This window comes from Polypterus senegalus, chromosome 3 (genome assembly GCF_016835505.1).
Source record: "Polypterus senegalus isolate Bchr_013 chromosome 3, ASM1683550v1, whole genome shotgun sequence".
In the NCBI taxonomy this organism is placed as follows: Eukaryota; Metazoa; Chordata; class Cladistia; order Polypteriformes; family Polypteridae; genus Polypterus; species Polypterus senegalus.
Window position 1 is genome coordinate 200916195 of NC_053156.1, and position 144179 is coordinate 201060373.

At 37.6% G+C, this 144179-nt stretch overlaps 1 protein-coding gene across 3 annotated transcripts; it reads right to left on the reverse strand.

The window, feature by feature from the left end:
* Positions 1 to 33756: 33756 nt before the first annotated feature.
* On the reverse strand, positions 33757 to 105977 carry si:ch211-195o20.7 (cytospin-A). Of its 3 annotated transcripts, none has more exons than XM_039748361.1 (12): positions 105674 to 105977; positions 101633 to 101732; positions 99725 to 100354; positions 84400 to 84473; positions 80063 to 80514; positions 64566 to 64704; positions 52392 to 52449; positions 50043 to 50121; positions 49394 to 49490; positions 43327 to 43443; positions 38611 to 38670; positions 33757 to 36391 (listed from the first exon to the last, which is right to left on the reverse strand). In XM_039748361.1, the coding sequence occupies exons 2-12, from the start codon at positions 101673 to 101675 to the stop codon at positions 36302 to 36304; spliced, it is 1839 nt and encodes a 612-aa protein (XP_039604295.1). In that variant the 5' UTR covers positions 101676 to 101732; positions 105674 to 105977; the 3' UTR covers positions 33757 to 36301. The 3 variants fall into 3 exon arrangements, with proteins under 3 accessions (XP_039604295.1, XP_039604293.1, XP_039604294.1); XM_039748359.1 differs by having other exon boundaries at positions 52392 to 52452; positions 105674 to 105976; XM_039748360.1 differs by lacking the exon at positions 105674 to 105977 and adding an exon at positions 105502 to 105659 and having other exon boundaries at positions 52392 to 52452.
* Positions 105978 to 144179: the final 38202 nt, after the last annotated feature.

A 144179-nucleotide genomic window follows, 5' to 3' on the forward strand; every position in this document is an offset into this window, starting at 1 on the left:
CAATAAAATGTACAGTGTGCTCATTTACCACAAGTATTCAGCAGATTTATGAAACAGTATTTTGACTGTTTAAAACAAAATTAAATTACTATCCTACAAGAAGGCATTGATTGAAATTTTTATTTTAGGAACAGTATTTTAAAAGAATTATAAAAATGAAAAACTTCAGCACATCCAAATGATTTTTACACCTCTTTGTTGTCCTCCCAAAGTCTGTGTTATTTTTTGCACCACGCTAGTGTGGCTGTTTGTTTTCTGCACACTAAGTTTTTATTAAAGGGTCACAATAAGGGAAATCCAATCTTGGCAGCGTCAGTCGGGTAAACATCCTTGAAAACCTCAAACTGAACCAACCTAAAGACAACGTTACCTTAAACTGGATGTGTTTGGGAGGTCAAAGGAGAGAGGAATATTTGGAGAAAACCCATTCTGACATGAGGAGGATGTGCAAAGCGTTCAGAATGAGTGATCTGTCTGCAAGTTAAACTCATGTCCATGAAGACATGATGCTGCTTCATTGGTTACATCACCATCAGTATAATTCAGTTGCTCTTCTGATCATATATCCCTTCCAAATGTATGCAATGGACATATCTAAAAATATTATTTTTCTTTTTCAAAGATAGAATACATACTATTTAACATGTATGTGTAGAGCTGTGGCAATGCATCATATTGAGAGATGTGCCAGGTATATAAGGTTAACAAACTTCAGTAGTATTATAAATTACCCCTTTAAATTCAAATAATAAAAAATAACATATCTTACCTTACAGCTTAGTTTAGATTTATAGCTGCTAGGTTATGATATTTCTGTTTAAAATACATTTGTAAAATGAAAACTCACCCACTTCCAGCTTGGTGCCTTCACCAAAAAAAGTATTCACACAGTATTATAGAGCATTTCAAAAAATACACTGGACGTTTCTGCTCTAATGAAGCCACACCTTTAGGCAAGACACCCATCTTATTCAACTGCAAACACTGAAGAATAACTATAATCTCTTTCTCTTTCAGTTTTATTTCTACAGTTTAAAGCTTCTTTTAGTTTCCACCACACACACAGCAGTTACTATATTCTGTCCTATTCAGAAAAGTAGATGAAACAAATTTTGTTTACAGATTCATCCACATTGACAAAGGCAGATATCAAATTAAGTAATGAATATGACGAAAGAGTAATAATAAATTAAATTAAGATGGATATTATGCAGAACAAAAGACTGATGTAATATATATAAAGGAAGAAGATATTTGTGTTATAGTCCGGGTGGCACAGAGATACAGGGGTTAGTGCTATTGCTTGTGCTATCGGTTCACAGATCCAGCATTATGGGATCAAATCCTGTGCTGAGTTTATATTTCTGTGGAGTTTACACCTTATCCATTTGTCCTCCAGATTTTCTCCCACAATAAAAAGGTTGGTGTGTTTGGCTAATTTGCCATTATAAGTACCATGGAGGATAGATAGGCATGGCGGATGGACGATGAAACAGCTTCTTGCCCAGCCTGCAGGCATAAATAGGATGGACCAGTGGAAGCTGGAGGCCAGGAGCAGTTCCATCCCCCATACGGCAGGTGGCAGTGGTTTTCCCAAGGTGTCCCATTGGTACATGGGTACAGCCCTGTTGGGGTCCCTGGGTGCCATTAGAGGGCGTAGTCAGGGAGAACCTCCCTGGTTTCCACCTGGCCTGAAAGTGCTTCCAAGAGGACACACTATGGCGCTGGAAGCATTAATGGATCCGGCTTCAAAGCAGCTCCTTTTAAGCTGGACCTATTAATGCTTCAAGTGCAACACTCAACAAAAGAAGCAGAAGCAGAGAAAGGTTCACTTGTTTATAATTGTGGTTTGGTTGCTTTTGCATATCTGATGTTTTATTGGGTTGAAATAAAAATCCTTTATTTGAACCCGGGAGTGTGTTGGGTGGTATTGTGTCTGAGGTTTGGGGCTTAGTGGTGCCCCCTTGGGCCACTCCATTCTAAACTGGTTTGGTGTGTGAGTAGGTGGGCCCTGCTCAAGTTTCACATTCCTGTTTAGTTTCTATTTTGAATTTAATGCCAGCTAGAATAAGCTCAGCTATTGATGCTCCTTGGGATACATTATAATGCATAGCTAAATGCTATTTGATAAAGGAGTATTTCTCTTGATATTCTGATAAGCAACTTAAAAAATAAGTTTGATATTTTTCAAGTTGAATTTATTTCTTCACAATCATGGAATTTATTAATTTGCCACATGCAACTGTGTTCTAAAATGAAGCATTTTTTATTCATTTTTTGTGCTTTAAAATGTAGGTGAAGGGTACCAGGGTCCAATCTTAAAACAAAACTCTAAAACTTAGCGAATAAGTCAATTTTCAAGCTAAGACTGTTATCAAGTCTTGATTTGCATCTTGAGATTGCATACCATATTGCAAAACTGTGTATCAGTCTTGTTTCAGGGTGGAAAAATGCAAAAAGCAAAGCATTAATTTATTTATTCATTTTAAAAGGTGACTGGCAGTGCTCTTCATGTCACTGCTTGACTTCCTCCATGGAAGTCTTTCAGTCCCTTGGGGTTGTTGTGATGTGAAATTTTGCATGCAAGTTGATAAATATTTTGTATGTCTTTATTTGTAACTTAGACAAAGCAATTTGATATTAGTTTTACATAACTGATAATAATAGCAATGATTTGATGGTTTAAGAACCCCTTCCCCTTTTAGTGTAATTTTACGACAGGGTTGGGGAAGTGCCTCAAACAAGTTTGGTAAATGTTTCTCTGCTAAAGTCTCTCTCTTGACCCCCACAAGAAAGCCAGGCTGCCTAACTGCCAAGCTTTACCTTAACATATGGTTTGGATGGCAGGTGTGAAGGTGTTATATTCCCCATTGGTCTAAAGTATGGCTGTTTGGAATTGGCTTGTTTCAAAAACCTTTAAGTACCACTACGCCCTATTGGCTCTTGGGGTTGGACAGAAAACCTATAAATTTGCTTGCTTTACCTCACCCTCTCTCCCTTTTACCAAACTGATGAAAGACCATCTCACACCATGAACTGAAAGGACAACACAATGAAGAGCACAACTCTGCAGCCATATTGAGACAGGCATGCGGCCTGCTCTGAAGAAAGCTGACCAAAAATGATGCCATAACTAGAGACATTTTAAGTAACTAACAAGTCTGTGTGCCGCCTGAAACTACACATCAGCATTAATACATTATTTAAAGTGTAACTTAACTCCTGCTTGTCTTTTACTACACCTAATTGCCTGAGGTTATACATGTAGAAGGGAAGGTGGGGAGAAGTTATATACTACAGTATAATACCTTATAAACAGTGGTAAGTCTGTGAGATTTGAGGCATTCTGCAAAGGCTACAAATTAATAATACAATAGGGGAAAGTACAGTAAAATACTGTATTACTCTACCAAGACAAAACAGGGTATACCTCGAAAAATCATCTCCCAGTCCTGTTATTGACATTATTGAATATTGATGCCCAGATGTGAATTGCTGTTCCCTTTGTGTAGACAGACAGAAAATAATCACTAAACACTGTCACACCATCACTCAGTCTTTATGCTTCCATACATAAAAAGCTGTATAACTAGAAAAATACAGGATGAATGTAATTTACTTCACAGCACTTTAAAATTAAACTTTTTTGGTAATTAAGAAGATATTAGTGGCGCATTTCCAGTATTCACAGTTAAAATAGACAACCATTCGCAGTTAATCACACTGACTGATACCAGCTTGTTAACTCCATGCAGACCCTGGCCCTGAGAGGCAGGAATGACAGCTCTGTACGGCCACCCTGCTTATGTAAAAACATCTGTGCTAAACTTACTAAACTTTAACCTGATTTAAATTAAATGTATGCCTGTGATGATGTGGGTCAGCTCCATGCTCCCACTCTTGTTTAGGAGCCTCTTGAACCCAACACTGTTGATAGTCATGACCGGGATGAGCAGGACAGATGAGAACAGTCACTTATTGCATGGGGTAGGTGCAAAAGTGCAGAAGTGCTTTTGTTAAAACATTCCTCAAATCAAAACAGTGGTCAAATAAGTGCAGTGCAACATCTTCAAAAAAAGTTATAGCTTTATTTCTTAATGATTATTATGTTATTTTGCAGTGCTTCTGCCTTCTGCACCCACAGTAAATGTCAAAACTCAACCCTCAACAGTCTTAGTGAGCAGTACAGGAAACATATCCTGAAGTCAAGAAAATAAAATAATAATGATAAAATATATTATTTCCAGTTTACTTTTTATAACCAACTAGCAAAATACCAGCTTCAGGCGAGAAGTAGTGTGTTAAAGAAGCAATGAAAAGAAAAGGAAACATTTTGAAAATAACGTAACCTGATTGTCAATGTAATTGTTTTGTCACTGTTGTGAGTGATGAGTGTTGTTGTCATATATATATATATATTTACACACACACACACAAATACATATATATATATATATATACATATATACACACACACATATATAAACATATATATACATATACATACATATCTACATATATACACACACAGCTATTTCAGATCAGTGCAATACGCTGTTTGTTAAAACGTTGACTCCGCTCTTACGTGCAATAACAAATCAAATCATTCAGTTGTCTTTGCTCATATGTCATTTTAGAGCTGGACGCCTGGCATCTTTTTGGCCACAGGTTCGTTTCTGTTTGCTGTGAGGTTCTGTGTTGTGGAGATTCTCAGGATGGATTGCAGGTGCTCATCAGTGAGGCGACTCCTGTGTGCTGTTTTGTTAGTCTTTATCACTGAGAAGAGCTTCTCACACAGATATGTGCTACCAAACATGCACAAGGTTCGAGCCGCATGTAGACGGACTTTTTTTGTTCTTCAAAGTCACCAAAGCGCCTTGCAAACTCAGTGCGCAGTGCGCTCAGTTTATCAGCAAAGTGCGTATTTGGGAACACCGTAGTGACGACTTGGTTTAACAGTACTTGGCAACAGGGAAAGTGGGGCAAGGTGAACTGGTGCATTTGTGTCTCCCATAAAAGCAGCTTCACTTGAAATCACTTTGTGATTGTGCACGGGTTAAAACGTCCGCTGAAGTGTCAGATTCTTATTTAATTATGCTGTTTTCTGTATCTTCTGAATTGCATTCAGGTTACCCTGATGCAAGGCAGCTGAAGCGCTGCATTATGGGATCTGTAGTTTATTTTGTTACCAGCGCTTCATATACCCGGCTTTAATAACAATAATACAGTATATAAAATGATCTCGGGCGGATATAATTACACGCCGGGCGGATGTGGCCCGCGCCCTTGAGTTTGACACATATGGACTAAATAGAACTTGAAAAGATATATTTTTCAAATGTGATCGCAATTCAGATAGAGTTGACGCGACTACAGCCTGCATGCCTCAATGAGTCATCCTCCCTCGCTCTTACTTTTTACCGTTCATCTAATGAATACACTGAGTATGGCTTTACCAAAACAATCATTGATGGCGAATAAAGTATCCATTATTCGAGTATGTAGAGCGGGATATATATATATACATATATATATATATACCCGCGTATCGCAGCGTATATATGTAGTGTGTTAAAAAGGTAGAAAAAGAAAAGGGAACATTTTAAAAATAACGTAACATGACTGTCAATATACAGTATTTGTTTTGTGAGTGTTACTGAGTGTTGCTGTCATCAAGGATTTGATTATCATTATTTCTTTCAATCAGGTTCGTATTTGTAGGATGTGTTGTGTTCAAGTTACATTCCGTGTTTGTCAATCGTTGTAAAGATGACAGGTTTCATTCATCGATTCGTTTCTTACTGCATCAATAAACAGCTCGCTTCTTCTTTATCTGAGACCTGACACACTGCATGCACGGGTTTTTACACTGTCTTCCTTTAGCGGGACATTGACTTTTTCCACCGTGTGCTTTGTTTCCGCAGTAGCTGGATTTATGAATATGCTTATCAGACGCTTCATATTTTTGCTGCCTTTTCAATTGTGTAATTCGGTTTTGTTCAGCTCTTTGGAACTGTTGCCTTTTATCTGTGCACTCGTCAGTTCACGTGAGCTGCTCGGTGTACATGCATCGAAGGTTCCCAGCTGTGCTGGTGCCATCTCGCTATGTCCGTGGCTGTATTTAATGTTACCTTAGTCCTGGCACTTAAAACTTTCTCTCGCAGTTTCGCTGAGTTTGTGTCAAACACCACCCTGACCATCTCATCTTCCTCTCCATAAGCACAGTCCTTCACCCGTGAATATTTACCCGTGGCAGTTTGCTATTGGATTGCCGCTGACGGACGGCCTTATATGGACAGGCACTAAATTACAAACGCCAGCGGCAGCCTGTCTATGAACTTAATTTAAAGTGTAGGTTTACATCGTGCTTTGTTTCAGTAGCAGAACTCATGAATATGGTTGTATATGTCACTCGCCGCTTCTTATTGTTTCGCTGCCTTCTCAATTATATAATGCATGTTTTCTTAAGCGCTTTTTGAGCTCTTCCTGGTTTTCTATGTACTGCGTGATTACGTGGGAGGCGTGATGATGTCACACGAAACTCCGCCCCACGGCGTTGAAGCTCATCTCTATTACAGTAAATGGAGAAAACTGCTTCCAGTTATGACCATTACGCGTAGAATTTCGATATAAAACCTGCCCAACTTTTGTAAGGAAGCTGTAAGGAATGAACCTGCCAAATTTCAGCCTTCCACCCACACGGGAAGTTGGAGAATTAGTGATGAGTCAGTGAGTGAGTCAGTGAGTCAGTGAGTGAGTGAGTGAGTGAGTGAGTGAGTGAGGGCTTTGCCTTTTATTAGTATAGATGCGCTTCATAAACATGGAGGTCATGCTTTTGTATATCAAAACATTTGCTACGTCAAAACAGACGGTTGGTAAGTTTGAAAAATACTAAAGTTTTCCTTTACGTAAGTGTGGCAACAATAAAATGGCCCTGCGTGAGTGAGAGTAGGGAGTATGGATTGTGGTTCACTGCAGTTTGCCTGTAGATCAAACAGGTCTGTACAAGGTGTGGTCAGTATGGTCTAGCATTACATACTTTACATACATGGACTATTACTGGACATATGTGACTGATTTCAGTGATGTTTTTAAGAACATCATATCTGAATTTTTACAGGTAAAACTCTCTTGGGTTGCTGTGTCTGAACCTATCTGTATGTAGGTTCCTTACTAGCAGGAAGCGGTGTGTAATGTGAGGAAAGTACGTACTGCGCACATTAACTTACAGCACTGTAGAACCACAGAGCTGTGTGCTGTCAGTCTTTACACAAATGTCTGCATTTTCAACCCGCACTCTGAAAAACTCTGTTTGCTGCTCATACCACGCTGATTTTTTTTTATTTTGCAATGGTGACGAGACCAGTTGTACTACCCTAAGTCAGAAAGAGTTTGGACTGTATGGAAAATGCAAATAAAAACAAAAAGCAGTGATTTTCAAATTCCCTTTGACTATAAAGATATTTAATATTGAGCATGGTTAACTTCATTTTTCACAAATATACATCCACTATTGCTATTGAATGCTTGTAAGACATTCAAAAAAATTGGGATGGGGCAATAATGAGTTAAAAAAGTAATGATGTAAGTAGAAACAGATGATGTTTAACAGGTTTCATGTTTTGATATAAAAGCTGCATCAAGTAAAGTCCTTGTCCTTTAGGAGCAAAGATGGGCTGAGGATCACCAACTTTTTCATGAATGTATGAGAATATCATTCAATCGTTTAAAAAACAATGTTTCTCAAAGACCGATCAGAAGGGTTTGGGTATTTCACCTTCCACAGTGTTTAAAATAATTAAAAGATTCAAGGAAGCTGGAGAAATTTCAGTGCGTAAAGAGCAAGAATGTAAGCCTAAGCTACCTGCCTGTGATCTCCGATCTCCCAGACGGCATCAAGAACATTTATGAATAGGTACTACATGGGAGTACTTTGGCAAACCTTAATCAAGTAACACACTATTCAATTACATCCTCAAATAGCAGTTACAACTGCACTGTGTAAAAAGGAAGAAATAATTCCCAGAAATGCCGATAACTTTTCTGAGCTGAGAGACAACTGGGATGGATCATCACACAGTGAAAATATGTATTGTGGACAAACAAATTAATATTTCTTGTATATCTTGAAAGAAATACACATTCTATACTCCAGACCAAAAGAAATATGGACCACCCAAGCTGTTACCAGCTACAAGTCCAGAACACCAGTATTTGAGGTGGTATGGGATTATGTTAGTGCTCTAGGCAAGGGTAACTTGAATGTCTGTGAAGGAACCATTAATACCAGAAAGTACATACAGTTTTTGGAGAAACATGTGCTGTCTTCAAGATGACATCTCTTCCATGGAGGCCCATGCATATTTCAGAAAGACCATGCAAAACTACATTTTGCATGCATATAAAGCCATGGCTGCAAAGGAAGATGAAGCGGGTACTCGAATGATTGTCCTGATGTCATGACCTGTCTCCAGTTGGAAATGTTTTTCACATTTTGAAGCTCACAGTTTAACAATGACAACGTTATGTTTTTGCACTCCTTAAGACTTGTTTGCAAGACGAATGGGACAAACTTAGAACTGAAGCATTGAATAAATTGGTTGTCTTCAGTATCTACAGTATATGTTTAGCAAGTGTTGTGAGAAGGAAAGGCAGTGGTCAAAGACCATTTATTAATATTTTCTAATCACAGCGTTCTGTTTTTATTTGCATTTTTCCTACTGTTTCAACTTTTTCCAAATTGGGGTTTTAGAAGACATATTGAACAGATGGTTTCCTGATTCAGTCAAAACAATGTTGAACTTTAATATACAGAAGACTGTTGAAATGATTGCAGAATTGAAGCGTTTCTAAGTCCAGCAGCTTAAAAGACTAAACAGAGGACTAGTTGATAAGCAGGCAAATCAGTAGCCATGAATTCCACTATTTAACCTCTTTTTCTATTAAATGGTGGACAATAAAGCAGAACTCAGAACTTTATATTTCTTTCTTTCTTTCTTTTAATTTCTCAGCTTTCCAAACCATGCTTTAGGACAGGGGTCCCCAACTCCGGTCCTGGAGGGCCCCAGTGGCTGCAGGTTGTCATTCTAACCCTTTTCTTAATTAGTGCACTGTTTTTGCTGCTAATTAACTTCTTTTGAATCAATTTCAATTGACTTATTTTTTAAGATTTGTTCCCCTGAATGTCGTCATTGTTCCTCTGAATTGTTTCATTTCTTTCCTTAAACAGAAATGAAATGTGAAGTGAGTGAGCCAACTAAGATCAACTAAGTCAAGGCCTCAAACACCAACCAATTTCACACCAACCGGTTGCTTAATTAGGTGCAGATTCTTGTCGTTAATTAAACCCGCTGTTTAATTCCATGGCTTGTTGCTGCTCTCATTATGCAATGGCATACATTTCTGAAATTGTTGATTTTCTTTTTCTATTTCTGTTAAAATGTTTTGGGGACCTGAGCAGATCAACATCCTTGAGACCTTCATCTTTCTTTATTTTCAAATATTGTATGATGGACACACTTTGTTGGTCATGTTTTGGCTCATTTTGTATCTCATTATTGTTTGGCAACTAATTAAGGAAAAAACAATTAAGGGTCTAATTCTTCGAGAGCAAGTTGATTAAAATGAATTTAAAATAAGTTAATTAGGAGCAAAACAGGTCACTAATTAAGAAAAAGGGTTAGAATGAAAACCTGCAGCCACTCGGCCCTCCAGGACCAGAGTTGGGGTACCCTGCTTTAGGATAACAGATCATGTAGAAGGTGGCCAACGATATTCAAAATGGCCTTTAATTTTGTCATTCTTCTCTTTTCTGTCAATGTCTCAAGTGAGATCCATACCAGTCATGTAATACAGCTAGCTTTTCTAAACAATTTATTTTGGCGTCTGTCTTTACCAGATATGGCGTGCCCTCTTCAACAGAGATCACAGCGCAGACCAGTGAGTGTGCCACTATGAACTGATTGAACAAGCAACTTCTCAACACATTAAAGTTCTTATGTCCTCTCAAAAAGTAGAGCCTGCTCCCAGCCTTTTTGTAAAGTAAGTCAGTATTACGCACCAAATTCAGTCCAATGTTTAGATGGTCATATAAGAATGTACCCCTTAAACCTCTTCTCCCCTTATGGTCACTGATCTCAAGGGTTCTCTGGTATACAAAAGTTTACCACCTTCTCATTTTTTAACAATGTTCAGTTTCAGGTTATGATCCCTGCACCAGCTTTCTGTACTGACTACACATGACAGGAAAGTTCATTTTAATATTGGAAATAGGAGATAGAGTGAAGTTAGGGAAAGTATGCTAAAGTTGTAACAAAATGAGCAATTATTTAATAAACTTGTGAAAATGGTAGAGAGAAGATTGAAAGCCAGGAAAATGCATATAACTGGGCAAAAATAAATTAATGAAAGAGCCTCGAAAATGATCAAGCAGAATGCTGAGTCTTTTTAGTGAATATAAACCTGGACAACCAAGGTGCTAACCTTTATACCACTCAACCTGGTATGTCATAAGATCTGCAATGTCACTCCTACAATCACATATCAACAATCATCATTGTTAAAGTCTCAAAATGGCAGTGCCTGTAGAAACTGGAAGCCTGAACCTTTGTTAGTCAAGTTGTCAGTTTGATGAGGGGCACACACACTACTGCACACACTAGATTCAAATAACTTAACCTGCACTTACAAGAAAACCTGGGAAGGACACGTGGGCTTGGAGGATGTGCAAAGTCCATGCACACAATGACTGGGGGGAGATTTGAATCCAATCTCCTGGAGCTGTAATGACTCTAAGAGAACATTAGTACATTCATTTACTGTATCCATTCATCTACCTGGGAACATTAGGATCTTGGTAGTGTTCCATTTCATCAAGGTGTCCACTTAATTATACACCCACACTCACTCATGCTACGCCAATTTAGAGCCACCAAATTACCTGCATGTCTTTCTGATGTGGGACAAAACAGGATGTGCCCAGAGGGCAGCATTAGCTCCACAAATGACCCAGAGTCAATGCTGGGAAATGCACTTTTGAAAGGCCACAAAAGTGGCAAAATAACCACAAGAAGAAGAAGAATCAATCATGTCACAATTAATAATAATTTGTACTTCGTTTGTATTAAAAAATATTTAGTGTAAAGTCCACATGAAGCCCTGCTGGGAGACCCTCACTGAATATCATCTGGGTGAACATTGCTGCAGTAGTTAGGATACTCTCTCTCTCTTTCTCTCTGTTAGCGGAGGGGCTCTCAGCACTCCAGCTGTCATCTTGTTCAGGTGCTGTCAGAGCGTGCAGAGGTTTTGGAGTTGGAGGGTCACAGAGGGCCACAATTCAGAGGTTTCTGGGTTCAGCAGGTTGGCTTCAGCATGTCTAAGGTGCAGCAGATGTGGGGTTCTCAAGTACCAGAGTGTGGTAACTATTTTTGTATCTTCAAGGTAAATCCCTATGTGGATCAATACAGTGTACCAAATACCAAAAAATACAATTAATGTTTTGGTAAAATAAAACAAGTAGTGTTTAACTAGGAACTTCATCCAACTACTTTTGTCCAGAAATCTCTGGAAAAGAAGATCTTTCTCAATGTTTCTTCTGGCAAAGCCCTAGAAAGCCCTAGACTGGTGTAGCACAATCGTTAAACATGGTAAAAATGTATGATAAAAAGGTAAAGAAATCCATTAACATAATATGTATAAATAAATGTGCATTGTATGTGAAATAATATTTCATAGACAGGCTATTTGTATGAATTCCGAGGTTAATAAATGCACAAATCACAGTGGCATATTGAATATTGACTGATCTTCATTGCTGCCTATACAGGAGTGCTTGGTGAAAAGCACACTAAAAACCAATGAGTCAAAGAGAATGCCTGAGCTGCATTTTACTAACATAATAGCTAATACTATTTTGACTATTAATGCCACTGGAGATCATTAGATCTAAAGTTTGTTTATCTGTTTAAGGGCTGAATATTTTTTCCAAAAAAACATAGTTTCTGACAAGCAATGGTTTCACACAGAAATCAACATAAAACATTTGTTGCTGCATATGCGGCAGACTTGCGGCCAGACTGTTTTTGCATAGCTGGGACACAGTCGCAGTGCATTACACACTGGTTTCTGCCTCATATTACTGTTAAGTGGCAGTCCTTCCTGGCAAACATAGTTAGTATAACGATTAGCTGGGGGGCCAATCAACTGAAGCTGGAACCTCACATACATTTTCTATCACTTGTATCAAAATCTGACAAGTCATAGTCCAGTTCAGAGATAATAGACAAAATGTCGTCCACAGATTATTCGCTTTGATCTCTCACCATATGTCAGTGCCATTTTGCTGTTGTTTTGCTTGCTACTCATGCGAGTGCAGGAAATCTCGGTCAAACCAATGAATCTAACTTTTTTTCTAGCAATGAGAGTCCAACTACAACATAGCAGTGGGTTTTGTCACAGTTTCAGTCGATTACCATCATCAACTCCTCCTTTTGACAAAAGTTGACATCAGCCCTGAAAGAGTTATGAAAGTTGATGGACTCTTGTTAAAATGTTCTGATCCACAATCAGTTCTTGTGCACACTGCTTGGTCAATATATTGTCACTCTGGAGATGGGCTGGGAGCTGGACAGGTGATTGAAGACAGGATGTTCACAGGTTTGTCAGGATAAGTAACTGTTATTTTTATGAGTCATTTCCCATGGTTTTAAGAATTAAAGAGGATTGTGCCAAGACTATTACTATGAATCATTTGTTGTACAAAAAAAAAATACACCAGTTATTGGGCTTAACTCCCATTTGGTGTGTCTCTTGGTGTTTTCATTACATTGGTCTGCTCATTACAATAACCTTTAATATTTGCATGTGATGTGTCTTCACATTTTAAGTCAAATGGATACATTTAACCATCCATTTTCTGAATGTGCACCTGTCATTAAGTCCATGAACACCAATACAGCTGAAAGTGATTAACAATGACCTCAGCTGCTTAACCAACCAGAAAATTATCAGACAGGTTTAATTGATTTCATGCCAGGCCCAATAAAAAAAGTGTTCCTTTAATTTTTGTGAGCAGTGTATATACACAGGTATATATATATATATTGTGGAAAGCAGCCCAGACACAGACAGGCGGACAGCGATTGTTCACCTAATACATGTTTATTATCCATACTATTATTTACAGTGAAGCACACAACCCCCTAAAAATCCCCCAAAGTCCAAGCCTCTTTATAATGCCTCTTTCTCTTCAGGCCGCCTCCTTGCCTCTCCTCCCAAGCTCCGTCCTTTTCCACTCCTGACTCAAGCCATCGAATGGAGGGAGGCAGCCCCCTTTATTCATATCTGGATGAGTTCTAGGTGCCTCCCGATGAGCTGCCGCCAACAATCCCCAGTGTACTGGCTGCGCACCCAGAAGCACTCCGGGTGTCCCTGGTCTTCTTCCCCCCAGCACTTCCGGTTATGGTGGAAGTGCTGCGGGCCAGGGCTCCTCAGGCATCGGGCGTCCCCGGCTGACCACGGGCCCCAACAGGGTCCCCAAAACCACCAAGGCGGTCACCCCCTCGTGGTCTGGAGGAGGCGTAAGCTCTCCTCCAGTCCTCTTCGGCATCCCGGCTGGGTACCACCCTCAGCCACATGCCACAATATATATACACTGCCAGGGATGCCAGGGGCGACGACCCGGCTGGGACGCCTTGAGGGACTGGAAGAGGGCGTGCGGCCACCTTGGATCACGTGGGGGCCGCCACCCTGGTTGCTTTGGGGGCCACGGGTTGAGGGCTTGGAAGCCCAACCCTGTAGGGGCCCGTGGTCACCGCCAGGGGGTGCCCCAATGCCTTGGGAACCCTGGACCTCAGCACTTCCGCCACACCAGGAAGTGCTGGGGGGAAGAGAAGGAAGGACACCCGGAGTGTTTCCGGAGTATAGCTGGCACTTCCGCCACACGGGGGCGTGTCAGCGGGTGATTGCCGGGGAGCACCTGGAGCATATCCGGGTGAAGATAAAAGGGGCCAGAAGAAAGGCATAGTGTGTAGCCAGGACTTTGGGCGTTTGTGTGTGCACTTTTGAACATTGTAAATATTTGTAAATAAACATACATTTTTTTTGTTTCTTTGATAACTAAAACATTACTGTTGTGATGTAGGATTTTGCATATAACTTGATAAATGTTTTGTATGTCTTTATTTATAATTTAGGCAAACCAAGTGGTGAGAGGTATTCATGTTTGCCTTCCCCCATCCCCCTTTTTACGACTGTCTCTTTGTAATTTTACGACAGGATTTGGGGGGATGTGTCTTAAACCAGTTTGATCTCCCACACAAAGCCAGGTTAGCTTAACATATGGTCTTGGGGGGGTTGCAGGTGTTAAATGTACTATTTCTCTCATTGGTCTGAGATATGGCTGTTTGGAATTGGCTTGTCTCAGAGGCCTTTAAGTACCATGATGTCCTATTGGTTCTAGGAATTGGAGAGAACATCTATAAATTTGCTTGCTCAACCACATTCTCTCTCTCTGACTGACTCACATATGATGAAGAAGCATCTCTCTCTAACTAACATATGATGAAGAAGCATCTCTCTTGCTAACCTGTGAGGATGAAGACCACACAATGAAGAACTCAGCTCAGCAGCCATATTGAACAGACATGTGGCTGAAAGCTGAGCACCAACGATGCCGTAACTAGAGACATTTTAAGTAACTACAAGTCTGTGTGCCACCTGAATTACACATCACCATTTGATCAGGTTGTATGGTTGCCAATATTCAAATGTACTTTGCATTTTGTTATTATTTATGAATATTATCAGTAATACATTATTTTATGTGTAACTTAACTCCTGCTTGTCTTGTTACTATGTCTAATTGCCTGAGGTTATAGATATAGAAGGGAAGGTGCGGATTAGTTATATACAGTGGTAAGTCTGTTAATAACATATATTATATGTTATATATATATGTTATATACAGTCTGGTAAGTCTCATGATGCTCCAACAATGATGGACGGATTAAAAGGAAGAAGTCTACGTGACCATCATCATCATCAAGCCCTTCCATGAGAACCCTAAATCCAAAGAGGACTGTTTCATTTATGTTAGGTAGAATGCCCAGAGGGACTGGGCGGTATCATGGTCTGGAATCCCTACAGATTTTATTTTTTCTCCAGCCGTCTGGAGTTTTTGTTTTTCTGTCCCCTGGCCATTGAACCTTACTCTTATTTGATGTTAATGTTGATTTATTTTTATAATTATGTCTTTCATTTTTCTATTCTTTAATATGTAAAGCACTTTGAGCTACTTTTTGTATGAAAATGTGCAATATAAATAAATGTTGTTGTTGTTGTTGTTGAAGTCTGTGAGATTAGGCATTCTAAGGCTACATATTAATAATACAATAGGGGACAGTAGAGCAATATATATATTACTCTACCAAGATAAAACAATTACAATGGCATGCTACTCAGTCATACAGGTGTGGTACAGTGGTTAAGGCATACAACTTCAGACCTTGATGTTGCAGGCTAAAATCCCACTACTGACACTAGGTGACCATGAGCAAGTCACTTCATCTGTCTGTAACCCAATTGGAAAAACAAGAAATTTGTATTGCAAATGTTGTAAGTTGCCTTGGATAAAGGAGTCAGCCTCTGTAAGTAAATCTACTGTATAATATTCCATTCCTTTTCTGAGATGCCAATTGAAAGGTCCCTTCCCCATGGTTCTTTGAAGGGTAGAATCTTTGAAACATTTTTATTTCTTGCTAAATTTGTTAAACTGGTTAAATTTGAAGCGTAATTGTTCATAAGACACAAATATATATAAAATATATAAAAATATATAAAAAGCTCTAAGTGGCTTAATCCCTAGCATTTTCCTTAGGTTGAATGCCGAGTAGGTCTGAGAAACAGGAAAAAGATGACTATCATGTATCAGAGCAACTTATAGGAGTTTCTCAACCTTGAAATGTGTCCAGCATTGGTTCCATATTTTAAGCAATTGGTGGACTATTGAATTGCTGGATAAACCAATGATTGTTAATACTGACTGGAGCTCAGTGCAGGGCATACAAGGATGAATTAGAACAGGATGTTTTCCATTGCAAGCCAGATCAGTGTGGATTCATGGATTTGTGCAAATTTCTAAGAGTTTATTGTAAGTTTATTTCATACCCAGTAATAAAAATGAAAGTTAATTAGTGCCATGTCACCTTCTTCTTTCAACCTTTGTAGAGTTCCCTTTTGGATATGATGTTATAATTGAGACTAACTTTTTAAAGAATGATTTGTTGATATACAGGGATACTCTGGAATAAATACAGCAGTTTAGGGAGTATATTAGTTTTGACAGTATTAAATTTTCCAACAATGGGGGGATAAAAGGTGGACCATCTGTTAATACCTGGCTCAATTTTTTCCATAGTACTTCAAAAATTATATTGGAAAATGTCTTTATATGTATGTGTGATGGTTATTTCCAGATGTTTAAAGTGTTTTGATATTATGCAGGAATAACTGTACAAGCTGGCATAATATCACTGGGAAAAGCACATTTCTATGCAATTAATTACTGTATAAATTTACAGATCTTATGAAATTCTTCTAACATTTTTAAGACTAACAGTAGAGATAATTGCGGGTCTAAAATATAAAGCATCACATCATCTGCATATTGTGATATTTGCTGTTCAAGTCCTTCCTTGATAACCCTCTTTATCTTCCAGAGATGAACAGCCAGTGGCTCAATCTAGTTCTTCTGTCCAATGGGGACAGGGTGATCTTTTGGCCTGAAATCCCTGTACATTTAGTTTTATCTCCATCTTAACTGAAGTTTTTTTTTATTTTGCTGTACTCCTGGCCATTTGAACTTATCAGTGTACTCATCTGTAGAGACTTACAATGTAATATTGTATATAAGGATGCTACTTTTATATCCATGTTATATAAGATAATCTGGATTTATTTAATTAATCTTTGCTATTTATTTATTAAGACTCATCCCTACTTTTATTTGTTTTTTTTCTTGTGATGTTCTCTTTGACATCTTGTAAACCACTTTCACCTACAATCTTTGTATGAAAATGTGCTATAGAAATAAATATTGTTGTTGTTATGCACTATATGAATATTGAGCTGTGCTATTTGTACTTAATCAAAAAACTTCTTAGCTTGTATCTCATCTTCTTTATGCTGAAAGAAATATACTGGAATATATAAAGAAATAGGGACTATTATGGCATTGTGAAGTTCCTAATTATTGATTTATTGAGACAGAATCTTATTAGCCTTCATTCTGTGTATTTTTAAAAATGATGAGATGATGTTTAAAATGAGTTGTTAAGTCTATCTTCTCAAGAGATTAAATTCTGATTGTAGAGCCAGTCATTCCCTATGGAGATCCTCATTAGGAGATCTGGCATATTTATGATCGACTCTGAAAATCTCTGTAATCAGATCTGATGCCTACCCAGTCTCTAGCTTGTTTTTTTATGAGAGAGTGTTAAAAACATTTGCTGTATTAAAACAACCTTCATTGTTTCCCAGACTGTTTATACGAAACTCTCTGAGGATGCATTGGGCTCAGAAAATGACAAATTTGTTTTGAGATGAATTCCATAAACTTTTCACCTACTAATGACAGTCTGAAAGACAGTGCTCTGCAATGAATCGTGTTATTATTGTTGAAGTTTAAGATGTTACAGTTGCTTATGTTAAGGACCTATCCAAGTCTGGGCTTAAACCACAATTAAAATCTCCAGCCATTCTAATTTTATAAGTCCTTACATTAAGAACCAGTGCAAATATATTTTGCATCAATTCATTAAATAAGTCCACATTACGTGCCTATATATTTGCCAGAAATTAAAGTTGAATACGTTTCCCACCACCATGACACATGACTCTTTATGACTGACTATTACATCTATTGCTACAAGTGGGATTGCTTCACAGATTAAAACTCCCACACCTCTGGTTCTCTTACTATAGCTGGAATGAAACAGTAACCCATTCCCATCTGTTTTTAGTTGAAACTGCTCCTTAAATGCTACATGAGACTCCTGTAAAAACACTATCTTGGCCTCTAAGCCTGTAAGATGGTTGAATACTTTTTCTCTTTAAAATGCAAGTGAGATGCTTTGATGCTCCATCTTACAAAGTTCAGTTATTGATCAGAGATATACAGCTTCTGAGCATTAGGAGACATTTTGGAATCTTAAGTTAAAGCAGGGATATAATTCAGATTTCAGCTTTAACGTTTTACCATTTGTGAGCTGACATATAAATTGACCCAAATGAATGGGTAAAAAGGCAAAATAAAAACGTGATTTCTTTCCCTTCTTTTACCCTCACTCCCATGGCCCTCTCTATCTTGCCCCCAAAAGTCAGTCTAAGACTAAACATCACAGTCCCAAGTCCCAGTCCTCTGACATACCATCTGAGTTAATTTAGAATCACCATTTAAACTAATATGGGAAGCAGGAAGCAAACTGAAATACATGGTGAAAAACCTACTCCAACACGGGGAGACCACACAAACTGCACAGACAGAGACTGAACCTGGGAGGTGTGAGGCAGCAGTGGGAATCTTTGCACCAATATACCATTAAATTGCCTAACTGTCCTCCAGGTAACAGCTGGTCGCTGTCCTGTGTCTAATTCTACCAGGATAAGCACCAACTCCCTGTGACCCTCTGACAGACTAAACTGATTCAGAATACAGAGCAATACAGGCCAAGCAGTCTGTATGATTTCTTTGAAATAACATAATATTGTCATTCTGTAATCCTCAGTTAAACGTACCCAATTCTTAATCATGAACTGCAATTCTCCAAACAGTTTTGCTTCTCATTTTAGCAGTATGAACACTCTTGTTCACGTAAGGTTTGTTTGCTAAGTCATTTTCATTTCTTTGATTGATTTGTATTCTGTCATTTTTGTTTCAAAATTATAGGAATAATAAAAAATAAGACCAAATCGGAAAAATAATATGTTAATCGTTCAAAAATAATAGCATCTTTCATTTAAAATATACAATGCCTAAGCATTCACCCCCTTGGAAGTTTTCACATTTTGTTGTTATTCAATATTGAATCTCAGTAGAATTATTTTTGCTTTTATGCTATTGATCAAGAGAAAAAGACTCTTTAATGTCAAAGTGAAAACACATCTCAGCAATGTTGCAGAAGAAGAGAATATTTTTATAAGCATGTACACATGGTACATACTTGGAGACTCATGGGAACCAATTTAGAGCCATAGGTTCGCCTAACCTGCACTGCATATTTTTGTCATAAGAAAAGAAACAGGAACGCATGGAGAAAACACAAGAGAACAGGAGAACATGCAATTTAAGAAACACTGAGGCTTATTTGTCTTCATTTATAAGGTTAGGTCCATGAATGAGGAAGATTTTTGTGAATTTTATTTCTTATTTATCCATTAATTCCCCATTTCTGGGACCTGCTTTTTCCTTACAACATCATGCAAAGTCATAATATACAGTATAATTATTAGGTAGAAGGCTGGAACTAGCCATGGATGGGATGCCACAAATATAATTGAATAGAATTTTATGATTATTCATAACACAATTTCAATTCAGCTTATTTTTGTACAGCTTTCTCTGCTGAGTGCAGATGCAGAGAGTGTTGGTCCCAGATAACATGCAAACATAAGTTTTACAAATCTCATTTCTGTAAATATATACTTGTAAAATGCTACATTTTAGTTAACATTAGATGAATAATCTTTTAGCTTGTACAGAAACATGAAAGCGTCAGTTCTTCCATCTATTCATTTCCTAACCTGCTTATTCAGGGCAGGGTTGCAGGGAAGCTGGAGTCTAACCAGCAAGCATCAGGTGCAAGGCAGAAACCAGACGTGGGCAGAGCGGCTGTCCAGGGTCACAGGGTGGACACACTCCAACACACACTGGGGTCTAACCTGCATGTCTTTGGACTGTCGGAGGAAACATATTAAAACATTTTGATATTATATTGAATGTAGCAAATTTGTCATTAAAAAATTTAAAGTTGATGAGCAATTCATATAAAAGCGTGGCACTTTAACCGAAATGGATAAAATGCAAAGTTGTGTGAAATTATCATTACAATTAACATTTAGTATAAAAGTGATTTATGACTTTGGCACTGGAAAAAAAATTGCAGTCCATTTCTTGTGCTCTAAAAATCTGTCAAGATTATGGAATGGAAAGGTGGGAAGGAAAATTTACTTTTCAATTTTTATTTTTTTTTAGATACCTTTTTATATGCTGTACAGTGTGGATGACTGCCGGCTTCGTGCTCCGGTCTTCACCCCCAGGCCGCCAGGAGGAGCTCTCCCGACAGCAGGATCGTGCCCCGAGTTCCAGCAGGGCCTCCTGGACTATTTAGTGTTTATACACAGCCCTGCTGGATACCTTGGGGGCCACCGGGAGTCGCTGTCGCTGTGCCCTATAACCCGGGAGTACGTCACGGTCACGTGACAGGAAGGAACGACGTGCTCCCAGGTTGAAGAAAAGGACTATTTACCCTGACCCGGAACGGAATAAGGGACTGTGGTCTGATTGGACAGGAACACCTCCGGGTCAGGGGCTATAAAAGGACGATGGGCCAGTTCAGACACTGAGCTGAGCTGGGAGGTAGGAGGGCGAAGTGTCTGGGCGAGGAGGAGAGAGGATTATTGTGTTTATTTAGTTTGAGTAGTGTGGAGGGTGCTTTGTGCACATTATCATTTAATAAAGAAGTCTTGGACTTTTATCCAGTGTCTAGCGTGGTACCTGAGGGTTCAAGGGAGCACTAGCGCCCCCTACTGCCACAACAGGTATAGTCACACAAGTAGCTTTTATAGAACAAAGGATTGCCTTAAAATGGTGACAGTTTGACTGTGTGATAAGCTGTGCACTTTAAGTTTCTAACTTCTGTAGTAAATTTCCACAGTCTGTAGGATGATTAGCTATTCTCTAGCTGTTGTAGAGTATCTATGGCTTTATAAGCTTTACTTGCTGTCTACCAAAAGACTTGCTGAAATAAAGAAACTTAGACAGAACCCTTACAGAATAAGCCCGAGGTGTTTATTTAAAAAGAAATCTACATCAATATGAAACATAAAAGCAGCATCAAAAATATTCCCTGATGCAGTGATTATACCTCTATGTATTCTTCCATAGTTGTAATGATGCGATCTAGACTACATCTCATCAGATTGGATTATCAGTCAAGCAGGCCAGTAGTAATGGGACACAGCCATGGACTACAATAAACATCTCACCGTCAACATAACAGCTTGTCTGAAAGGCTTCAACATTCCCACTAAGGATTTGTGAAGATAGGCTGCATAAATGAGGACTAAAAGATGACCAACATTGTGACTTTGGAGCACCATAGATGATAATGTACATTGTTGATGATTGCGGGCAGCACAATGGCACAGTGGTAGCGCTGGGTTCGCTTCCCGGGTCCTCCCTGCGTGGAGTTTGCATGTCCTCCCCGTGTCTACGTGGGTTTCCTCCGGGTGCTCCTTTTTCCTCATTCAGTCCAAAAACATGCAGGTTAGGTGCATTGGCGATCCTAAATTGTCCCTAGTTTGTGCTTGGTGTGTGTGTGTGTGTCCCCTGCAGTGGGCTGGCACCCTGCCCTGCGCCCTGTGTTGGCTGGGATTGGCTCCAGCAGACCCCCGTGACCCTGTATTTAGGATATAGTGGGTTGGATAATGGATTGATGGATGGATAGATGAGTGCCATTTGACTAAGTACAGTGAAGAAATCAACCTGCTTCATCTGACAGATGAAACTGCAATCAAATGGCATAGAAGAACAAGCATATGCTGATGCTGATGAACTGAGCATAGGATGCACCATTACTGAGCCTCCCGGGTCCCCACTGCATGGAGTTTGCATGCTATTCCCGTGTCTGTGTAGGTGTCCTCCCACTGTCCAAAGACAAGTAGATGATGGTTAGATGAACTAGTAATCCTAAATTGGCAGTAGTGTGTGCATGTGTGTGAGACAGTAACTCCATACAAAGGCAGAAAAACAGTTACTTACAATAGCATCCTCTACCACGATTGGGTCAAGCAATGGAGGTTACAAAGACGGAGCATTTGTTTCCCACCCATCCATTATCAAACCCACTTCATCAGTGCTGGATCATACCAGTCTTAACAGTATCAGACACAAAGCAGAAAGCAATCTAGATAGGATGGCAGCCCATCATTGGGTCCAAATAAATGAGCAAGAACAAGGGATCCCAAGTCTCATCCTATGGGGACCTCCATAGCTAAAGATTTTTATTTCAACCAATTTCCCAAATCAGTGCTTTTACTTACTTTTAATTCTTTTCTTTGGCATACAAATATTTCTAAGAGCTTCATAAATGTGTGTTTTGTTTTATAGTTTTAAAAGCTTTTGCTGGACATTTTGTTTTTCTGAAGAATTTGCTATCTTTAATTGCTGATAATGAGCAATGAGCAGTGCAGACATCTTTAAATGATAAACAGGTTAATTATTTCAGTGCCATTATAACTGCTCAGCATCTAATGTTGTCCACATTTAGATACAATTAAGGGAGAAAAAATGGTGAAAGAAAACAGCAAACACAAAGGAAAGATTTCAACTTTTAGCAAAAATGTGAATATTGAAGAATTTTTTAAAATAAGAGAGTAAAAACCACAGCCCATTAAACAATATGATTAATTAAAAGTAAGAATGACACACAGATTGTAAAATTGTTTGGAACAAAAACCCAGAGCAACAAGGGGTCCCCTGGACAGAACTTGGCTACAACTGCATTAAACCAATTTAGAGTCAATAATTCATCTAGCACGAATTTATGTGGGATGTGAGAATTAAATCAGAAGTACCTGGAGAAGAACCCACATAAACATGGACGGACTAACAAACTCCACTCAGAGAGGGCCCAAGTTAAGGTACCAGTCCAGTGTTTTGAAATGTGAGGCAATGTGACAATTGTCCTTTAATGTATATTAACAATGTGCTTAATCTTCTTAATTGCCTCTAAGGTTAAAAAAAAAAAATAGATAAATAAATGAATAAAAGTAGTGTTTTCATATATTTTGCACTGACTTTTTCTTATTTACTATTTTTAGGTCTAGGCAGCCTGGTGCCCTGTTACAACGGGTGGAAGTGGTGTGCATTTTAGCTAACGGTGGACATCAGTGTTATGTTAGTGACACCTCTTCTCTGAAATTTTTAGGGCAATTAGTGTTAGTTCTTCCTTGGTAAGAGCCATATATTTTAGAATGTGTCATTTGCTTCAGGCCTTACATAAGAAAGAAAGATCTTTAACAGTTCTTTACCAAAGTGTAAGCAGTGTATTTGATCAATTCTGAAACCCCATATTTCTCCTGCAATGAGTTCTCTACATCTGTGACAGCTTTACTGGTCTCAGTTCCTCCATTGTGCTCTTATTAGTTTCCATTCTGATCTGCAAAGGAAGCTTTTTTTGGAATGGGGTCTTCCCTGCAGGTGGTATCGCTATTAAAAATAGCTTCTTTTCTGTACTTGGCAAATAACTTGGTGTTAAACAAATTTGAATGAAATGGTGTCAAATTGAAAGTATATAAATTAATCTACTAATACAGATCTTTCATTTAATTCAGATGTCACCCATGTTATGAAGTGTGGGGTGTTTCACATCACCAGAGATCCTGATTCAAATCTCAGCTCACCTACTGTGTGCAGTTTGTATGGAAAGCTTCAAAGTTTTCATGTTGTGCACAAGTGTGAGCGCGCATTGGAACTGTCTGGTGGGTCATCAAAAGTTTGTTCTCATCCTCAACTCATCATTTGAACTCTGAATGACATGGTGATGGCAAAAAACTGGATGATAGGACATATCAACCTAACTTTCAGCAAAAAGAATTTGTTAATGACACACAAAAATTGAAAGCATTAAGAATCTGTTTATGGCTGGCAACATTTAAAGTTGACAGAGTGACAGATTCCTCTTGTTGTGAGAGATGGTTTCTTTTGAAATACCAATGATGTTCATTGACCTTTTTTGGTTTCTTTCACCTTAATGAAGTGAAAAGCATGACATTTGACTTTGTACTTTACAGAGTTTACAGCACGTGCCAAGAAGTCAGAAGTTTTTTTTTTTTTTAATGTCTTTCTTTGTAGTCATTCTGGTGTGTGCTCAGACTATAGAGTATATATATATATATATATATATATATATATATATATATATATATATATATATATATATACAGTATATATATATACAATATATATATATATATACAGTATATATATATATATATAATGTGTGTATACCTCATATATATATATATATATATATATGTGTAGTTATTTATTTAAAGAGCTCCTGTAAAGAAACAAATTTCCCACTAGCGACAAATAAAGTTCTCTCTCTCTCTCTCATACTCAACTTTCCATTCTTTTTGTGTGTTCTATGTAGGGAATATCTCCGGGTAACTACAATATAAACAACTGAAAGCATCAGCAGCAGCAGAGTTGTACTTTTCTGGTTTGTATCTTTCATTAAACTCATACCTTAACTAATACTTCAATTATAATTTTCTGCCCTTTTTTGCTTGAATTAAAATGACCCTGCAGGATGTGTTTTGCTTTTTGTAAAAACTTTGAACAAACTAAACCTAAAGTTTGAGATATTTTTCTGGTACTATTTTGATTGCTCACATTCTTTTTAGTTTCTAAGAAGTGGGTACACTTCAACAAACTAGTCCAGGTATGATTCAAAGTTTTTTTGTTCTGTGGATTATCTCTATTAGTTATCATTGCTATAAATTACAACTTTTTTGAAAGGGTTTTAGGTTACCATTAAAGTTCAAAATCACAAATAGATGCAAGAGATGTCATTCAATATACTCACATCATCAGCCCAGATGGTCTTAAAATTCACAAAGGAAAGATGAAGCTGCTGAAGGTGAACGCAGACTGGGAAGGGATAATGGAGGTGGTAGAAGCCTACATGTAACTTAGAGTGTGGTGGACAAGTAAGTAGGAACAGATATGAACATCAAAGCTAGGATCAACAAGTCAAAATCAGTATTCAGCCAGTTCAAGAACATCAGCAGCCTTTCCAAGATACATTTCTTTAATTCCAACATTAACTTCTGTAGGGCACTGAAATGTGGAGAATCACCAAGACTGCCAGGAGAGAGATTCAGACATTTTTGGACCAGTGTTTGTGCAGGATTTTGGATTCACTGGTCAAAAGCCATCAGCAATATTGACTTGTGGCAAAGGAAACTGCAGCATCCCACATAAGAGGAAATACTGAGAAAAAAATTGGGATGGGATAGAGGATTCATGTTGTGGCTCCACCCCCAGCTGGGACACCCAGGAGGACTGGAGGAGGGCTTGTACCTCCTCCAGACCGCGAGGAGGCAACCGTCCTGGTTGTATTGGGGGCCACAGGTAGAGGGCTTGGAAGCCCAACCCTGTAGGGGCCCGTGGCCACCGCCAGGCGGCGCCCCAGTGCCTGAAGAAACCTGGAGCAGGAAGAAGACAGGGGACACCCGGAGGGCTTCCTGGTGTGCAGCCGGCACTTCCGCCACACTGGGGCGTGTCTGCGGAGGAATGCCGGGAAGCAGCTGGAGCCCATCCGGGTTCCGATATAAGGGGCCACCTCCCTTCATTCAGTAATGGAAGTCGGGTGGAAGAAGGACGCAGCTGGAGAGAGGACTGGAGGCGGCCAGGAGAAAGGCAGTTGGACTGTGAGGCCTGGACTTTGGGGGACCGGTGCAAGAGGCACTGGGACGTGTACTGTATTGTAAATATAATTAGTGTAAATAAACGTGTGTTGGGTGCGACAAACAATGTCCGGGCCATCTGCCACAATGTGAAAACCAGCTTCAAACATCACATGTCAGGCATTGACATGTATTCCCCAAAACAAGAGGAAATGAGGTGGATCAAGAAGCATTTGGAAAAGGGACATTGATGCTGCTGTCAAGCTGACAGGACTTGGATGGGGGCAACTACTGACAACAGTGTTGGACAAGGGGTGCTGATGGACTGTCGTCAATGGCCTGTATTCCAGGAGGAGTAATGGGTTTAAGTAAGTAATTTAAAAGTGGGATAATTTCTGTGTACCAGAAAACATTACAATAATTAGGTTCATATTGCTAACTTTAATTATTTCTCTATTCACAATTTCAGGATACATACAAGCACTCTGACTGGGCAAAGAGCTCAGTTCAAAGCAAAAAATTGGTCCATAGTATTTGAATTGTCTGCAATAATATTTTGCAATTACTATGGCATCAAAGAACTGTGACTGAAAAGCAGAAAGTAGTCAAAGGAAAAAGTAAATCAAACCTGAATTTTAGTACAACACAAAAATAGCCTCTGATTAAGGGAATTGTGTGCAGTACAGAAACGGCAGCCACTGTTGCCCCTCACAAAGGAGGATTATAAATTTAGAAATGTCCCATTACATGTTTTGTTCTTCTAACAACATATAAACTTAGTCTTGAGTCTTTCTCTGACTGTGGCAGGTCCTTTTTTAACTGAAAATGTAATCAGAACAGATTTAAATAACACTAGTATATAACTTCAATAGTACCTTTTAACAAACAAGCACAATGTAACAATTTTTAAAGAATATGGCATAAAAGTGATTCAAACCCTTCAGGAGAAGTTTTGTTATGGCAGCTACTCTCTTTCTGGTTTCCTCACTCATCATTGTATTAATGTATTTATTTTTTTATATTATCCTACACTTGAACAATAACAATAACATATTATAGTCCAAGATCCACTTAATCTAAGTTACATTTGCAGAAGGTCAGAGCCTATACTGGTAGCACTGGGTACAACCCACCATGGATGGAGAGTTAGCACTTCAGTCATGACAATGGATATTTGGCACTTTGCTATTAATGTTGACTTATCTGAGGCAGACCTTCAAAATGTTTTGAATACCACTTTTATTTTAATTGGCTGTCCTATGCATTTGTCAGTGATATAGTATTAATTTATCTCTTTTGTTAAGAAAAAAAAAACTTTAATTGAAAGAAGTGAAACTTGAAGAACTGATATTTGGCCCAACCCACCAGAATGTAAGGGCTATCCAAATACTTCTTCCATATTTCAGAAGATGATGAGATACCACTAAAGGAAATTAGGAAATCTGGGTGTCTCTAGAGCACAAATAATAGATTATTGCTTTGGTAAGTGAAGACGTACAAGAGAGAAAATTGGGAAAATTACCCCAAGAGAGCAACCATATTAAATTTTGATTCCTGACCTTATCGTGTCAGTTTCACTTGGTCTATTTTTACACGCTGTAAAAAGAGTGGACAGCAGATACTGTTTTAGGACTATGTGGTAATGTGTTTGTCAGTCATTACCAGTTTGAAGAAAAAAGTTTAAGACCAGTGTAAAACCATATACGAGGTGTGGCAGAAAAGTAATGAGACTGATTTTTTATTTACCAAAGTTTTTATTTTTTTCAAACATCAATGTTATCCCATTCAAAGTTGTTCCCTTGGGCAGCTACACACTGATGGAGACGTTGTTCCCACTGTTGGTAGCAGCGCTGGAAGTCTTCAACCGGTATGGTCTTCAGCATGTCCGTTACACTCTTTTGGATGTTTTCTAAAGTCCCGAAATGACGTCCTTTGAGGACATTTTTCAGTTTAGGAAAAAGGAAAAAGTCACACGGACTGAGGTCAGGTGAATAAGGGGGCTGGGGAACCACAGGAATGCGTTTTTTCGATTGTCCTTCTGCTCAATTGTGAGGTTTTTTGGCACCATTTTGGCACAGACCTTTCGCATGTGCAAATGTTCAGTCAAAATTTGATGAACGGTAAATCTGTTCAAATTTAATTGTTCACTCAACATTCTTAATGTTAAACGACGGTCTGATCTCACAAGAGTGTTCACACGTTCGATGTTTTCATTGGTTTTCGAAGTTGAAGGCCTCCCTGAAAAACTTGAGCTCGGGATAAAGAATATTCCCCATAGGCCTGTTTTAATGTCACACTTGCCGATTCTCCAAGCTTAACACAAAATTTAATGGCACAACGTTGCTCCAAATTACGCTGTTCCATTTTGCGTGACGCACAACCAAAAACACAACTTCGCTAATAGCAGTCACAAAAATCACGTAGTTAACGGAAGGAGTTGAAACTCGCACTGAGCTATGGGAGGGTACTGATACACATGCTCTATCAAGGACAACAGCGCAGCGTTGCCAGATCGCTTGCAGTGTTGCCAGTCTCATTACTTTTCTGCTACACCTTGTACAGTACACTTGATAAAGTAAAAGTAAGCACACATTTGAAAAGTGTGAGCGTGTGCTTCCATTAACATTTTAATTGCAGGACTGCACTGAGAAATTCCAGTGGCTGGGGATATGTGGATTTAGAAAATGGCTACTGGACTTCACTTATGCCCAGTCAAAATGCAAGCGTCATAGCCACCTGCTGGTATAGAACAAGAAGCATGGAGCATTAGTCTAATGAATGACATGCATTGTTTCAGTAAAAGGGATGCCAAGTAAAAACAAAAGTGTAACTTAAAATAGTGTTTGGAGGAAGCATCAGCATGTCAGAGTGGAGCACTTGGTAGGGGCACTCACTCACACAAGGAGGTGCGGCGTAGGGTGCAATTGGAACATGTCTGTGTCAGGCACGATTTGTGGAAGGGAGCAGAGTGAGGCAGGATTACAGGCAGTAATGCTCCCTAGTTTAAAATGAACTTCTTGCCTGCAGGGGTTATCTTTCTTACTGGCTTTTGGCTGAGTAGCGAGTGATGTAGTAACATTGCAGAGCATTTTGGAATGCAATCGTTGCCAATGGCTTGTGCCTACTTTTGTATATATATTGTATTTATATATATATTTATTTGTATATTTCGCACCGGAGAAGTATTGTGTTAAAGAAGTAATGAAAAAGAAAAGGAAACATTTTATAATAATGTAACATGATTGACAATGTAATTGTGTTGTCATTGTCATGAGTGTTGCTGGCATATATATATATATATATATATATATATATATATATATATATATATACAGTACACACATATAAACAAATATATACACACATACACATATACTGTATATAGATACATATATATCACACATACATATATACATATACAGTATATATACACACAGACACACACATATATATATACATATATATGCATATACATATCTACATATATATACATATCTACATATATATATATATAAAAATGTATCTAATTAATTAGAGGCTGTGTAATTAATTAATTTTCATTAATTGAATGTAAGCACAAATGAAAATTTTCCCCAACTCGCAAATGTTGTTTTTTAATTTAAAAGGGTTTTAGTGGGCGACAGAATCAAATAATAGACATGGACAGGAATATTGTAAACTGAAGCTGTTTTAATTTCTGAAAAAAAAAATGCATTTAAACTGCATTTCATTTCAAAACAGAAACAAAAATATGATCCCAGGCTAAAATTGGGCAGACTTAAAAAAAAAAAAAGCGGTATTTTAAGTACTTTAAGTACATTTTCAGAATGGTATTGTCGTTAAATAATAATAACAAAATTTTCAACATTAAAGTGCAGTTTTTCTTCTTAAAAAAATAAGGCAGAAACATAAAAGGTAATTTGACCAGCCTCACCTTTAAACTGTGAGTAACCTTAGCCAAAATTATTTTGTACATTAGGCTAAAACAGTGTGATCATTGAACATTTTGTAATTAGATGTAATTAGAATTACTAACGGTCACGGAAGTCCAATGATCCCCAGTAAGAGCCACAAAGTCCGCTTTCTGTAATGCATCTAATTTTGCTTGCTTTTCAATGTCATAAAGCTGTTGAATTTTACTTGAAATACGCTAACTGTAGCACATTTTCTAACCCCCATCTTCCACCACTGTTAGTGGTCTACAGTCCAAAGCAATGTATTTTGCGAGAGAATTTGTAAGTTTGACCGATGTTGACTTACTAATTTTGGTCCTGAAGCCAGTCATTTCATGAGGCTGCCGACACCTTTTGTTGGTACTCGAACCCGTACTGCTAGTGCTAACAGCATAAACAGTTTCTGTGCTCACTGTAACGTGTTTTGCATTTAGATGGAACCGTAAGGTTGAAGTGCCTCGGTGGTATGCAAACTCATTTTTGCACAGTTTGCACCAAACCACGCTTTTATCAAGGCTTTCGTCGGGTAGTATTTTGAAATGAAATTTGCCTCCGATCAGTGCTAGCAACGCACTTTCTTCCGACTCTTACATTGTTGTAGCTCTGATGTGTGCATCAATATAATCGATGTACCAGGAAATCATGCATTGACAAAAGTTACCCTTTGCTTGGAATGCAAAGTGTGATTAAATGTGTTATTTTTTTAACGCGTTATGGAGTACATGCATCAAAGCTTCTCAGCTGTGCTTGTGCTAAGAAAAGGAAACATTTTAAAAATAACGTAACATGATTGTCAATGTAATAGTTTTGTGACAATTATGACTGTTGCTGTCATCAAGGATTTCATTATTATTATTTCTTTCAATCAGGTTCGTATTTGGACAGTGGGCACAAAACCACGCTTTTATCAAAAGGCTTCCATCTGGTAGTCTTTTGAAATGAAATTTCCCTCCGATCAGTCCTAGAAACGCGCCTTCTTTTGACTCTTACATTTTTGTAGCTCTGATGTGTGCATCAATGTAATCGATGTACCAGGAAATCATGCATTGACAAAAGTTACCCTTTGCTTGGAATGCGAAGTGTGATTAAATGTGTTATTTTTTTTAATTCGTTATGGAGTACATGCATCGAAGCTTCTCAGCTGTGCTTGTGCTAGGAAAAGGAAACATTTTAAAAATAACGTAACATGATTGTCAATGTAATAGTCTTGTGACCGTTATGTGTGTTGCTGTCATCAAGGATTTGATTCGCATTATTTCTTTCAATCAGGTTCGTATTTGGAGGACGTGTTGTGTTCAAGTTTATTCCGTGTTTGTCAACCGTTGTAAAGATAACACGTTTCATTCATCGAAGTGTTCAACACCCAAATCGGAACTCGTGAATGTAAGATGTTCAACAGGCATTCCCGGTAGTAAGTTGTGGAAATTGCCTGTGAATATTTAGCGGTAGCGTGTGTATGAGCTTAATTTAATCTTTTCCAGTCCTGCAAAGTCAGTTGACACGAGCCGCTCGGAGTACATGCATCGAAGCTTCTCAGCTGTGCTTGTGCGATCTTGCGATGTCCACCACTTTATTTAATGTTAGCTAAGACCCGGCACTTCAAAGTTTCTTGCTACAGCAATTTTAACTCCGCAACAAAGTGATCCAAAGTCTCGTTTATACCTTGCATCTCGCGAATACCATACTCGTCGTAGGCATGACAAACGGCAGCGAGAGTGTGTCTATAAACTTAATTTAAACTTACGGTTCACACCGTGCTTTGTTTCTGCAGTTGTGTAATTCGGTTTTTGTTCAGCACTCTTTGGAACTGCTGCTTTTTGTTTGTGCACTGTGTCAGTTCACATGAGCCGTTCGGTGTACATGCATCGAAGGTTCCCAGCTGTGCTGGTGCCATCTCGTGCGATGTCCACGGCTGTATTTAATGTTAGCTAAGACCCGGCACTTAAAAGTTTCTCTCACAGTTTCGCTGAGTTTGTGCCAAACACCACCCTGACCATCTCATCTTCGTCTGCATAAGCGCAGTCCTTCACCCGTGAATATTTAGCGGCAGTGTTTCTATTGGATTGCCGCTGACGGACGGTCTTATATGGGCAGGCACTAAATTACGTGGGAGGCGTAACTCCGCCTCCCACAGCCATCGAGCAGACGTTTATTATAGTATATGGACGAAAAAATAGGTTCCAGTTATGACCATTACGTGTAGAATTTCGAAATGAAACCTGCCCAACTTTTGTAAGTAAGCTGTAAGGAATGAGCCTGTCAAATTTCAGCCTTCTACCTACACGGGAAGTTGGAGAATTAGTGATGAGTCAGTGAGTGAGTGAGGGCTTTGCCTTTTATTAGTATAGATATCCTCCAGTAATAGCAAAGGTTTGGTGGAGATATTTATATTGATTGGGTTTTGGTGCACTTTCTGTAAATACACTTAATTTTCTGAACAGCATGTTAATATAGGAAGACTGGCTTTCGTAGTGTATATATTTTTTCCTTTTTAATTGAGTACATTGGATTTAACTATTATTACTGTAAACAATCACCATGTTTGTCTTTATTGATTTTTGTATGTCATTGCCTTTCCCTGTGTTATAAAGCCTGCACAACACTGTTTTGTCCCTACACTTGTAAATAAACTTCTCCATTGTGTTGAAACCCAATATTTTGTCTGTGGTTCTGTCCCTTAACTCTCTCCTTATATTTATAATAGATTTTTGCACCTTTTTTGTCTAGTATAGTACATAATATTGTGTGTACATTTACATTCCAATTTGACCGCTAAGACTTTTTGTAAATATACACGTTCTCATTCTGTTTGGTGAGACAATTTTGCTTTAATACATTATCTTCAATAATGGGTCTATTCCAGACAATAGTTGAATCAAGTTAAACTAAGCCAGGAGTAAACAGAACTCAGGCTAATTCCATTCCATAAAACCTGGGTTTAGCCAAATCTCCATTATTTTGAACAAATTAAACCAGAATTACATGATCAGAGAAGACAAAGCTGTGGATAACTTGTTAATCCTACTTCCTGGAACAGGCTCAAGATTTGTATGCTGCAGAAAGAAAGATTTGACAAAACCTAGCCCCATTACCGGGACAACCAATGCCTGGAAAATATCCCACAAAAAAAGTCTTATTTGAAGTGTTAACACTTTGAGGACACAACAATTAAGGAGCAGAGCAACTAGTCATAAAATCAAAGGCTTTAAGCACAATTACCTCACCAAATATTGCCTAAAAATACACACTCAGCCCGCAATCAGACATTCTGGCATGTACAGATAAGGACCAGTACAGTGAACGTGGTTCTGAATTTTTCACTATACCTATATGCATGAACATTATCATTTCGAAACTGAGGTTTTAAGTTAGGATGTGTTCAACACATCGATACAAATCATGGGCTCTTTTTGCTAAGAGCAAAATTTTTCACAACGTTCACATATCCGCAAAGTGATCACAAAAGTAAGCCTAACTTTGAAGCAGTGTCTGCACACACAGACAGGCTGTTTGGTTGAAACAAATTACCACCATCAAAAAGGAATTCCATTGAGCCGCAGGTAAGAAAACCAAATTTTAAAAAACTGCAGCATTTCTGAGCAGTAACAACAAACAGCGGATTCTCTGGTGGAAGAAGTGGCTTCCCTTCAGCCCCTCTTTAGAAGCTCTCACCTCTTTTAGAAACACCTCTGTAGGCTCTTGTCTTCAGCAGACACCTTTAACCAACAGGCTTAATAATGCAGTTTCGATTAGGGGTTCTGTATAGGAATATGGCAATAACAGAATTTCTGCATTGTACTGTAGTTCTTTTGAATGATGGCTTTTGTGAATAAAGCACAAGTACGTACAGTATATCAAATACTCAGTACAAATATCAATGTGTCCTTTTATCCATTCTTTAGATGAAATGAGATGGCACACACAATTACAAACTTGAGGCCAAATATGCAGGGTCTAAAATTTGAACAGGGTAAGATACATTTAAAAGAATAGGTGTAGTTCCAGGTCCAAAGTGTAATTCCTAGACAATACAGGGTTAATTGCAGGTACAATCACGATCAACATCTCTCACAGTAACACCTAGAACAACTCTAATTATACTTTTGGGCCATCATTAATATTGCAAAAACAGAATACAATGTTTACTTGAGGGCATAGAACATTTCAAGTAACATCACCAGGATTACATTTTGTACAATTCAATAATCATACAAAGTTCACACAGATTTCACTGATTAACTGTTTTATACATTTATTCTATTGGTGATATTTTTCCACATCTCCCTTTCCTTAGCAGTTGCTGTATTTCTCTTCATTTGTCCGATCCTCCAATATTCTTCCTGAACTTAAACCAGCAGATGGTCTTCTGCTGGCACGAAGGTTGATCTCTTGGTTTCTCAGACTTGTAGTCCATGCTTGATCAGCTGTTCAGTGCTTGACTCGCAAGGACTTGTAAATTTCGCTGTGAACGTGCATTAATCCCAATGAACTTAAGCAGGATTGTGTGAGCCAATTAAATTCCAGTATTCAGGCACAAGTTGGTGCAAAAATTGTGCAATAACAATGCAACATTCGTTCTGAAATCCAGAGTTATCAAATCGCTCTTTCTAAAACAGACCCATTGTTAGACTCCCAGCAAAACCTTGCTTCCCCATTTTCACCTGGTTCAAACTAACATTTTCATTATTTGTCTTAAATCTTATCTATAAAGCAGTTTATTTTTGCTCTGGGCATGCTATTCAACTTTTGATCTATTAATTTTTATTGAACAGCTACTGTACACAGAGTACATTCTCCAAAGTTACGACATTCAGTATATGCTATATGTACAGAGCATGATGATCATCTTACATTTGTAATAAGTATAGTACACAATGGAAACAAAAAATAAAAACAAACACAAGCTTAGCATCATAGCAATCCTTAAGTTAGGAGCCATATGAATTTCTATGACATAGGGTAACAAGATGGAGGTTATCTTAGATATGGTAGATAAAGCATCTGTTAAATATGTGAGTAGTGTATGGTCAACCATTACCCTCTACGTTTCAGAGTTAATCCTTTAGATTTAGCTGGGAAAAATATGAAGCATCGAAGTGATTTGATGTTTAAGTGCATTGAGGTGCGTTTTTTAGGATTTATGATTGACTAACCAATAAAATCACCACTTGCCAGTTTGACCACTCCAGACATTGAAATCTATTCTCTCTCTCTCGTTCTTTGTCTTTAACTACAGATCCAGTTCTCAAAACAAACACTTTCACAAACATCAGTATTAATTTTTTTTTATTCCTAATTCAATTTTAATCCAGGAAAAGTTTTATTCATTCAACATTTAAATGACATTTGCAGTTTATACCTGAATTGAAATGATCGAGCGGTCAACTTCCTCCTTCAAATTCAGTTGGTCATTTCTTTATGCAATTATGTTGTCCCCAATTGCACTTCAGCAACCACAAAATTGTGAAAATGCCTTTTTCTGCAATAATTCATTTAAGGGCATTTTTCTGGTGATATCGTGGGGACTACTGGAACTCAGCTCTACTAACTTTGCCCTTGATTTTACTGAAGCAGGATAGGCTGGTCATTCTTTTTTGAATGATTGATACAGTGTGTCAGCTGTTGTTGCTGCCTCTGATCTCTGTAAATGTGAACTCCAGCACTAATCTCCTTGGATCTGTGGCACATATGAATAGCAAAATAAAGTTAGCATTTTTACTTCATTTCCACCATTATGATACAGGATTTCCAGTATATCAAATCATGTTATAGTGAGCATTCACTGTATGTTTAACTTTGCAGTACTGTAAAGACTGCCAAGTTGAATAATGGCTCAGTCAGTACCATACTTGCAAGAGAAATTTGTAAGAATGGCATGTTTTTATACAGTGACTTCTATCTACTGTATTGAGTTTTATTCTACAAATTTGCTATGTGTCCATCATAGTTAAGATTTAGCATACACCAAGTACTTGTGATGACATCCAGTAAAAGACAAAAATATGAACTAAATCAGGGCTGTGCAATATAATGAACAGCTTATTATCAAAATGACTTGGGCATAAGATATACTACATTAGTCTTAAATTGTCACTTGTGATACTACAGTGGGCAGAGATTACTCAACACACACTGTAACACTGGCATGTAAGTCAGTTCATTATTCTTTTTTAAAAATGATAAATTACATATTTGAAATAATGTTATACAAGAATTGTGACTCTGCAAGTTGGGATAATAAAACTGGTGAACACAGCACTTGTCAGAATGTATCATATGATCTTTCATTAAGCATACACAGTCTTTGGTTTCTAAAGGTTTTCTTGGGCTAATACATACAACAAGTAGAGAACAAATTATATATAATGTTCATATTCAGCATAGGCACATGCTGTTTAACATGTTACTTCATTCATAACTTAAAAAAATAGAAATTGGCACACATACTTCACGCTAACATGTTGCAATAGAGGGTATGAAAAAATACACTTAGTCACCTACTATGACAGAAAAAATCAAGTCTGTACAAATTTGACACCTGAAGGTCAGCTCTTTCTAACCGACAAAGAATTTTCATGACTTCATACATTGACAGAAACAACTCCAAAAACTTTTGAGTCCATACTCTCAGGCATCTCTAAATGATTACAGCTCAAACTTCATGTCTCAAAGTGCACATAGATGCTTTCAACATAATCCAGTACACGTTGCCAGTCTGGTCCTTCTCCTTTCACCATCTCATCAACAGTCTAAAATGAAGACATCCACGTTAGTACAATTAAGTGAAACCTTGTTGGGCTCAAATAGAGGAGCAAAATAAAAATCCCTAAACTCTTAGCATCTTAAAATATCAAGAAAGCAGAGTCACATTTGTCTAGCTCAGGGGTCCTCAAGCTTGGTTCTGGAGGGCCACAGTAGCTGCAGGTTTTACTTCCAAGTAGATTCCTAATTAGAAGACAGGCCTTGCTGATAATGAAACGTAGTGCTATTTGGCTTGTCAGTGTTTTTATTCATCCAAGAGAAATTTTAATTGCACTGTTAGAGTTCCCTTCCCCGAGAACATTATCCATATGTTTTATGGACCAGAACAGATTTAAAAAACTTAATGTTCCTTCTAACTCCCCTCTCATTTCTTTCTAACATTTGTTAACTCTTCATGGTGCATATGCACAGGTTTAAAAGGAAGCAGGTTAGCTAGAGAGCTGCTAGTTTATTGGTTATCTGTATTATTAACTTAATGTCTGGTTATGAAAACAGCCAATAATTAAAAATTAAGTGCAGATGCTAAAAACTAAAATGGCAATTATGGGTTCTAAATCGTAATGGACAAGATAACTAAAATCAAGCTACAAAATGTATTGCTTTAGTAGTAAATTAATTCTAATTAAGAAATTGGTTGAAGTGAAACTCTCAGCCATGTGGACCTCCAGGGACTGTAAATGAGGACCTCTCATCTACAAAGTAACTAAAATTGGTCTTTGATGAATGAAAGCACTAAACAAGGCATAGCTGTAGTCAAATACCAAGGCAAGGATGGAGTTCTTATTAGGAAAACTGGCAGGAATGAGACTGAGGACCCCTGGTCTAGTAGATGATTTTAAGCAAGGTAACATACTCTGCACAATTTACAGATTTCTACAGCTACAGTCCTGTAAAATGACTTAGTGAAAGCCACACATTAAAATCAGACAAACAGACTGGAGCTGTGACCTTTGTGGTGTACAGTCAATCATCATAATTATTACTAATTTTGCATAATCTGGACATTGGTGGCCATTAACATGCATTTCATTACATTTCTCACTGGTGTTCTTGTAGTCCAAAGTTAATTTGATTTAAAAGATAGCATCACTAATAATGACTCACATGAAGAGTATTAGGAATTGACAAGGAAGTTCAGCATACAGTAAACACATGCAAGAAGTATCAAGAGACAATATTTTTTCTTTATTTTGAATACATTAATCTAATTCATTAACTGCAAGCTTAATTAGAACATTATTTAATGAACATCTGTTCAGATTGGGATGCACGTTTATATTAGTATTGTTTACATGCTGCAGTTGCCCTGTATTATTATTAGCATATTGATATGCAGTAATGGATTTCCTAGCATACTATTTACTACACTACAAACGTGGCATGGTTTTAGGTAACTACTATTAATTGCATTCTCCAGTAAAAATGATGTGTAGCCAGAATCCAACTGAATCAAGTGGTCACTCAGTTCATGTTTCTGAGTTGTGTTCCAGGAGATGAATTATTAGTGTATTGTGCTCCACCTAGTGGATTCTCTAGGTAATGACACAAAAGATATACTTTACCTCTTAAAGCAAATTATTACAACTTTGCACTTGAATATAGATGAGTGATGTAAAAAATAAAAAAATACACTCATGGAACTGTACTGGACAAGGAAGTGATTATGCCTCGCTATAAAATAAACCTCTCCATAAATGCCCTGTGTTTCTTGTGACGTGGTTCTAGTGAAATGTTCAAAACCTTCAGTCCAATATGACAGATTTCACATACCTTGATGCAAGTGTCAGGACAGACTAAATATCAAGATGGTTTGAGAGTTAAAAGTGTCAAAGAGATCTTTCATTTATCACAGGTATTATTTTATCTGTGTATCTGAATTTCATGACAATCAATAGCCAACAACTACATGACAACAAAGAGAAAAAAGTGTGTGTCTGGGTATTTCATTACAACACTAAATATTATATGCATGCAATTTTAATCTTTTACTACAAAAACACAAGCATTACATATCATTGAATATAAATGTGTTTAAGCTATGCAGTGTTTAAAGAGTACCAATTAAATAGGGCACTGCCATCAAAATTAAAATATAGAATGCTTAGTAAAGGTCTCCTTATTTAAAAAGGCCAACAGCACTATTGCCAGGAGTGTTACTAATTTAAAAAAAAAAAAAACACCAAACACAAGCTTGCCCAGAGCTTACCAACTTAGCAGGGATTCCAACACGCTCACCAGTTTTAAAAGCAAGGCTTAGATTTTCTTTCTGTGATGACAGAATAAATACATTATGAAATGTATCATAACATTACATACAAATACCTGTATGTACAGATAAAACAATTTTACTTCATTCTTATAGCTCATCCCCACAGTCCTTGGAGTCATCTTAAGCAAAGATTAAGAAGTTATGCATTAGAAAGGATTCCATTTGTTAAGGTATAAAGTAGGTGAGGATACCACCCAATAATTCAATATCAATTTTCAATAAGAGCAGTGAAGCACAAGTAATGTTGCACAGTATAATGGTACTATTTAAAAAATAAATAAATTGTACCACATTTTTAAAATGGTAGTATACTACGATTTTACAAAATTCAGCAATCTTTACACATGAACAGCAGTCAAATTAAGATATGGCAATAGTTTGCTAATAAGGAAAATGAAAAAGTTAAACCTGAAGAACCTGCTTGCAAATCATGTTACAAGACTTGTCTTGCCAAAAAACACAACACAAACCTTTCCAAATATTTATCCCTTGCTCATCCCGATGGCCTTCCAGAGGTTCACTACTTGGCATTTACAGTAAAGATTAATATATTTCAATGGGTTAAAAGGTTCAGCATTTTCACAAAGTGCAAGTTCACAGAGAATGCTTTCACATAGCAACCATGAATACTAATACGAGATGAACGCATTCTACAGGTGAGCTCAGAATGCTGAGGGAGTTGCATTTCTTTCCTCCTGAGGCATATCCTGTAGTAAATGATTCAAGTAAATTCTGTAGTCAAGAGTTGTTTTTTCCAGCTTTGTCTATTAGGTAAGATCAAGCCTTTTTTTTTTTTAAATCTTCTAGGGATCTTGAGAAAGCTACTCGTGCTTTTATTTTTTCTCGCCTTGATTACTGCAACTTGCTGTATTCTGGGATTAGCAAATCCCTGATACACAGTTTCCAGTTGGTCTAGAATGCTGCCGCTCTGGTTGGGGGAAGAAAGTATGACTGTTTCTCCTATTTAAGCTTCTTTACACTGGTTGCCTGTCAGTTTTCAAATTTATTTTAAAATCTTGTTGCTAGTTTTTAAATCTTTACATGGGCTTGCTCCTGACTATTTATCGGAATTGTGTGTTTTACACCAGACTTCCCGAGTGCTTCGATCTTCTGGTCAGTTGTCTCTTGTTGTCCCTCGTACCAAGTGTAAAACCAAGGGGGACAGGGCTTTTGCAGCTGCTGCTTCTCACCTGTGGAACTCTTTACCTCATCATATAAAGGAGTCATCTACAATTGAACTGTTCAAAACAAGATTAAAAAGACTCATTTCTATTCACTTGCATTCCGTGACGTTCAGTAATACTGATGGTTTATTCATTGTGACTGCTGGTGTGCTTCAGATAAACCCTGACCTTGGGTTGGTTTGTGGAACTAAGGGTTAGTATGGCATTAAGTTGCCTCTGACTCTGTGTGAGCAGAGTGCAGAAGAAAAGACTCAAGTAGTGCATGTGTGCACAGGCCAGAGGTATGCAGAAGCTGGGTGCCAGAGGTAGAGAGTAGGAAGGGAGTTATTTTTATTTGCTTTAATATCATTTTGGAACTGGCACTGAGGTGTGAAAGCTGCTATCGGTACCAATTCAACACTAGAGTCTTATTCTCAACGATTGATCATCTGCTAAGCCCAGGTAACTCAAAGGAATCCCTCCTAAGTACTTCCAGTAAAACTTGTGAAGCTATTGCTGTATTTTTCAATCAAAAAATTAATGATATTAGAAATAACATAGTATATCTCCCCAACACTAAGGATCCTACTAAACCCCAGTACTCCATTAAAAACAAATTAAACTTTTTTTCTAGGATAGATTTACATAAAATAAAATTTCTCAACTGAAACCCTCCACCTGCATCCTTGACCCAATACCAACAAATTTTTTCAAAGAAGTATTGGGCGTGCTAATTGATAATATTCTTGATATAGTAAATTCATCATTAGATACGGGGGTCTTCCCAGACTGTCTTAAGACTGCTGTAGTTAAACCCCTACTTAAGAAAAATAATCTTGACCCCTCTGCTTTTGAAAATTTAAGACCCATCTCTAACCTGCCTTTTTTAAGTAAAATTCTAGAGAAGGCAGTCATTATGCAGTTAAATGACCACCTCAATAAACATGCTATTCTTGATAAATTTCACTCAGGTTTTAGAACAAATCACAGCACAGAAACTGCACTTGTTAAAGTAGTAAATGACTTGCGGGTAAATGCAGACAGAGGCCATTTATCTGTTCTCATCCTCTTAGATCTGAGTGCTGCATTTGATACCATTGATCATAATATTCTTAGAAATTGCCTTAGTCAATGGGTGGGCCTCTCTGGCAGTGTCTTAAATTGGTTTGAATCCTACCTGGCAGGGAGAAAATTCTTCGTTAGTTGTGGGAATTACAACTCAGACACATGAAATCCTATATGGTGTTCCAGAAGGCTCTATACTGGATCCGCTGCTATTCTTAATCTACATGCTTCCGTTAGGTCAGATTACCTCGGGGCATAACGTGAGCTACCACAGCTATGCTGATGACACACAGCTGTATTTATCAATAGCACCTGATGACCCCGATTCTCTTGATTCACTAACACAATGTCTTACTTGTATTTCTGAATGGATGAATAGTAATTTTCTCAAGATAAATAAAGGGAAAACTGAAATTTTAGTGACTGGCAATAACAGATACAATGAGGCTATTAGAAATAAACTGGATACATTAGGATTAAAAGTCAAGACAGAGGTAAAAAGCTTAGGGGCAATTGTTGACTGTAATCTGAATTTTAAATCGCATATCAATCAGATCACTAGGACAGTATTTTTTCACTTAAGAAACATAGCTAAAGTTAGACCTCTTATATCACTGAAAGATGCTGAGAAATTAGTTCACACATTTGTTTTCAGTTGACTAGATTACTGTAATGCAATCCTCTCAGGAATACCTAAAAATGACAAATCGTTTGCAACGAGTGCAGAATGCAGCTTCTAGAATCCTAACCAGGAAAAGGAAATCCGAGCACATTTCTCCAATTTTGATGTCACTACACTGGTTACCTGTGTCATTCAGGATTGACTTTAAAATTCTGCTTATGGTTTATAAAGCCTTAAACATTAATCTCGCCCCATCTTATATATCGGAATGTCTGACATCTTATATTCCAAATCATTACCTTAGATCCTCAAATCCTTCGGATTCCAAGAGCAAAACTTAAAAGAAGTGGTGAAGTGGCTTTCTGCTGTTATGCACCTAAAATCTGGAATAGCCTGCCTATAGAAATTTGCCAGGCTAATACAGTGGAGCACTTCAAAAAACTTCTGAAAACACATTATTTTAACATGGCTTTCTCATAACCTCACTGTAATTTAATCCTAATACTCTGTATATCCAATTCATTATAATAACTATTCATGGTGGCTCTAAAATCTGTGCTAACCCCTACACTCTCTTCTGTTTCTTTTTCCAGTGTCTTTGGTGGTGGCGCATCTACTCAAAACACTGTGATGTTCCAACAGTGATGGATTAAAAGCTAGAAGTCTGCATGACCATCATCATCATCATCAAGAGCGTCCGTGAGAACCCTAAATACAAGGAGGACTGTTTCATTTATGTTAGGTAGAATGCCCAGAGGGGACTGGGCGGTCTTGTGGCCTGAAACCCCTGCAGATTTTTTTTTTTTTTTCTCCAACGGATCTTTTTTTTTTTTGTTTTTTTTTCCTGTCCTCCCTGGCCATCAGACCTTACTCTTTTTCTATGTTAACTAATGTTGTCTGATTTTAAATTTCTTATTTTGTCTTTTATTTTTCTGCATTATGTAAATCACTTTGAGCTACTTTTTTGTATGAAAATGCGCTTTATAAATAAATGTTGTTGTTGTAGTAGAGCACAGATGTTAAAAAAAAGCAATGATAAATTTCATAAAAATATTCCAGGAAATAGTTATCCACAAAACTATAGATATGCTAAACATATTGTAGAGTAGTACTGTAGTGGAAAAGGATCACTTTGAGATTATTCAAATCTCAACTAGACAATATTTTTAAAAAAGTTTGTTAAAAACTAAATTACTTATGCAGGTCTGCTCTTACCAGTGCATTTTTAAATTCTTAAATTTGGATATGCAAAGATAGGAAAAACAACCAGTTCGAAGCATAAATGTTCCACAAACCTACAGTTATCTACTTTTTAGACAATATCTGCTTTAATGAAAGTCAAAGTACTAAATAAAAGGCAAGCAAACTTTCATAACAGCTATAGATTAATTTTTCTCACGTTTCTGTTTATTTAATTTTTTACTATTTTGTCACTCTTTTCAAGCAGGGGACTCTTGAATAAGCTTTTCTTAAACATGTACAAATTTGTTTAGCACGGTAACAGAACAGAAATCCTGTCATTATGCAATGCTGTTTTCTAACAAACCTTAAACAACTGTCATTTTTAATATGAGAAGTTTAGTGAGAAAGAAGAAAAAAAAACAAACCAAACAAAAACACACACACCTGGTAAGTTAAATGAAACTTAAATTTTAATCATAATCTGTGACCAAAGTGTGCATACAATATTGTTAGAGGTAAGGAATTGTACTACAAAAATTTGTGTCTAATGGTAACACTACAAAATGCACAGGGAGGAACTGCAATTTAAAAAAAATAAATAAAAAATAAAAAAAAGTTTACCTTATCTTGTGGTCTCAATTTACTGTAATTGATGTGGCTGGGAAGGTATGTATGGTAAACTGCACAAAATGCAAGACCATCTGTCCAGCTGCTGCTGAAGTTGGTGATTTCAATATTCTATATAAAATGAGTAAATTGACATTTAGCATTAGCATGTTTACCTATTCAAAATTTTATAATAAATTACTGCAAATATAAGATTATGCAGAGAGAAAAGTTACCACAAGATCATTACTGCTGGAGTGGGGAAGAATAATGTTTTGTCTTAACATCCTATCATGATGGTAAAAAAGTAGAGTTAGGAATGATGAACCGAGAACAGAAAGGTGTTGCAGGCAAATGTGTTTCATTTGACAATAAGACTGGATGACCCATATTTAAATCTTCACCAGAGGACATATTACAGTGTGGCACTTGTAATAATAAAACAAAAAACTTCAAAATGATTCCATTTAAATGTTGCATTGCTCCTTTGACTAGCTGATATGCACTTTTAAAAGGAACAGGCTATTTAATTTAAAAACAAAATTGTGAAAATACAATTAGATAATTTGTATATAATTCAAAGGAATCATTGTGTTTCTATTTATGGAGTTTCATATTAAAATGAGTCTCTTGTTTTACTTAAACAGAATTCCAGGAATTGCATAAAAAAAGAAACCCTTTTGCTACAAATTGTGAACCTTACTTTTGGTAATTTATATTCTATTTTTAGTTAGTATAAATTCAATATTAAAACAACTTTCTGAAAATCTTCTCTACTGCATATCTTGTAGGAAAAGCCATCATCATAGCTTGACACAGAAACAGCCAGCCGATTCTTTTAGGGACCACATTCAGGTCATTAAAAGCAAAGACCTTACAATCATATTGTACGACACTTTGCATCCCTTGATCATAGCAAAACTGATCTGTTTGTTCTTTCACTGGACTTCAAAGACACTTCAGAGAAAAAAAATCAAGTAACATATCCTTATGTTAAATGCACATCGGTAGGCTACATTTTGCACATGAGAATTATTAAATGAATGTGGATTAGCAAATATATTGGTGGAACATTTGATAAGCAACTAGGTGAGCTTTAAGACTGAACTAAAATGACTTGCATAACCAGCAAAAAGGGAAAGTAAACAAAGGCAGAAATATCTGCCGCTATCAAATTGACATTATGTGCAATGCAGCTAAATCAATTTGTTGATGTCTCTTTAGTAAGGAAGTAGGATTGCCACATTAACCTTAGAGAAGTAGCTATAAATAAAAAAAAAAAAAAAAAACACAACAACAAATTAGAGGCTAAATATACCACAATTTATATAGTAAAAGAGAGAAGTAGACTGGGTATGATGCAGCTTTTTAGTTTTTTTGCAGAGACTTTATATCATTTCTCTATATATAAAAAAAAATCCTGGAATGGAAAAGCAAGGCAACGATATGTGATTTTCTCGGAAGACATTTAAAAGACCAGCGAGACAAAAAAAGACTGGCCACGGAACATCTCGCGGGGACCATAAACATGAGACTTGGTGCCAAGTGATTGTCCCAGGGCAATGGAACGTGGAACATAAGATTCTTACAAGACACACCCTTTTTATCAAATAAGAGCACAGACAGCCAGCAAAACATTCAGTCATATAAAGTCACGTGGCACACACAGATCCTGTGCTCTCAGCAAAAAAGAAAGAGCAGCGCAGAGAAAAGAGACCCAAGACACGATACACATGCAGAGAAAGGTACAGAATATGAAAGCAGTAAAATTCGGAAATATTGTAGCCTCCCAGCCAAGCTGAAGCCTTTTTTAGTTTTAAGTGACTGTTAGGTCCGATCGAGGGAGGGCAGAGTACAGCACGGAAGACTGATAGCTGGGTGCTGATTGATGCAGTAAGGGGGAGGTAAGACCCGTGGGAGGAGGGGTTGGAGAGGGTGCTAGCTAGAAAGTTGTGTTTGGGGTTATGCAGTTGGCGATTGTTAAAGTAGAACTTTTGTAACACTTTATTACATCATTTGCTACAGTATCAAAAAAAAGTCACAGAATTTCAAAAAAAGGGGTTTAAATCACATGCATTTATTGGTTATTTTGCAAAAAAAAATATTAACTGCTGATGTGATGTCTGTACTAAAATTCCAAACAGAGAAACCTATCCTAAATTATAGTACAAAGTCATTAAACACAAGTCTCACAGACCTCATTTAAAAGATTCAGCATATTGGGACACGAAAGATTCCAAATATTGTTTTTACAGAAGTTCTGAAATAAAAGTGAAACTAATGAAATAGCAATAATTCAAAGAAAAAAAAAATCTTACAAGTGTGTATCCGGAAAACCAAAAACACAGGAGCTGGCAAGCGAAGCCCCCCAATTTAAAAAAAAACACTAAGCAAATGTTTAAAAGACCAAGGCTCCTAACCTGAATAGCCTGTAGCCAATTTTGTTTTCATAGTGAGGGCACAATTATCTTCTGTATTTGTAATTTTTAGAAAAAGTAGGATTGAGAACAAGATTTATAAAATTAGTTGTTCAGTTTCTTTAGTTTTCAAGAGGTTGAGTTCTGAATGCAGAGCCTGCCTTTTCCTATGTAGAGCCTCGCTTGGAAGACTGGCATGTTCATCTATTCTAGTAATTTTGCTTTTTAGCTCCGATACTTTCTTGGTTTCTAATTTATTTCTGTGGGAAAGATATGAAATAACCTGTCCTCTTAAGAAGGCCTTAAGAGTTTCCCCAGAGTATTCCTGCAGAAATCTCTGAGGATGTATTTGTCTCTAGGAAGAACCTGATTTGTTTGGATATAAATTCTGTACAATTCTCGTCTGATAATAGAAGCGGGTTGAGATGCCATCTGCGATGCGAGTGTGTGGGGCCTAGTGACTTTAGCTCCAAGATCAGAGGTGCATGGTCGGAAATAACAATAGCATAGTATTTGCAAGATTTAATCGTAGGCAAGAAATTATTATCTATAAAAAAATAATCAATTATTGAGTAGCAATGATGTACTGGTGAGTAGAAAGAATATGATCTTGAGTTTGGGTTTAGAAACCTCCAGGGATCCGATAAGTTGTGATCAGTTATAAACTTTGTAATTATCTTTGCAGTGTTAGATGTCATCCCCCTGTGATAAAAGTCCGATCTAAGAGTGGATTTAAAATACAATTAAAGTCCCCAGCCATTATAATTTTATGAGTGTTCACATTGGGAATGGATGCAAATAAATTTTGTATAAATTCCTTATCATCGACATTAGGTGCATAAGCATTTATCAAAATCATTTTACAGTTAAATAAGTTGCCCATGACCATCACATATCTCCCTTCAGGATCCAATACTACATCTGATGCTACAAATGAGACTGTTCTATGTATGAGAATTCCCACACCTCTAGTTTTCTTTGTAAAGCTAGAATGGAACATTTGGCCAGTCCAGTCCTTTTGCAGCCGGAACTGATCTTTGCTTAAGAAGTGGGTCTCCTGTAAAAATACTATTTTAGCATTTAAACCGGTTAGGTGAGAGAATACTTTCTTTTTCTTTAATTTGTGATTTAGGCCTTTAACATTCCAGCTCACAAAGTTAACTGTCCCATCATGGAGACATTGATTCTGAATTTTTGATGTCATTTTATAGTCTTAACTGGAAGTGAGACAGCTTTCACCTTAATTTCCTATTTCCCCAAGAGTTATTGCCATGCAGCCTATTGTTATGTTGGTAGTTATAATTATAAGGATTAAAAGGATAGATTAGATATAGCCTGCTCTCTTTCTCTTCCGCCCCACCCATTTTGCCTCTCCACGTGAGGCTGGACCCTACTTCACACAGTCCCGGTCCTCTGATATACCTGGAGACAGAGCAAAACAAGCCCCCAAGCAGCAGCGTTTTAGGATTAAAAAAAATAGAGATATCTATTGCCAATATAGCCTAAATACTATATGCCTAAAATAGGATCATTCACAAACTATAAACTTAAAATATAATCTTCAACAATCTTAAAGTATTAAGATAATAAACCCGGGGAATGGTGTTAGAAAGTGGTCCAGAATAAGCATAGTAAGTCTTAATGCAATAATAGCAATAACAATAAACTAAGGGTATGATGTTAAACAGTCTTTAGGGTAAAGAGAAAAAAAAAAAAGAAATAATAAATAAAAAAAACACACACACACGTCTATAACTGTAATTAAAACACAAACGGATAGCGTCTGAGTAACAATGAGGATGTATAATTATAATACCCATATCTTTACAAATAGATCAGACAGTAGGTTATATATCCTTGCCATGTCATGACAGGCCATGACTCACCATTGTGTTTCAGAATAGTGTTGGGATCAGCTTTAATTCCTTTTCTGCTTCTTCCTTGCTGGTGAAGACATAGTATTGACCTTGCACTTCCACTTTTAGTTTGGCAAGATACAAGAGCCAGTATTTGATATTGGCTTGCTGTAACCGCTGTTTAATGTTGTAGAAGGCTGCACGTTTAGCAGCTGTTGCGGGAGAGAAATGAGGGAAAATATGAATGTGGTTATTTTCATATATAATCTCTTGCTTGTGTCTGAGGAGTGCCATCACCTCTAGCTTAAATAATAATCTCTCGAAGCGGATAATAAAAGACCTAGGTCTAACCATATTTGATCCGCATATGCGATAAGCTGCTGCAATCTCAGAATCTGATTTAAAGTCCTCTCCAATTATTTTAGAGAATAGTTAAGCTGCGAATTTCACTGGGTTTGGACTTTCACGATTCTCAGGTAGACCTTTGATTCTAATATTATTCCTTCTGCTTCCTTCTTCCAGAGCAGCAAGTCTGTCTCAGAGTTTTTTGCATTCGGAGTTGGCAGCTGTTGCTTTTCCTTCAGCAGTGGCAGCTAGATTTCCGGCTGTTTCAATCCGAGTCGTGAATGTCTCCTTGATATCCTCCATCTGATCGGCAAGTGTGCTCAGTTTAGACGTGGTTTCCTGAATGTGCTCTTCAATTTTACCCAGCATATTTTTAAAGACTGCCTCAAAGCGAACATATATGCATTTCTCCAAGTCTTTATTATCCTGCTGCAACTCCCGTCGCAGCTTCTCATTTGCCTTCTCGCTTTTCCTTATATCTTTCTTTATCTCTTGCTTGAGCTTGAGCTTGCTTGAGCTCAGCAATCATCATCTTCAGTTCAGACAGATCATTTCTGCTTTTGTGCACCGTAGGTGAGGCGGTGGGCTCTATTACAGCTGGTGTTCCCGGCTCACGTGGAGTAGTTGAAACCGCAGACTGTAAGGCCTTTTCCAATTTTAGATGATCTTCTCCAATCGGTGAACTATCGTGACCTGCGTCACTCACACTCGTATATTCGCTCTCAGCTGGAGACATACCATGGTCCCGAGGAGTCTGGGCTTTGCCCATCTGATCCAGGTCAGTCTCTGAAAGGCCGTACCTTGAGTTTGAACTTGGACTTGCCAGTCCGAGCTTGGATGTAGCTTTAGTCTTCATTTCTTTCTGAGTCCCTTTCTTGTTGCCCATTTTTATACTGTATATGTTAGCATATACTGTAGTAGTACCCTCAGGTTGGATAAATACAGAATCTCTCAGGATAATATGATAATATGAAAACACCGCTGATAGCGGAGCTCCGCTTCAGGCGTCCATCTTTCACAACGGACGAGACCAAAACCTCTCTTTTGCAATTCTAGCGGTTTATCTTTACTTGGACCGAACACACACCAGAGTGACAAAAAAAACACACCACCCTGGTGAGGAGTTATTCTGATGTATTGCTGTTAGTGTAGAGTAGCTCTACTAGAGTTTGACAGATTTTTGCTGAATAATTTGTTATCTGAAAGTACTCAGTGTGTCAGTGAGATAATGTGCCACATTTTTCGTAATGGCACTCAGTTTTAGGGGGTCCAGAATGCTTTTTTCACATGTTTTAAATACCAAAGTTTAAGAGGCAAGTAATAAAAAAAAATAAAACCATTACTTTGATAAAAACAAATTAAGCATTTCAATTTGTGTATTTAAATTGACTGCATGCTGCCAATATAAATAAAAATGTATATTCCTAAAGACAATTATTAAAGAGGAAGGAAATCATACAATACCTTATACCCCTCAGTTTTGCTTTGACACCAGTGCAAAAGGGAATTTCGCCTTGAGCTTCCATGGCGCTTTACATGCATGCTGATACCGTCCTTCATTCTAAATCAGACATGTACAGTAAGTACTTTGAACAAATGTTTGTCTTTTGTGATCACTCCCATACTAGGACACAGTATTTTTCATCCTGTATCAACCATAACATACTTTGGAGGTTTAGGTGAATTTTTGACTAAACGAAAGGCATTTCCATGATTTTTTCCAGTATGTCATCTAATGTTTTTCATCTAAATGTTACAGGAAAGGTTTTTCCTTTATCTGGACAACGTGATGTTATTCTCTCTTAAAAATATATTTTTTACTCAAATGTTACCTTATTAATCAGATGTATTCAACTTTCCTCCCAAATGAAAAACACATTTGTCTATTATTTTGAAGTAGATTTCACAACTACCATATTGCTATGCGCAAGCTCCTTGACATATTTTCTTCTTTTACTTAGATCACATTGAGCTCTACAAAACATTTCTAATAATAATCTAATGTATTTTTCACAAGCATTTCTACTCAGTAATTATTATAAATATTTTTGGTTCTAATCAAATGTATAGGATATTAAAAAAAAAAAAATTAAAACAAACCAAAACTCCTTACCCATCTTTTCTGAAGGATGATGCTCGGTCTACTGACACCACATCCATATGAACAGGATTTGAATTTTCTTTTTTTAAAGCTATACAAAAAAAGCACATTACATTCAGATTTGTCAGTTTCTAAGACTTGTCTATTCTGGCTTTGCACACAGGAAGGTCAAATTAAAATAAGGAACAGCAGAATGTAAGCAACTTACACTCTTTCAAATATCAAGTGAGTTGGGGGGAGTGGTTTGGGTTGAACAAACACATACAAAAAGATATATTTTATTATGCACAACTTTATAGATATGGATGAACTAAAAGATTACAAAAATATGAAAAAAAAATCTGAAGATAAATTAAAAAAATACAACAACTTTAGCCCTATTAGACACATCTGATTGGAGATATCAAATCTAGCATATCCCTTCTTTATACTGGCCATAGCGGATGAAAGAATGATGGCAGTGATTAGAGCAGACCACAGAACAAATACGAGAGCTGGTAGATGTCTCTGTGGCTTAAGGAACTGGAAGATATTTTTGATTCAAATTTTACTGCATTTTCTCAAGATACTAAAATGAAGTCTCCTCTTGTGTTCCCAAGATCTAAACTAAGCATTCCAGTCCCTCTTCTAGTGCTAGTTCTGGCATACAAAAGTTAAGGGCATAATAAATCATTAGGTTGTAGCATGCATTGATTAGGAATTCTATGTGAATAGGTAACTTTTGTATTGGGATTAAGTGTTCCGAAGGCAAAATGAGGAAATAATCCCATAATTTGAGGCTCAGCTATTAAGTAACATTGTTTTGCAAATTAAATGTACAATGCATTATTACACAGATACACCTAAGAATTTCACAGTTAATTGGGGGTAATGAAGCAAGGCTCTTTGCAGCAACAAAAGTTTCCAGTGCTTCCCACAATCCTTATAAAATAAAAAGCTTCACAAAATTTTTCCTTCATTGGTGATTACAATCATGGTTAAGTACAGTATAAAGGTATTTTGAATCTGTATTATTAAAATATATTCAATAAAGTATAACATTACCATATATCAAGAACAGTTTGCGTAACTTCTGTTCATACTAATTCTTTGGGTTAACAGGATTAGCTGAATTTGGCCAGAAGCATAACATTTTTACAGTTATTATAATACTTCAGTTATACTTGGCTTACTGTTTTTAATTAGGACCATAATTGTATTCCATATGGCTCTCATTAAAGCCAATGTTTGAAAGAAAGGAGCAGCAGTCAGACCTATGGAGGTAACTGCAGCCAATGACATGTGTCATTAATGGGGAACAGTCATGCTTTTCTGTCTTTTAATAGCAAAAGTACTCTTTTATGCGAGCAATTTGAAAAAGAAAAAACACAACACATTGTTGATGTAATCTATGGCATTTAGGGGACAGGCTGGCCATGCACTGCATACCGCATGCCACTATGAGTTGGTGGAAGAATTCAGAATCCCAAAAATCAACAAAGCTACATGAGTTGACTTTACTGTTCCACTATTTTCTGGGGGACTTACGCAAAAATGGCTGCATTATTTCATTCCACAATTTTCCAAAGGTACCACATGAAAGAATACATGCAAGTGATTATTGTCCTTTAACGCTGACCCTTTCAGTGTAAAGATACGGCTTTCTAAAGTTTACATTTTAACATTCCACATCAAAAACTCTAGTTCGCATACCATATCCTGCCTCATTTTCAAAATGAAGACAAATTGCTCTATCAAAAAAAGCATTTAAAACATACTGTATGCTTAAAATTGCTTAACTGAAAGTATTCTAGTCCTTGCTTAATTTAGGTTAATTCTGAAATGCAGCAAGAGAGATGGAGCTTGGAAATGCATCTGTGTTAATTGATCTGAATTGATCTAAAGCTTTGTGTGTATACCAATTTTATTTATATTATTTTAGATGAAACAATGACCAGTAATGAAGTCAAACATCTTAAATTCTCCTTCTGCTTTCATCCCTGACTTCAGAATTATACAATGTATTATTGCAGACATGCTGTATTTCATAGTAGTTTGTACTATGCAGTTTGTTAAATTGTAATGTTCATGCAGTGTAAACATTCTTATGGCTAAAGTATATGCGTGTGATGAGACATACAAAAGATACATGGCACTGGAGAATTCACATACAACAGCAAACAAATGGCAACAACCCATTCATACTTAAACTGTTTTTAGACTCCAGAGTCATCTGTGGCTGCAAGTGAATGTTTTAAGGGCTTTTGTACTTTTCTTGCATTGCCTTGATATGGCCCAATTGTTACATGTGAAAAATAATGTTCAACCTTGTATCAAAGCCTATTATTTTAACATTACTATTAATAGCAACAGAATACAAACCTGTGTTATTGTTGAAATATTCAATTTGCTTAGCCATCCTCCACGACCTGTTGTCATTCTTCTATGGCAAAAATAATTATTATCATAATCATATTAGTGCATTAGAAATAAATCAAGTATAGTATTCACATGCATTTTGCTAGTCTAAAAGTTTAGGCATATATACAGTAGGAAAAAAAGTACAATAGGTTTCTCTATTATAGTGATTTTATGAAGAATAATAAAGATTGGACAGAACTGAGCATTCCATTACATGAAATTTCAGCCATTATTTATTTATTTTTTTAAATTCAGGAGAAGGATTTGTTTTTTTCCCAAGAAACCAAGTTTAATGAATTCAATATTGAATTCAAAAACTAAAAAAATATTAGTACATATGTAACAAAAATAAGACAACTTCCAGAATGTATTAATAGCATTTGAGTATTATCATGGTCAAAATTCTTTATATAAAAAGAAAAAAAAATGAATACCTTTTAAATATGTGATGCAGTTCCAAAATATACTTTTTCAGGTTCATGTTGTACTTAAACCTCTCCAACATTCCACACACAAGCCTGTCTACTTAAGATCCCAACATAAAATAAAGCAGCTTTCTTTATTAGTTATTTGCTATCAAACAAGTGAAGTGTTCTCAGTTCAAATAACTGGCCCTATTATTAAGAGCAGAACAGTCTGGTTCTTGCTCAGAAACACTTTGTAAAAATAATAGTAAGCTTAAAAATCCTTAAATAGAACTCTCAGAACCAGGGGCAGTCCTAGCCTGTTTGGTGCCCTGGGCAAACACCATGCCCATGCCAGCGTTCTAATAAACATTGAACAAAATCAGTGCAATAAAACAAACTATTGGAAATGTAATGTCTAACAGAGACAAAATCAAATTTTACATTTATACAGCACCAAAATATTTCGTTATAGTGTAAAGAATGTTCACTTTAGTACCATATCCAGTCATCAGTTCACCAGGTCACTAATAACTACATAAACCTTGTCTCTCAGAGCTGCAGTCAGTTTATTATTTTGGGTTAACTTTCCCCGCCTACCACTCTCCACTACGCGAGTTATTTGCATTAGTAAGTTAGCACTCAAACATATATATCCATGCAAAATAAACTCTCACTAACTCAAATCATTTCATCAACATGTTCAAAATCTCATTGGCGATATTTCACCGTTTTAAAGCCTGTAACGTGCACTGCAATTATGGCGAATTTATTAACCTGTGATAAAGAATAGAGAGAGCACACACTTTGAGCTGGCGTCAGCTTCACACGGGAGAATTTATTCATCCTGTTTGCTGTGTTCTGCTCTGTGCTGGTCGCACAAGGAGCGCCCATCTAACGATTTCTGCGATTTCACACAACCCAGGAAAAATTAATTGTGACATAATGGGATTGGATTGACAATACTGTATTATGAATGAAATGTGCTTTATTTGGAAGCACCCCGCCCCCCTCCCCTTTCAACAGGTTGTGTGTGAGACTTCAGCAAGCAGGCGCATCGAGGGCCCTCACGCTCACTTATCGCATATATGGGTGCGATATAATTTGCAACGATGTGTTTTCTAAATTCTAAGTTTATATCATAATGTCTGCTGCTTTTGTGCTTGTTTTTATTTTGTTTTATTTTGCAAGCTGGTTATTAGAGGATGCCCACCCCTCTCCTCCCCGTGCGGCAAGCTGCAAGCAGCAGGCGCACCTCGCAAATGGAGGGTGCCCTTACTCCCCACAAATGGGCAATAGAAAACCGATCTGTGCCCATGCAATCCCAAAAATGCGCTGGCATGATGTCCGGGCAGCATGGGCACGCGCAAAAAACCCACATTTTTTTGCCGATGCTCAAGATGCCACCCCCACCACGATGCCGCCCTGGGCAACGGCCAATGTCACCCATATCAAAAACCGCCACTTCTTAGAACAATTCACCAGAAACCAGACTGAACATATTTTTCTATTTCAGAGTAAATCTGTGATCAAAAAAAAAAGTAAATTTGACCTTTATCCAAGGCAAATATCTCAGTCTATTTGCAGCAATCAATAGAAAGATGGCTACATTTGCTAAAATAAATTAAAACTCCGCAGGAGAAAAAAAAAAAAAAGTTTTCCAAAGAAAAATATAAAAAAGAATGTACAACATCAGGACAGCTAAACGAAAAACATTTAAAATTGCACGGAGTAACATAGGTGAGTAAGAAATTTCAGGTCTGACTGATACAAGGCAGTACAGCCAAACATACCTATCACAGAACATTGAAACTGTTTTGCTAGATAGAAGTATATCATATCTGTAAATACTTTTAAAGACTGAAACGTATTTTGTACCAAGTAGATGTTTTTCTCCCTGTCCCAGCTTTCAATTTGCTTCAACTTGCCATTTAGATTAAATCTCACAGCACTCTGGGTGATATTTGTAAAGAAGTAGGCCAACTATTGGTAAAGTGAGGTCTGTGGCTGATTAAAGTTTTAAATAAATAATTGCCAGATTCACAGCTTCAGGTGGGGGCGTGGGTAGCATGGCAAAGGCGGGTCCCGTGCGCAATGTGGGAGCAGACGGCCCTGCACTTAGTGCACAGGTGCAGGATCGCCCACACCCTTAAATGACGCCGGAAGCTGCTGATTGCCGTGGTATTTCCCTTTTTAAATGCGAGGACTTGCAAGTGTGACTGGAAGGAAAAAAACTAAACAAATGAGTGGAGGTAAAAAGGATAAGAGAGGCAGGAGAGTGAGAGAGAGCCAGCACAAGGAAAGGAAGCAGACAGACAGGTATGGAGCCCCAGAGTGGAATGTGTGTGGCCAGCACTCAATAGCAGAAGCAACCATTGGGCTCAGCAATGTGCCCTCTACAGGAGGAGCCGATGGACTAGCAGCGGTGGGAGGACAGGGCGCTTGTGCCAGGAGGAACTGACAGACTGGCAGCGGAACGAGTGGCGACAAGGACATGGTATGCAAAATCCGAGAAAGGATTAGACAAGGAGGAGTCCGTTTTAAAGGAGCACCGAGGCTAGTGTTTAGAGAAGTTTCCTGACTATGCTTTAACCTGTGATTTTAATGGATTTAAATTTATTTGAATTTTACCTCCACCTCACCTTTGGTTTTTATTTATGGAATGTTTATAACGCTGCACTTTTTGAACACCGCTTGTTTTAATATAAGCACTATACTGACGCCTCTTTGGGAAAGTATTGAGACTACTGGTGTGTGGCCTTATTTCTTTACTACCTTATTACCAATAATTGTAGGTTTTCAAATTAGATATTGATTTATACATCCATCATGTTAATCATATATGATCAAAAGGATAACATACCCCTGAATCTAGAAATGCAACTCCAATACTCTGATCAATAAGCAGTGAAAACAGCATTATAGCCAAAAAGCAGAAAGTTATATTTCAAACAGTGCTTTGTAACATTGTGTAACATATTGATAAAGGAGACTGTCAAAGAGCCCAGAAGTGCACAAACAGAACAGAGTTGTAAAAAGTACTCAGAAACGATACTCAAGTAAAAAGTCAAAGTACTTGACCAAAACTGTAACTGAAGTATTACAATTAAAAATGATTTGATTTAAAAGTAAAAATATGTTTTCAGAAGTACGAGTACCAAAAGTAACAGTAAATATTAAAATAATCAGATGGTGCAAGGCATTTCTAGAGAACAGAAGAAGTTTAACTTTATGTTTTACTACAGAAATGCACAACAGAATAAATCAATCATGCAGATGCAACCATGACTTTGATCAGAACAAACTACAATTTGTGTCACAGTAAGATATCAAGTGTGGTAGTAGTGAGTGTGGCTATGCCTCCCCTATTAGGATACCTGGCAGCATTAGATGAGGCACCCTGAATCCAGAGAGAATACTAAAATTCAAAAATAAAAAATAGTTAAATAAAAAAGCGCTCACAACCTTATCACTTAAATAGACACAATGCATTTTCCACCCCAAAAAAAAAAAAAAACACCACCACTTGGTTTATTACACTTCACTGAAGTGAAGATTACTTTAGAAGGGCAATTACTAAATAGTAATACAATTTCAGAATTGCCATTGATCTTTAACTTAATTCTCTTATGGAAGCTGTGGTTTCATTTGCTGAATTTGGTAACCAATTTTATCTTTAAAGTAGTTGCTTGAGCACTCATGTAAAACTACATAAATAACTACAATTTAACTCAAGACATTTTATTGAATTTATTAAAATCAAACAACACTCCCTACACAACCAAGGGTTTTAGAAAATGAAAGAAAAAAAAAAAAAAAAGAAAAAAGGTTTGAAACTAATCAACCCCTATCTCTGAGAAAGAGAGCTAGGCCAGCAGTGTAAAACATTTGAACAAATGAATAAATTAATAAATGAATAAAGATAAATGGAGTAAAAGAGGGGAGAGAACCTGCATCCTCGATTTAAATGCTTATTCTAAAATGTTATTGATTAGATCCTGCCAGGTTTTGAAAAAGTTCGGCACAGATCCTCTAAGTATGAATTAGATTTTTTTCCAGTTTTAAATAGTATATAACATCAGTTACCCACTGACTTGGAATAGGGGAGTTAGGATTCTTCCAATTGAGCAAGATAAGTCTACGTGCCGATAGTGTAGTAAAGGCAATTGCAGTTTGTTTGTCCATCTCCACTAACTCAAGGTATATTAAAATCTCCAGAAAAAACAGACATATACTAGTTGTTTGTCTCACATGAATTCATATTTTAATGCACTCCTAGAGGCAATTTAAAATTGTACAGAATATTTCCCCTACACATACATTAAACCAAGTTGCAATAGTATTATACTACACTAGCTCAATTTCAATAAAACAAAATAAAAAATAGCAAGTACAAATCTAAGAGTCAAAGTTTAACTGAAGAATGCTCTGGACATGGGTCAATTCTGTTAAACAGAACAAAATAAAAGTTACACACTTTGCAATTAAGGGGAAGTCTGAGCATCAATATCTATCTATTTTATCTTCGTAAATTATTAGATCATTTCCTGTACATCTGCTATTCTAAGTTCACCCTTGCACACAAAACTGAAGTATTCACTTAATATGCCTACATATTCCTTAGTCATTACAACTCTAGAAGATTCTGGGTCGGCAGGCCAGTTTTCTGTTAGCTGTCCTCGAGTTCAAATTTCATAAGGTATCAGCAATATTTATGGCTTGAAGGAAAACACTCTTATATGAGCTCTCAAACAACAAGGGACAGGAAGATCTTGTAGTCTGCGAGGGGTGAAGGAAGTGATGACAAGATCTCATAGAACTCCAAGTCTGTCTCCTCCAGTTAAACAGCAACATTTACAGCCAGGCTCACTCTAGTATTTTAGTAATTCAGCTTGTAAGAATCTGCTGCAATATCTTGGCACACCATGACACTTATTTTTGAATGATGTATAGCATTCTATTGGCAGTGTCTGAGCAACACAGAACTATAACCCAAGTTGACAATACTCCTGATTGGTCTCTTTTATGACTTTATAATAGTTTGGCCTGTGTAATGAGAACTTGCTAGAAAATGAAGTAAAAAGTATTCCGTTTGACATAAAAATGTAGTGGGGTAAAAGTAGCCCTAGATAAAACATGTACTTAAATAATGTAGTTCTACTTCATTATTTTGAACCTCTGATAAACCATACATGCAACAGCTTATTCAACTTTGATTTTAAAGAAGCCTGTGATGTAACAGCAACACTAATCAAGTTTGATATCTTCTGAGAAAGTGATTGTTTGTAGCCGACAATTGTATTGTCCTGTCAAACCTCCTCCCACGTAAATATTAGCTGTAAATAGTGTTCTGTTCCTAAACTGTGATCGGAGTTCAGAATAAGATTTACTGTTCTCCTTACTCATTATAAAAGTTAATGAATTTATGGAAAGGCAGCTTATTGTAAAAACTTCAGCTCTAATACCCCCTAAAATTTTAGGGGTAATCATTTGTTCTGTCCTTTTAAATGAATGTTCTTAAGCACTGCAGTATATCCAGAAAGCAGTTAAGAATTCCAAGCAATTGGTGGAAAAGGAACACCAATCTTTACTTAAATGGGAAGAGATGGTTAAACAGAATTCAGATTCATCATCCAAGTTCAGTACAACAAGCCATAAAACACATTGCCGGGAGCAAGGCTATCCAGTAAGACAAGTGCTACTGAAACCAACTGATTTACAATTAGTCAGTATATTAGTTATTTTGTGAGGCTACTAGAGACAGTAGCTTCATGAAGCATACAAAACGTCCAATAAACTACAATAGTATTCTTGAATAAGGATCCATTTACCTCTATAAAATAACAGGACTTTGGATCAAAATGCTGTCCTTTAAAAATTTCATTTGCCATTACACTTGTTTTGTGCCACTTTGTAAAAAAGGCTCCTGTGCCTTTAAGGCGCTGAAACATGATCATGTATAAAACGTGGCGTGTGCAGTGAGCATGTTCATTTGTGAGATGTACCTCGTGAAAGCAGGAACTACTGGAGCCACTAAAGAAAGTTTAAATTTGTGCGTTGTTGACCAAATGTAAGGGCTTATGTATTTAGAAGTTAAGTGTTAAAGTTAGAGAGAAAACTGTTCTGAATTAGTAGGTTAATATTTTACGTTTCCACATTGAAATTGTAATTGCAAACACCTTACGTTGAAAGTGTGAAGCTATAGTGCCACCTATTGGACATTTGTGTATAGCATAGTGAGATAACATGTATATATGTACTAAATGTCTTATTTTGTTGTTTGCCTGTTAGAACCACACATACACCTACTCACCTACCTATACAGTTGTTCTACTTCATGTGAAATTTTGGCATCTCAACATTAAAGCGATGTTCCTGAAATGGTTGGATTAGTTCCTGTGTTTTAACCGACACACCACAGTGACTACAGCGTATTGCAAGTCTGCCTTTCTTCATAACAATTTGGTCCTTCGAGCCGGAACGCAGTGGTTACTGTGGAACATGTATCCTTACTCCAACCAGCAAGCTGGAGCGACCTATCCAAGAAGACAGTCACACCCTCCGTGTTACTTAGAGGATTATGATTTAAGCTATGCAGGCTACAGGGTTCTAGAAGCATCATCTTCACTGAGGCCAGGAGTACTGCACACAATTTACCAAAAAGAGGATTATAATGCCAGCAGAATGTTGTTACCTCAAACTCTGCAAGCTCAAGCAACACCAAATCATAGAGAACTAATGATAACTTCACCAGGAGCACAGAATAATTCTCATAGAAAGCTACAGCTTGGGAGAGACTATAAACACTCACAATCAAAGACGGCTAGCCTTTCTAATATTAGTCCTGACTCATTAAGAAGGTCTGGACCAGTTCCTGCACCACGGACTGTCTATCAAACACCAGTGCCATCTCCTAGGACTTCAAATGCCCCTTGTAACTACAACTACAATGAGGACCTGCCAAGAATGCAGAAACAGTGGAAAGGAGATAATGTAAGTAATAATAGGTTTTAATGCACCTTTATCACCTGTCCACGAGCAGGAGGTTCCTCAACTAGCCAGGAGTCTGATGTGATGCTTCAACTAATGGAAGAGATGGTGGCACGGATGCGTGAAATGAGAGCCCAAAGTAGACAAGCCAGAATTCCATCCTGCTCTTCTCCACCTAGACCAGATTCCCTTTCCCATTTTACCAGATTTTGGTTGAGCACCTGAAGTTAGAGGAAGCCCATTTAATAGCTGATGCATACCTGAACTCTCTTTACCCATATACTGATACCATGGCAACTCTTACTGAGAAATATGGACAACCTCATCAATTGGCTTTGAAGAAAATTTCAGCAGTCATGAACTCTCCAGCAATTCGTAGTGGGGATACAGAAGCTTTTGAAAAGTTTGCTTTAAATGTGCAAGCATTAGTAGGTATGCTGGGAACCATAGGGTCTAAGGGTGACATTGAACTCCGATGTGGATCTCATGTAGCTCGTCTGTTGACAAAGCTTCCACCAGACCTTCGGGAGAACTTCCGTAGACACATGCTGCATAGACCAGGAGCAACCTATACTTTACTTGATCTCTCAACTTGGTTAAAATTTGAAGTGTGGTTTCATGATTCAGGAGGACAGCCCAGACAAGTGGAGAAACACAGAGAACCTAAACGTGGACCAAAACCAATTACGGTGTTACTTGGAGCAAACCAAAGCTCTGCGACTGAGACTTCCAACCCTTCTATAGATGAGCCATCAGAGAAGAAGAAGAAAGAAAAGCCTAAACCTTACTGCCCATATTGTGAAAATACAGAGCACTTCCTTAGTCAATGTCCCACATTCCAGCAGTTCACTAAAGAGCAAATTATAGACTGGATCAAAACCAAGAAACGATGCTGGAGGTGTGGACGTTCGTATCAAGCAGCTCAGTGTAATCTCAAAAAACCCTGCAATATATGTAAAGGGAAACATCTTAAGGTCTTGCATGAAGTTAACACTCTCCCCCCAAAACAGGATACATGTGTGCTGAGATCATCTACCAAGACTCTTTATGGTGACAGACCCACTGATGGCAGTTATGTATTGCTTAAGGTAGTTAAGGTAATGCTTTATAATGGCAACAGAGCCTTGGAAACCTACACAGTGTTAGAGAATGGCTTCGAACGGACTCTCTTGCTTTCAGCAGCAGCTAAAGAGCTTGGCTTTGAGGGACAATCTGAAAAGATGATGTTAAGGACAGTTAGACATGACATTGAGACATTAGAGGGAGCATCAGTTTCATTTATGCTAACTCCTGCAAACACAGCCACAAAGGAAATTTAAGATCCTGCATGCCTTTACTGCAACGCGGCTAGCATTGGGTGAACATTCCTACCCGATTACTACTCTTCAGGAGAAGTATCAACACCTTAAAGGTTTGAATATTCCTCATTTTGAAAATGCGCGTCCCCTTCTACTCATTGGAGCTGACCATTCCCACTTACTCAACCCACTCGAGCCTGTACACCTTGGCCCACCACGAGGGCCAGCAGCAATCAAGATTTCTTTGGGATGGACAATGCTAGGACCTGTAAGGGGACTTAAACATCAGATGTCTTCCACGCAGTGCTTGTTTTCTTCCTTCCAGTCCCCAGATACTGAACGGTTTAAAAATGTGGAAAGACTTTGGCAACTAGATTGCTTGCTCTATAGGAATGTTGAATCAGTCACTCGATCAAAGCAGGATAAAGAAGCCATACTTCTTCAAAGTCAAACTACTTGAATAAAAGTGGACGGAATTGAGCGATACGCAACCCCTTTGTTATGAAGAAGTGACATGCCCTGCCTGAGTTCTTCATTAGAAGCAGTGATGCCAAGTCTCAGAAGTACAGAGAAAAGACTAGCAAAAAATCCAATCCTTAGGTCACTTACCAAAGGAAGCACAGTCTGAAATGAGTGATCTGTGGCTAGCTCAGAATCAAAGACATTCTTCAGAGCCTACACTGGGTTTATGCTGGTATTGCTCTTCTGACACTCTAGGCTACAGGCATCGGGAAATTAAGTATGACAGGCCCACACTAAGGAATATTTATAAAGTTCTAGCAAGTCAGTATGACCCACTTGGGTTCCTTATTCCATTCACTACTCGGGCAAAGGTATTAGTTCAGCAGCTCTGGCAAAAGGAGCGACATTGGGATGACCCTCTCTTCCCTGAAGATTTACTTCAGGCCTGGTACTCATGGGAGGCAGAGCTAATTCACTTGTCAAAGGTTACATTCCCCCGGTGCTACCAAACAACTGATATGGATGTTCCAGAAACCAGACAGGAGCTGCATATATTCTGTGATGCCTCAGAACGGGCCTATGGTTCAGTGGCCTATCTTAGAATGGAAGACGGTAAAGGCAACCGGCAGGTTTCCTTTGTAATGGCTAGATCCAGAGTAGCCCCAAAGCATCAGCCCAAGGTTAGAACTTTGTGCCGCTTTAACTGGGGCTCAAGTTTCCAAGCTACTCAAAACAGAAATATCCATACCGATCAGCAGTGTCACTTTGTGGACAGACTCAACAACTGTTCTTAATTGGCTTCATTCTAATTCATGCCGATTTATGGTATTTGTGGACACCAGAGTAGCAGAGATTCAAGAGCTAACAGAACATGATATCTGGCGCTACATAGATTCTGTTAATAACCCTGCTGATTACATTACTAGAGGAAAGATCTTAGAGATAGCGAAACCAGGTCACTGCCGATTTGGACCACCCTTTCTCCTACAGCACCAAAGGGATTGGCCTGAAATGACTTGTACCAATGTTGCTGAAGATATAGCCGAATTAAAGCCTCTTAAACCCTGTACAGTCCTCCTACTTTTAGTACCAGCTATTCCAGATACTAGTCAGTTTCGCACCTATGGTGAGTTGTTAGAAGCCACTGTGAGATTAGTTGAAGGAGCTGAACAAGATCATCAACTTTGTGCCTCCGATTACCAAAAGGCTGAATTGCTACTTGTATGAAGGGCTCAAATAGTTTTCCTGATGAGTTCAATCAATAACATGAAGGTAAACCTGTTTCTACTAGTAGCAGACCGATAGCCTTATCTCCAGAATTTGACCATTCCAGTGAAATTATCAGAGTTGGTGGTAGGCTGCGACGAGCTGAGCAGTTGGAATGTGATGCAATGCATCCTATTATATTGGATCCTACTCACCCTGTGACAAAATTACTGATTCAAAGATTCGATGAACAACTTAGTCACCCTGGACCAGAACGTTTATTTGCTGAAATTAGGCGCACATACTGGATCCAAGGAGAGGAAGAGAGGCAATTAGGAAACGTCAGCATATTTGCAGAGAGAGTGTCAAAGATGGCGAGCTAAACCTCAAATGCCTAAGATGGCCGATCTGCCACTAGCCCGGCTCTGTTTATTTAAGCCAGCATTCTATAGTACTGGAGTGGATTCTTTATTGTGAATGTCGGCCGTCATAATGAAAAGAGATAGGGAGTAGTATTTAAATGTCTTACAACCAGGTGTGTCTATTTGGATATATTTAATAGCATGGATGCAGACTTTCTTAATGACCCTTTGACGCTTTATTCCAAGACGGGGAAAACCCTATGAATTGCTATGTGATCAAGGTACAAATTTCCGTGGAAGTAATCGAGAGTTGTGTGAGGCCTTTGCAAGTTTAACAAGTGATCTTAAGTTGCTTCTGGCCAAACAAAAAATTAGGTTCCAGTTCAATCCACCAGGTGCACCACATTTTGGTGGTGCTTGGGTGCAGGAGATCCGTTTGAGAAAGACTGCACTTAATATAACCTTGGGGTCCCAAACAGTTACTGAAGAGGTGCTGAGGACAATTCTAGTGGAAGTAGAAGGGATCTTAAACGCAAACAAGATCTGTCACTTCGTTTAGAATGTTGATACAATTTAACTCATCCAGTTGTCCTTTTTGTATTCCACCACTCAACCGCCTTCCGATTTCTGTTACTGCAAATTTGACACCGACTTTAATCTACAACTAAAATATAAGGTTATATGGCATCCAAGTAAACTATGTTCTCCTTTAACCCTATGTCACTTATTACCTGAAGAAAGTTATCCAACACCAATTGGCATTGTGTCAAATGTACAATAATTGCTCAGTTACACTCAATACTTGCCATCACCACTTTTTGTTGTTAAGTCCTTGCAACTAAAGCTACCTATAGTTGCCTATCAGTCTTTCATATCACCATTTTAGTCCACTCTTCTTTACAAAGTTGCTTTAATTGAGAAACACTTCTCGGTTTTTCCACAATTTGCTTCTTTCTCTGGTTTGTGGTTGATTCTTTCAAAATGGAATTGACCATGCACTTAATTGACACTTGCCTTTCAAGTCAAATTCTTCCTCTGCTGATTGTTGGTTCAGGGCCAACTATCTTCTCAATATGTCATAAACTTGCTTTTTGCCTAACCTAGCACTTGAGCTGAATATCTGGGACCTTAACGTGCATCTAAGAATTAAAAAAGACATAATATCCAAATATCCATAACACATACAAGCAAGCACTATTATTTAGTCTGAATATTTCATTTCATAAGCAGTAGGCCTCGCATCTTTATCATTTGTCCAGTGACAATTCATAGCCAGATAACCAATTGTTAACAGTACCTTCCATTTCTGGCAGGAAATAATGGCAAATGATGGAGATGACACTGGTTTATTAGAATAACACTCAAAGGGACCTTAAGAACTGTATCTTTGCATATTACATCTTTAGTACTCACCTGACCTGTAGATACAAGCATTGTGGAATGAGCTGCAACAAAGTGAGGTGAATTTCCATTCATCAAAGAATCTTGTAAGGAAGGGGGCAACTCCGTAGCATTAGTTCTAAGCCTCTTCAAACTTTCCATATATTCATTACTGAAATTCAGAAGAATATTCTTTTTAAATTTTCTGCATATAATAATTTCAACAAAAACACATTAATGCTAGTTTAGAAGAGATACAACTGAACATATTTTGTACATTTATTCCAACTTCAAATAAGCAGAATAAGAATACATCGGTTCTTATTTATGTATGCAAATACTTTAATATTGTTACATAAAAATAGGTTAAGATTTGTAAAAATTACTGAAAATTTAAAAGGGCTCTCTGGTCAAAAAAAAAAAAAAAACACCACACCCAAAATCTGAAGGCTTTATTTGTTTCTCATTATTAATTTAAACTTGCACTTAAGCAATAACCAAACTGCAAAATTTGTTTAAGATTTACAGGATAGCATTACTGAGGTGGGTTGGCACCCTGCCCGGGATTGGTTCCTGCCTTGTGCCCTGTGTTGGGTGGGATTGGCTCCAGCAGATCCCCATGACCCTGTGTTCGGGTTCAGCGGGTTGGAAAATGGATGGATGGAAGATAGTGTTAATTGTTAAGAGTCTTGTTATTCTTTTGACATATCAAGCAAGTTAAAGGAAAACAAATAAAATAACCTCCGATCATGGATCCGAGCACAATGAATCATCGTCAGCTAATATTGCATTTCTTAATTCAAGATTTCTTAATGGCAAAGTGCTAGTGCTGTCAGAATTCATCATAGACTCCAACCTTGACATGCTATGCCCAACAGAAACCTAGCAAAAACCAAATGATTTTATGTCTCTCATGGAGACAACACCTGGATACATTTACTTCGCAATGCCTCACTGCTCATGACTAGGCTTAGGAGTCACAGTAATTGTTAGAGCAGAGCTAAACAGCAAAATCCCAATTGACTGCATATTGTCTTTCGAGTGTCTGGCTCTTAAACTAACAATGAAATCAGGTCCCGTCTTACTCATTTTTCTCTACTGACCCCCAAAATACAATGTGTCTTTTTATCTGATCTGACTGAATTATTAACCAACTTAAATTTCCTTTCAAAGAGAGCAATTCTTCTTAGCGATTTTAACATCCATACTGACATTATTACATATAAAAATGAGAAATTAATTCCTATCTTTACTAGACTGTTTTGACTTGATGCAACAGGCTGATTTTCCTACTTACTTTAGTGGTCATATGTTAGACTTGAACTGTACATCTGGGTTATCTGTCGGCAACACTAATAGCAGCAATTTGGGACTCTGATCAAAAAAAACAGTACTTTTATTTATTTATTTTTTTGGTCTCGTCCAATGCGAGAGATGGATGCCTGAAGTGGAGCTCCGCTAGCAGCGGTGTTATTTTTCATATTATTTGCTTATTATCCCGAGATATCCTGTATCTATTCAACCCAAGGAGATTGCTACAGTATATGTAAGCATATACAGTGGTGCGAAAAACTATTTGCCCCCTTCCTGATTTCTTATCCTTTTGCATGTTTGTCACACAAAATGTTTCTGATCATCAAACACATTTACCCATTAGTCAAATATAACACAAGTAAACACAAAATGCAGTTTTTAAATGATGTTTTTTATTATTTAGGGAAACCTACATGGCCCTGTGTGAAAAAGTAATTGCCCCCTTGTTAAAAAATAACCTAACTGTAGTGTATCACACCTGAGTTCAATTTCCATAGCCACCCCCAGCCCTGATTACTGCCACACCTGTTTCAATCAAGAAATCACTTAAATAGGAGCTGCCTGACACAGAGACGTAGACCAAAAGCACCTCAAAAGCTAGACATCATGCTAAGATCCAAAGAAATTCAGGAACAAATGAGAACAGAAGTAATTGAGATATCAGTCTGGTAAAGGTTATAAAGCCATTTCTAAAGCTTTGGGACTCCAGCGAACCACAGTGAGAGCCATTATCCACAAATGGCAAAAACATGGAACAGTGGTGAACCTTCCCAGGAGTAGCCGGCCGACCAAAATTACCCCAAGAGCGCAGAGACGACTCATCCGAGAGGTCACAAAAGACCCCAGGACAACGTCTAAAGAACTGCAGGCCTCACTTGCCTCAATTAAGGTCAGTGTTCACAACTCCACCATAAGAAAGAGACTGGGCAAAAACGTCCTGCATGGCAGATTTCCACTGTTAAGCAAAAAGAACATTAGGGCTTGTCTCAGTCCTGCGGTGGGTTGGCACCCTGCCCAGGATTGGTTCCTGCCTTGTGCCCCGTGTTGGCTGGGATTGGCTCCAGCAGATCCCCGTGACCCTGTATTCAGATTCAGCGGGTTAGAAAATGGATGGATGGATGGGCTTGTCTCAATTTTGCTAAGAAACATCTCAATGATTGCCAAGACTTTTGGGAAAATACCTTGTGGACTGATGAGACAAAAGTTGAACTTTTTGGAAGGCAAATGTCCCGTTACATCCGGCGTAAAAGGAACACAGCATTTCAGAAAAAGAACATCATACCAACAGTAAAATATGGTGGTGTTAGTGTGATGGTCTGGGGTTGTTTTGTTGCTTCAGGACCTGGAAGGCTTGCTGTGATAGATGGAACCATGAATTCTACTGTCTACCAAAAAATCCTGAAGGAGAATGTCCGGCCATCTGTTCGTCAACTCAAGCTGAAGCGATCTTGGGTGCTGCAAACAGGACAATGACCCAAAACACACCAGCAAATCCACCTCTGAATGGCTGAAGAAAAACAAAATGAAGACTTTGGAGTGGCCTAGTTAAAGTCCTGACCTGAATCCAATTGAGATGCTATGGCATGACCTTAAAAAGGCGGTTCATGCTAGAAAACCCTCAAATAAAGCTGAATTACAACAATTCTGCAAAGATGAGTGGGCCAAAATTCCTCCAGAGCGCTGTAAAAGACTCATTGCTTAAGGGTGGCCCAACCAGTTATTAGGTTCAGGGGCACTTTTTCACACAGGGCCATGTAGGTTTGGATTTTTTTTTCTCCCTAAATAATAAAAACCATCATTTAAAAACTGCATTTTGTGTTTACTTGCGTTATATTTGACTAATGGTTAAATGTGTTTGATGATCAGAAACATTTTGTGTGACAAACATGCAAAAGAATAAGAAATCAGGAAGGGGGCAAATAGTTTTTCACACCACTGTATAAACATGGCCAACAAGAAAGGGGATCCGAAAGAATCGAAAACTAAAGCTGCACCCAAGCTCAGATCAGCAAGTCCTAGAAAGAGAGCAGGCTTGATCTATACCTAATCTTTCCTCTTAATTTTTACAATTATAACTAGAGGTGTGGGAATTCTCATACATAGAACGGTCCCAATTTGTAGCATCAGATGTAGTATTGGATCCTGAAGGGAGAGATGTAATGGTCATGGGAGACTTATCTAAACTGTAAAATGATCTTGATAAATGTTTATGCACCTAATATCGATAAGGAACTTATACAAAATTTATTTGCATCCATTCCCTATCTGAACACTCAAAGTTATAATGGCTGGGGACTTTGTGTTCTAAATCCACTTTTAGATAGGACTTCTTCCACAGGGGGAACAGCATCATACACCGCAAAGATAATTACAAAGTTTATAACGGATCACAACTTATATCAGACCCCTAGAGGTTTTTAAACCCAAATTCAAGGACATATTCTTTCTATTTACCAGTACATCATTGCTACTCAAGGATTGATTACTTCTTTATAGACAATAACTTCTTGCCTATGATTAAATCTTGCGAATACGATGCTATTGTTATTTCTGACCATGCACCTATGATCTTGGAGCTAAAATTACTAAGCCCCATACACTCACCCCGCAGATGGCGTCTCAGCCCACTTCTATTAGCAGACGAAAATTGTACGGAATTTATATCCAAACAAAATTCTTTCTAGAGACAAATACATCCTCCAAGATCTCTGCAGGAATACTCTGGAAAACTCTTAAGGCCTTCTTAAGAGGACAGATTATCTCATATCTTTCCCACAGAAATAAAAATGAAGTCAAGAAAACAGCAGAGATAAAAAGCGAAATTACTAGAATAGATGAAGAACATGCCAGACTACCAAGTGAGACTCTACATAGGAAAAGGCAGGCTCTGCATTCAGAACTAAACCTTCTGACAACTAAAGAAACTGAACTACTAATTTATAAATCCAGACATCATTACTATGAACATGGAGAGAAAGCTAATAAGCTTTTAGCTCAACAAATTCACAAGCAAGAAGTGCGCAACATAATCTCAGTAATCACCAACACGAACAGAGATAAATTCGTCGACCACAAAAATATAATGCACACTTTCAGAGACTACTATAAATCCTTATATACTACTGAGTTTAAAGAAGACAATACACAATCTAATGCATTTCTGGATACATTACAAATACCACAAATAGACACTTTTAGTGTGGAGGAACTTGAAAAACCTCTGGCGTTATCAGAATTACTAGAAGCTCCAAGTCACTCCAAGGAGGGAAAGCAGCAGGCCCTGATGGCTACCCTGCAGAATTTTACAAGAAATTCTCCGCTCAGCTAGCTCCTCTCCTATTAGCAACATTTACAGAAGCAAGAGATAACCAATCTCTTCCTCAAGCCTACACACATTATCGGCAATATACTAATAACCCAATTGTGCTCCACTCACTTAGAATCTGGAACCAATGTAGAAAACATTTTAAGACAGAGAAGCTTCTATCTGTGGCATCTCTGCAAGAGAACCACCTCTTTCAACCTTCGCAAACATATGCAGTTTTTAATATCTGGAAAAAATTTGGAATTAACTTGCTTAGAGATCTTTATATAGACAACGTCTTTGCATTCTATGAACAATTACATTCCAAATTTAACATTCCAACTACACACTTCTTTCACTATCTTCAAATCAGGAACTTTGTTAAACAGAACATTCCAGATTTTCCTCATCTTGCACCCACATCCATGCTGGAAAAAATATTGCTCAATCTCAAGGACTTGGACTCCATCTCTACAATATATAAAATCATTTTACAATCCCTCCCTTTCAAAGATCCAAGAGGACACTGGGAAAAAGATCTCTCAATTAATATATCAGAAAAGGAGTGGAAAGTAGCAATGCAGAGAATTCACTCAAGCTCCACATGTGCAAAGCATACAATTATACAACTCAAAATTATATATCGAGCACATCTGTCTCGACTAAAATTCTCCAAAATGTTTCCAGGGCATGATCCAACCTGCGAACGCTGCAAACTAGTTCCAGCCTCACTAGGTAACATGTTCTGGGCCTGCACCAAATTAACATCATTCTGGGAGAAAATTTTTAATTACCTTTCAAACAGCCTTGGTCTCACAATCCCTCCTAACCCATTAACAGCTGCGTTTGGGATTCTTCCAGATGGGTTTAAGGTGGAGAAAGACAAAAAAAATTGTGATTGAATTCACTACACTTTTGGCACGCAGACTTATTCTGATAAACTGGAAAAACCCAAACTCTCCTCTTTTAAGTCAATGGGAAACTGATGTGTTATACACTTTTTTCAAAACATGGCAGGATCTAATCAGTAATATTTTAAAATAAGCTCATAAAGCACAGAGAATTTATTAATTTAGGTATGTTTACAGGTCTTAAATTTCAAAGCGTTTGGCTTGCTCTCTCTCTGAGGGGTGGGGATCGATTTGTTCTGAACTCAATTTTGTTTTGTAAAACTTGATTGATTTGTATGGATTGCAATAAAATTACTTTGTAATAAAAAGGAAAAAAAAAAAAAACAGTACTTTCGTCCGTTTCATTACCTCTCTCTCCTCTTACCAGTAAACATCAAATTTTTCTCAGAAATCAAAAAATTTCTGATCTTTGTCTTTCTCCAACTACTCCATCAACGATCGATAGATAGATCGATTAATACTTTATTAATCCCAAGGGGAAATTCACATAATCCAGCAGCAGTATACTGATACAAAAAACAATATTAAAATAGTAATAAAAATGCATGTAAAATAATAGTACAGTAGATAGTCTTGTTGACTTCTATAACTCAGCCTTTCATAAAACTGCTGCTTTAAAGCATAAGGCGGTTTCCTTTAAGCACTCAGCTCCATGGTACAGTTCAGAGTAATGGTCTATGAAAGCAAACAGCTAACACCTTGAGAAAATGCCATGTCACTGGCCTCACCATGCATATCCAGGCTTTCTCTGGCCATCAGAAAGCTTACAGGGATGTACTAACTGCAGCGAAGAAAACCCATTACGGCAAAATGAGAGAAAGTGGCCATGATAACTCAAGGATTTCGTACTCTGTAGATAAACTACTTCAACCTGCATATGGCCCAATTACCCTCCACTACTGTACCCTGTGAAAAATGCCTCCACTTTTTCCATAATAAAATTAAAAATCAGAATATTTCAGCTAACAAATTCATCATACATTTACATCTTTCCCTGTCTTCCCAATTCATCCAGCTCATTTTCTAAAAATTTCCACCAGTTGCCTCTGCTTTTGGCAATGACCTGCTGTGTAAGATGAGACTGACTACTTGTGGACTGGACCCCATCCCCAAAACACTTCTTAAATCCTGCCTCCATGCCGTAATCCCAATTGTTACGACAATAACAAATACATCCCTTGATACTGTCTTTTTGCCAGCCACTTTAAAAATCACTTCTGTAACCCCAATGTTAAGAAGGTCTGGTCTTGATGCTTACAATCTTAATTTTTGGTCCATTTCTCATTTTTTCTATCATAAGTTCTTGAACGTGCTGTACCCTCCCAACTCGCCAATGACTTTTTTGCTAAAAATTTGATGGAACCCTTTCAGTCTGGTTTCAGGGTGCAGCACAGCTGTGAAACCAGTCTGCTTCAAGTAAATAATGATTTGCTTATGGCTACAGACTCTGGACAAACCAATTTATTAAATTCTGTTAGACCTCAGTGCAGCTTTTGACACAGTCAGACATGACCATGTACTGCACAGAATGGAAAACATTCTGGGTATCTCTAACTTCAGTGATTTAAGCCTCATCTGACTGACAGACAAGACTTTTAGTCTTTAAACAGCAGATCCAGCTCGGTAGCCATGTGAGGCGGAGTTGCGTCCCGCATCATCACGCCTCCCACGTAATTGAGTACCTGCTCATATAAGGTAAATATTCGCAAGATCACACAAGAGAGCGGCTCACATGAACTGACTGTGAACGCAGTACGCAGAGAATAAGGAAGAGCTCCAAAGAGCGCTGAACAAAAACGCATTACACAATTGAGAATGCAGCAAAAGAATATGAAGCGAGTGACGTATACAAACATATTCAGTGCAGCTACTGCCGAAACAAAGCACGGTGTGAAACTTAAGTTTAACTTAAGTTCATAGACAGGCAGCCGCTGGCGTTTGTCATGCCTACGATGAATACGATATTCGCGAGATACAAGTTTAACGACAAGACGCAGGGTATAAAAGAGAATTTTGATTACTTTGTAACAAAGTTAAAATTGCTGGTGAAGGACTGTGCTTATGCAGCCGAAGATAAGATGTCAGGGATAGAATAGTGTTTGGCACAAAAAGTGTGAGAGAAACTTAAGTGCTGGGTCTGAGCTATCATTAAATAAAGCCATGGACATCGCAACATCGCACGAGATAGCACAAGCACAGCTAAGAACCTTCGATGCATGTACTCCAAGCGGCTCACGTGAACTGACTGTGAACGCTGTACGCAGACAAAAAGCAACAGCTCAAAAGAGCTCTGAACAAAAAACGCATTACACAATTGAGAAGGCAGAAAAAGAACATGAAGCAAGTGACGCATACAAGCATATTCATAAGTGCAGCTACTGCGGAAACAAAGCACACGGTGGAAAAAGTCAATGTCCAGGTAAAGGAAGACAGTGTTATAAAAAACCCGTGCATGCAGTGTGTGATGTCTCAGATAAAAAGGAAGACAAGCTGTTTATTGATGCAGTAAGAAAGAAATCAATGAATGAAACCTGTTATCTTTACAACAATTGACAAACACGGAATGTAACTTGAACACAACACATCCTACAAATACGAACCTGATTGAAAGAAATAATGATAATCAAATCCTTGATGACAGCAACACTCATAACACACAACAATTACTGTATATTGACAATCATGTTACGTTATTTTTAAAATGTTTCCTTTTCTTAGCACAAGCACAGCTGAGAAGCTTCGATGCATGTACTCCATAACGCATTAAAAAAAAAATAACACATTTAATCACACTTTCAATTCCAAGCAAAGGGGAACTTTTGTCAATGCATGATTTCCTGGTATATCGATTACATTGATGCACACATCAGAGCTACAACAATGTTAGAGTCGGAATAAAGTGTGTTCCTACGACTGATCGGAGGAAAATTTCATTTCAAAAGACTACCCGACGGAAGCCTTGATAAAAGCATGGTTTTGTGCACACTGAAAAGCAAGCAAAATTAGATGCATTACAAAAAGCGGACTTTGTGGCTCTTACTGGGGATCATTGGACTTCCGTGACCATTAGTAATTCTAATTACATCTAATTAAAAAATGTTCAATGATCACACTGTTTTAGCCTAATGTACAAAATAATTTGGGCTAAGATTACTCGGAGTTTAAAGGTGAAGCTGGTCAAATTACCTTTTATGTTTCTGCCATATTTTTTTTTTTTAGAAGAAAAACTGTACTTTATTAATTTTGGTTATTATTATTTAAAGACAATACCATTCTGAAAATGTACTTAAAGTACTTAAACTACTACTTTATTTTTAAGTCTGCCCAATTTTAGCCAGGGATGATATTTTTGTTTCTGTTTTGAATTGAAATGCAGTTTAAAAGCATTTTTTTTCAGAAATTAAAAGAGCTTGAGTTTACAATATTCATGTCCATGTCTATTATTTGATTCTGTCGCCCACTAAAACCCTTTTAAATTAAAAAAAACATTTGCGATTTGGGGCAAATTTTCATGTGTGATTACATACGATCAATCAAGATTAATTATTACACAGCCTCTAATTAATTAGATTAATTTTTTTAATTAAAAAGTCCGCTTTCTGTAATGCATCTAATTTTGCTTGCTTTTCAGCACGCACAAAACCATGCTTTTATCAAGGCTTCCGTCGGGTAGTCTTTTGAAATGAAATTTTCCTCCGATCAGTCGTAGGAATGTGCTTTATTCCGACTCTAATATTTTTGTAGCTCTAATGTGTGCATCAATGTAATCGATGTACCAGGAAATCATGCATTGACAAAAGTTCCCCTTTGCTTGGAATTGAAAGTGTGATTAAATGCGTTATTTTATTTAACGCGTTATGGAGTACATGCATCGAAGCTGTGCTTGTGCTAATAAAAGGAAACAATTTAAAATTAACGAAACATGATTCTGCGTTAACCGCATATTTTTTCATACGTCTCAAACCAAGGGGATGCGAGGGTAAAATGAATCGGGAAGCGTGCGTACATACTCCGTGCATCCACTCACGGCATGTGGCTTGTCTATTTGAGAGTTTGCAGATCGGGAGAGATAGATATATATCTATAACAGCAGCTAAAATGTATATGGATCATCTCTCGGTAGTAGATCCCTTTTGAAAGGCGCTACACGACGGCTGTGGTATAGAAATTACATTTTCTATGTGAACGTTCAAATTTGTGCCTCTGGTAATGTGCCTTACTGGCAATTAAAGAAAATTATTTTTGTGTCCTCTGCAGTGTTAAGAGAGAAAGGCTTTGGTTTGGGATAAAAGGAAAAAAGGTGTAAAGAAAGGAAAGTTGCCTTTTTCTTTTATATAGTATAGAGAGATGTGTTCGCTGACGTTATGATCGCCTTTTGGGGACAGTCGGTGGGTCTTGTGTAGACTGGTGAGACGCCCCGCCATTTATCGGCTGTGATGGCACTGTCAGTCCTCCACTCATGTGCGTATCTTCATAATCCGAGCTGAGGACCTCATAATCGTATACGTGCAAAAGAAAGTGTGAATCGCCTTAATATTATTTTTCCGTGGTGTAGAAAAGGGGTCCCGTGTTTGCACTTGTCTGGGCTATAGCGCAGGGGGAGGAAGAAAAAAATTAAAAGTGCTCACTTTGACTTAAGGCAGAAGCGCAGTCAGCGTCTCAAAGGCCGGCACAGCTATGCACGCGTGCTGGCTGCTCGACTTTTGCTGGGCAGGAGACCCCTTTTGTACACATGTTCATGATATCAAAAGTCTCAGCGCTCTTTGGAGGTAATTCATATATATATATAGCAAAATACCCGCGCCTCGCAGCGGAGAAGTAGTGTGTTAAAGAAGTAATGAAAAGAAAAGGAAACATTTTAATAATAACGTAACATGATTGACATTGTCATGAGTGTTGCTGTCATATATATGCCTGCCTAAATAAGTCACCCTCGCTTGCTCTTACTTTTTACCGCTCATTTAATCATGGCTAGTGGCGGAAAAATTATAAAATGGAAGGAGGATGGCTTTACCAAAACAATTATTGATGGCGAATCGATTATTCATAAAGCTTGAATTGGTGATCTGTTTTTCTGTGTTAACCTCATATTTTTTCATACTTCTTCTCAAACTAAGGTGGTGCGAGGGTAAAATGAATCGGGATGCTCTGATCAATGTAATCGGTGTACCAGGAAATCATGCATTGACAAAAGCTCCCCTTTGCTTGTAATGCAAAGTGTGATTAAATGCATTATTTTTAACGCGTTATGGAGCACATGCATCAAGCTTCTCAGCTGTGCTTGTGCTAAGAAAAGGAAAGATTTTAAAAATAACGTAACACGATTGTCAATGTAACCTTTTGTAAGTAGTTCCTGAAGGATTCAGTGTGGAGAAATTCTAGAGACAGAGTGTGTATTAACTTGTGGATTTTTCAGTGAGTATTTGGTGGCAGTGTGACGAAGTTGCTTCGGAAGACAGAGTTAGCATGCTCAGCTCAGAGCGAAATGAGGTAAATGGGAGGGGTGATGATGACATGACTCCCCCACCCGCCTTAACTGTCAATCCCCCACAAACACAGTCTCTCGGAATTTGCATAAGCACACCCCTTCACCTACAATTTTAACTTAGTTACAAAGTGATCAAAACTCGCTTATATCCTGCGTCCTCTCAATAAACTTGTATCCCACATTCCCGTGGGCATGTGAAACGCCAGCGGTAGCCTGTCTATGAACTTAATTTAAAGTTTAGGTTTACACCTTGCTTTCTTTCTGAGGTAGCAGCACTCATGAATATGGTAGTATATGTCACTTGCTCGCTTCTTATTGTTTCGCTGCCTTCTCAATTATATAATGCATGTTTTCTTAAGCGCTTTTTGGAGGTATTCCTGGTTTTCTACGTACTGCGTCGACAGTCAGTTCACGTGATTACGTGGGAGGCGTGATGATGTCACATGAAACTCCGCCCCCACGTCTTTCCAGCTCAACTCCATTACAGTTAATGGAGAAAAATACCTTCCAGTTATGACCATTAGGCGTAGAATTTCGAAATGAAACCTGCCCAACTTTTGTAAGTAAGCTGTAAGGAATGAGCCTGCCAAATTTCAGCCTTCTACCTACACGGGAAGTTGGAGAATTAGTGATGAGTCAGTGAGTGAGTGAGGGCTTTGCCTTTTATTAGTGTGTGTATATATGTGTGTATATATATATACGCGTTTCGCAGCGGAGAAGTAGTGTGTTAAAGAAGTTATGAAAAAGGAAAGGGAACATTTTAAAAATAACGTAACATGATTGTCAATATACAGTAATTGTTTTGTGAGAGTTATTGAGTGTTGCTGTCATCAAGGATTTGATTATTATTTCTTTCAATCAGGTTCATATTTGTAGGATGTGTTGTGTTCAAGTTACATTCCGTGTTTGTCAATCGTTGTAAAGATAACAGGTTTCATTCATCGATTTGTTTCTTACTGCATCAATAAACAGCTCGTTTTCTTCTTTATCTGAGACCTGACACACTTTTTTTTTTTACACTGTCTTCCTTTAGCGGGACATTGACTTTTTCCACCATGTGCTTTGTTTCCGCATTAGCTGCACTTATGAATATGCTTGTATGTATCAGACGCTTCATATTTTTTTGCTGCCTTCTCAATTGTGTAATTTGGTTTTTGTTCAGCACTCTTTGGAACTGTTAATTTTTGTCTGCGCACTGTGTCAGTTCACGTGAGCCGCTTGGTGTACATTCATCAAAGTTTCCCAGCTGTGCTGGTGCCATGGCCACGGCTGTATTTAATGTTAGCTAAGACCCGACACTTAAAACTTTCTCTCGCAGTTTCGCTGAGTTTGTGCCAAACACCACCCTGACCACCTCATCTTCCTCTGCATAAGCACATTCCTTCACCCGTGAATATTTAGCGGCAGTGTTTCTATTGGATTCCCGCTGACTGACAGCCTTATATGGGCAGGCACTAAATTACAAACGCCAGCGGCAGCCAGTCTATGAACTTAATTTAAACTTTAGGTTTACACCGTGCTTTGTTTCCGAAGTAGCAGCACTCATGAATATGGTTGTATATAAAACTCGCTCGCTTCTTATTGTTTCGCTGCCTTCTCAATTATATAATGCATGTTTTTTGGAGCTCTTCCTGGTTTTCTACGTACTGCGTGATTACGTGGGAGGCGTGATGATGTCACACGAAACTCCGTCCCCCATGGCTTTCGAGCTCAACTCCATTACAGTAAATGGAGAAAAATAGCTTCCAGTTATGACCATTACGCGTAGAATTTTGAAATGAAACCTGTCCAACTTTTGTAAGGAAGCTGTAAGGAATGAACCTGCCAAATTTCAGCCTTCTACCTACACGGGAAGTTGGAGAATAAGTGATGAGTCAGTGAGTGAGTGAGTGAGTGAGTCAGTCAGGGCTTTGCCTTTTATTAGTATAGATATATTCGCTTCCCGGGTCCTCCCTGCGTGGAGTTTGCCTGTTCTCCCAGTGTCTGCATGGGTTTCCTCCGGGCGCTCCGGTTTCCTCCCACAGTCCAAAGACATGCCGGTTAGGTGAAATGGCAATTCTAAATTGGCCCTAGTGTGTGCTTGGTGTGTGGGAGTGTTTGTGTGTGTGTGTGTCCTGCCATGGGTTGGCACACTGCCCGGGACTCCTGCCTTGTGCCCTGTGTGGCTGGGATTGGCTCCAGTAGTCCCCCCGTGACCCTGTATTCGGATTCAGCGGGTTGGAAAATGGAGACAGATACATATATACAGTAGAACCTTGGTTCACAACCATAATTCATTCCAAAACTCTGGTCATAAACCGATTTGGTCGTGAACTGAAGCAATTTCCCCCATAGGTTTGTATGTAAATACAATTAATCCATTCCAGACCATAAAAAAAATATATATATTTACATATAGTTTGTAAGTTTTTAAGCACAAATATAGTTAATTAAACCATAGAATGAACAGCGTAATAGTAAACTAATGTAAAAACATTGAACAACACTGAGAAAACCTTGAACAACAGAGAAAACTAACACTGCAATTAGTTTGTGCTATAGCGATTCCAACCGCTGGCTAAAAGCACTTTAATGAGTTTTAAGCACAGGGAAAAAATGAACATTTGAAAAAATCCGTAATTTAATAAACCACCAAGAAAAATAACATTGCAACAATGCACGCTACAAACCGATCACTGGAAACAGAAGTGTAAACAAAATCAAGCCCAGTGCATTCTTTAACTGCCTTCCTACCTTAATGCGTCCAGCTCTCTCTCGCGCTGCCTGTGTGTGTGTGTGTGTGTGTGTCTGCGTCTCGTGCTGCCTCTGTGTGTGTCGTGATCTCTCTCTCTCTCGCTCGCTGCACAGGGAGAGACTGAACATGTACAAACCGAAAGGGAAACTGGCTTGTTCGTGTGTGGTCGTGAACCGAGGCAAAAGTTTGGTGAACTTTTTGGTCGTAAACCGAGTTGTACATGTACCGAGACGTTCGTGAAATAAGGTTCCACTGTGTGTGTGTGTATATTATATATAATTTATTTTATATCTCTAAGTGCCAGTACCTTACATGTTACACTGACATATTAATGTGAATAGCAAATACTGTGAGCATCATTACAATACCTGCTACTTCCCATTCAAGCACTATAATCCAAGACTGATGTAGAAGAGAATTTGCTCCAAGAATGCTCAATTTAAGCACCACGATGTGGTGTGTGGAAACCGGATCTCAATCTTTGTAGTCTTCTGTGTCACGATTGGATGTTGGCAGAGCAGAATGGATAACCAAGAGGAGAGTTGATATTCAACCAAGAGTGATTAACAGTTTTTTTTGTTTTGTTTTTTTTTTTATATATATATAAAAGGTTACTGGTGTTATTCACATGTACTGCATCCTTCATTTGCATAATACAGAGCCCATGTCCGCACATGTAATCAACAAACTAAACCACTACACACACACACACACACACACACACACAGCACTAATTCTTTTTTCAAAACCTCATCAAATTTCAATCAAATCAGTCAAAGTGTTTAAGATTTTGGGGGGTATTTAGGCTTTTCTGATGTACTTTTGTTTTTAAACCCCTAAATATTGATAAATCCAAATGACCTCTCTTTAGCAGGGTGATGCATCCATATAGTATCCACTAATTGTAGCTTTTTAACTAAATGAGAACTTTTTGTTGAGTTATATATTCATTTAAAAGTTTCTGAGAAACTCATTGATTCAGTGAAACTAGACGGCAGCTTTTGTTCTTTATCTTCCTATAATTATATTTATTTTCTACTACCAGTTCTTCTCTCTTAATCATTTCCCTGGACTATTAATGATCTTAACTTGTTTCCACAAAGAAACAACATACTCATTGTGAAGCTGAAAGCATGAAGCAAATGACACTATTTGTGATGGCTACAAGGAAGGCTGATGCATAAATAGTGTTACCCTGCAGTGCCGCCCCCAATCATGAAATGCAGGGAAGCTTATATGCGAATGTTAAACTAGGATTCTGTTAGGTGTGTGTATTTATTTATATAACAAATATACACAGACACTCTCAAACCTGTTCAGTTCAAATCAGGATTATACAGGAGTCCTGAGCCAGCCTGATAACAGGGCATAAGGCAGGAAACATCCTGACCTCTGTGACCAGTTTTGAGTTCCGAATTGACAAAACGCATTATTCATAGAACAATTGATACAGATTTGGTAAGCACTGGCAAACTACAATACAAGGAGAATACTGGGTCTTTGAAGTAGCAGCACTAACCAGTGCATGACTGACACCATCAAACACACAATACAAATATTATGTGTGCATACCTATATTCAGAGATGTATGTAAAATCTGAAACCACTGCCATTCATGAGCATTTCTGAAACAAAATTAATCAAGGATCATGATTCGGAGGTGTCAAATTTCCTACACCAATGAATAACACCCCAGAGAAGAATGATAATAGTGTGGCCATTGAAAAGAAAAAAACAAATTGTGTGAACCTTTTACTTATGGAAATAATTTCTACAAACCTGGAAAACACAGTTCTCGCCTCTTTTGCCACTTGACTGAAGGACCGTCTTTCTTGACGATCTGCTCTGATCTCATTAAGTTCAGTCTCCATTTCATGACATTTTTCTGTGACTCTCATCAGTTCTTCTACAGTTTTCTGGTGGGTGGCTCTGAGAGTGACAAGTTCTTTCTCAGTTTCTTGGTTGGATATTTTAAGTGCAAAAAATGCTTTTGCAGATTCTTTAGCAGCAAGCAGCTCTTTCAGCTTGTCCTGATAGGATATACTAAGTTCACTCATCTCTTTTACTATCCTGCTATGCTCCTCATGTAGGCTCACAAGCTCAACATTTGTTTCATTGTGTTTTTTTCTAAGAGCAGCAAGTTCATCTTCAGCTTCACATTTTATACGATCAGCAACAGAAACAGCTACCTGCAGGTCAGATTGAAACTGTCTCCATTCTTCCTGGTCTACCTAGCATAGAGGGGGGAAAAAAAAAAACAACACAACCTGTAAGAAAAGTAAATTTATTTCTTGTCTGAATAAGTGCATTTGAGAAACAAACCAACATAACAATTGCACACAAATGAAAAATATGAACCCTAATGCACATTGTTACCTACCACCTATTAAATTTCTTACTCTCTAAATCCAGCCTTGATTTTGACAGTTTACTGCTATTTTGATTTAACTGTTCGGGACTTTCATTCTTTAAATAATATTCACATTTCACTACTCAAAAGAAAGTACAGGCATACCATTTCCCTTTCAGACATAAGTAATACAGAATTTGTTAGGAACAACTTAAGTTTTCAAATGCTCAGAACTAGTACGTAGCTGTGAAGACAATGGGGAGTCCTAGAAAAGCACATAATATAGCATTGTAATGAAAAAGGGGGAGGGGTATTGGTAGCATGTACTTATACAGTGCATTGCCATACCCATACTGAACGCAAAATGTACAACTAAGAAAACAATTTTTATGCTTTTTTTTTTATTATTATATTTGTCGTCAGGAGCTGCTCACATCAAAAGCTGCACTTCTATTTTTTTTTTTTTTTTTTTTTTTAAAAAACAATTTAATTAGTTACTTTTACTTAAGAGCATTTTAAGTTGTACTGCTATACTGTCAGCAGAAGTACCACTATAACCAGTTTCATTAAAAAAAGTAAAAAAAAAAAGTTATTAAAAAGAAACTCACACTACACAAAGCGGGGCATCTGTCTATTTCTTAGATATTATTTTTTTTTACCATTTTATTTTTTTGCTGCTAATGTGTGATTTGATCATTGCTATTTTGTGCATCCCAACACTATGTTGTGCCATGTCACCATGTATATACTTTGAATATGGCAGTGTCCATCAGCATGCCGATTTTTAAGACCAAAGAAAACTGAAACTTTCATGAAGATCTTTATTTTGAACCTTGGAATGGTAAGTCACCACCACCACACATTTTGTAAAAGCTTTACTTTTGTTTTACAAGTGAAACCTTAAAGTAATTTATTTAATCTGTTTTTTTTTTTTTTTTTAAACTACTACTCACAGTTTACTCTAAATTTTAATTACTCAAGGGGCTAAATAAATAAATGCTTACATTAATCTCAGGCACATCACTGCCCAAGAATGCTAAATAAATTACATATTTATCCCCTGACATTGTTCATTTCAAACTCCAAAATTGCAGATACCCATAATATTTGGGAAACTAAAGGACTGCAAAAATTACTAATACTAAGCTGAATAGTACTTTCCAGCTTATGGAATTTTCCGCTATTGATACCCTATTTTTCTTTGTTTATTCATTTGATTTTTAATGCATTTCTGCTGTGGCAATTTCAGACAGTATACTAGTAAGAGATTAGCCCAAAAAGTCCAAAAAAGTAAAGTCTTTATAGACAACTCCATGTGTTAGATCAATAACTGCTAGTTTGTAATTTATCAAATTCAATTTTCCTATTACACAGCTATGAAGACCCAATGTAAATGTTGCTAGCCACAAGACATACTCAAAGACAATAAAAGCAAATTAAAAAAAAAAGAAGCAAAAAGCTATACAACAATGATGTGTGTTTTAAAAGAATGTTTTAATATTGGGAGGTTTTTTTTGGCATAGCATGCAAAACAAACCTTATTTAATCAAAACATTTTGTAGTTTTTACACTTGGCTCAAATGATGTCATCATAATTCAGCTTAAAGGTTTAAATAGACTGTTGAACTGATAAAGCATTAACTGTAAGTAGGAAACAACAAAAACAGTATACAAGGAAACTATCAAAGAAAACAATTAAATAGGAATTTGCTTCAGAATGACAGGAAATCTGCCAACTGTTGGTGAAAAGCATGCTGGAAAAAAATAGCTTATAAATCGGTGATCATGTTCAGCATCAGCATGTGTGCAATTTGCTAAGCAAATCTGTGTATGAATGCAGCCCTTTGTGATGTACTGCTGTTAAATTTGCTCTCCTGTCACCGTGATCACACTTCCGTGTTTGCAGTTCCTGGATAAAAAGAATACAGAGCAAATGTATCCTGGAGCAAAGCCAACAGCTGTTCGCTCTTTGGAAAACAAGCAAATTTGCAACAATAGCCATTTAAAAATATTACTTTTGGCTTTGGCATACAGAATAATACATTCTAATTGTATAACATTCTGTAAAATTTAATATTTTTGATCTTCTATGCTAATGTTACTGTACGTAATTGCACACGTACCTCAAACATATATTTATCACAATACGCTTGAATCTAAAATAGTTCCTGAATTCTAATTGTGGGACATACTTAATACAGTGGAAAATTAGTTAATGCAAAATTTCTGGTTGAAATTTAAAAAGTTAGAAACCCAATGTTTAAGCTGTTGAACTTACATGTCTGACTGAATTGATGTTCATCATCTATTAGAGCTTATTCTAGGTTTAAATTTTTGGTTTTTGTACATTTTTTTCCTTTATAATTTGTAAAGCACTCTGAGCACAAAAAAAAAAAAAATCTGAAAAGGAGATATTTATATTCTGCAGACCTTACCCTATATGAAAGGGTTTAATGAATAGACAAGCCCAGAAAAGTAAACAGAGACCAGAGACTCACAATTTGGGAGTCCATATTGCATTAGCACAGAAACGTTCTGTGTTCAGTCTCTTGAGAGGTTAAGAAAGAATAGAAGCATTGAGCCTGAGAGAGCAAAACAGCATGGAACTGAACAGTCCAAAGAGTTCACTGAAAGCAGTTTAAATAGAGTACACTCTCATTACATGCATCAGTTAAGAAAACTGCATTATACACAGGGGAAAAAAAAATTCTCAAGCACAGAATCAGATATAAACTCTTAGCCACAAAGCTTATGGATAAGAAGATGCAGAGATTAAACCCAGATATACTATGTTTGCAAAGACATACAGTTTCAAGAAGCAACTAAGCTCTGTATAGAAGCTTTGACTTAGCAACAGACTGTGCAAAAACATACAACAAAATTTAATATCAACGAGAGATTTAAAAAAAAAAAACTAAACAAAAACAACTTCGTTTGATAAATATTGCAGTCATTAAACTAGTTGGGAACAATCCAAAGGAGCTTGGTGTCAGATAGATACAGCTGTTTTCCCATTTCAGTGAAACAGCTGGAAACAAAGTTCCTGGAACAAGTCAGAGACAGATGTGCTAGGTAACATTAGGATTATGGAATGTCATTCTCACAAAATTGCAGTTAGACTTTGCATGTTTACTAAATGCATGATGGCACAGCTTTTGCAACATTTCTAGTGTCAATGAAAGCTGCTCAATCCCAATTTTAAAATTTAGAAAATAACCACTTTTGTCTTACACAGCAAGGCTCTGGCTTGCTCATCATACAAACATGCAGATTGAATGTAAGCTACAGTATGCTAAAATTCTTGAAAAGCCTGCCATCAAATGAGACACAGACATGCAAATAAATTAGCAAACAAGTTCCACCAGCACAACATTATCTGCTTTTAAAATGTGACTGATTTGTAACCATTGATTGTCAAAGCCAAGTGATTAGGCCACCAATTATTTTGCATCATATTTTCAGTTTTTCTCATATGTATATATTGATGTTGTAAGTTAATTATACAATCTCACCACTTCTGATTACAGCAGAGAGCCAAAGATGCTCTATTAATAATTTGTTTAAACTACCACCACTGCATGCATGAACAATTCAGGGAACACAGATGCTTACAACTGGCCAAGACTAGTTTTTCTCACTTTTTTCTCACTGTGTACTCCTACTTCAGTTTTGAATGCAATTACATTAACTAATTTGCACAAATCTTTAAGATTGTGTTTTAGATAAATAAATAGGCAAGAACGTTGAAGATTGAAACGCAATTTACCTGCATTTTTTGCTTCAGCATTTTGATTTCAAGTAACAGACCATCTCTTTCAATAAGCAGTGATTTTACAACATCTGCAAAACACAAAACAATTAGGCAGCAATCCTTACTTCTCTTCAAGCAATCTGTTCATCTTTAATATCAAAAGCCATGTCTAATAAAAACAGAACTTTCAGGTAACACAAAACCAATTGACTTTCCAGAGCTTTATTTGTGTTCTTCTATTAAAACTGAAGAATCTGTATCTTACCTGGTTATACTGAAGAAAGGTGGAGGGGGATAAGTTTAAAAAAAAGATAACTCTGCACACATTTACACGTGTTTTTTGCATTTACAATTAAGATGCCAGTTCATTGCACAGCACAGTCACCCGGACATCCATTCACACAATTTACAAACATCAATTTCCTGGACATGCATGACAAACAGAAAAAAGAGAGGGAGAAATAATTAAAAATAGTATTTGATAAACTAAACAGTAAGAGAACACTATAGAAAACTATACTAGTTATGGCATCACAGTAGCACAGTGGTCAGCTAGTACTGCCGCTTAACAGCTATAGACCAGGGTTCAGATTTAGAAAACATATGTATGCACAAAGAGGCTCAAAATGTGTATACAGAACTTCCCACACAAACAAAAGAAAACTTACCGTATTATAATGTGCGTTTACGTGACAAACATAGTAAACCTCAAGCTATGAATATAATGTATGGACTATTTTAGTTCCCTTTTAAGAGGGGCAATGCTAGGTGTATTTGCACCAAAGATTTTTTGTTTTTTTCAGTTTATATTGGCTACCTGCTGTCACTTCTAAGAATTAAAAGCCAAAGTGCGGTAAAACCTAAGGCGTGATTCACTGGATGTGTACAGAAAGCTCAAATTCTCATGCCTTGTAGCCTAGTGGTTTGATACAATACAAGTTTCTTGGTGGAGCTTGAAGACTTTGCAAATATATGAAGGGAATGCACTTATATGGAGCCTATGAATTATATTTGCCCATTAAATGATGACAGCTTACAAGCAGACTTAGAAACTTTCAGGAGCAAATAATATTAGAACTACAGTATGTACCAAGTTAGGCCTGGAATTATGGAGAGACTGCTGAAAATTAGGCTACATCTGTTTGTATGCATGTTTTTAAAATGGCTGATGTTATGGGAACAAGCACCTATCAAAGCTAACTGGCTGGCAGGTCAGGAATCTCAGCCAAGTTTCAGCTCAGTAATGCCTGCTGTTCTGGAAGTCATAAATGACGAACAAGACACTCCATTCAGTTTATATTTTGTGTGGGTATACATACCAACATGAAAAGGAAATCTGAAACAAGTGTCCAGTTCTCCTAATGTAATTGTAGCAACTGACAGCATTCATATTGCAATAAGGGCACCTAGCAAGAACGACGCAGCTTTTGTTAATCATAAACAGCTACATTCCATTAAACGCACATGTTATCTGCGATACCAAGCAGAGAATGACAAAATGCCATGGTTGGCTAGGTAAGCCCAAGATTCACTTTCCCTCAGAATAAATAACATTGATCACACAACTTGCTTAAGGTGATGTACATGATGGCTAGATTGTTGGTAAAGTAGCTTTCTTAACCATCAGTGTTTCACGTGGCCTATACTATTCATTGTAAAAGCAACCCTGTCATTACATGGATCTGGTGATCGTGATAACCTACAGAGACACTGGCGCCTTGCACCTTTCCCGAACTGGTGGAATGCCTAGCAGCCTCTCACTGTATTTTTAAATGCCCAGTTGTGAAGCATTGCATAAATGGATAATGTCGTGATGTGTGATTGCATATGTATAAGACTTACAACAATGGTCCATGCATGGTTGGTCCAAGGTGGCAGCCTAGTGGGGATTGAGACATGTTTATTTACACAGAGTCACAAGAAGATTGTGATTTATAAAGTATAATTCTGTAGAAATATTTGTACACCAGGTTTTATAAATCCGAATTTTTTTTGCTGCGAGCATATTTTCACACTTGAATTTTATAAATGAACCATTTTAGTGGGCAAAGGCTACTGTGAAGACAAACAGTGCTTGCCTCTTGAATGGCGGGGGGGAAGGAACTTTATGATTATGTCACAAATTGCTCAGTGCACATAATTTGCAATTTATTATCAGTACGTTTGTGATGATGGCTGAAACCCATGCTAATAGAATACTATAGCAGCTTCAAACATATGCAAGTTATAGTATACGAGATCCAATCTTAAGTATCAAAATTTTTGTGGTGTAAATAAAAGTTTGTTGTATTAAAACCTGTTGCACTATTGCAGTGGAGTGCAAGATGAGCGATATCCAGTATATGAATATTTTGTATGTCTTTATTTGTAAAGCAACAGTCAAGAAGGACCAGCCAGTTTTAAAACCCTAGAATTTCACTGATAAGGAAAGCACCACTGGGGCTAGTTTTAGGATCTAATTACTTCCATTCTTTCTTGTGAATTACACCCACACTGTGAAGTATCTAAACCTGAAAGGAGGTTGGGCACAAGCAGTTTCACTGGTGAATGAGTGCAGGCAACTTCCTTAGTTTATCCAATCCTTTGTCAGTATGACTGAACCAGTAGAATAAGTCTGCTTGTTCCTTCCTGGGTCATTGTAATGGTATGTTGGTCATTTTCTCTCTTGACATCTCACCATGAGGAGAAGACGACCATCACCCTCTCTTGCCATTTCTCCATGAAGACAACTGTATCTGTGAACTCATATTCAAAGGCCATGCGATAGAATGTCCATAGTATACTGAAGCCGAGAGCATCCTATGGACGCAAGATGTACTGCTACTTAGGCTGTAATGGTATTTTTGTCACACTCACTTTAGTTTGCTTATAATTTGGGCACACTACCTAAAATAAAAAAATACACAGCTAAAAGTGTAGCTTTTTTCTGCTTGTTTTTATTTTAAATTGTCTGAAATTTATGGAGAAATAAGAGAATGGGAAGAACTGCTAAAATACAGTACCTGACCACAGAGTGAGAAGCAAAGGAGATATGAGGCATTTTGGTAAAAAGTCTACATAAAAAACTATAAAGCGGAAACAATTACCTAGTACTCTATACAACAAAAGAATTATGCTGGAAATAGGCCAAAAATGTAGAAAATGAAAAGAATTGCATTCCTTTCTTTGTCCGATATTTACAAATTATGCAAGGTTCTGTGACAGACTATAAACATACTGTACAAAATCAAATTTCAGCCCCGATTTTATCTTATAAACAACTAAACATACCTCTGAAAAACATATGCTTTCACTGTAAACTAATGCAGATTCACAAGGAAATAGACTTTAGCCCTTAATTAAGGGCTAAACAATGTTTAGATTAAAAAAAAATATTACAACACTCAAATTAACAGTACTGTACTTTAACATTTTTACACTAGTGACATGCCTGTTACTTTACCCAGCGTAATTCATATGTTTTTTAAAACCTCACTCAAATTTCAACTTCAAACTTCACCTAATTTTACACACACTACCAGGCCAATTTTTTTTTTAAACATTGACACTCCATTTACAGAATGTTCTTTGGCTTTTATGCACATGCCAGTTATTGCGCTCTTATTTATTTTACAACTTATATTTGTAGATAAAGTTTTATAGCCATATACCCAAATTTAAACTGCAAACTTTCATTGTAACTCTCATGGGATCAGTATCCAAACTTAAAGTCAGCTTATGTTATAACCATACCAATCTTCCTTTACAAGCCCAGTGTGCCATATACAGTACAATACTATTAAAATCCAGCATAAACACACTTACTGTATATGCAAGTGCACTAGATGCATAAACATGAGGTAATTGTATAGAAAACCTAAGCACACAAAAACCTACTTCTCTGTGGCAGTCATTGATAAAGTCAAATCAAGTTGGGGAGCATGCACTGGTACAGTGTGTTGCCGCACACGCAACACAACGAAACAACTCAGGATCCCGGTTGGCAACCCCCCAGGCAAACACACGGCCCAGTGCCACCCCCAAAAAATGACCCTCTATCCGCCACAACCAGGTGTTACGTGGGCGACCCCCTTGGCCTGCTCCAGCCACTCGGGTCCCCAACAATGAGGATCTTACGGGCTGGATCACCCTCGGGGAAACGCGTCACGTAGGTAATGTGCCTCATTTGGGACTCCATGAGCAACCGCTCATTCGACACAGTCAAAGCAGCGGTACCCAAAGATTTTCCAGAGACAGACTGTACCAAAGGAGTCCAGTCTTCGTCGCAGGTCACTGGATAGTGTCCATGTCTCGCAACCATATAGCAAGACAGGAAGCACCAAGGCTCTAAAGACTTGGACCTTCATCCTTTTGCATAGATTTCGGGAGTGCCACACACCCCTTTCCAGCGACCTCATGACCCCCATGCTCTCCCAATCCGTCTACTGACTTCATAGGAAGTGTCACCAGAGACATGAATATCACTGCCAAGGTGAGTAAACCTCTCAACATGGTCAACACTCTCACTGCAAACAGACACACTGCTGATGGCTGTACCCAAGAGGTCATTAAAGGCCTGGATCTTGGTTTTTATCCAGGACACTCGCAAGCCCAGACACTCAGTCTCTCGAGCACCCCGATCAGAGCCTCCATTGACTCCGCCAAGATCACAGCATCGTCAGCAAAGTCAAGATCCATGAATCTTTCTTCACCAACAGCTGCCCCACAGCCGCTGGAACTCATGACCTTGCCCAACACCCAGTCTATACAAGCTTTGAACAGAGTAGGAGGAAGAACACACCCCTGACGAACCCCAGAATCAACTGGGAAAAATGCAGCAGTTCTGTCTCTACTCTGCACAGCACTTACAGTATCAGTGTATAGGCCGGCCATGACATCCAGCAACCTCGAGGGGATCCCGCGAACCCTCAGGATGTCCCACAGGGCAGCTTGATCAACTGAGTCGAATGCTTTATGAAAATGGACAAAGGCTGCAAAGAAACTCTGCCGATGTTCGCGTTTGCGCTCCATGAGAACCCTCAGTGCTAGGATGCCGTCGATGGTAGACTTCTTAGGAGTAAAACCAGACTGTTCCGGTCGCTGGTAGGTGAGCAAGTGATCACAGATCCTATTGCGGACAACCCTAGCAAGGACCTTACCCGGCACCGAGAGCAGGGTTATTCCCCCTGTAGTTTGCTGCAATCCGGGCGATCGCCCTTCCTTTTCCAGATAGAGACGACAAGTCCCGTTTTTCCAGCGAGTTGGAATGATGCCAGTCTCCCAAATGGAAGCAAAGATTGCTTGCAATGCCAGGACGACAGCCTTACCACCTGCCTGGAGAAATTCACCCCGGATACCACAGATCCCTGCAGCCTTTCCTCCCCTCAGCTGGTTCACCACCTGTGGAATCTCCGCAAGACTGGGTGGTTCACAGCTAATTGGAGGATCAGCCCCAAGGACCACGGACCCAGAGATGTCCAATGTCCTAGCCGGAGGATCTGCTTTGAACAACTGCTCAAAGTAGCCAGGCCAAAGGGTCACAACTGCAGTGTCATCCGTAAGGACTGTTCCATCAGCCACCCTGACACCGACTCTCCGAGGAGTTTTATAAAATTTAATCATCACTATAATCATTTAACAACCATTTATAAAATGATCATTCAAATAGATTTTCTCTTAAAAGCCTTGGATTTTATCACATGTAAAACAATCAACATATAATTTGAGATTTATAAACCCAAAAACTGATGTGAAAATATTCTTAAAAAACACACACACAAAAATCAAGTGATTGGTATGCTGCTGTTCTCTCCCAGTTTGGGGGAGTTACTCATGATAATATGAGATTTATTGAAAAGTGATTTTAAAAACACACACACACACACACACACAATTAGGTTCAGCTAATCCCAAGGAGAAAAAAAAAAAAACCCACACGAAAATGTATTTTGGCCATTTTAATTTTGACCAAAATGAAATACCCAGTGTGTATCTCATTACTTCAAATATAACTTTCATAGTCTGCCTTAATGACTAATTACGGAAGTGTGTTTACTCCATATACAAAAAGACAGGTATCATTATAGACTAAGAAGTCATGACTGCACTTCCTCCACTAGTCGACTTCACTTTGTGCAGCAAGGGCATTTTCAGATACCAAACAGTTTCTATCATGATGAGGAATGGCACACTCTGTTATTGGCTGCCAAGAGTGTCCAAAATAAACCTCCGAGAACCGCTATTACCCAGGCTTTAGAATTTTACTACTTTCAATTCCACTATTACAGTGAAGGTGCAAGCTTCTGAGATTCTTGTATTCATCACAGCAGTTTATTAGGCTCCTCTCAAGCAAACTTTACCTTTTGCCCGTTTCTTCACTTCTGCTGTCACAGCCAATCAAGCAGTATACTTTCACTTTCCAATACATTAAGAGTTGGTGGGGGTTAGTATGCAAGAAATTTGCTCTGGCTTCTTGTCATCATGAAGCCTTTCTTGCTTTGAATTTCTCCTTCAGTTACCATTTTTAACAGAGTTAAGGAGCGATTTCTTGTAATATACAGTACATTTTATTATATGTGAACTTCTAAAGATATTTTACGGCATTCATTGAGCGAAGACAACATGCTCATTCATGTGTGCTCAAATTTAAGACAATTTGTCATTTATAAATAGACCATTTAGGGGAAAAATTTAAGAACATTTGTGCATATGGAAGTTTAATGGCTCATTTATACTTCACATTCAGAATGTGTATGCATCATGGCTGCCACGTGTCCCCAGTGTTCATTTGGCACATCCTCTCAGCATATCCTCAGAAATTAACGCAATGCTTGCGCGAGTTGCAGTACCAGGAAAAATTTGGAGGGCGCAGTGTGATAAAAGTCGGAATGTGACAGAGTCCGTTTACTATCTACATGTGACAGAAACCCTCTTTGAGGATCTTACAGGAACAATGTGGGCACTTCAATGTTTGATGAATGGTTCGATGTGGTGAAGCAAAATGCCAAACGTACAAATGTATTTGTGGTGCTTTTATATCCACGTATCGCATATTCCCCAACATAATGACATGATACATTTTAAAGATCTCACATATCTTCTGTGCATTTTTATTTTTTTTTTTGCACATTTACAACAGCATCAGAATGTACAACAGCGTATTTGAGCCACAGAGAAAATAAGGGCATTGTGAAAAGGTCTATTTTGTGTTGTTAATCGCTACATGCTTCTGGGACTTCCTCCTGAACGAACAGCAGCAATCACCACACAGAACACATTAAATTAATGATATTCCAGCTCTCTGCACATTTAGAATCCTTTGATTTATACTGGATATTACTTTCATGATGAAATACATACTTTTAATGTATGTTACATTTTACACAAGTCGTTAACTTCATTTAAATAATGAATACTGATAATTACACATGTTGGAACAGTATAGTGGAAGAGTGGTAGCACTTCTGCCTTGCAGGGAGTCGCATCCCTTGTGTTCCCTGCCTGGAGTTTGCAGGTTTTCCTGGTGGTTTTCCACAGTGTGCACCGGTTTCCTTCCAAAGGCATGAAGTTTTGAGGATTTGGCAAAGCTAAATTGATACTAGTGTATGTGTATGCTTGTGTTCACCGTACTATGAGCGGATGCCCCGTCCAGGGATTTTGTTTCTGTCTCGCACCCAACGCCTGCTGGAATGGGCACATCCCCGGATTGATGTATGTAATCATTAAATATCACTTTCAGAGATATTGTGGCAAGGTGTCCTCGGAATTTAATGGATGGCAATTCACAACACAGTGAAGCCAAACATTTTCTTACCATGATAATAATATCTCGCACTGCTACCTGGTGAAATGTTCCAAATTTACATAAAAAGTACGTGTGCAAGTTTAAACAGTAAAACGGTTGCATAACGTCTGCTGGAGCAAGTGTCGCGTCACGTGAAGTATAAACCTGGCCTAATGCTTGTTCAAAGGAACTCTTACAAATAACAGCATGTTCAAAACACGTTTTTAATAGATGAGGCACTGGTGTTTTAAACTAGAATATGGCCTACCTAGGTGCTAGATCCTAATGAACTGTTTGTTTGCTCTTAATATGTCTTTCAAAGCACTAATGGCAACAATAAACTAGATAGTAATACTGTTAAATTCCTAAAATCTTGTTATATAGTGTAAGGCTTTGTTTCTGACATACCAATGAACAATTAAAAGATACATTGTAGCTTACCCCTAAAGTCCCTGTGGTAAAGGGTTACCTTTCATTTATTCATTTTTTTTTTTTTTTAGTACTAGTGAGTTCCCAAACTTTGTAAACTGATGTTGCTTTGCAATTTTTATATGACATAGGCGACCCTCATGAAGGCATACTACACCCAGAATTAGTCCAATTATATAAAATAAGTGTGGAGGTGGGGAATTATGGGGTAGATACAGTGCAACATTAACACTTTTCCAAAAATAGAGCTAGCAGAAGATCCTCCTCTGTCTTATTGCTATGAACAAATTTACTCCTAATGTTAACTATATCGCATTTAGTCCTGTGTGTGATGTTTACTGTCATTAAGGGGTACACCATTTTCATGAACACTTTTGCCAAGACTAGAAAAAAAATAAGTAAAAAAAAACATTTTTTTTTTTTCATTTTTCTCTCTTTATTTTTGCAAGTAGCAATTTTACATTATTGCTTGTTCCATACAATCTAAAGTCTCGAGCAGCTTTGCAAAGCTTATTAAAGGCTTCGAAAAAGGTGTCGTTTCACACTACTTTCTCCTGTATTAAAGGCTTGGACATGCTCATTCACCAACAGATCACTCCAAAAGTTAGCTTGATATACTGAATCATAAAATGTACTTATTTTTTTTAATTGTGTTAACCAGTATATCTGGTTACAAGTTAGCCGATTCTATTACTTCAAGCTTACTGATCTATGCAATATGCCAATCTCTTGTCAGGAACAATGGCTCTAGATTTTAGTTAAAGGCTCATTTGAGAGTATTAAATTTAAAGTGCAGAGTTTAAAAATATTGAGGGTACATACAATGAGCAGTCTATGACAGACACTATATATTGGGGCAAGGAGCTCAATATTAGATAGACCACCTAGTAGTCCAAAATGTTTCATGAGAGAATCATTTCAAGCGCTCTCTGGAAGGAAGTGTGGTGAAGATGCCAAGGGCTATCAAGCTTAGCATTTTGCCACCATGACCTGCACACCGAAAAGTGATGCTCATCGCTATGCATGTGTGACCCACATTTTAGCACGAGCAAATGTTTGTCATGACCCAGCAGCTTATCTCCACTTTATAAAAACAAACAAAAAAAAAAAAAAATAATATTCCTTTACTGTTTTGGCATACATTTCCTTTGACAGCTTTCTTGAAGGATGTTGCTAGTGGCCCATCCTATTGCCCCTTTACAATACTGATCACACATGCAGGGTATACTACCCTCTGCATTTCCACTCATATTGTTTCTCATTATTTCCCCTGGAGGGCTACTGTGGGGTATTTATCCTTGGGCAACACTTCACAATACAAGAACAAACATATATACACAACCACACGTGCCCACATATAAAAAGAGTGACCATAAAATTAAGATTTGATGAGGTGGCTTAAGAGTAGCTCCTTTGTACTAAAATGAGAATTAAAGATTAGCATTTGTGGTTGCAGACAATGTAGTGGTTAAGGCTTTGGACTTCAAATGCAGAGGTTGTGGGATCAAACCCTGATACTGGCACTGTGTGAACATGAGCATGTCTCTTAACCTGCGTGTGCTCAAAAGATACATAACCTGTATCATAAATGTTGTAAGTCACCTTGTGTGTTGTGTATTCAGTGATGCTGTTCTGCACACTACAGTTGTAAAGAGTGGGTATCGTAGCTACCATGACCTTTGTCAGCTTCAACAAGTCAGACCATTCTCCTCTGATCTCTCTCATCAATATGACGTTTGTTCACAGAGCTGCTGCTCACTAAAGTGTACAGACTGGTGTGCTTGAAAAATCATACATATTCAAACCTGCCTGGCACCAACACCGTGACAGTGTCAAAAATCATGGAGATCACACCTATTCTAATGTTTGATGTCCACATTAACTGAAGCTCCTGATCCATATCTGCAGGATTTTAGGTAGTGTACTACTGGCACATGTTAGGCCAATTAAATAATTGCATGAATAAGAAGGTTTACAGGTGTAAATTACAGGTGTAGTAATTTCCTCAGTGAATATATAAAATGATGACTTGGACAAGCACTTTGTTCCAACTGCAGAGTTTGCGGCTTGTTCAAACGGGACTGACCATACAGATAGATAGGAAAAGGGCTGATCTTGCAGTCTCAAATAGTTTTAGTAGAAATCTGCACTCCGATTCTAGGGAGTCTCACCAACATATACATAAGCAACAATGCTGTAAAACAAGGAGGTCACAGCTGTAGGACACATTGCCATTCCCGATAGGCTTTAAGTGGCATACAAGGCCTGTTGAGACAGCAGATTTAACAGGGATGCAGAAATTCATCTACACCATCCCTCCACCCTGTCATCTGTATTCCTGAGTGAATGTCTGAACTGTAGCTTGTACTCTCACTTTGGCCAGCTCCATATTACATCACATAACAGAAGGTTCAAATCATAATTGAACAGACACCACTGCAGAGAGTTCAAACAAAAAGGCACCCAAATGGACACGCTTTTTAGGCTTGTAAACACAATCTGAACTATGGATCAATGTAATGGACAATAGAGGAGACAAAAAAAAAACACACACCACACAACACGCACTTGTGAGTTGAAGACACACACTTCCTTTGGGGAGAGAAGCCACCCATCTTTCTTTGGCTTGACAGACTAAACTAGCTCCAAGATCCACTCTGCCAAGCCAAGGTCTATGCCAGTAACTGAGCCCTGTCTGAGGAAACTAAGGAAGAAGCATCATTACTTCAAGTACAGAACTTGAACTGTTTTGCCAGAAAGACTAATACTTTTCCCTATGAAGTTGCAAAGGCATCAGCAAAGAGCCTAACAGAGAGCTGAGGATGGCAGCATTACACCGCAGGCAAACGACCACATAGCAAAAAAAAGCATGCACTCCAACATAAGGAGATCATTCCACTTGAACCAAGTGCAACAACATGCATCTCCACACAGATGTAATCCTTTATAAAAAAAAAAAAAAAAATTTTGTAAAACAGTTTGTGCCAAAATAAAATAGAACTCTAAATAGCTAATAAACAGCCAGCCTCTTCAGTGTTATGTTTGTCTCTTCTGTCTTGGATCCTGTCTTATGTAATAATAGCTTATTTCTTTAATCCTTGTGTTTATCAATAAACTGAATTATTCAGCTTCATAAAAATGAGTGTGCTTCAGTTACCTTGATACAAATCTAATGGCAGGACACGGCCTCCTACAGAGAAAGGGAAATAAAACAGGAGCCTTACTAAATTACTGGTAATACCAAACGCAAAATGGTTAATTCATATAAATTCATCTTGTTTTCTCACATCCATGCACCATTTCCTACATTTCTTTGGTACCAATGAATAAAGCACAAAATAAAGATATTCTCACTCATTTCCTACACTGCAGAAGATGAAACGTATCAAAACACTAAACCCAAACAAAGGATCCTCATTCTGGACTTGAATTTTATTTAGTGCAAATATGAAACACCAACACTTCTCAGTTACAGGTGTTCACCTTTATACTATAAAGCAGGCCCCTTAAAAATGGTTATTTGATGCTCTTTAACTTCACTTTCAGGAAAAGGGAAAAAAAAAAAAAAAATAGTTGATTTCCCACAGAAATCATGCTCAATTAGTCTGTTATATTCCTTGCAAAACAAAAGAAAGTTGACCTGATAAAAAAATAATAATAATAATAATAATAAATATAAACTTTACTTCAGTCCCTGTACTTGATTTATTATTGATGTGTGTTGTTCTTAATGCCCAAGAATGTTCCTGTTCCTATTAAGGGTAAAGCGAGGATGATCTGGAGCCTTTGGACCTTTGACACCTTGGGGCCTATGAGGTCTTACTTGCTTGAACCAAAGGTCAAATCACTGGCAAGACTATGTGCAACTTTATGTTAAGAGTGAATGTCCATATTGATTACATGCATCGAAAAGTATTGTATAACTAATCAATATTAAGTTAATATGCTTGCTGTTTACAACACTCAACCAGGGATAACAGTAAGGAAAGCTATTGACCACCACCCTTCTATCACATTGAATGGGCTATAAAGACTGCTCTGTGAAACTGCACTCAAAGCAATGCCACATTCACCAACAGTTTCAACATAACCCCTGTGAATAAATTGGTTTGGTTTTAGTTGGGAATGGTTTAGTCAGGGGTCGCCAAGTCCAGTCATGGAGGACCACCATGGCTGCAGGATTTAATTCTAGCCCTTTTTTTGACGAGTGCCCTATTTGTGCTGCCAATTAACTTCTTGTGAATTTTAATTGAATTGCTTTAAGATTTGTTCCCCTGAATTGCTTAATTTCTTTCCTTAAATGACATCCAAACAAAAATGAAATGTGAAGTGAGGGAGCCAACAGACGACCAACTAAGTCAGGGCTTCAAGCTCCAACCAATTTCACTCCAACCAGCTGCTTAATGAGGTGCCAATTTGTGTCATTAATTAAACCCTTTCTTTAAATTTTGTGGCTTTGTTGCTGCTCTTGTGGTCTTAGCAGACATTTCTGAAATTTTCTCTTTCAACGAGCACTGCTAAAACAGTTTTGGGTACCTGAGCAGACAGACATTCCTGAGACCTTCATCTTTCTTTATTTTCAGACACTGTATGATGGAGACCAGGGGCCTCATGTATAACGCCGTGCGTAGAATTTGCACTATAACATGGCGTAAGAACAAAAGTCGAAATGTGCTTACGCACAGAAAAATCCAGATGCAAGAATCTGTGCATACTCCAACTTCCACGTTCTTCCGCTACATAAATCCCGGTCAGCGTGAAAAGAAACGCTCGTGCACGCGCTTCATGTAACGCCCCAATTCCTCCCAGAATTACACCTCTTTGAATATGCAAATCAATATAAAATCACCCTTAAGCTCAGCCTTCTGTGAAGAGACCATGGGAAAAGCACGGGGGAAAATATAAGAATTTCAGCGAATACCAAGTGGAGGCAAGGAAAAACACTATTTGTTTAATTAAACCGTGGTATAAATCAACAAAAGGAAGTTGATTGAGTGGCATAACGTTTTGGAGAAACTTGGTGAAGCTCACGTTCACAAAGTCGCACAGTGCCAGAAATAAAAAAGAAGTCACATATCAAAGTCGCCGTGAAAAGGCGAGTTGTAGCCCACTGTCTGAGTGTCATATGAAAGCTTATTAGGGTACAGAGAAAAAAAGGCACACAGTGGGGAAAAAGCATGAAATGTCAACTTCAATCTCGAAATTTCCACTTTAATCACGTAGTTTATTTTGTCATTAAAGTAGATCATAAACTTCATCTTAATATCGTTTAATTAACCAGTTTCTCAAATCACATCGTAATTAAAGTATAGCACGTTAAATGCTTTGTTTTGTAGGCCAATTTGATCTTCGTTGTGCTCTATTACTACTTGCTTCTTAAACCGGCTCTCTTCCTCCAACTGGATATAGAATCCATTACATTCATGATATTACAGCTCTCTGAATAACTAAAATACGGAGATGTATATGCGATATTTTCATGATGATAGGAGTTAAAGCATGTTATTAAAACATGGGAACAAGGCGCAGTGATTGTGTGCGACCTTTGACGAAATTTATTGCACCAGTACTCATGGGCGGCTCTAGGCAGAGAAAGAATCGGTGGCTCCTTCGCCCGCCAATGTCAATATGTTATCTTATGCACGGTGGATGGCCACGTCCGTTGCAGACACTGCATAGCTGCCTCGTGCTCATTACACAAACGTTTAACTTTTGTCGAAATTTGCCACTGCGTTTTAGCTGTGTCTTTATTTTCTGTTTCATGTTCAATATATATTGGTATGGCCGACCCTGCAGTCCTTGCTTTTCTTTCACCAAGTAACCAATCGCCATACAATCAGCTCTGTAATAGACGGTAAACCATCTGTAAGCTTAAAAGCGCGATTCTTCCAAACGTTTAAGGAACATTGAAATATCTTCGTAGTACATGTTTAAATTATTCTATCCTTCACGCCAGTCCCAGTGAAGAATATAGATTATTTAAATGAAGTCAAAGTTTTATCTGTATAATATAATAAACATATTTTACTGCATTTCATCTTAAAAATGATATCGTCATCATATGTAAATACGCGCTTTATAAAGTGGCTCAGGTTGTGCGATATTATAACTGTAGTGCAAGTTTACAGTGGGGTGATTGTACAAACAGTTCTACAAGGAGCACTTGATTGAGTGCGTTTATACTGTAGTTCTTGGGATGAAACGGTTTCTGAACAGCGAGGTCCGTACAGAAATGACTTTGAAATGTTTTGCCGTGGCTGAGGTAACGTGTGCTTGAAGCTGTATACCGATAATTCTCTTTCCGATCAGCTGCTGCTGTGATTCACACTCAGATACAGCGATATAAATACTCAGAGTGGTGCAGCGAGAGTAATATGGAAAAATGATCCGCTGTGGCAAATGGGAGCAGCTGAAAGAAGAAGGTGCAGTGTGAGTAACAACGCTAAAGCAGTTATGGTATTTGGAATACTATGGCTATTCCCTGGACCATTATATTGTTACAAGTTAATTACAATCAGATGCATTACACTAAAACAATATGCGGTTAGTTTCAGTGTATTTATAAAGCCGCGTCAGGAAAATAAGGAGTAACCACACAGGAACAGTAGCATTGCTTTGACGCTGGGTGCCGCCAGTCTGCAAAACCGAGCGGAGAACTTGCGTACGACAAGGTATGAGGTACCGTGGAAAAGTGCGTGGCTTTACGACAAGTGTAGGTTTTATACATCGCATTTTGAATGTGGAAAAGTTCTTACGCACCATTTATACATGAGGCCCCAGTTGTTTTGGCCCATTTTGTATCTCCTTATTGTTTGGCTGCTAATCAAGGAAAAACACAATTAAGGGGTCCGAGTCCTAGAGAACAAGTCAATTAAAATTAGTTCAAAAATTAGCTAGCAGCAAAAACAGGTCACTCATTAAGAGTAATAATGAAAACCTGCAGCCATGGTGGTCCTCCAGGACCAGAGTTGGTGACCACTGGTTTAGATCTCAAACTATTTTGATTGCTGTTCATGTATTTATTAAATACAAATTAGGTTCTCAAAGAAAAACATACACAACACATTTCTGGTGTCAAAACTTCAGTTATCAGTGGTAGTCAAAGTACAAGATATAGTGATAATTAAACAAAATTACATTTGTTCTCACCTGCATTGACAACTGATGCATTCCAATCATTTTTCCAATAGTCTTGCACACCAGATTCAGGTTTTACCTTTTGTTTGATGATACTCTGGTCACTAGAATTCATTTCTGACCAATGGATGATACTGCCATCATTCAAAACAGACTGATCCATCCCACTGTCCTTTTCACCTGTGTAATCAAGTGTACTGTCTTCCGTGACATTCTGTGCCATACTGCTTTCCAACTCGGCAGAGGACTGAAAGCTAATACATGCAGAATCCTTACTACCTGTAGGAACAAATATTTTCGTGATACCAGCTGCATTGTGATGACCATTCCAACTCCCAGTCTGAACTGGTTCACATTCATCACTGTAAGATCCTGTACTGTCTGTAACAGAAGCAATAGAAGTTTCAGGGCTGCCTGGATAGTCTTCACAGTAGTGAACGGGTAAAGAATCCTTCCTGGATTTAACATTTATTGTAGAAGAAAATAATGCTCCAGGGCTAGGCCCCATTATTTTCCCTGAACTCCTTCCATCTATCTCTTGTGGTTTTACCGGGGAGCAAGATGAGGCTTGGTCAGAATAAAAGGAATGAGGCACATAGGCTGCATGATCAACAGAACCTTGATCCCCTGTTTGATGGTTATCTGCAAGGATATGAAGCAAAAAAGGCTGTTTAAGTCATACTCAATAGGACTGGCAAACAATCAAACAACATTTTAGGATAGGAAGAAATATACAGAGAGTCTACAAAATAGTGTGAAACCCATTTTCAGAATGCAAAGTTTCAGTTTACCAAAAAAATTGCATATTTAACTAGATCTCCGTTAGTCATTTAACCATATGGATAGAAATTGTACTTTTATTCATTACATTTTTTTGAAGATTTAATTAAAAAAGAATGGAGTTTCCATCTTTATCTTGCCAACATTAAACACCACAAGATCAAAATGGTGACAGTGACAAAAACAATGTGTCAAGAATTTTTTTTTTTTTTGCAAGTGCATAAGGTACAGTTTATACAATTAAACTCAACTATCCCATTACGAAAAAGAGAATTGAGTTCTGTTAAGTTTCACATTATTGCTGCTAACACAATTAATCCCTTTACGCCTACTTGACAATCAGTTTAAAAAAAAAAAGCCAAGTTCTACATTATCCCACTTGTTTCAAGTTTTAACCACCTGTAAAATGTTTATGAAATGGAACTCTTGGAATGTGCAGTTTCTTGCTTATACAGTTGCTGTGCAGATCAATATCTAAACCACAGACAATGCAAGTAGCAGAAGAATTTAAAAAAAAAAAAAAAAAAGCAGTCAAGTACAGTAACATCACAATGATTTATATCGTTAGGTGTCAATCCAATACCCTAATATGGGTAAAATTTGATATAATGAAAGTTATGCATACAACTGTAGCACAATATCCACTGTTAATCACAAAGTTTTTACTGCTCCTCATATGCCATTGACTGCTTAGATTAAGAGCAACATCAGAGTTATGGACAAAATGAAGTTGTTCCAAGCACATTCCTCATCATACAATCAGTAAAACCTCTTTAAATTCAGGGTTGCAAGGGGCTAGAGCCAGTGTCAGGATCTAACAAAGGATGAGGAATCGGTCTTTGTCATGGACCCATTCACAACCTCCAAAACAAAAGGAAAACACCCACAGACAGGTGTAAAATGTGAAACCTCCATAGGGATTTGAACCCTGGAAGTTACATTTGTGAGATAGCATTGTTAACCACAGCATTACTCTGCGTTTACTTAAATTCTGTTAAGAGTACATGGAGTAAAAGTCTATTTCATTAGGTGGCTAATACTAAGAATTCCAAACAAAATACTGATATACACAACATAGTTACTGTCTGCCTTTAGAGTCTCTATCCCTCTTATCTCTTGTAAATTGATCAGATATATTACCAGGAGCTGCTGATGTTGTCTCTCTGGCGCTGGAGTTCCCCATTCTCTGGTATTAGCACTGCTGCTCTGTTTGCATTGCTCTCTTGCTTCTATTTGCCACCTAAAGGGAACAAACAATTTAAATCAATTTTGGATGCCCATCCCTTGCATATTATCAGGAGTTCATGTCTGGAGCACCATTTGAAAAACATTCAAAACACAAAATGAATAACAGGAAATGAAATCCTAGCTTGGCAAGGAACAGTCTAAACAGACAGTGGGTGTTTGCAGTACAGTGTTCTCTTAAAGCAGCAAGTTATATTGGCAGTTCTTTACTGAAATGGCAAATAAACTTGTGATCATGTGATTAAAAGCAATCTTTACAAAACACAAAGAATTTTTAATTACAAATACTGAAATTAATTGTCTCAATTTTTTTCCCCATTCATTTTCCAGACCCACTTTTTCATGTCAAGGTTGTTGGGACTATGCAGCCAATGAGTGTTCTCATTCCTGTTGACTGACACGGACTACCAGCTGCTATTATATATATATATATATATATATATATATATATATATATATATATATATATATATATATATATATATAAAGTATTCATAGCACAGCATAACTTTTCCACATTTTGTTATGTTACAGCCTTATTCCAAAATGGATTAAATTCATTTTTTCCTCAGAATTCTACACACAACACCCCATAATGACAATGTGAAAAAAGTTTGAGATTTTTGCAAATTTATTAAAAATAAAAAAAATTAAGAAAGCACATGTACATAAGTATTCACAGCCTTTGCCATGAAGCTCAAAATTGAGCTCAGGTGCATCCCGTTTCCCCTGATCATCCTTGAGACGTTTCTGCAGCTTAATTTGAGTCCACCTGTGGTAAATTCAGTTAATTGGACACGATTTGGAAAGGCACACACCTGTCTATATAAAGGTATCACAGTTGACAGTTCATGTCAGAGCACAAACCAGGCATGAAGTCAAAGGAATTGTCTGTAGACCTCCGAGACAGGATTGTCTTGAAGCACAAATCTGGTGAAGGTTACAGAAACATTTCTGCTGCTTTGAAGGTCCCAATGAGCACAGTGGCCTCCATCATCCGTAAGTGGAAGAAGTTCGAAACCACCAGGACTCCTCCTAGAGCTGGCCGGCCATCTAAACTGAGTGATCGGGGAAGAAGGACCTTAGTCAGGGAGGTGACCAAGAACCCAATGGTCACTCTGTCAGAGCTCCAGAAGTCTTCCTGTGAAGAGAGGAGAACCTTCCAGAAGGACAACCATCTCTGCAGCAATCCACCAATCAGGCCTGTATGGTAGAGTGGCCAGACAGAAGCCACACCTTTGTAAAAGGCACATGGCAGCCCACCTGGAGTTTGCCAAAAGGCACCTGAAGGACTCGGACCATGAGAAACAAAATTCTCTGATCTGATGAGACAAAGATTGAACTCTTTGGTGTGAATGCCAGGCGTCACCTTTGGAGGAAACCAGGCTGCGCTCATCACTAGGCCAATATCATCCCTACAGTGAAGCATGGTGGTGGCAGCAGCATGCTGTGGGGATGTTTTTCAGCGGCAGGAACTGGGAGACTAGTCAGGATAAAGGGAAAGATGACTGCAGCAATGTACAGAGACATCCTGGATGAAAACTTGCTCCCGAGCACTCTTGACCTCAGACTGGAGTGACGGTTCATCTTTCAGCAGGATGAACGACCCTAAGCACACAGCCAAGGAGTGGCTTCAGGACAACTCTGTGAATGTCCTCAAGTGGCCTAGCCAGAGCCCAGACTTGAATCCGATTGAACATCTCTGGAGAGATCTTAAAATGGCTGTGCACCGACGCTTCCCATCCAACCTGATGGAGCTTGAGAGATGCTGCAAAGAGGAATGGGCGAAACTGGCCAAGGATAGGTGTGCCAAGCTTGTGGCATCATATTTAAAAAGACTTGAGGCTGTAATTGCTGCCAAAGGTTCATCGACAAAGTATTGAGCAAAGGCTGTGAATACTTATGTACATGTGATTTCTCAGTTTTTTTTTATTTTTAATAAATTTGCAAAACCTCAAGTAAACTTTTTCACGTTGTCATTATGGGGTGTTGTGTGTAGAATTCTGAGGAAAAAAATGAATTTAATCCATTTTGGAATAAGGCTGTAACGCAAAATGTGATGCGCTGTGAATACTTTCTGGATCCAGTGTGTGTGTGTGTGATAGATATAGATAGATATACATACTCATGAAACTAAATTTTCTGGATTTTGGTAAGGAAAGTATTCAATTTTTATTCATGTATCATATTGGATAGAATTCTGCACTTTTCTTTTTCAATCGTCAGATTATCTTTTTTTGGCCCACAAGGTTTCCTGTATAAAACTGGCCATGAAAGCCATGCTGTTGTACATATGCAGCCCCATTGACAGCACCAAATTAAGCATGCATTAGAAATATTTCAAATTTAAAAACTTTTACTGCTAGAAATTACCATCGCACATTTAAATTTTCCATAAAGAAAAAAAAGTAAATACAAGTATGGGACAACATAGCATGAGTCACCAAATGTTGAATAAGCGTTTCTGATTAAAAAGCAACACAAGATGTCACATTATCAGACTAATCAGAGGTAACTTTGTGACAGGAGGCTATATAGTACTGACTGCCAGCATTAACTTTCAAAACCTGCTGGAATTTGTTTTTTTTTTTTTTATTTAAAATGATATAGGGTCTGAATTATTTACACAAGAATGATTTATATAAAGCTTTTCTTTATATCAGGAGTGATTTTGTTCAAACTTTCATTAACAGCAAATGACACTGAATAAGGAAGTACTTTTGGTTCAGTGCTTTACACAATTTAAAGAATTAGTTAATGTTGGAAAAAATAGCATTTAATAAACCCCATTATACAAAATGGTATTTAAGCTTGTTGCTACTTACTGTTCTTTGGAGGGGAGGGGGCACATAGTCCTCTGCTGTTCTCTTTATTTCACAGATAACAATTTTAGCCACACTTACTAGAAACTGGCCAAAGATTGTAACTCCCACCCCTCCAAAGTTATCAGATTCAGCATTCATCTGACCCTCCAGAAGAAGGATTCATTTTTATTTCTCCACAATGTCTAAAGTCTAATCTGACCTGGTATTTAGCCACCAAACCCCAAGAGATAAGGCAGCAGTTGACCAATACCTTCTGTACTGGCAGTAGTTTAAAACGGAAAAAGCTCAGCTTTACCAGCAACAGCATGGCAAATAAAAAAAAAAAAAAGGTATCCTTAAAGTTGTGGTAATTGAAATAAAAGAATCTCCAGACTTAAGAAAATCAGAACTGAAGCAATAAAGAAAGAATTGCCAGGCCACAATTAACATCTATACATGCATACATACACACTTCATTGTTATTTACCCGCTTGTATAAAACGAATTGGCTTAATAAATCGGATCATGCTTACAAAAATAGAAAAGCACTTATTGCTACATTAAATATGCATGCAGTATTAAAGTAACCAGTACGAGTTCCTGGAGATGTGAGGCAGTATGGCATTTAATTCAAGTTACTGTTTAAAGGGCAGACGAAAGCGAGTACATTACACGAAATGCTAGCAAAAATTAAATGACGTACAATTGCTAACAATCTCCTCCACCAACACGTTGCGGGACAAGAGAGGCGTGAGGGCCCGCAGGTCAAACCGGACGTTCTCTTCGATTCATTTGCACTTTTTATTCAGAACAAACAAGACGGGACAAGAATCAACTGCGGCCAGCATCTCACTCAACCAGTCGGCGTCGAAAAGAAGAAGTGCTACTGCAGGAATGCATACGGGTAATTTTACAATAACAGAGAGACTCCACCAATATTTATTAATATAATACAATTACCTTAAAGTGAACCTGTGAAAAAGATCAGTGCAGCTCAACTATAACAGGATAAATGCAGCCCACAATAAAACATACAGGCATCCGCTTTCCTTTCCGGAAAAGACCACGGTTAAACTAATAAAACACGTTAAACTTTACCGGCTATCATAAGTAACAAAGATAAATGAATAACCTCAGTTTAAGAGCAGGTGATGAGAGAAACCCCGTTGAACGAGTTCCTCTGCGTTGCCATTCATCTCCCGATCCCCCTTTTTTAATAAGGAAAGGTGGTTGTCACTTAAGTATCCGAGTCAAAGCTAAGAATGACGGAAATGTTGATTGTTTATCTGCGGAGCATCCTATGAATACAGCGAACAATCCCGATCTCCTCGCTCCAACGCACGCACAGCTGTCTCCTAATCAGGTGGTCACATGTCATCAACTGCGCCGAGCCAAGAGCGGAGAACGTGCCAGACACGCCTGAGACTGCGGCAGGTAAATGTCTGGCATGCCGCTTTACAGGCTGTGACGGGTGGAGAAAACACACCCTTCAAGCAACGAAACGTCACATCGATGTGTGAACACACCAACAGGACCAGATACGTCAGTAAATATGAAAAAGATTCTCACGGCACATTTTCTTAAGTATACCTTTGTGATTCAGCGGGAAACAAAGCAGGTCAGCTGCAGGTTCTGCGCGTTTTCTAAATGCTTTTATGTAAATTTTGTTCAAATCAGTGATTTGGTGCTTATTTGTATAGTATGACTCATTAAATCAAAATAGTTGCATTCGTCTTGGGAAGAGCTCGAATTCTAATTATCATTCAGGTGTCCATTCCAGCTTTATTCTTGTAACAACTTTGAAAACTATTGTATACATTCAGTATAAGCAATTTTTTCATAAACCGGAGTGGTGATTTATCGTGTGACGTCTTTTTATGAAACTGACAAGATGCGAATCATTGTGTTGTACTGAAAAATGATGCGTTGAATAATTTCATAATTTCACTTGAACGGATTAAGCAATTCCAAAATGATTTCACAATGTAATTCAAACATTAGCCATAGAGGTAATCGAACCGTAATAGGAAGAGTTTTCTAACAATTATTATAAATCAATTTGCTGCTTGTTAACTGGACACATGTAAACTAAAGCAATATTATGCGTTCAAATTATGTGACAATTTTCCATTCATTTGGATTGTGTTATCCATCCATCCATCCTGGATTAAATTAAGACCCTCACCAGAGAAAAGTGGAAATAAATGATAATCATGAAAAACGTTACTTACAGAAATTTCACTGGATAAAAAACATTTCACTTTCAGGTAATTCATGAAGATAGTAAATTATTATGTAGCGCCTATACCTAATAAGACCACAGGCAACCAATTAAAATTATGATATAATCGTTAAAAGAATTTACCTTTACGTCATCACGTGGAGAGGAAGAATGGTGGTGTGATGTTGTGGTGTGACAAGATTGTTAAAGATAAACTACCCCAAATGGTTTACATAACCACATAAATCCTGCATTAAAGAGTAACTTGCACATGCAGTGATGAACTTTTTTTCAGATTGTATAGAGGGGTTGTGGGTCCCCACAACTATTTTATTTAAAAAGTGGTACTCCCTTTTAGCTTAACTGTGTGCTGATTCATCACTTGATAAAGAAAAGTAAATAGCTCACAAGCTGCAGGAACAGTTCTAGAAAATATCCTAAAAATAATACTATACCCAACCACAGTTTCCCAGTGGAAAATAAAAATTTATAAATAACCTAGTTTTACAGGAAAGATGCCCACTTGGGAATACTGCAGTTCCTATGTGCACAAATATCTGACAGTCCTATGCCAATGAAATTCTTTTTGCTTTGCTTCAACATAAATTAACATGCTTAATATGACATGTAATAAAGTTGTACTTTTATTGAAAACTGAGAAGTAAAGTCTAGAAAAGTGTTCATGATAAGTTTACTTAAGGTGGCTTTTAAATGACAAAATATGTCAAGAACTATTGTTTCGTAATAAATAAAATGTTCATTGTAATTAAAGTCAATGTAAACTATACCATTGGGCTATTTAGAATACTTTTCATCCACCCATCCATCAATTTTTCCTACCTGAGTGTCCAGCTCAGGGTCATGAGGATCCATGCTTCTCTCAAGTGATAACACTATTTAAAATAATTTGCAGTGTTTCATACAATTTGCATTGTTTCAACATAAATTAAAGTTGATAATGTGACACCCCAAAAAAAAGTATGTCAGTTATGTGTGACCGAATCCATAAATGTTTAAAATATTTTCATTCTGAGTAAAGTCTACTGTACAGCAAATTAAATCATATCATTTTTGAGTGTATACTATATTATCCATCCATTTATTATCAAATCCACTTTTTTCACTTTAGGATCATGACTGCTGGGATTGGACAGAAGGCAGGAGCCAGTACTGCACAGGGCACAAGTATATAACAAGTCACACACACACACATCGCCACACCAACTCATTCAGGAACAATTTACAATCATTACTTAACCTAGCATGCATGTCTTAGGGTGGTGGTGTATTAATTACTCTAAAATGATAAAATATTATTTCAGAGCACAGCAGCAGGAATGATAACTACAACTAAGAAATGTGACTATATAGCTCAAGTTCTTAAATCACAGCACTGGCTTCTGAATAAGTTTACAGCTGATTTTAACATCCTCCTTTTCTCTTATAAAGCTATCAATGATTTACTCCTGCCTTTATCCTACAGAACATCAACCTATCCATTTTCCAAGCACTGCTTATCCTGAGCAGAGTTGCAGGCGAGCTGGAGTCTATCCCAGCAAACATCACCCAGCAAGGCAGGAACAGTCCCTGGAGAGTATGCCAGTCCATTACAAAGTAAACAAACTCACACATACTAGGACAAAATTAGCATCAGCAATTCACCACATCTGCATTTCTTTGGTCTGTAGAAGGATTCCAGAGCTCCCAGAGGAAACCATGCAGACACAGGTAGAACATACAAACTCCACACAGGGAGCACCAGGGATTTATAGCACGGACTCCATTTTGTGAGGCAGTAGTCAACCACTGCTGTACCGTATTAGTGATTATATTTTAAGATGTACAGTACTTTATGTTCTCAAGATTCAGGACTCCTTAAATTCCATGAATTAATACAACTAGTATAGGAGGCAAAACCTTTAGCTATAAAACACTCAGACTCAGGAGTTATCTGCCTACCAATATTTAAGAAGCTATGTTATTCTCAGGAATTATATCAAGGGTGAAGTCTCCTTATGTTAGAATTGCATACTCTCATTACACCTGCTGCTGATGTTGTTCCATACTGGTATCTTATGTTACTATTTAATCAAAGCAATAGTTTTTGATTTGTAGTTATCAAGTCACTTTCTTTCTCTTCTCTGTTGTGGCTCTTGGTCTGAATTGGAGTGAATGTGTTGTCATATTTAATGGATAAGTGCTTTGAGCATGTGAAAGGTGCTATATAAATAAAATGTAATATCAGTATTAATACCAATTTTTAATCATTTACTGCCCAAATGATGTTGTCTTTGCTTGTTTATAGAATATCCTTTTTTAACCTAGAACATTTGAATATCTGTTTTTGGGAAGTCTACAATTCACTGTAGCCTAATTTCCTTCTGATGCACTAACCATATGGTGAAGGAAGATGGTGGCAGAGACAGTCCAGGGGCCTCGTGTATAATGCGTGCGTAGAACTCACACTATAACATGGCATAAGCACAAAAGTGGGAATGTGCATAAGCACATGCAGGAATCTGTGCATACGCAAACTTCCACGTTCTTCCGCTACGTAAATCCCGATTAGAGTGAAAAGTAACGCACGTGCACGCGCCTTCTGTCCCGCCCCAACTCCTCCCAGAATTACGCCTCTTTGAATATGTAAGTCAATATTTATAGCCCTTAAGCTCAGCGTTCTGTGAAAATTCAAAGGCAAAACCACGAGGAAAAATAGAACAATTTCAGCGAATACCAAGTGGAGGCAAGGAAAAATGTACTATTTGTTGGTTTAAACAGTGGTATAAAGAAGAAAAGGAAGCTGATCGAGTGACATAGCGTGTTGGTGAAACTCGAAAGCTTAAGTCGCACAGTGCCGAAATAAAAAAGAAGTCGCATATCAAAGTCGCCGTGAAAAGGCGAGTAGTAGCCCACCATCTGAATGTCATATGAAAGCTTATTAGGGTACAGAGAAAAAAAAGGCACACAGTGGGGAAAAAGCACGAAATGTCAACTTTAATTTCCAAATTTCCACTTTAATCACATAGTTTATTTTGTCATTAAAGTAGAACATCATAAACTTAGTCTTAAAATCGTTTAATTTACTAGTTTCTCAAATCCCATTATAACTAAAGTAGTACTTTAAATGCTTTGTTTTGTATTTGATCTCTTATGTGCTCTATGTGTGTGAATCACTACGTGCTTCTTAAACCGGCTTTCTCTACCTCTGACAGGACACAGAATCCTTTACATTCATGATATTACAGCTCTCTGTATAACTAAAATACTGAGATGTATACGTGATCATTTTCATGATGATAGGAATTAAAGCATGTTATTAAAAATGGGAACACAGTGGCTCAGTGATTGTGCGCGACCTTCGATAAAATAATTTATTGCAGCAGTACTGTCTCTTTCAAACGTACTAACCTCCAATTCCTGTCCTTTCTTTTCTTTCTCCAAATACCCAATCACAGCCCTCCACTTACAAAAGCTTTCTTGTATGTGTGACTTTTTAGATATGAGGCATTCACTACACTTTAAATGCACATTAATTAAGGTGTGAAGTGACTAATTCTATCCATACTCTATACTTTATGCTGCTTGTATTTTCAATTTAGTTCTACAATAGATTGGAAAACAGGTAAAACACCAGAGCAGCTGTTTAAGCTGTATTAGATAGCATTCAAAATGACACTTTAACTGTTGAACCCTGATGTTCTCTTTGAGAAGAGGTGTGTTGTACTTATCATATGATAAACAACACATCATTTCAATGAATATATTTATCCTAATTTTAAAAGGGCACTATTGAAATTTTTTAAAAAGTAAAATGCTCTCAGAATAGAGAACTACACCTCAGTCATTAAGGTATTAGTACAGTACTTTACTCCTGTTATCATTAAGCAGGAATGTGGACTGTCACTTTTGACATAGACTCTATCCATTTCCAAACTTGCTGAATCCAATTGAAGGTCACAAGAGGGAAGAACTAAAATTTTTACATTCCTAGTATGAAATAATAAATAAATCATAATGTACTGAAGGAGGCAGATACCTTAGATATGCACAATATCTTATTGCAAATGCCCATATTTAAACTTCCTACTAAGTTTCTGCTCTAAGTGTCTTTGATAGGATAACTTACAACTAAATATAAAATTGATGTATACAACTGTGCTAAATTTGTATCTTAATCACTTGAAGAGCATTAGAGTTAAAAAGAAGCCCTATTTATTAAGATAACAAATACCTTTTCATTCTGTATGTGCTACCCTAGACACCTTTGGAGTTTGTTTTGTGGTCTCTACTTAAAACTGATGTTGGAATAATTTAACAGTGTGCCTTTGTATTTTAATATTGATAAGAGATCAGGGTTCATGCCAGAGAGACAAGACGTTTCCACACACCTACCCGGATAGGCCATCTCAAATTGGGACCTGAGTGCTGCCATGCAATGAGTGACACCTCAGCACCACACCAGTTCTGAAAACATCAAGATGTATATTTTCAATAAATTCTGAAATAAGGTGCCAGCAAGCAACACTTAAATTTGGCCTTAATCTGTAATACATAAAATTAGAATAATTTATTTTGATCCGGTGAGCATTAAGGATAAATGGGTGATGTACTGAGCTACTCTCAATTATGCTTTTGTTTGCAATGAATCACCTTGCTCTATCTCATAACATCATGTTTCACATATTAATCTTTCATGTGGTGTTTAATGTTTTTATGCTTTTCTTCACCTAATGTTAGGTATTGAACTTTTACTGTGCTTTCATTATTATTGTACCATTTTGAAATATTTGTGAAGTACTTTGAGCATACAAAATATGAATAAAACATGTTACTATCATTATTCTCTGTCATTTGGCCTGAGTCAACATTTATTTATACTTGTTTTTCTGATTTTTGTTTGCAATATTTATTTCATATTGCACAACATTTGTGATACCTGAATGGAAACATATTTAATATACTAAAGCTACAGCCAAAGTTTATTTTAGCATATTCAATACTTAAAGTTTCATTTATGTTATTTAAAAAATGTAGTATGATTTTGTATTGTATAATTTTGCTGCATAAGTTTTCAGCGTTGTGTGACAGCACAAAAATAAATAGCAAAGCAATTCCACACAAAGTCTGCATTTAATGTGTTAAAAATGAGTAAAATGTGCTTCTGATAATCAAACAACAAAAATAGATTAAGATATTATATAAAGGAGGACTTACTGTAATAATATTGCATTTGTCAGCTAATCATATATCTCATTTTTGGTCTGCATGTTCTTTTGAGTTTCACAGTGGTAACAGGTTCAGCAGGTCAGACCAGGCTTCTCTATCTCCTGCAACAGTTTCATGCTCCTACAGAACCAGCTAAGATGGCAGACGGCGGGAGGTCAGACTCAGATCCTTGGGGAGTGCAGTTGCTGCAGGGTTTTCTTAATTAGTAACCAATTACAGCTGCTAATATGCAATACTTCTTTTGCCTTAATTATAACTACCTTGCTTTTTAAGATTCAGAACTCTTCATTGTTTCTTTTTTCTTTAACCAGCACCCAAACAATAATGAGATGGAACAATCCAAACATTGATGAGAAAGTGCTAGTCCTGAACTAGAGAATATTCAATACTAAACATAATTCAAGACTCTAGAGGAGAGCTTCTGGAAAGATAAATAACTCATACAATACTTCAGTGAAACCAGGCAGTTTGAACAGTCTTTTAATCAGATCTCAGATGTCAGCAAAAAAAAAAAAATTAAGGGGTGAATGAATGAAATATGGAAAGAAGGTAGAGTCAGGGGTGGAGTTCCAGCTTTAACATAACATTTTCAGACCTGGAGCTTTTTGAATGTATGACATATTTGTGGTAGAAAAAAATGTCTCCAGACTTGACCATTATCATTTCTGTCTGTCAACATACTAATTGGGTTGTGGTTTTGAACATGCTGACATTAAATCACAGGTAAATAGGATACACTTGACAAGGGCTAAGGCACATGACAGCCATTAAGCAGGCACTATAGTAACACTTCAAACAGAGAATGCATAAGAAATGGTGAAATCCTGAACAAAAATTGCATCAACTTTGAGAATGGTAGGTTGTCTTAACAATTTCTTTACTGCTATGTGCTGCTTTAATAAGTAATGGAAATCCAGTGTGTCAGTAACCATGAAAAACATTGCCACCAAACTTAAAGTAAAAATCAATTCTAAGTGAAAATGGCTAAATAAATAGAGCCAAGCCATACTGCAATGGTTTAAAAAAAAAAAAAAAGGAAATTTAAGTAGCTCAGTTAAAGCCCAGCAGCAGTATAATTACCAGCAGTGGGTAGGAGGTTAAAACATTTATTCACAATGGTCTCCGTCCAAACTGATGGATGCTTAATAATTTTTCACAGCAGAAAAGGAAAAAAATGTTTTATTCAGGAGTACATAGCTTATAGTAATTCATAGCTGTAATTTTTTGACAAATTTGTTTCAATGTCTCAAAGCAACAAAGAGCCTCTGAACAGTGGCATAGCTAGCTTGCTGAAGGCCCCTGTGCAGCACCCAGAAGTGGGCCCTTCCTGTCTAGCATAACTGTTAGTAATTTATTCACAACTAGATCCTAGGGGCCGGCTGGGCAGTGGTCTCAGCAACTGCATCACTATCAGATCACACGCTGGTGGCAAACAAACTGGCTCTTTAAATGGAATTTGTAATAATTTTTTTAATCACTTTATTACAGCAGCTGTAAATTAGCAAAAATAAAGTAAATTGTGAGAATGGAATGTGAGAGGTGTGAGTAGTAGTAGTAGTAGTAGTAGTACATAAATATACGTAAGATGTGGACCTGATTACTATTCCAAGACAACTTTGTGATGGAAGATGATTAAAATGTAATGTAAGCTAGAAAGCAGAAACTGTTCTGTGCTATAAATGAGACAACTTTATTTTGTAACAAATTAAAACAACAACATTGGATGACAGGATACTACTACAAAATCGACCTGTTTAACATAAGTTCTGAGAAAATGGACATCATAAAGTGAGGTGTCAATGGTTCCAAAAAATTTGCATTGTCGGTAGGAAATTGCTTTGTCATATATATTGCTTGTTTGTCTTTAGTAGTTTCTCCATTGTCAATGGTTTCAACAGATAGCACCTGATCTGAAGCTGTTGTATTGCATCTTCCAGACTTGATTTACTTCTGTTTCACTCACTGCACTGTCTACATAACCTGCTTGTGACCACTGCGACGATTCACCAGCATCAGCATTCTCAGTTACTACCGCTGACACTTGCTCAGTTATGATTAAGGCAGAAACCACTCTTATAATGTTTGCTGGATCAGCTGCTTCTGGCTGACATGGTGTTGTATGGTGAGAATATAAAAATCGTCAAATTGTTCAAATATTCAGTGTTTGCCGATTAACGGGGACCATAACACCAGAATTGCCATGATTTACCGTTTACGAGTTCGAATTTCGAAAACTGTTGAAATCAAATCAAAGTACAAAAGTAACAATTATTTACGATAATAATGCATATTTACACTATTCATGTGACGTCTTTCAAAACTTCTTCTGTTCACATCCAGTATGACATGCCAAAGGTCGCCAAATTTGGGAATGTACACTTCTCTGTAATGTGGACTTGGATGTGTTGTAGCTTCGAGCTTCCGAACTCCTGAAGTCTAAATTCATGTAAACTGTAGGCCTGCCGAATACGTAATATCAAAATGGATTGGATTGAAATTGCCTGGTGATGGTGCAAACATGTCACTTAAACTGTGAATTAATAACGCAATGAACTGTGCAAGTGATTTAAGTTATTAAATTTTTTTTTAATCAATACAGCCCCGAGTTGACCCCCCAAGCTCATAGGCCCTTGTGTTTTGTATAATTTGCACAATCCATTGCTACGCCACAGGCTCTGAAGGATGCACAGTTAGTAATTTATGATAAGCTGATTGAAGGAAAGGAAGCTTACAGAGCTAAAATAGAAACATGAAAGATGTCTGGAATGAGCTGGGGATAATTACTGGACCCAATGTACAGAAGTAGAAGGTGATATGGATAAAGCTAATGCCCTGAACCACTTTTTAATAGATTTTCCCTCCCACTGCCACCTTCTTCCAATGAACAGTCTCCCAACACCACCCCTACTACTTTAACAACTCCTACCGCACCAAGTACAATGGCCAGTGGCGAGTCTACCTCTGACCATCTGTATGGACTGTCCATAGCTACAGACCAAGTAAGGAGACAACTACAAAAGTTGCAGGACCAGATGGAGTCAGTCCTTGAGTTCCTAATGCCTGTGCTGACCAGCTTTGTGGTGTCCTCTGTCATCTGTTCCATCTATCTCTAAGGCTCCAGAAAGGGCCACTGCTCTGTTTCAAAGAAGGCAGACACTTCTTCTCGTAATGAATACAGAGTAGTGGCACTTATTTCTCACATCATTTAGACCTTTGAGAGATTGGTCCTGAACTATATGAGTTCTCTTATGTTAGACCACCTGGATCCACTGCATATTGCTATCAGACAAAAACTGGAATGGAGAATGCAATTATCTTTCTGCTCCCCAAGGTTTATTCTCATCTGGACAAAGCTGACAGCACTGTGAGGATTATATTTTTAATTTCTCCAGTGCTTTAAATACCATTCAGCCATCCCTGTTAAGATTTAAGCTCATTCTGGATAATGGACTGCAGTTCATGAGACTCAATTACTGTGTTTCTGATACAGATGAGTGAAACACTAAAGCACCTCAAGGAACAATCCTGTTTCTTTTTCTCTTCGCACTGAGCACCTCTGACTATAAATATGACACCAGGTCATATCATGCTCAGAAATTACCAGATGATTCTGCACTTATGGAGTGTATTGATAAGGGGGATGAGGCAGAATACTGTATAGGAGTCAGTTGGAGAACTTTGTTTCTTGGTGTAAAGGGAATTGTCTGCAAATTAACTTCAGAAAAACTTAGGAATTGGTTATATATTTTCACTGCACCAAAATGCCTCTATGTCTGGTTACTGTTCAGAGAGTGAATATAGAGGTAGTTCATTCTACAAGTACTTCAAAGACCAAATCAATGACAAGTTGGACTAGTCTTAGAAAACAGAGGGACTATATAAGAAAAGGCAGAGCAAGCATCACTTTGTGATATCCAGTGCAATTGTCTGCACTGTAGTGTGCTGGGCTGGTAACATCATTTCAAGGGAGGCCTACCGAATCAACAAGCTAATTAAAAGGGCAAGCTCAGTTACGGGACACACTCTGGACTCCCTGGTGGTAACAGAATAGTGAGAACTGAAAAAAATTAAGTAGCATATGAACAATGATGCATATCCTCTCTCTGACACACTAACACTGAATACTTTCTGCCAATGAATTTTTCAGCTAAAGTGTATCAAGAAATGCTACTGGGGCTTCTTTATATCATCAGCAATATGTCTGCATAATGCATTACTATGACTGTGACTGCCAAGTCAGATGTTTTCTTACTTTATAAATTTCTCTTCCTTTTTCATCATTCCGGTGTATGTTCAGACTATAGTGTGTGTGTATATATATTTATTTATCTATTTATGTATGTATTTATGTATTTATTTAAAGAGTTTCTATAAAAAGCCACAGTTTCCCCTTGGGGCAAATACAGTTCTTTTTATCTATCTTAATATGATCTAACTCTTGTTTTGCATTTTTACAGCTTTTCCTCGATCTTAACTTTTTTTTTAATATTATTTTGGGGGGTTTAGAAGGTAAGGGCTCTAGTGGTTATATTTATTGTTTATTTTCTTGTATTTTTAACAATGTTAAAAATTATTTACATTTTCTGCAATGCCATTTTGTTTTTGTATAAGTACTCCCATAATAAGATACTTTGTGTTGTTGCTGAGCAGTTGCAAGATAGGACAGCCAGGATTGTGTGATACGTGACATCATTACAGTGAACAGTATAAATGCCAGTGTCATACACTAACTGATTGTCCAAGTTTGTGAATTCTATCAAAAAATGTTGTGCTATTATTGCTTGTTAAAAGGTTCTCTGGTTACAAGTTCTATTTGCTTTCACTATAATTTACATGTTACAATTTGGCTCTGGTTACAAAAACTTCTGGTCATTGACCCTCTCACTCCATTTCCTTATTACAATCTCTGTTTCTCCTCATGTGCTTTGTTCGTTTGATTCTTTTTCTTTTGGTTGCAAACTTGGCTAGTTTTACCCCAACCTCAATCTGCCTTCTGATTCCAATTGAATTTATTAATTGCTGACATCCAGTGCAGTGCAATACTCTAAGGAACAATGACTAAAATAAGGTGAATACATGCAGAAAAAAAATAATTTACTTATTTAATTTAAAAATTAATGTAGAATCTATAGAGATTACTTTGCATTTTGGCCTTACCAACATTTTTGGTGCTAACTGATGGCAACAGTAATGGATAGCTATGGTAAACATTCATCTATTGAAACATATTAAAATATTAAATATGCAATAGATTATTTTGTTAATGAACAGTTTCCTGTAAACTGTGACTGGATGAGCAAAGGTTTTGCCTTGGGAGATTTTGCAGATCACCTTTCAAGAAAGAAGCACACTTTGTATTAAATTATAACAAATTGTATCATAAATGTTGTAAGTCAACTTGGATAAAGGCATCGGCAAAATAATTAAATATAAATGCAAAACTTTTACTGGCTAGTTGTGGGATCAACTTTTGCCTAAATTTTTGACTCTTATGCATACTGTAAGTCTATAAAGCCCTTTTTAAGTGAAAAAGCACTTTCCCTATCTAACATTTCTGTCTTATAGGAGGCTGGTCAGAGCTGTTCTGCCTCATTAAATTAAAGGAATTTTAACAATGTCTACATTGAATTTTACTGAATAAGCCTAAACAGCTGCATTATTTCTCGGTTGCTGAAGAAATATTGATTCATTGGTTCATAGCAGTGAGCACTGTGATTTATACTTTTTGTTCTGCCAAAAGAAAAAGGCAGAAGAGAAAAAATTCTCAAAATTGCCTGGAGAACAGTTCAACTGAATTGCAGATTAGGGAAGCCCATCTGATTTTTTAACCCAAACCTCCCTGCTATAAAAAAAAAACTGGTGGAAAATGATTGGGGGATGCACATGGTCAAAAAATACACACAAATGACAAAAAAAAAAAAAATAGAAGAGTAAAACACAACTGTCAAAATCAGAAACAAAACCATAAATCAAAGTGAAAAGTCAGGGCCAAAAATAAGGAATAATAAGGATCTAAGGAATTCAGTAACAAAGAAAATCACAAGAAGTTTGAAGGAGCGATCCAATCTCCAGGAAATGCCCAGTGATAACCTTATTATCTTGCTGCAGTGATGACATCAGAGGTTGCGCTTTCCTGTGTCATTTTCTTAGTGAAAGTGTAAAACAAAACATCAATGCCCATGAAAAACAAAATAGCCTCAAAATGAAACATGAAAATACTTTAAAGTCAAGTCAAGTTGGGGAGCATGCACTGGTACAGTGCGTTGCTGCACCCACTACACAGCGAAACAACTCGGGATCCCAGTTTGCAACCCCCCAGAAAGACACACGGCCCAGTCCCACCCTCCGGAAATGACCCTCTGTCTGCAAAACCAGGTGTTACGTGGGCGACCCCTTGGCCTGGTCCAGCCACTCGTGTCCCCAACAATGAGAATCTTATGAGCCAGATCTCCCTTGGGGAAACACGCCACATTGCTGTAGTGCAGTAACTGACGCTCCCTAACAATGCAGGTAATGAGTCTCATTCGGGACTCCATGAGCAACTGCTCATTCAACACAAAGTCAAACCAACGGTACCCAAGGATTTTTCGGAGAGACACAGTACCAAAGGAGTCCAGTCTTCATCTCTCATTTTTGTTAGACATAGTGTGGAGGCATTTTAAATTGAGGAATCCATGCCTATGATTAGGCTCGTGTTTTCATGGGATAACAACTGGGTTCTTCTGCCATTTATGTGAGACCAGTCTTTCCCTGAGATTACAGGATATGGTGGACTTTGAATCACAGCCACTGATATCTTACAGGTTTCCTTACAGTATGTAAGTATGCAAGATGCGGCTCTATACCAATGGGCTTCCACATGGATACAGGTAAGAATGGTCTTTTCTGGAATCTACTGTTGTGGAAGAATGCTTTGGCGAGTGACAACAGATATGTTGCTGCCAGGGTTAATTAAAGCAGTAACCATGTAGCCATGAACCACAACTGTGCCCATACAAAGCAAAGTGAGAGGGTTAACAATGTTCATCACACTTTACCTAATTCCCCTGTTCCATCTACATTCCTTGAGTTCATCCAGTCGAGGGCAGAGCAATGCTATGGAGGTGGTGACTTTTGTTAAAGCTGTGCCCTAAACTCTGGTTCTTTTTTCCCAATTTCAGAGTGGGATGAATGAGGAGTCTTCAGGTTTTTCGTGCCTGCTGTTCTGCCATGACTGCATAGCTTGTGAGTACTTCTGCCTTCAAGTTCTCATAATTGGCAGAACTCTCTTTACTGAAGCTGTAGTAGGCTTTTTAAGAAACAAGCAATTATATGAGCCCTGTCTGTCCTTGGCCAATGATGTCAGACTTTTATCCTTTCAAAAATCAATAAAAATACTTTAATATTGTCCTTTGGACTGAAGGGCATTTAATACCTGTGAGGACTCAAAAACCCTTTCTTCACAAAGTGCTTTCTGAGCTGTATGTTTGACTTCCTCTTCACAAGTTTGGTCCATTGGTTGGCGGCTCGCACCTCACAGAGCAGCACCCCAACTGCCATGGTCATTTTGATCAGTTCCATCATTTTGATCCAAATTCTGCTAATTACGCCACAGTAAAACAGTACGCTGGAGACAGGAAAAGGTTTGGGGCACCATCCAGTGGTCTCTGGGTATTATTTGTGATAATAAAAAAAAACTTTTTGATAAACAAATGAAGAAGTCATCTTTTCAGATACAAGTCCTGTAAGTTGACTAACTGCTGATAGGAATGAAGGGCTCTATATGGCTCCTTGACCAGCAGACCAGAACTAAGAGGTAGAAACAGAAGTGACATCATTCAATTTGCAGCTTCTGGTCTGCAGATGAAGGAGAACAAGATATGAATAATGTCCCCACTTGATTTGGGGTGGAATTGCAGACAATATGCAAGCCCTTAGAATGCTCCCTATTCACAAATGTGTGATAAAGGTCATTGACAAACTCATTTATAACACTTTTGAGTTACTGTAAAGGTATCTGTCCCCTAATTCTGAGCCTGGAATAAAGCCTGATTGCCCAAAAATGACATCCTGGTGTTATTGGTTGCTTTGTTGGCTATAAGTCAGATAAGAGAGAATGAAATGCCAGATGGTAATGGTAGCCTTAAATAAATTGCCTAAAGCTGCTGTTATTTCTGAGTTGATAAACAGTGTTATTTCAGAATATGTAGAAGAAATAAATAGAAAATAAAATGATTGATATTTGTGAGTTCGAAGGTGGTAGATATTGAGAGCATTTATGGGTAATCCCCAAGGACAGAACTAAAGATCTGAGTAACAGTACCCAAACCCTGTGTTCACATAAGGGCATCTATGCATCCTGCATCCTAATTTATGTTTATATGCCAAACATTTTTCTATTCTCATGTATTGGCCTGGCCTTCTGGAAGGTTTACAGCTTCTTCTCCATTATGAAATTGTTTATATTATTATATTTTACAGTAAACAAAAAGTGCTTACTTCTCACTTAGGGCAGCTCACATGAGACAAATACAGGGCATTATCAATCCCCATAGAATCAAATAAGCAGTGTCCCTTTTGTATTGGATTTCAATAGCACAGAATATTTCTGTGATAAAATATGACAGACACATGCGTATCCTACATAAAGAAAAGCTGTACTTTCCTTTCAAAGTTCTTGCATTCTTAGCTTTTGGAATTTCACCCAGAAATAACATAATAATGAGCTGTGATGTCACATTTATTTTATTTCTAAAACTAAGAAAGAAAATCTGTATTGCTAATTATGACCACAGAGTGACCTATAAGTGTCAAAAAGAAGAATTGTGGCTAACTCCACAGAGAGAATTGTTATCCAGTACAGCAGATGGTACAGCAGACTCATAGTTTTTATGCATCATCCAGCATTTGTTCTCTGGCATATGTTTATTTTCCATTTTATGCTCATTTTTTTGTTTTTGAGTTATTATTTTTAATGTGTTTTTGTTATCTCTATATATATATAAAATCCAATGTCTATCTGTCCGCTTTTCACAAGAGAACTACTTAACGGATTTAAATTTGTTTCTTTTCTATAATTAGCTTGAACATTCCAGTTGATTTTGCGACCTCTCTCATTGCTCTAAGTATCATAGTTCGCTTGTGGTACTGATTTATTTGCGAGAATCCAAGAGAGATGCAGCGGGCCGAGGGGAGGGGGGCGGCGCCCTCCTAACACAAGCAGCAGCCTCGGGGCGTATCTTACATCCACATAGCTAGCAAGTGAGAGAACTACTTAACGGGATTGGGCTTTTTTCAAAAATTTACTTGAACATTCCGGTTGATTTTGCTACTTCTTTCATCGCGCAAGAATCATAGTTCGAGGAGAGGGGGCGGGGCCCTCCTCACACATGCACCAGCCTCAGGCGTCAGGAGTAGGGAGCCGGGCAGGGCCCTCCTCACGGTCCTGTTTCACTTCTACGCGGGCAAAGCCACGGGGGATGGCTAGTTATGTATATTTTCAATAGTTGTGTTTATGTATTATTTAGTGTTTATGTATTGTGTATTTTATTATGTTGTTTCTGTTTTGTGGGTGGTACCTTAGAAGGCATTACTTTTGAAGGACCACTTTTTTCCTATATATTTGAGGCTGAGGGGTAGATCCCCCAGAGTTTCATTGGTTGTCGAAGAGTTCATTAGCTGTGAATGCTGCAATTTTATAGTTCCTATATGTTTTGCACCTGTTATTGGATTTTAATCATTGGATTATGATTTAGGACTTTGCTGTGGATTGCCTTTTTGGGTAAACTGTTTTGCTTCATTTTTTGCATTGCTGACATTGTTGTGCTTCTCTTTTCTTTATTCAAATAAATTTCTTCTTTTATAATTTCTTCCTTTATAAAGATTCTTTCTTTGGATTTGTCTCTCAAGCCAGTGGTTTGATGGTTCCTCTACCTTGTGTTATGGTATTATATCTGTTCATGTATTTTGTTGTTTTTTATTTTTATGTATTATCTGTTATGTTTGTAATTATGTACTGTCACTTTAAATATACTTATGTTACATGTTCTTTGTGGGTGAAATGCCAAAAACCAGGTCTCCCTTGACATCACCATGTCCTATTTAGACGTGGTGCATTGAAGTCTTTTAGAGTTATAGTGAGTATTGTATTTCTTATTTGAATTTCTGTTTGTTTTTTTTTTGTTTTTTTTCTTTTGATTCATTTGGGTTTAGCCTTTTACAGCTGGGCACAGGAGACCTGGCCTGATTAGTGAAGCCTTTTGGGTGTCTCCAAGCCCTTAATCAATATGGTTTTGATTCCAATTCACAAAACATTCAGAGGCATTTTGCATATTTTGGGAAATCTGAAATATTTTGAACTTTTAAAGTCTGCTTAGCATTGAGGGCCTGTGCAGAGCAAAGCTGGGTTATTAAGTTTGGGGTCAGATTGCCTGGGGGTTAGGCCTGTTTCTAGGTAGGCCACAGAAGGCCCTGGTTTGGTTTTGTTGGTGTTTTTGGAGTACTATCACCCTTTGATATTTTATGTGCACCTATTCATAACAACAGTCAAACTGTATGTAGGTGTGCATACAGTATGTGTGTGTTAACTGCCACCACTTTACCATAATAAACCCACAAGCAGAGGTTATTTTATAAGGCTGCTGCCACCTGATTTTTTTTTTTTTTTTGCATTTCTAGTATGTGTTGAATCAATAACTTTTGATTTAAACCAAGATCAAAGTTCTAGCCCCTGCAATTCGCTAGTAGTTACATGTCAGATGGACAGACCTTAGAATTTTATATATACATTACTCACTTTTTAAAACTAAAACTGATGATTAAATGATCAAACTCACTTTATCATCTCTCCATCCACCCCACGTCACACACACCACATAATTGAATGTAAAGATTCAGGCCCATTAATGGGGATTTCCCCTGACAGAGGTCATTGAGAGGTTTATATCTATCCTGTTATAGTACAGTTCATATTTGATTACCAAATGTACTATTCTTATATGTCATTGAAAAGTTCACTGCACAGTTTGTGTACTTATATGTAAAGATGTAGTCTATTGTTCATATGAGCTTTTTTGTTTTATACATTTTTAAATACCAGTACTTAACAATTACCCTTCCTTTTAAAAACTACATACAGAAAGTAAACTCAACTAAAAGTGGGTTTAGTTGATAAAACATACAATTGCTGAATGAAATGCATAGTTTCAAATTTAGTTTTGTAAGGTCAGATAAAGATAAAAAATATTTATTTCTAAATATTTTTATTTTTTAATTCATTGTGTCTACTGACTTTTCCCTGATTATAGTCATGAACAGCAGAACGTAAAATCAACTACATGCAAAAAACGCCAGAGTAAAAGGCATACAATTAAAATGACACACCTACAAAAAAAGGATTAGAGTGAGTCACATTAATATGTTCAGAATGAAAAAATGCAGAATGGTGAACTAAGGAAACTCATGCCTCGCCTTAACATTAAAACTCTAATAACAAACCATGCCCAGGTGAGTAATGATTTGTTAAACTGCTTTCACCTTTGGCTAAACTATATCATTAACACATTTCTATAATCAGAAACTGCAATAATTGCCTTTAGAAGCCACACCATTATAATATCTGTAAATGATGCAGTTTGTGAAAATTATATTTCTGTACCAATGAGAGAACATGACTCCACATAAGCCAGGGGTTCTGAAAGTGGGGTCCACAAGCATAACTTAAATGGTTTGCAAGTTGACAGAAGAAAGTGACATTTCAATCACTTAGGAGTGTTAGGCAGTTATGTACTTACAGGGCAATGCAAACATATTTGCACCTTCCTTCCTGATTTCCTCTTTTATTGTAAATTTTTGACACTGAATGGTTTCAAATCTTTAATCAAAATTTTATCTTTATATATAATACGCTATCATGGCTGTTCGTTTGTCTGTCCCGGATTTTAAATCACCTGTAGCTCGCTAACCGTTTCACCTATTGACCTGAAGTTTGGTACTCATATACTACATGACGTCTACTATCCGCATTCATGGTGATGATTGATCTCCAAGGTTATGCCTCTTTTTATTTTTATTTTATTGTAGAATCAATTCTTGGCAGCGGCCAGATGGGCAGCTGAGCGGCATATGTGTACGGGTGCCATTCTCATCCCTGCCACCTTGGCCATCACTTCCCCTAACTCTTCATATCCTAAATCATTCTTGATGTAGATTGAAGACTTAAGTATCAGCTTAAGTGAAAAATTAAGGAAAACGTACTAAGTAATTGCAACAGAAACACCGACATAATCAGTTTTAATGCTAAATGATGCCAACGAAAAAAGAGAAGAAGAAGGCCGAGAAGTGGAGAAAAGATGAGCTGTTCAGGAAACAGCAAGCACATCAACCTGAGCAAATGAATGCTAAACGTATAGAGAAAGAGGATGAAAACTAGGAATGCTCAAGTCAAATGTATTCATTGCACGTTATCTTGCAGTGTGCCATTACTGGTATTACATAAAGGGCACCACAAAGAACTTAAACATGGGTTTTATCTGTTTATGTTATTTATATAATGAACAACAATATTATATACAAAAATTGTACATGAAAAACAGTCTTCTTATTAATTAAAGATATAAATAGGGTTAGCTCATAGAATAAAATAAGGCCTGCGGTGGGCTGGCGCCCTGCTCAGGGTTTGTTTCCTGCCTTGAGCCTTGTGTTGGCTGCAATTGGCTCCAGCAGATCCCCATGACCCTGTAGTTAGGATATAGTAGGTTGGATAATGGATGGATGGGTGGATAAAATAATGCTTGATTTAAGTCAATCCAGCTCATTGTAAACTTAATTTATTTTGACCCTTATCAGAGTCTTATTACAGCACAAAGATTCAATAAGTAAGTCCATGATTAAATAAAATTGATGACAAGATGACAAAGGCATTTTTAATCTAATGGTCTGAAAAGGGATACTAGGCCATTTCTAAGACTCTGGGACTCCAGCAAATTACAGAGGGAGTCATAATCTTTAAATATTGGACGGCCTGTCAAATTTACACCAAAATTATGCAAGCAACCAGAAAACAACAGATTACATGACACTACAGTCACAAAGACATAAGAATAAAATTGGCTTCATTGGGGAACAGCAGAAACCAATGCTAATTGATTAGAACATAAATGCTTGAGCCCCAAACCGTTTGGAGAATTTGTTTTATGTACAGATCAGACAAAAGAAGAGTTTTTGGATGACCTATTATTGACTTATTATATCCAATGTGGCACTAATGCTGCACATCACAATAATAACATTATACTAACAGTAAATTAAACATAGTGGTTACAGTGAGATGGTGTAGAGATGTTTTTCTGTTTAAGGATTAGGACTACTTACTATATTTGAAGGAACTATGAATTGTGCTCTGTATCCGAAAATTCTTTAGGCAAATATGATTCAAAACACAAATCCACAACAGACTGTATGAAAAATTGCAAAATTAAAAATAAAATTAGTCAAAGTCTGAAACCTAAATTCAGTAAAAATGTTGTGGCACAACCTTAACGGAACAATTTATATTTGAAAAACTGCCTGTGTTTCTCAATTAAAGCAGTTCTTCAAGGTACAATGGCTTAAAATCCTTCCAATGCAATTTGAAAGACTGACATTGAATTATATGAAATGTTTGGTTGCATTCATTGCAATTAAAGGTGGGGTTGTAACTAGTTATTAAATTAAAGGGGGCCAATTATTTTGTCACACACATTATTCAGTATATGTAAAAAGAAATGTATTTATGTCCACTCAGATGCTCTTTAATTAACATTAGGTTTTATTTAAAAAAAATCAGTGGCATCATTTGCAATAATATGTGTAGAAGAAATTAGGATGGAGCAAATACTTTTTTTACAATACTGTAATTACTATTCCTATTTATTTAGAACAATTAGGCTATTATTTAACCTCCACTCTAACTTTCCCTGTGTAAGGCCTACAGGGAAAGTTTCTGAACTACAACAAACCTTTCTGTCTGCCATATTTCATCCTGTCACTCTCTGTTTTTTGACACTTCTTTAAAGCCATTAAAGCTCTCTATGCTATCTTTTTTCTGTCACTATTTTGACTCTCTTAAAAATTCATCCTTTATGTTCCTGGTAAGCCCAAACCTGGAAAAGTAATCCCTTAATTTCATGCAGCAAGTGAAACACGTAACTTTTGTTGCATTAGTACAGTGAATCTAACCTGTCTTAAGACTTTCTTCAAATTGTACCTAACATATGTAGAAAGGTTCACTTGGTTCCTGCATGAAGCCAGCCCAGGAGAAGAAGGTCAAAAGACAGTACTGCCACTTCAGGTCACTTGGCCTCAGGAAAATTAAAAAAGAAGGGCGAGAAAGGGTAAATGACTTTGTCTGTGTATCTGTCAAAGGACTAAAATTTGCCTGAGAGGCAGCTCTCTGCATAGTAATTATACCAAAGGAGGACCCATTTCAGCAAACACAGCAACGACCTAAATGACACTGACAAATGTTCTACAGTACATTGTATATTTTAAAACAATCAACAAAACAAGCTCCTCTGTAAAGCAAGCGGCTTTACAGGATATTTCCACACTGTTGTCAATCATCTTCCTTTCTCTCTTTCTTTCATTCTGTCAGTCTAGATGTATTTGAATCTATTTGCAAAGGGCTTTTTCAAACAGTGGCTTATGCATTGGATTTTAACCCAGAATGTGGCTGGTTCAAGTTATTGAAAGTGAACTGCCTGCATTTTAATTGTAAAACTAAAAATGCATGCAAGCAACTGTACTGTATTCTGATTTTGTAAATTGTCTTCAATAAAAGCATCAGACGAATGTAGATTATTACAATAAAAATTAATGCTAGCAAGTCCTTGAATAGCTCCAGGAACATGACAGTGGGGACCAAGTGTCTGCAAGACAGGGTGCTACAGGCATCCTAGAAAGACTACAAAAAATATCTTAAGGACATTTTACTTTGAAAAAAAGGGGCTTCACACAGTTAAGTGGGGGGATGAAAAGAACCACAACCAGTATGTCTGGTTTAAAGTTTTAACATGTGGTCTTGATTTTTTAAATATATTGAGACTACTATTGAATACCCCACACACCAAGGGACAAAATTAGTAAGTTTATTTTTTAAGCCTGCCATTCTGTTAGTATTGTCAGTCAGTCTGCTGAAGCCAATCCCAGCTAACACAGAGCGCAAGGCAGGAACAAATCCCACCGCAGGGCACACCAAGCACACACTAGGGACAATTTAGGATTGTCAATGTACCTAACCTGCATTTCTTTGGACTGTGGGAGGAAACCAGAGCACCCGGAGAAAACCCATGCAGACATGGGGAGAACATACAAACTCCACGCAAGGAGGACCCGGGAAGCAAAATTTGTTTTCTCTCCCAGCTACTAGAGGGAAATGTCTTGAAACAAATAACAGTTAACTGACAACTCAAAGAGTTTTATTTGGTTAATGGGACTGGGGGGAGATCTCGCTTAAATGTCATTGTAGATACCCTGTAGGAAGGATTTGCACCTCGGCTGGGATGAGGGATGAATCCTGGCCTGCCTGGGAATCCGTAATGGTGGACATCATACATGGAGGAGTAACATGGCTAGAGTGGTTTTCGGTTACTATCCCAGTCAGGGTGAAAGAATAATAGATGGTCAGAGGGGAGACTATCCAGCAAGAGCAGTTCATCTCCCAATACAATGGATGTCTGGCATAGTCCCATTATGGGCACTCACAGGGCATGTTAACTATTGTAGTCGAAAAGAACAGCCTAGTCAAGATCCATATGTGGCACCAGAGGGTGCTGCCAGTAGAACTCCTCCCTGTTTTTTTAGGACTTCCATCTGACGCAGAAGTGTTTCCATTGTCCAATATTATGGCACTGTGTGCAGAGGGTACCTACATAAATACCTGGGAGTGCAGCTGGATGATAAATTGGACTGGACTGCCAATACTGATGCACTGTGCAAGAGTGGACAGAGCCGACTATACTTCCTTAGAAGGCTGGTGTCCTTCAACATCTGCAATAAGATGCTGCAGATGTTCTATCAGATGGTTGTGGCAAGTACTCTCTTCTATGCAGTGGGGTGCTGGGGAGTAAGCATAAAGAAGAGGGACACCTCATGCCTGGGCAAACTGGTGAGGAAGGCAGGCTCTATTGTACGCATGGAGCTGGACAGTTCGACATCCGTGGCAGAGCGACGGGCGCTGAGCAGGCTCTTGTCAATCATGAAGAATTCAATGCATCCACTGAACAGTATCATCACCAGACAGAGGAGCAGCTTCAGCAACAGACTGCTGTCACTGTCCTGCTCCACTGACAGACTGAGGAGATCGTTCCTCCCCCACACTATGCGCCTCTATTCCACCCGGGGGGGTAAACATTAACATTATACAAGAATATAGACTGTTATACCTGCCTCACACTCTCCACCTTGCATTTTTTAATTTATACTGCGCTTTTATTGCTCTTTAATTAATATTGTTTTTATCAGTATGCTGCTGCTGGAATATGTGAATTTCCCCTTGGGGATTAATAAATTATCTATCTATCTATCTATCTATCTATCTATCTATCTATCTATCTATCTATCTATCTATCTATCTATCTATCTATCTATCTATCTATCTATCTACTGGAAGTACCCCTGGAGGTAGAGGCAGAGATAGAAAAATCTGCATGGGAGAAATAAAGAGTGTAAGGAGTGTGAAAGGTGCTATATAGAGGTAATAAGTCACACAGGCTTTTTATTTTTCTTCACCCATGGGTGCACTTCTTCCCTGTGACCCACAGGCAATACACAGTCCCAAAAGCACTTTGTCACAAACAACAACACCTCTTCACCTTGCACCACCACTCCTCTCAGGCAATCTTGTCCTCCTTCACCCGACTCTGGCCCCTCAGTGGTGGAGGCTGGCCCGTTTTACAGCCCACCCGGAAGTGATCCAGGTGCTTGCCCACCTGGTCCCAACTGCATCTCCGGGTGGGGCTGATGACTTGTCCAGTCGGGTTCTCGAGTTTCTGCAGCACCCCTAGCGTCCACCCCAGCTCCCACCCAGGTTGTGGAGGACTCCATGTCCCATGGAGCCATGCGGGAGACTGGGGAACGAACATCAGCCAGGGAGGCTGCCACCAAGCATCCCGGGGGAGGTATTGAGCTGCCCTTGGTGGCTCCCCCGGAACATATGCAGCAGAGGCGTTCTGGCCGGGCATGGGACCCGGCTGTCCATCACAGGAGCAAAAATTCAATAGTATATTGTGTTCACTGAAGAGAAGCCTGTAAAAAGTATTGCTTGAATAAAACAATGCATGTTTAAAACCCTGGATTGTCTTGATGCACCTGTGTATGGGGTTTTGGTGTTCAGCAGTGCCTTTGACTGGTCATATTCATATATTCTCTGGAGCAGCCTCTTAAAAAAGAGATTTAACCTTCTCAATGATCCTAGACAATCCACCCTTGTTCTCACTGGCTTTGTTTAATACTTCTCTGGGGCCACATGGCAAAAAAAGGTAGCTCTTTTGTCTTCTCTTTGTCATTCTTGGATTTTGATATCTAACTGAAATGATTATTCCTCAGTGGTGTATACTTAATGATCAACATGCATGAGAATCTATAAAACTATATATGTACGCTGCCTATAAAAATGTTCACATTTTACTATTGTACATTATTGAATCACAGTGGATTTATTTTGTCTTTTTTGACATTGATCAACAGCAAAAGACTCTTTAGAGTCTAAGTGAAAACAGATCTCTAAACAGTGGTCTAAATTAATAACAAATATAAAACACAAAATGATTGATCACATAGATATTCAGCTCCTTCAATTCAGTATTTAGTAGATAACGGCAGCCTTGAGTTTGTGTGCACAGGTCTGTATTAGCTTTGTAAATCTAGACACTGCCATTTTTCCCACATTTTTATTTTCAAAACTACTCAAGCTCCATCAGATTGCCTTTTTCATGTTTAGCCAGAAATTCTCAATTGGACTGAGATCTGACTGGCCAACCTAGGACATTAAAATTTTTGGTTTTAAGCCATTACTCTGTAGCTTTGGCTTAATAATCAGGATGCACACACATCGGAATAAAATAAGAGACAATAAATCAGAAGAAAATACAAAAATGCAATACGACAAGAAAACCCTCAAGAATAATATAATTTGTGATACACATTTAAATCACCCTGTTCATTTGTATTAAAAATGTTAGCTGAAAGAAGGGTCAGGGTAAGTTAAATACCTTCCTAAAGATGAGTTCCGAGTTGTTTTTTTAAAAAGAATGGATTAATTTAAGGATATTGCTCCAATGTCTTAATGCAATAGAGCTGAAAGCTCTGTCACCCATAGAGCACAGGTTAGTCTGGGGTACAATTAAAATTGCCATAATATGTGGAACTCAGTAGGTGAAAAAAGGGGCATAGTGATGCATTAGGTTATTGATGTAGTCCTGTGCAAGGCCATGTAAAACTTAAAATGTTATTAATACAATTTTATTTTTAATCCTGTAAGACACAGGGAGCCAGTGAAGGTCTGTGTAAGGACTGTTGCAACAGAGTTTTGACACAACACACTAGAATAGGATCTTGCCAGTAAGACGTTACAGTAGTAAATGCAGGATGTAATAAAAGCATGGATACTTTTCTCAGCATTAAAAAAAGATAGGAATGAGCAAACATGGGATATGTTATATAGGTGTAAGTAAGAAAGCTTCTTAATGCGATGAATGTGAGTAGAATAAGAACAGGAAGAATCAAAAATGATACCAAGATTCCTAGCAGAAGAAGAAGGTCTGATGATGTCATTACCAAGAAAAGGGGCTAATTTTTTAACATGAGCTTTAACGCTAATCCCAGCTCTGCCTCACCAGCTGGCCCACAGTCATGCTATTCCTGGTGAGAATCTCAGCCTCAAGCTGATTGTAATTTTTGGCAGCATGCTCATCACGGTCATAATAAGCCTTCTGAGCCACCCCTGTCAGGAATGGGCCCAGCACAATCCCAGTCATGGCAGATCACTATGTGTTCAAAGATGAGGAGATAAGTTTCCCACATCATCTTTAGGGCGGATCTTTAGTGCCTAGGAGACCCCGAATGCGTGTACTTGAGAATATGAGCTGCACGTGAGCTGGAATTGATGATTGCCCACCTGAACACCCAATGCATGCACCTTCTCTGTCAAAACCACCGCCTGAAATGTGAAGCCTACTGGTTTACTTATCTCCAGTTAAATTCCTACCAACTGCCACTGTAATAGAAAGACAAAAGAGATCATAAAGAGCTGGGGCACCAACTAAAGAAAGTTGACAGGAAAAAGCGATAATGTCTTTCCTGATGAAAGTCCAAAATTAGATAGATGCCAGTTGAGGTGGTTATCAGACAGAAAGAGGTGGAAACCTGAAGTGACACCATAAGTCTTTGGGCTGTTAATCTTCTAGCCTGTAGTTGGAGGAAGAGGAGAGACATTAAAAGACAGCACGGACCCTTGACTTGGGATGGAATTACCCTTCGATAATCCCTGAAGATATCTCCCATGCGCACATGTTTATATACTGTATATAAAATATAGAAATGCAATCTGAGGTAGCTTAAAGTGTGCGGAACATCAGTCTTCCATTTTATTGTGGCATTACTGGAAATAAAAGTCTTGTAATGCTTCAGTGATCATACCACTCTTACATGAAACTCCAATTCAAATGTAGTACACAGCATGGTGGAGCAGTGGTAGCACTGCTGCCAGGCAGTAAGGAGACCAGGTTCACTTCCCAGGTTCTCCCTCCATGGAGTTTGCATGTTCTTCCCGTGTCTACGTGGGTTTCCTCCGGGTGCTCTGGTTTCCTCCCACAGTCTAAAGGCATATAGGTTAGGTGCATTGGCAATCCTAAATTGTCCCTAGTGTGTGCTTGGTGTGTGTGCCCTGTGGTGGGCTGGTGCCCTGCCCGGGGTTTGCTCCTGCCTTGCGCCCTGTGCTGGCTGGGATTGGATCCAGCAGACTCCCGTGACCCTGTGTTAGTTTATACTGGGTTGGAAAATGACTGACTGTATGATATCTTGTTAAATGAGATTGTTTGCTAACACTTTCTTTCTTGGTTCATTTCTGACTCTGGTAATAAATTCAGTGGTTATTTTTCATAGGACAGATGTGGAGTGTGAATTATCCTCCAAGGAAGTTATTTCACAGGTAAAAAGAGACACAACGTTACAGCCTCTCCAGCGTCTCACTTAAATCTTTCCCCATAACAGGGCCTTTGTGAGTGTTTTTGTGTAATTTATGTACATACTGAATGGTATTTTTTCCTTGCAAGTAATATTTTTTACATCCTGACTGCATGAGTCAGTTTAGGTGTGTGCATGACTTTGCCCGGTAGTGCAGTTTCCACCTTACACTCAATACTGCTGGAATAGGCCTAATCAACCTATGAACTCTAATTTTGAAAAGAAAAATGGATGAGTGGAGGTAATTTACACCAGGCTTAAAAGTGAAAGTATTCTTTGCAAGAATAAATTAAAAATGAACATTCAAATTAAATGTAGCTTAGCAGTTCATAAAGGCAAAATATATACATTAGAGTCAACTTGTTTCTCAATCAGAGGCATATTGGACAAAGTTGACTGACTAGTTTTACAGAGGCCAATTTGTTTTACCATTTGGTATTTTGTACTTTGAATGTCACCAAGGCAGCAAGCATTAGATATGTTTGTTTATTAATATATAGCTACAACAGTTCAAAGATTTTTCTTCCTTTTTTTCAGAATAAGGGGATGCATTTACAGTATTTTCAACTTGGGTGTCTTCTTCAATGATAATATAGAAAAAACAAAGCACTTCCTTTTCACTTAAAAATGCTGATTATATGGTTTCACATTTTAAGATGGAAGGCAAGTTTAGGGTATACCATTGATTCTGAATAAGATAGAATTAAAAAATTTGAAACAGGAACCGATGGCTTTACTTTTCAGTATTCATAACAGGGTAAATGGGCATGGCTTTGCGATACTTTTAGTATGCCTATGCCTTACATCATGTTATGTATCATCTTCATTTCTTGCTAATGAAAAAGGCCAAAGTGTATACAGGCAACGTGCAAATCCTGCTCCACTGAGTCATAAGCTTAGCAAACAGAATGACATTGCTCTAATTTTATGATTGTGGACCGACCAAAGCTGTTCTGTTAACTTTACAATATTATAAGTATACTGTAGTGCTATGTAGCTCTAAAATAGCATTTAGGACAGGAAGCATTTCTCAGTCTTGGACTAGATGCATTTCACAGATAAAGTTCACATGCACAAGTCAAAAACTTTCATAACCTATTCCATGCATTTGCTAGGACAGAGTATATGATTACATGATTTCTTGGAAGAAGCATAGTACAGTATATACATTTAAAGTAGTCTTCCGGTCACATTTTACTTTAAAAATATACATTAGGGTATATATAACCAGTACAAAATAAAATAAGTGTTTAATCTATTTAATATGAAATGTAAAATAAACAGATAAAATATTTTTTTGCATTTAAATACAGATTTTTTCCCTAAATAGGAACCTGGAGAAGATCCTCCTTTAACTGGATAATCCCAATTCGCAAATTTCACCAATATTTGAAACACTAAAATTGAATAAAAGAGCTTCATACCAATTGTAAAGTACAAGATTCTTTCAGATTCACCTTTGTAGAGCTTGTGTTTACAGGGTTTATAATTTGGCTAAAAAAAACACATTAGCATTGTGACATATCAATAATTTACTCAGTTTTCAGTTGTGTACTAAAACAATTTCCTAACAGCAATAAAACAAGTACAGACATGAGCTAAGAAACTTCTTCAGAACTATAGAATATGACGTATAAGGAAAAATACTGTAAGGGCTAAACTGTAAAGGTAGGTGGAGGCATGACAGAAGTGTTTAAGATCATGAAGTGAGTAAATAGAATGCATTCCAACCACATCATTTTAAAATTTGTTTATTTTTATAAAAAGAATGCAATTCGTTAAAGGAATTTCTTTACACAGTAAACTATAGATTACTGGTTGTAATTCAGAGTAGCAATAATGATGACCTTCAAATCTGAGTGTAACAATATTTTGTGATTAAGAAATGTCAAGCTATGTTGAATATAATGACCTTTTCTTGTTAAAAGATTTTTAACGCTTTATGCAGTGCCCTTCATTCTCACTGGGCACTTTACAAAGTAAACAGTAATGCAGACACATATGACAATGCAATGAAACTGATATCAATTACTATACTAAAATATTATTTTAGGATAAAGATCACGCAATTTTAAAAAACTACATTTCCACAAGGAAATATTGGACACATGTCTGGCTGAAAGCTGAGTCAATGGACTTGAGAGACCCTGCTATTTACAATCTGCTTAAATGAGGTGCTATGGTCTTTCTTTATTACACTTTGTCTGCATGTTAGAAAATCCAATATCCAGTTGCAGACAAAGCTAAATTGTTCCAGATCTCCAAGTTTCAAAATCATCATAGGTACAAAACCCTGTCAAACACTGCAGTCAAAAAACAATATTCTAGCATGTGAGTATCATCTATCAAGAAGTCCAGGTCATGTCAACATAGAATACAACCTCAAATCATTTTCCAAGAAAATAATCCAAGATTTTGAGATGTTAGCAAAATTATTATCAATATTTCTGTGTTTATTGTACTTTTTTTGTTGCTATCTTATTGGTTTTGGCCAAAAGTTTGGCTCTTACAGTCACTGCCAATTTGTGGGACTGGTGGCCATATTTTTGATAGCAATGAATTCCATTGTTAACAAGTGATGCCAGGAACTTGCACAATTGGGTTTCACAACCAGGAAGTATAATTTATGATTTCCATGATTTAAAATGTTATTGCAAAATACAAAAGCTTGTGGTTTTAGGAGAAATTGTTTCAAATTTAATTTTAGGTAAAAAAAATGTTTGCTGTGTTTACTGACTATTAATATAGACTAATATTTTGGACAAATTAAATTGGTTTTGTTTTCTTTAACTCCGTTTTTGACGTGTCTGTCCCTAACTTTGATTATACCTCTTCCATAAAGTGGTCCATCAAAAGTTATTTCCCTCCTTTGTTTTACTATTCATGACAGAACACACTTAAATGATATGTGGCTCATGTAGTGATGTGCTGTGTTTTGTGTGCCTTGTATTGATGAAAACGATCAGTCAACTCCACTTCAGTCTTTTCTGAGCAAAGACATGTTTCCGATCTTTTGTGTATTGTTAAAATGTATTTCTGCAAACCTAAAATGTTCTACCAAGAAACCTGTTCCTGGCACTTTTCCATAAAAGCAAAGCTTTTTCCTGATGCTATAATCATTAAAGGTAATGCTTAGCATGTTAGCCAAGGTCTTTAGATTCCTGGACATAGCTTTTTAAGTTTTCAGTTGCTGCTGCTAAACATACTCACCTGCCAGAAAATAAAAAGAGACAATTATCTACAGTTCTTCACTGTGCACTGCCTGGTGTCCCTTAACAAGACTGAAGTGTCTTGGGTATCTGAAGTTTTACAGCCTTTCTGGTCTCAGCTTTTGGGTTTAGAGTTTTGAATTATGGATTTTTTTATAGTTGGCTTTCTGTTTAAGAAGGCTTTCTGTTTAATATCTGGTCTTTATACTATTGTTCTGAGAATTTCCATGTTTTTCTTTTTGTCTAATGTATTTTATGTCCTAGTTTTTTTATTGTTATCAAATTTTATGTTAATATATTATTATATAATATTTTTCTCTGATGTAATTAATTAGGGGATGTATGGTTTGGGGTTAGGTTTTTGTGTTTATAAACTGCCTCTATGGGTGGCTCTTAAAAAAATTCTTCACAACTATAGAATGATGGAGTTTGAAATTAGTTGCTTGATTGTGGCCTCAAATTTCTTTCCAGACTAGAGAGCTGTTTTCACTGAAGCTTCTGCCTTCATATCAAGTTTACTTTATTTCCTGATCAGGAAATATTTGAGTGTACTTAATTAGCAGATACTGGCTACTAATTATTTTCTATCTCAACTTAGAAGCAAATTTTGTATTTTTTTCTCATCTGATGTATTTCATTTTAAGACTCAGTGAAGACTGGATGATTGTTGATCATGTCCATATTTGCAAACCTAACAACCTAGACTTTCAAAAAGCCTTTTATACGGTTCCTCAACAAAGATTAATTCTGAAACTAGAATCTGTACGTATCAGAGGTAATCTACAAAACTGGATCGTTAGTTGATTAACCAACAGGAGACAAATAGTACAGAGAACAGCAGAATGCTCCACATAGTCATCAGTGGAGTCCCTCAAGATTTTGTCCTTAGTCCATTACTTTTTCTGATTTATATTAATGGCACTGCTTCTAGTTAGTAAACTTGTGAAATTTGCAGATGGCCCAAAATTGGAGGAATGGCAGATACACAGGAAGCAGCAAAAAGAATTCAAAAAGACTTGGAGAACCTTCAGAAATGGGTGCAAACTTGTAAAATGCAGTTTAATGTATATAAGTGCAAAGTGCTACATGTGGGCAAAAGGAACATCAACTATAAATATAAGATATGAGGTACTATAGTAGTAAGCCACCTCTGAAAAGGATTTAGGGGTATATATTGACACAACATTTTTATCAGCTAAGCAATATCCTGAAGCAATTAAAAAGGCATATAAAATGTTAGGTTATATCATAAAAAACTATTGAATTTAAGTCAAAGGATGTTATGCTCAAACTACATAATGTAATATAATATAAAGTAATAACAAGACCGCATTGGGAGTATTGAGTGTAACTCTGGTCACTATGGTACAAGAAGGACATACTGTAACAGCACTTGATCCTGAGAAGAGTAGAATAACCAGGAGCACTGCTTGACTTAAGGACATGCCCTACTCTGACAGACTCTGAGAATTAAATCTATTTAGTCCCATACAGAGGAGACTGCATGGGGAACTAATCCAGGTATTTAAAATACTCAAAAGCATTGGTAAAGTAGATCTAGCAGCATTATTTCAGCTTAGTGAATCACATACTCAAGGACATCAGTGGAAATTAAGGGGAAGTGCATTTAAGATTGAAGCCAGGAAGCTCTTCTTTACTCAAAGAGTTGTTGGACTCTGGAACAAACCACTAAGGCAACTTGAAGCAGAAACCTTGTCAACCTTTAAGAAGAACCTGGATATCAGGACAGCATAGCTATTAGCTAAACAAACGGGCTTGATGGACTGGATGGTCTCCTCTCATTTGTCAGATTTCTTCTGTAGCTGAAAGGGAGTGTGCTTAGTTTTTCATATTGTGTAGATCTTGGTATCTTGCACCCAATTTGTTTTCTTGCTCGGGTGCTTTATTATTTATAAATCTTTATGCTATTTTTATTTAAATTTTTTTCATTTTTATTACTATTTAATTTAATATTGTTTCTTTGTATCAGTATACTGCTGCTGGATTATGTGAATTTCCCGTTGGGATTAATAAAGTATGGGCGGCACGGTGGTGCAGTGGTAGCACTGCTGCCTCGCAGTTAGGAGACCCGGGTTCGCTTCGTGGGTCCTCCCTGCGTGGAGTTTGCATGTTCTCCCGTGTCTGCGTGGGTTTCCTCCGGGCGCTCTGGTTTCCTCCCACAATCCAAAGACATGCAGGTTAGGTGGATTGGCGATTCTAAATTGGCCCTAGTGTCTGCTTGGTGTGTGTCCTGCGGTGGGTTGGCACCCTGCCCAGGATTGGTTCCTGCCTTGTGCCCTGTGTTGGCTGGGATTGGCTCCAGCAGACCCCAGTGACCCTGTATTCGGATTCAGCGGGTTGGAAAATGGATGGATTGATGGATTAATAAAGTATCTATCTATCTATCTATCTATCTATCTATCTATCTATCTATCTATCTATCTATCTATCTATCTATGTCTACTGTGTGTTTCTGGGGATTTTCTCCTACAGCCCCAATTGACTTGCTGTTAATTTAAATGGTGACACTAAACGTTGTGTGTGTGTGTGTGTGTGTGAGTATGTGTGGGTATTACTCCTGAAGTGCTGCGACTGATTCAGGGATAGGTTTTCCATTAACATGCATGGGGAAAATGGGGGTTAATGGACGTTCTCGTGTCAAAAGCTGATGTATGAGTTGTCTATGTTTACAGCAGTTTAAATTGTTATGTTGTGCATTTAAACTTCTAAAGATGATAGCTGTTGTTTTCATTCACTTATTCAGTTAAGAAGTAAATAGTATTATTTAAGTGTTTCTATTGCACATTGCCGCAAATTAATTTTTAAAGGTATCCGTTAGGTTTATAAACATCCCCATTCAGTGTTTTAAATTGTGTCGTAAATCTGTGATGTTTGCTTACTAATGTGGTTTTATCCCGGATCTGTCTCCAGTAGGTTTCCGGGTTTTGACAGCAGCATTAAGTCGATTTTATTTGTTTTAATCTAATGCCTCCCACTCTTCTTATAATATGATCCGGGTGTGGGGAACAGCGCCAGAGGTAAATGAAGGACACTATCATAGCATCAGCAAGGTACCAATATAAGAATTTAGTGAGTGTAACAGTCACACACGAGAAGCACACGTGTGTTTGCGTGTGTGTGCTGAACCCACTTAAATCGCAGATCAGGTAGGGAGCGCCAGAAGCAGACACCAACAACACCGCTGACACTGCCCACTCATACTGAATGAGGGGTGAGTTTGCCGAAAACGATGACTCTTACAAGTTAACGAGCAAGTTTACGAGGAATGTACGTAACAACGCGAACTAGCCTACATTTTCGTGGGTTTCTCAAAAAAAAAACTCCTCTAATTCAGTCGTTTTATGAGAGCAGTAAGTTGTAGGCCTACTTTACGAACTACATTGTTTAAATTGCATGAAACGTCGACTGAAAAAAAGGATCGCGAATATTTTCATTATAAGTTGTCATTTTCCCTGCCCGGGGTTTGTTTCCTGCCTTGCGCCCTGTGTTGGCTGGGATTGGATCCAGCAGACCCCCGTGACCTTCTAGTTTGGATATAGCGGGTTGAATAATGGATGGATGGATGGAAGTTGTCATTTTCGGTCCGGTGGTATGAAAAAAAATTAAATATGAAGAAAATGTGATATCATAATGTAATAAGCAAATAAGACTATGTGAATAACTAAGCAAATATATATGCAATATATAATGCATGTTATTTCTAAGACGAGAATAATATAAATAACAGAAACGCAGTGAAAAAAAATCACATTTTAATAGTTTTTAAATAAAATTAATGCATGATGTTATGTACATTTGCCAGCATTTTACACGAATTAACTGTAAATTTTCTGATTGAAAAATACATCGTGTAATAGCAGGCTAAGTCATCTTATTTCAGAAGTCAGTAAATTACTATAAAATTGTATTTGGACTGTTTGTGCATTTCTTATATCTTTACTCTTATATATGATGAGATAACAGCTAAAAGTAAAATTCTGGCTACAGGGAAACTTACTGAAACTTAATTGTTTAATATTGTATAAAAAAGTTTTCATTCACACAGAGAACCACAGATACAAGGAATAAATGGCAATGGACAGGAGAAAAACTTTAAACGCCTTCAAAACTCAATGTAAATTTTGGGGAAACTATAAACAAAATCCTGTAAAAAATACATTACTTGTGTATTTTCCCAGTCAAAAAATGTAATAAAATGCATGGTTTAAACAGTGATTTTAAATAGATAAATCCACATAAACGTATATTTAAGCAGTGTTTTACTTGTCAATAACAATTAATTGTTTCAACATGCAAGACTATTTTTATGAATAATTGTATTGCTGTAAAGTCACAATTGCATAGAAAACTAAATGTGTATAAATTTAGTATGTTTGCGAAAGAAAAACACCTTTGCAGAAAATTGTTAATTAATCATATGACTCCCACGCCTTTGCACTGTGAGAAACAATTACATTTTTAATTGTATGTACATTTTTCTGTTTGTGCTGAAGATTTGTGTGTGTGTGTGTCTGTGTGTGTGGTTATGGAAGATGATTAATGGCTTTTTTTCTGATAAACTGGTGAACCTGTAGCACATCCTACATACAACAGCAGCTATTCCACCAGACAACGACAAATAGTTCCACTACACACTGGATTTCTACCAGTGGAAAAATGTGATGGTTTGTTTGTATGACAATAATGACTGGTAGCTTAATTGGTAGTCATTTAACTGTTAAATTACAGTACAGATTATTATTTTCTTAATATTGTTTTTTAGTAAAGTTATGGTAAGGTTAACGGCTATTAAACTGTAGTACTATTACAATTAACATTTAAAAATTCAGGAAGTTACCATAATTCAGCAGTAGCATATGGCAATATCACATTAATTTTGTGACCCAGTTTACTGTGAAGTCACTGTATGGTATTGCATTTTTGTTGTAATATATAATAATATGACACAGTAAAATACTGTGAAAGTAATGCATTTAGTATAGCTAATAATTTACTGTACTTTTGCATTCAAATTTTTTACAGTGTAAAGTTCCTGCACTCCTTTGGACAGTGCACATTGTATTTATTACTTTATAACTAAATAAAAACAATGATGAAATGGAATATAATGGAATATAAAATATGATAGTAGCTAGCATCAAGACAACATGACAAAAACCTATAAGAAAATTTGACATTTCAACAATTTGACAATGTTATGCAGCACTGCATATACAACTATAATAAATCTAATTCCCCCCTTATGATTTACTATACAAGAATGGTGGAAGTGCATTTTTCATGCTGTGTCTATACCTTGTGTTCCACTGTGATGCAGGTTAGTTGTATTGTTTTTAGGTCACTGTCTGACAGTTAGGATGTCTGCACAAAGGGGAGAGAAATTGTCACTGAAGGTGAAGCATAAAAAGGTTTCCATTAAAACAGCTAAGAAGGAATGCCTTATTGTATGGTGCTTGCAGATGAGTGAAATTAAAAGACGCAGCATGTTATTCACTCTCGTTTATTCTTTTAAAAACTGACTTTAAAACAAAGTGTTGGATTGTGTCTGGAAGATTCTGAAAGGCTTAGTGTTAGCAGGATTGACAAAGTCAGGTCTGCCAGTTGGACAACTGAAGCAGGGGTGGCTTTGTCAATTAAAAACCCATGAAATTTACCTTTTTTTTTTAAGATTGTTTTTTTTTTCACCCATCATTTTTGATAGGTATTAATTTTAGTGACCTAATGTACAAAAATTCAACAAATTAAATGTCACTGCTTCAGGGGAGTTTACTAATTATGTTAAATTTATGGCTTAAACTCAAACACTGCAGTCTTAAGAACTTAAATAATATTTTTTTGGAGCTTTGGAGCTGTTATTCAAAAAATAGAAAGCAGTATTTAAAACTAGCACAGAATGTGATACATGTATGCTATATAAAATAAGGAAAATAAGTGAGGTGACTATGGGGTCACCTGGCAAAGGTACTCTTTGGGTTTTAGAGGATATCAGTATACTTGATGCCCGACATACTGCTTTAATAGGGAGAGCAGCCATAGTCAAATTACATTTTGCATCTACAGGTAGATTAAGCAAAATTAAAGAAGACTTGCACACACTAAGACAGAAGAACCATCAGACTATATTTAGGTGTTAGTTTACAAGAGCAATAGTGCAAAGCATATCTCTGTTGAATTCACTATGATGATACAGGATGTAGTGTAAAAATTGTGTTTTAGTAGAAATACTACAGCAAGCTGAACACAATTGTGGGTTTATGGCATATTGCTTTATCTGAGGAATCTGGTAAATGCGCCACCTTTATTAATCCATTTGTGAGATATTTTAACAGTCTGTGTTTTAGATTTGTTTCATTCCTTCAACATTTTAGAAATATGTTTCTGCGGTAATAGAAGGGCGCCCAGGTGTTGATTTACATATGAACTACAGGTATATTGCTTTGTGTGTGTATATCACTGGTTCCAGTAAGTTTGTTATCGGTTTGTGCATGAACTTTATTGGCTTGCGTTCTGTGCCGGTCTAACAATGGATTTGTGTATGCAGCATGATTTCATGCACAACTTATACTGGTTTTATGTGGGTAACATGTCGGCTTTGCGCTTGTACTCTAGTGGTTGTATGTGTGTATTATGTCCGTTTTGCGTGCGAAACATACTGGTTATGCGTACTTGCCCTATCGCAACTTTGTGTATGCACTATTGTGTTCTGCGTTCATATATCAGTTGTTCTCGTACTCTTCGGCAGCAATTGGAGGGGCAAAAACAGGAACTCAATGAGGGCCGGTAGAGTAATGAAGCGAGAATAGAAACGGACAGGGGACGGATCTGCGTTACAACAGTGTAGTATTTTGTTTTTCGCACAATACCTTTGCGAAATGACTTGGTAGTAATTATTACTATTTAACAGAATCTACTATTGAGTCTGTACTGAACACAGGGCTGAAATTAGGGACGTATTTGGCCATCTCCTTGTTCGCTTCCAGGTCCATGCCTGCTCGCAACCAGCCACTGTACCCTTTCACACAACCTTTGAAACCAGTTATTTATTGTAAAGGCAATATATTACACATTAACAACTGACGCCTTTATCCAACATGCGACATTTAGATACTGGTTGCATTTCTTTAGCCCAGTGCACTGTATAGACAGGTGAAGTGACTTGCTCATGGTCACACAATGTTAGTATCAGGACTTGAACCACGAACTCAGGGTTTAAAAGTGCAAAGTCTTAACCACAACGACACAATGTTTGCGCATTTACAACGTGTATATTAACTGCCATAATATAAACTTGTCCTGGACAGATTCCTTTGTTGAAATTTTGCTAAAGTTGAGTTTAACATTTTCAGCCCGTGCAAGTCCAAAATCTGGAATACATCAAATAAATCTGGTATTTATTTTTTTAAATAATGGATCAGTTTGCCGATTAATGAACACACACTGTAGAATATTTTGCCTTGTTGATACTGAATAAGTTGTTTTGTGAAAAAGTAGCTGACTGCATGCATATATGTAGCTGGGTGTGAATAAAAAGCCAGCTGGATGCATATCTAACTTCAGTCCCTCATTTCAGATGTTAAAATTAATTACCTCCAACAGAACCGGGCCTAGAGGTATTTTCACCTGAGGCAGGAGGATAAATCTGTGCCCCATGTATATAGTTTTTTTTATTACTAATAAGTATTAAATAAATAAATAAATAAATGATTTTGAGAACAAAATAAATGTATTAATTATTAAATAAAAAAATCACAGAACACAGTAATAGAACAATAGGAATAGGAACATAAAATTGCACACATTAAAAATAAAATCACACCAACCTTAACAAAAGAAAAACAAAATAAGTATTACACATGAGATGAATGAATCAATAATACTTTAGGCAAAACAAAATTTAATATAATTATAAAGAATAAATAATTGGCCAATAAAAAATCTTTTTTTAAAGTTTTATTTTTCTTGCTTTTAGTGAAGCAAATTAATCAATTATCAAAATTACATTTTTTGTCAATTCCTGTTCGAGTGATAAAATTGCCATATTTGACCATTTTTCTTGAGCAAGTGATGATCTTAAATATGTTTTGATAATTTTTAGTTTACTAAAGCTTCTTTCACCAGAAGCTACAGTAACCGGTAATGTTAGGAATATTCTCAGTGCAACTTCTAAATTTGGATAGGGCTGAACTAAACTATATTCATGAATCATTTTTAAAAGATCTAAACTTGTAGCTGCTTTAAGGTCTGAAATTAACGTCATTGCCTGATTTTTTACACTGATTATTTCTGATAAGAATTCTACAGAATGTATATCTTTTGGATATTTAAGGGAAAACCACAAGCTGCTTTTTAAAAATTTTCTGTATCCATTGACTTTAATTTTTCACCTGTTAAAAAACTGAAATAAGACGAAATCCCATATAGCTTTTCAGGAGGAGGACTATGGGAATCTAATCAAGGACTTTGTTAAATGGTGTGACTCAAACCACCTACAACTGAACACCAGCAAAACCAAAGAGCTGGTGGTGGATTTTAGGAGGCCCAGGCCCCTCATGGACCCCATGATCACCAGAGGTGACTGTGTGCAGAAAGTGCAGACCTATAAATACCAGGGAGTGCACCTGGATGATAAATTGGACTGGACTGCCAATACTGATGCTCTGTGTGAGAAAGGACAGAGCCGACTATACTTCCTTGGAAGGCTGGTGTCCTTCAACATCTGCAATAAGATGCTGCAGATGTTCTATCAGACAGTTGTAGCGAGC

Bases quoted from the DNA above. Each gene is read 5' to 3' on its own strand.
- si:ch211-195o20.7 (XM_039748359.1), bottom strand. From the start codon at position 101,675: ATGGGGAACTCCAGCGCCAGAGAGACAACATCAGCAGCTCCTG. The intron at 100,355-101,632 runs GTAATATATCTG...ATATCCTTGCAG, and splicing joins GACAACATCAGCAGCTCCTG to ATAACCATCAAACAGGGGAT. The intron at 49,491-50,042 runs GTAAGGAGTTTT...TGTCTGATTTAG, and splicing joins TCATCCTTCAGAAAAGATGG to AATGAAGGACGGTATCAGCA.